The sequence below is a fragment of the Trichosurus vulpecula genome, chromosome 3 (assembly GCF_011100635.1).
Source record: "Trichosurus vulpecula isolate mTriVul1 chromosome 3, mTriVul1.pri, whole genome shotgun sequence".
NCBI lineage: Eukaryota > Metazoa > Chordata > Mammalia > Diprotodontia > Phalangeridae > Trichosurus > Trichosurus vulpecula.
In genome coordinates, this window is record NC_050575.1 from 383,240,845 (window position 1) to 383,385,023 (window position 144,179).

The following is a 144,179-nucleotide window of genomic DNA, read 5'->3' on the forward strand; positions in this document are numbered from 1 at the left end:
AGCCGGACTCCCAACAGCCCCTTTGCCATGTTCCTCTCCATGATCATTTTGACTAGATAGGCGCAGATGATTCTCCAAGTGGAGTCAGAGGACTCAAGTTCAAATCCTGTCTCTGATAGGACTTGTGTGACCTTGGAGAAATCATTTCATTTCTTTGGGCCTTGGTTTCTTCATCTCTAAAAAAGTGTTGGACTAGATACCTGATGAGGTCCCTTCCTGCCCTAGATCTGATTGGATGATCTCTGGTCCTCTGCATAATTATCTTCTCTTCCAATCATTTTCGTGGGCATTTATTAAGCACCTACTGTGTGCCAGACATTGTCCCGTATTATACTCATTGATGTAAGATTACCCCATATATTTTTATACTTATGCAGTAAAATTTCCCACACAGGAACCACCCAATGGGCTGGAAGCTTTTACGTTCTTTTAATGTTTCCCAGACCTTGGCCTTGCTATCTTGTATCCTTCACTCTTGCTGCCTGACTTGTGTTCAGTAAATGAATTCAGAAATGATTTATTAAGCTCCTGTGTGCTAGGTGCTATGCAAGTCTACTAGGGACATAAATTTTTAAAAAAAGCCCTGCCTTCAGGGAGCTTACAGTCTCCTCAGACAAATATATAGCAAATAAAAACATATATGAAATGAATGCAAAGAAATCATTTGGAGGGGAATGGGGACCAGTCATCACTGGTAAAATGCATCTATTTATACTCTTAGTGCATCTTCCTATTGGTGTTATTATCATCGCTACCATTGTTAAGAATTTATTGGCACGTCATGGTCACAAAACACTTTAGGCATATTATTCCCTTTGAGCCATGACTTCTCATGGGAGGTAGACAATACAGGTAGTATTAACCCTATGTTACAAATGAAGAAATTGAGTCCCAGTCTGAGCCACTTGAATATGGCTAGTATGCAGCAGAGAATAGACATGAGGCTAAGTGTTCCAACTTCAAGCATGGTATTTTTTCCCATCACCCCAGGTTCACCATCCCTCCCTCCTCCCAGTCTCTCTCTGTCTCCCTCTGCCTAAGAAGGTGGTCCTGATTTGCTTTATAATTTTTGGTCCAAGTAGCTCATACCAGGTCCCAAAACCGTGAGAATACTATGTGAAGCAGTGGGGTTTTGTGAAATCTGAAAATATATAATGTAATATAATAGAATATATTAGAATGTAATATAATAGAATATAATGTAGTAATATTATACTATATTATGTATAAAATAATACCAACATGGGAAGTTATGGGGGGGAAATCTAATTACCATTTAAAAATGTTTCCTCTGAAATGCAGTGATAGGTTTTGAAATATATTAATATCTAGCATTTATTTTAGCTCTCTAAAGTTTACAAAACGCTTGATAAATATCATCTTCATTTGATCCTCACCAACAACCCTGGGAGGTGAGTGTCGTTCCTATATCCATTTTTATAAATGAAAAAAACAGAGGCTAAGTGACTTGCCCAGGGTCATAGAACTAATAAGGGCCTCAGGTAGGTTTTGAACTCAGGTTTTCTTTACTCCAGGCCCACTGTGAATCCTAGCTGTCCTAATATGTTATAATTAGCCCTTATTATTGGTATTTTTCCACCTACAAACCCTTAGGGAATCTCTCTGAGTCTGAGTTCAGTTAACCCACAGGGAATAGATATTTGAGGAAGCAAAGATTCCAACAGGGCTTTTTAAACTACTAAGAATGCCAGAGCTTGCCTCAGGAGTTAGAGATTTCAATTTCTACAAAACAGAAGGGTTTAGAGGAAGCCTGTTCCTAGGAAGAAACCAGAACATGGGACAGATAATCGGTGTTGTAGGGGTTTAGAGGCAAGGGAGATACCTGGGGCCTGTGGTGGTCAGAGAGGGCTTTATGGGGATGCACCTTACCAGCTCCACAGTACTTGATCTGCTCAGTAAGAAGCCTCTCTAATCATAGAAACTTGAAACTGGAAGTCAGTAAATAGATATTTATTAAGTGTTTAGTATGTGTCATGAACTGTCATTAGGGATTCGAAGAAAGGCTGCTCTGAAGGCAGCTAGGTGGCACAAAAGACTGAGTACTGGACTGGGTATTGGGAAGACCCAACTTCAAACACTCTCTAGCTGTGTGACCCTGGGCAACCTCTGCCTCAGTTTCTTCACCTATAAAATGAGGTTGATAATTGCACCTACCTCCCAGGTTTGTTGTGAGGATCAAGTGAGATATTTATAAAGTACTTTGCAAACCTTAAAAAGCTGTATAAATGCCAGCTATTAAGAAAAAGGGCAGGTAGGTGGTACACAGTACCAGACCTTGAGTCAGAAAGACTCATCTTGTGAGTTCAAATCTGGCCTCAGACACTTGCTTGCTGTGTGACCTTGAGTGAATCACTTAACCCTGTTTGCCTCATCTGTAAAATGAGCTGGAGAAGGAAATGGCAAACCACTCTGGCATCTTTGCCAAGAGAATCCTAAATGGGGGTCACAAAAAGTCAGACATGACTGAAAAATGACTGAATGACAAATTATTAAGGAATATTCTAGTGGGAAAAACAACATATAAATAACTGAATACATACAAGATTTATCTAGAGAAAATGAATGTAATTTCAGAGGGAACAGCAATTAGTAGTCCCTTGAGGTCCAAGTCTCTCCTTTTTTCATATAAGCAGCCTGAGACCCAGAGAGAAATCATCACTTGCCCAATATCACAAAGCTAGCTAGTGGAAGGATTGATATTAGAACTCAGAGCTTCTGACTCCCAGGGTGATGCTCTTATTCCTTCTCAAGAACCTGGATATATCTATCTACATATCAGATAGATAGATAAAGAGATGGATGGATAGAGATAGATAGACAGAAAGAAGGATGCATGGATAGATAGATAAAGAGATGGCTGGATAGAGATAGATAGAAAGAAGGATGCATGGATAGATAGATAAAGGGATGGATAGAGACAGAAAGAAGGATGGATGGATAGATGGATGGATGGATAGAGAGATAGACAGAAGGATAGAAAGGTAGATAGATAGATAATCAATCAGGAAAATGCAGGTCTAGCTGGTCTGAGGCTTTTTTTTTCAAGTTGGGACTCCTTGTAGAGCCTGGCTGGTTTGCAAACAGGAAAATCAAATTATCTGAGAAGACATTTGCATCCAGTCTGAGCTGTACAGCTACAGAAGCTATACTTTTGTCACTAGCTAGGATCCCATTGTTTCCCGAGAACCAAGCTTTTGAGGATGACTTCTTTTATTTTCCATGTTGTTGTTCAGTCGTGTCCAACTCTTTGATCCCTTTTAGAGTTTTCTTGGCAAAGATGCTGCAGTGTTTTGCCATTGCATCCATGTATCAGTATTTATTTGCTTGGTGGATAAATGTGACCTTCACCCATTTGCAGTGGGGTTTTTTTTACTGACATTCATACCATCCTTCCACTTTTGTTTCATAAGAAGTATAATAGCCTGTTGAGGAGAGATGACCTCATTCTAAAATGGAGATGTCCCCTTTTTGGATAAGTTGTTTCTTGGGAGGTCCTGGTGACTTGTTTCTTCATTCAAGCTGGTCAAAAAGAAACCAAAGGGGCAGCTAGGGGGCACAGTGAATAGAGTACTGGCCCTGGAGTCAGTAAGACCTGAGTGCAAATCTGCCCTCAGACACTAGCTGTGTGACTATGGGCAAGTCACTTAACCAATATTGCCTCCAAAAAAGAGCCAAAACCAAATAGGATGAACTCTGGAACTAACCCTAGTAGAGACAGATAAATGGCAGGAGAGAGGCAGGCCAGTGACTAGGAGGCCTGTTTAAGCATTTTTTTTTAAAATAAAAGGCCAGGAATAGTCACCTATATTATCTTTACGTAGACTCCTATCTTTTTGTGAAGAGTCTAAAGTCAAAATATTCTTCTTTTCTCAGGTTCTAGGATAGAAATACTTGGATTCCGAGCGGGTAAGCTTGCTTCCTCTCTAGTCAAGAACAAAACCACAATCTTTAAAACAAAAAAAAACCTGTTTACTAGGCCTTTTAGGGTAACAATTAACCAATTCCCACGTCCTTTGGTGGTCTGAGGCCCCAGAGGTGGCTGAGTACTTTTCTGAGGGTTCTTGGGGACAATCCTGAGTGTCACTCACGGATCCCCATCGAGTACGTTCCCCAGCATCGTTTAACTAGTTGCTATCCTCCTCAATATCATTTAACTGATTAATATAAATTAACTTTTAGGAAGGGGTATTTCCTGAGATGGTAGAGTAAGCATCTCCCCAACCATTCTCTCAAAAAGCCTGGGACATAATCCTTTTACAAGTACGTAGTCAGGAGAAAGTGGGCAAAGAGTACATGTGGTGAAGGAGTAATTCGCTGCTCTCGGTTGGATAAAAATCCTCTTTTCTCTCCCCAAAGTCCTTATGAATTTCCCCTGAGGTATAGGGGATGGCTGAGAATGAGATGGATAGATAGTGTCACGGAAGCAATGAACATGACCTTGGATAGACTTTGGGAGACAGTGCAGGATAGAAGGGCCTGGCGTGCTATGATTCACGAGGTCATGAAGAGTCGGACACAACTGGACGGATGAGCAACAGCGACATAGCTCGTCACTGTGGTCCTAGGTTTGCGGCCGTTGTAGAGGGCCTGAACGTTGTGGTTAGCCACTGCTGTTTTGGGGACACTTACCATTGATGAGTGGACATTCAAATTCTGATCTTGGGAAATTTGGAAGATCTTTCTCTGGTCAAAAGGGCAGGGTGGGGTAGTCCTTCTCAGGGTCTTCTCTGAAGCTCTTTTATCACTAGATTGGCTTGATACTGGAAATCCTAGATTCCAAACTGGCTCATTGTTTTTATTTTAGCCCCACAAGGCGTGACTGGTTTTCTTCATCCGGTCTCAAAACACTCCCTTTTAGCCTCATCTCATTTTATGCAGTGGCTTGAAGCATTTCCCTCCTTCTAGATTGATTCAGGATGTTTTTCTACACCTAGTTTGTGCTTCTGATGGATTCAGAAAAGGTGTCTAGGAATTGTTTACACCTATGATTATATATCACAATCAAAGGAGTGCTCTAACCTGATAAAGGTAATGATATCTAACATCTCTTTGGTTATACTCCTTGGGAGAGTGGGGGGATTGATTCAATGAAGAAGTTCAGCTATTTATTTTTGGAGTGGAATGGACCACCCCTTTTCAGTTATATTGATGGTTTAAAAAAGACACCAACTCCATTTTCAAGTTGCAATGACTTCCCTCACCCACATTGAACCCTCTCTTGTAAAGAACTATTGTCAAGTAAAACAAATGGACATGTCATCATCCTGTGCAAAAATGGATACCTCGTTCTGTACCTATAACCTACCACTTCTCTGCCAAAAGGGGGAAGGCACACATCTCTGTAGGTCCTCAGAAGTCATGATTGGTTTCTGCATTGGTCAGAATCCTGAAGCATTTTAGTCTTTTTTTTTTTTTAAAATGTCATTGTAGACCCTTTCTTTTCACTTGCCTATCCAAATATGCCCTTTCTTTTGTAACTTCCTTTTCACCTCCCTCTGCTCTCCTTATTTAGAGAGATGTGGTGGGGTGAAGGAAACAAGGCAGGGATGAGAAGAATGGATAGTGATAAAACCATTTTTTTTTGAAAAAGTTAGGTTTAATCTTTTCTTGTCAATATGGTGGATACACACACAGCTGTGTTTAATTCTAGTTCCTACCTTCTGTTGATTGTTGCCAATTTATCGTGGATATAGCTTGCTCATACAGACTGTTTTATATACCATCTCCCCATCAGACTGTGAACTCCTTGAACAGGAATTGTATTTCTGCATGTATTTGTGCTTAGCGAAGGGCTCAGGTACACAGCAGGTATTAAATGTCACCTTTTTTTTTTTTTGACTGACTACTCACATGTAACGAGATTAATTCTTGCTATCTTCTGCATCAGGAACGAGTAGATAGAGATCAGGACAGAATTACCGTATTTAGCTGATGATGCATCCTGCTTGGTCTGGAAGCTGCAAGTAGGGATGGGATAACACTGAGATGGCAGTCAGAAAACCTGGGTTCAAGTCACAGGTTGTCCCTCACTGTTTTTGAGGCCAGTCTCTCTAGGTCTCTATAAAAGGGGGAGGTTTAATTAGGTTAAGTTTACAAGTGTTTATTGAGTGCCTACTAGGTACCCTGCTAAATGCTGGGGTTACAAAGAATGGCAAAAGACAGTTCTGATAGTCAAGGAACTCAACGGTTTAATGGGTGCGAGAAGGGGCAGACAACTAGGTTTAAACATGCCATCTACAGGATAAATTGGAGATAATCACAGAGAGAAAGCAGTCACATTAGACCACTTAAAAGGTTCTTCCAATCTCTGGCTCTATGGTGGGATATGAGGAGCTTGTACAGAGTTAGCAGATGGGGAAAGGAAAGACCATAGACTGTGCTGCACAATGAAAAGATCATTGGATTGTAAATCAATGGACATGGGTTTGAATCCTGGCCCTGCCTCTGACTTGCCTGTGTGACATTAAGCACATCACTTAACCCCTTTGGCCTCAGCTTCCTCATGACTAAAATAAGGGGGGGGGGGGGTTGACTAGATGATGCCTAAGGCTGTTTCCAACCCTGAATCTATCTTGGGTTGTCACAAAGTGGGTAATTTTATACCATGTGTTCTACTCCAGCCTTGAATATCTGCTTCCTTCCCAGGATGAACTTTGTGGAAATGAGTATTGTTCTTGAATCCAATTGGCTGAGCCTGGAGAATGTCTTTTGCCACCCCCTCCATCAACATGCCCACTGCCAATCTGCAGCTATCTTCTGAACCCTTACCAGTGTCTGCCTATAGCTGTCTGTCCCTTCCCTTTGTCTAGAGCTTAGTATGTCTTTAGTCTCTTAACACAGGCAGAGGAATGACTGATAGTAAACCGGAGGAAATCAGATTTATACCAATTGACCCAAAGCAAAATGCTTCCAGATGGTGGCTATTTCAGTTGTGTGAAAGCCTTGAATGTGTGTTTCCTTATTCAAGGTAAGCAAAGCAAGTCCTGCTCTCAGTCTGCTGCTGCAAGTCTAGAAGAATAATGAACTCTAACAACACCACCTTCATTTCTGGTGAGCATAGGACCGTAGGACTAAGAGCTGTCAAGCACCCTAGGAACCATCTAGCCCAATCCTCTCCTTTGATAGGGGAGGCAATTGAGGCCCAGAGAGGAGAAATTGATTCCCCGGTCACATATCACAGAGAGAATATGGGTCTGGTTGCTCTTAACCTTATCTATTTACAATATTGTCTTTTCTTTCACAACCAAAGGAATGGAGAAGGACTTTTGTTTTGTTTTAGAAATGGGATAGGTAGTTTATTCTCACAGAATCAAAGAACAGAATCCAGCAAGTTGGGAGGCTAACACTCACGGCTCTTTGGAGCACAGTGTCTGGACTTTTATATTTCACCTCTGTGCTGGCGTTGTTCAGTCAAGAAGATAAATGGGGTCTTCTTTTCTCCAAGGGCCTCTCTCCCTAATGCTGACATTTTCTATGTTCGAAGCTCCGTCATGCTATGGTTACTGTAACCACTGATGCTCCAGTAGACTCTACCTTTCTTACTGAAGGCCTTCTTAGACTTTTTGATATTTATAAGGTTAATACTAGAGGAAAGGAAGCATAAAAGGAGAGGAAAGGCCGTGAGAGACTTATGGTACAACTCAGGTGACTGAGTCCGTGTACCCATGTACCATATGGGAAGTGGGACCTCTAGATGGGTTTACCCTGTTATTATATCCAAGTAGGAAAGGATGCTTCCTTCCTCCCCTCCTTCCCACTAGTATCACCTTATTTTCCAGAAAGCCACCTCCAAGAGCAATGAAAGAGAAAGCCAGTACAATTTCAGCATGATAGCCTGCTGAGCCAGGAGCTACACACATCACTCCTTACCTCGTATGGTCTAACTAGGGAGAAACACAAAGATGCTGCCTTTCCTATTGCCTTGGAGGTTGAAGTAATGAATTGGGTTATACCATTTTCTCTCTGAGTCTCTCTGGACTCAACCTCAAGAACCTGCTGAGCAGGAAGAGTATAGGATGTGAATTATTATTCTAAGGGACTGGAAGTGCAGGAAAATCTACAGTGGGAGGAGACTGAGAAGAGGGTTTAAGATTGGACAAAGCTGGCTGCTGAGAACTGTGGAACCAAGGGCTTGCAGGACCTTTCTGAAGGTTGCTAAGGGACTGGTAAGCCTGTAGGATACATATTCAGAAGAGTTAAGCAAGAGGATCACTATAAATCCTAATTCTTGTTCAAGCAGAAGTGGGGAATATAAGTATTTTTATTGTCCTTTTGTTGTTCATGACACTGAACCACAGGTTAAGGGACCTGCCCATGGTCATGCAGGTAGTTGTTGAAACTGGTTCTCCAATCTAGGTTTCCTGCTCTTCCCATTATACTAGGCTGCCAGACAGGTTCATATTGGGGAAGGCCTTGATCTGGCTAAGAGACTTGGCTTTAAACTTCTAGACAGTGAGGAGCCAGCAGGAGAATATAAGACTATCCTACCTTTTGGGTTAAGCATTTGACCTGGAAAGAAAGGAGAAAGGAGATAAGCATTTATTAAATGCCTACTATGTGCTAGGCACTATGTTTAGCACCTTCACAAATATCTCCTATAATTCTCACAACAACACTGGGAGATAGGTGCTGTTATTAGTCTCATTTTACAGTTGGGTAAACTGAGGCAGATAGCACTTAAGTGACTTAGTATCATACACCTTGTAAGTGTCTGAAATCAGATTTGAACTTGGGTCTTCCTGACTCCGAGCCCGCTGTGCCACCTAGCTGCCTCTAGATCTCCATCATAGTACAGTTGAACTAGGGTTCAAAGTCTCCTCTATGTGACCTTGGGCAAGCTACTTAACCTCTCTCTGTCCCAGTTTCCTCATCTTTGAAATGAGAGGCCTGCATTAGATGATCTCTTCCCATTCTGATTCTGTGATTCCATGACTTTTCAGGGATACAGACACCCTCGGATCACAGGTTTTCAAACTAGACCTTTGTGGAGCCCCAGATGCGCCAAAATCAGAGCCTGAATGCAGCTTTGCCCAAACCCCCATCACCTTGCCCTGCTCCCATAGCATTTACTGTCCCTGGAAACTCTGTGGGCAAGTCTCTCGCACCCCCTCCAGATTGGCTTAGGCTTTCTGAGGCTAAGGTCTGGCTCCTGAGTGGGTGAGCCAGCCTGAATTCATTATCAATCAAGAACCTCTTTCTTTAAAAAAAAAAAATCTTAATCATGAACTTAAATACCCAATACAGTGGACATTTCCTTAAACACAGTGGAGCAGACAAATAGGATTGTGGGGAGAATGTGACTCTCTTCTCACCAAGGCTATGCTAGCAGGATGAACATATGCTATGCTCCTCTGAGCTCCCCAGAGGGAGATGGAAGGGCAAGTCACTTGAGACTCCAGTTGGGTCCAGCTGTTCCTCGCCCATTACTCATGCCCTTATTTAAGAAACTGTGTGATGTTGTGCAAAGAACACCAGATTCAGAGTCAAAGGACCCAAGTTCGGACCCATCATACCTATGTGACCCTGGACAATCACTGTGGCCTTCACTTTCCACATCCATAAATTGATAGGATTAGACCGGATCATGGGTTTTTCACCTGAGGTTCATGAACTTTATTGGGGGATGGGGAGCATTAGGGGTTAAGTGACTTGCCTAGGGTCACACAGCTAATACATGTCTGAGGCTAGATTTAAAATCAGGTTCTCCTGACTCCGAGGCCTGTGCTCTTATCCACTGTACCACCTAGCTGCCCTTCATGAACTTATTTTTAAAAATATTTTGATAATCATTTCAATCTATTTGATTTCCTTTGTAATTCTATGTATTGAAAAACATGATTCTGAGGAGGGGTTCGTAGGTTTTGCCAGACTGCCAAAGGAGTCCAGGACGAAAAAAGTTAACCCTTCACCTAGATGGCTCCTGATGCTCCTCCAAATTCCAATCTACAATTTTGTGATTATACGCACAGCTGCCCCTCCCCCTCCTCCCCCAAGGGAGTCCTGTGCTTTGGAGCAAACCCTCAATGTTGGGTTAATTTTCAAGCTTCTCTTTATGAATGATAATAACAGCCGCCCCTCAGATTTCACCTCATTGCTATTAAACCAGAGGGCATGATGGTTTTCTCAGGAGTGCCCTATGATAAACAGAACAGTTGTGGGATGGGAAATGAATAACCAGATGCTTATGATTACATGTGAAGTCACTTTTGAGTAGTTCAATCCCGTGTCAGGGCAACTTCTGAGAAGTTGGTGGATTTCAAAGAATTAGACCCCAGCCATTTTGGGAGCAGAGCAGGCACTGGTTTTTTTGTTTTTGTCTATAATTCCCTTCGCCATATAACCTGAATTTTTCAGATGAGGAGAATGGGCCGGGTAATTTCCAAGATCCCATTCAACTCTGGAATTTTATGTTCTGGGGGCCCCTCTGCATCTGACATATAACATAAAAAATAATCTTTGTTTATAAGCGAAGTGTGGAGAATGGTAGTTTAGGGAAGTCAACAACGATTAGGTGAAAAAGGCCATTTTTGGATAGTTTATGGCAGCTGATTTTAAGAGAAAGTAAACCAGGGAGCCTAGAATCATCTATTTAGGATGAGAAAAAAAACCTGTGAGCCTTCTAATCAAAAAGACCGCTAATTTTTGTGGTTGTTTGCTTGGCGCAGTCATGTCTGACTCTTTGTGGCCTCATTTGGGGTCTTCTTGGCAGTGATACTGGAGCAGTACGCCATTTCCTTTTCCAACTCATTTTACAGATAAGGAAACTGAGGCAAACAGGGTTAAATGACTTGCCCAGAGTCACACAACTAGTAACTGTCTGAGGCTGCATTTGACAAGTCTTCCTGACTCCAGGCCCAATGCTTTAATGTCTACACCACCTATCTGCCCCATTCTCATTTTAGAGAGGAGGAAAATGAAGCCCTAGGGAGTTTGAATGGCTTGTCCAAGGCCAGGATTGGGTGTCAGAACCTGAAATTAAGACTAGATTTATTTCCCATGAGACTGCTCTACTTGACGGTCCAGGCTTTCTCTTTGAGTTAGAGAACAAGGTTCCAAGCTGTTATTTTTAGTCATGGTTAAAGGGGAACCTGGTAGACTTGCCCATAGGGAGTGCAAATACTATTATCCCCATTTTACAGATGAGGAAACTGAGATCCAAAATTGTCTTGCCCAAGGTCACATGGCTAGTAAGTATAGCAGGATCTGGACTCAAACCCAGGTTTCCCCAACTGCCAGGTCAAGCCTTCTACTATTGTATTGAGTCTTGGATGAATCTTTCATTAATTGCTCCAGCCCTGGTTGATCTTACCCTTCAGTGAACTTCTGTACCACCCTTATTGAATCCTTAATTATATATTATTGTTCAGATGCTTCACCTGTATATACTTTTTCTCTAGCCAGAATTTGAATTCCCATGATGGCAGGGACTGTATCCTACTAATGTAACTCCCAACAATGCTAGACACTTAGTAGATGTCAATAAGTTTTGTTGATTGATTGAAAGGCAAAGGATACCACAGTATTATTACAGCTCCTTTTGCTCAGGACTATCTTAATTCCTCCCTGGGAATAAGACAGGAGCACGATAGACATAGGATCTAGTTGTGTTTATCAAGTCATTCATGCTACATGGTGGGAGTAAAACATGGGAGCATGGTGGCTATTGTGTTTGAAAACTCTTGGCTGGGAGCGGTATGGGGAAGTTAAGTAGTGAGACCCAGCCAGGGAGATAGTGGAGATGTGGCCTGCGGTTAAATAGGGACCCGCCATTTAAGGTTTATAGATTCATAGCAGCATAAGGATTTAAATTTGGAAAGGCCCTTTTGACTGAGTCCAAGTTTTACAGAATAAATCCTTTTATTAAGGGGATTTGTTCTGTGAAGTTTGGATTCAGTCAGAGGGCTGCACTTGAGGACCTAGAGGGCCACATGTGGCCTCGAGGCTGCAGGTTCCCCTCCCCTGATAGTCTAACCCACAAGGGGCAGCTAGGTGGTGCAGTGGATAGAAGATTGGGCTTTTAGTCAGGGAAGACTCATCTTCATGAGTTCAAATCTAACCACAGACGCTTACTAGATGTGTAATGCTGTCACTTAACAGGGCAAGTCATGTAACTCTGTTTTCCTCAGTTTCCTCCTCTGTCAAATGAGCTGGAGAAGGAAATTGCAAACCATTCCAGTATCTCTGCCAAGAAAACCCCAAATGGGGTCACAAAGCATTAGACACAACTAAAAAGGACTGAACAACAATAACAAAGTCTAATTCCCTCATCTTAGAGATAAGGAAATTGAGATCCAGGTATGGGATGGGACTTTTCCAAGATCATACAAGTAGTGGGAAGCAGAGTTGGGACTCCTGTTTGGGTCCTCTGGCCCCAGACCAAGGGATTCTTTGTACTCACCTTGACCTCTTAGAACCCCTGGTTCCCTTCAAAACTCAGTTCAAATGCTACCTTTAATTTTTTTTGTTATTTTGACCCTAACAAATACCAAATAAAATAGGCATTTTCACAGAGGACTTTACATGAAACCACAGATGCCTGTATGTACAGTTTGTTTTTCTTTTAAGATATATAACATTTTATCAGTAACTTTCAAAGCCATCCTGCTTGTCTGGGATTCTTTCTGGCCTTTCTTCTGTTCTCTTCTGTGATTTTAAAAATGGTTCAATGATTCTCCTTTCTTTTACTTTCCTTATTTTTTTTTTAAATTACTCTGTCTGTACCTCTCTTCTTCCCCATCTCCTAAGTTGGGAGGAAAGAAAAGAAAAGAAAGTTCTCATAACAAATGTGCAGATTCAGGCAGAACAAATTCCCACAATGGCCAAGCCCTAAAATGTGTGTCTCGATCTGTACCCTGCCTGTGTCCATCATGTCACAGACAAGAGGTGGGAAGCATACTTTGTTTTTGGTCCTCCAGATTCACGGTTGATCATGGTGTTCATCAGAGTTCTTAAGTCTTTCAAAACTGTTTCTTTTCAGTGTAGTTGTTGTATAAATTGTACTGGTTCTGCTAACTTCACTTGGCATCTATCCATTCATACGGATTTTCCCAGGTTTCTCTGAAACTGTCCCCCTTGTCATTTCTTACAAGCTTGGTCATAGCCCATTATGTTTTCACGCTGTAGTTTGTTCAGCTGCTCCCCCAAATGATGGCTCAGTACCCCTCCCGCTACATTATGCAGCCTCCAGAAGTTATTCCTCATGTAGTGGTTGCCTATTTCAAGCCCTAGTGCTGGTAAGTGGCTCACTCGGTACAGCATCAAACCCACCCATGGAACTCATAATAAAGAGGAGTTGGGTTGAAACCATGGAAAATACTTAAAGGTTTGGATGTGAATCACTGTGGTCCTGAGTTCAACGGCAGCCATTTCCTTGAGTGTACCTTTGGATCCCCTCTGGGGGCACGTGTGTTTGGGGGTCCTTGGCAGTCAGGGGTCATGGAACCTTGACACGATATCTCCCACAAGAGCTTCCTTTGCAGATGTTCAGGGCAGGCTTAAACTAGACCCTCTTGGGTTTTCTCTGAATTCCTTTCAATTTGTTGGATTTTCAATTTAACGCAGACTGCATTTAGTCCAGCCATTGGGATGACAATCATTTCACAGCCACAAACAAGAACGGCCACATAGCACCCCAGTTCTGAAGCAAAGGTAATTATCACCCGGGCAGAAAGCAATACGCAGGTTTCTTTTGTTAGGAGCTACTAAGCTGAGCTAGTCATCATCTGACAGAAACTGAAATGAAAGCTCTTCTTGTGGTTTCAAAACAAAAGAGCCGGGAAACAACATGGGGTGTATTTTTAATTACATCTTTTAATGGCCTCTAACTGAAAGGTTGCCACAGTGTCCCGGTTAGGACAAGGATCTGGCAGCATCATTATGCAAATGCTCAGCCCAAGCTGGACCCCACAGGCAGGGTTACTAATGTTGTGGTTTCACTTGTGACCGGAAAGGGGAAGTGGGAGGGGGAGAGGTTTGGAAGGGCACAGAGAGGAATTACAGGGGGGAGCATCAGTGTGTTAACAGATGCCTATGGGCGCCGCGGGAACAGCCAGCTTCACTGCTGATGCTAATTATTTGTGGCATGCAGGAGGAGAGATGTGGAAGTAATTTTTCCTCATGATTGGGAGGCAGTGCTGGAACAAGAACCATTTGGTGGATGTGGGGAAGAGTGGGCATGGGGAGGCTGATGAGGTTTTTCTATAACCTCTCTTAATTTACATTATTAGCCTTTCTGGCTCAAGTCCCTGATGGGATATTTTCCTACAGGCTGAGCTGAGCTTACTAGGTCCCAGACTTCCCTTCCTTTCGGGAAGCACCTCCTTTCTAGGCTCATAGGATTTAGGATAGTAAAGCACCTTAGAGATGACCTAGTAACAGTTTTTGGTCTCAGGATTCCTTCATGCACTCTTTAAAAATTATTGGAGACCCTAAAGAGCTTTGTTTATGTGAGTTATATCTATGAATATGAAGAAATTGTCCCTTTCTAGGAGCAAGTTATTCTATCCTTCTGGGTCTCCAAGTCAGGACTAGAATCCAGCACTAGAATACTAGAGTGTTATGACTCCAAATACAGAGCTGTTTGAGGGACAGCCTAGTTCATTAGGTCTGACAACAAATGCCGCGTAGTGCCAGGTGATGGAGACATGAAGGCAGCGAGTGCCCTTGCAGTCCCTGGCCTCAGCGAGCAGCCATTCTGATGGGGAAGACGATGTATCCTGGTTTTGGAGTTCAGATGGCCGGAATTGAAATCCCCCCCTGGGAGCTTCACTGGCTGTGTGACCCTGGGCCAGTCATTTAGCCCCTGGGGTTTCAATTTCCCTCTGTTTAAAAAGGGGAATAATGTCATCCATTTTTTCCTTCTTCTTAGGGCTTGTGGTGAGGTTCATATTGATCATGTATGTAGCATGCTTCACAAAACTTAAAGCCCAGTGCCCGGCACATAGTAGATACTTAATAGATGCTTGTTGACTGACTCTATTAGCCGCTATTATTAATTTTTTCACAATATCATTCTATTTATATCAAAGTTAATAAATTCATGCATTTACCAAGGGGAAACAGAACAAACCAACAAACAAACCTGGTTACCATTTGTGTGAAACCAGGAGATGAGAAGTCAGTAAGTATTGATTAAATAACCTTATTAACGGACAGCTGATGGGACAGTGATAGAGCTTTTGCACCTGGAATCAGAAGGACCTGAGTTCAAATCTGACCCTAGACACCGGCTGTGTGTCCCTGGGAAAGTCACTTAACCTCTGTTTGCCTCAGTTTCTTCAACTGTAAGATGGGGATAATAATAGCACCTGCCTCCCAGGGTTGTCATGATGGTCAAATAAGAGAGCTTAAAACTGCACTAAGACTTTTGGGACACCTTGTATCCAACAGACCACACGAGCATCCTCTAGGAAATCCCAAAGCTTTATTTCCTATTGGTCTTTTAATAAGTGTATAATAAATCACACACATTACTCTTAAAGCCATCCAGCTTGGTTGTGCTTCCTTCTCAGTGTTGTGTGCATTTTAAAGAATGTTTTGACTTCTAGATGCATGTGGTCTTCTCCAATGGCAACATAAGATTGTTTTTGCTATATTAATTAACACTTATTAATAATAAAATAAAAATTTAAAGATAATACAATATATTACAATAACAAAATAATACATTATATAACATAATATAATATAAAACATATATTATGTGTAATAATAAATAGTGGACACCTAAAAAACCTCTAGATTTTTCCTCCTGTGAACTGCCCTTTTTTTTTTTGGTTTGTTTTACTTAGTGTTACATACATGATGGGTGTTATTGATATCTATCCCTATCCTCATTCTTAGATACCTCCTCTCTATTAAAAAATCAAAAGGCAGCCAAGTGGAGCAGTAGGTAGCACACAAGGCCAGGGGTCAAGAAGACCTGAATTCATACTCAACTTCAGAACTCATTAGCTGTGAGTGACCTTGGCAGGTCACTTAACCTCTGTTTTATTTTTTTCATGGCTTTATTTTGTTTTATTTTTCAGTTGATATCAGTTATTTGTGGTTGTTCAGTCATTTCCGTTGTTCCTGACTCTTTCGTGACCCCATTTTGGGTTTTCTTGGCAAAGATATTGGAGTGGTTTGCCATTTCCTTCTCCAGCTCATTTGACAGATGAAGAAACTGAGGCCAACAGGGCTAAGTGACTTGCCCAAGGCCACACAGCCAGTTAGTGTCTGAGGTCACATTTGAACTCAGGTCTTCGTGACTCCAGGATGGGCTCTATATCCACTGTGCCACCTAGCTGCCTACTTAATCTCAGTTTGCCTCGGTTTCCTCATCTGTAAAAAGTAGCTAATAATAGCACCTACCTCTCCAGATTGTGTCTTTTATAAATCTTGAAACAGTATTTTATATATATGTATATATATTCTATTATTATTAATTATAGCAAATAAGCATAACCCAGAAAAATGAATCCGCATTGTGGCTATGCACCAAAATGTCTCTTTCTGCAATTTGAGCCCATGGCCTCTCCATCAGGAGGTGGGTAGCATGTTTCTTCATCAATCCCCTGGGAACATCCAAGAACACTTTGTAATGCACAGTATAAATATGAGTTATTTACGTGTACAGCTTAGCATACGCAAATACTTTGTTCCTTGGAGGGACATACTCTTTTGTCCTTGGGAACACAGAAGAACAGAGTGGGGCAGTCACTCACCATTGCAGCTTGTGGCTGGAAGCTGTGGCCAGCGAGTGTGGAGAAGGACTGGCCATGCATCCCTTGCCAAACCCCATACCCTCATCTGATTCTCTGGGGCAGGCCATCCGTGACAGGGGGAGGTGGAACTCTGCCTGCTCTGTAGTGGTAAGAAAATCAGAGTTACAGCAGATTGGTTTCTGATGAACAAACCTCCTTCGGGATGTGGCCGAGCAATTGCAGACCAAGCAATCTGGTATGCAATATTTCCCACCCAGGATGCCACAATTTAGAGAGCTCTGCAGTAGTTTGTGGGTGAGGAAAGAGAAGAGGAGAAAACCAGGAAATGAGGCTGGGAGGGCATTGCTACAGAAATCCTATAGCAATAGAATTATTACATAGAACTATGATCCAATCCTTCCCGCCCATTGGGAAGGGATGAGGCAAGGGGAGAGTTTGTAGATTCAAACGATCTGGTAAAATACCAATGCCATCTAGGAAGAGTCCTTAGAATGTAGGATGGCAAGGAAAGGGACCTTTGAGACCACTGAGTTTTTATAGAAGGGATTATCAAAGCTGAGAAAGAGGAGTTCCCTTGCTCACGGTCACAACTGCCTACACCCAAGAAGGGACCTTAATAAATGTAACCAAGCAAAGTTTGTCTGGCTCTGGTGACTTTTCAAGAGGAAAATAAAGACCAGACATGAGAGGAGATGATGGAGTTATGACCTAAGGGTATAGGCTGGATTACCAGTTTCTGAGGACCTGCCATATGTCAGACCCATTAGGTGGTCTAGGAGGGGGAGATAGGTACAGAGATAAGTGGGGCCTGCTGTTTCTTAGCTCCCCACTCCACAAAAGAACATGGCTGTCTTATTCTACAGCAGAGACATTGAGTTAAGGTTTAAGTCTTTATCTTCATTTAGTAAGCATTTATTAATCACCTACTATGTGCAAGATAGGGACAGCTGGGTGACAAAGTGACAAAGTGGATAGAGCTGCAGGCCTGGGATCAGGAAGACATCTTCCTGAATTCAAATCTGACCCCAGATACTTACCAGTTGTGTGACCCTGAGCAAGTCACTTAACCCTGTTTGCCTCAATTTCCTCATTTATAAAATGACCCGGAGAAGGAAAAGTATCTCTGCCAGAAAAACCCCAAGTGGAGTAAGTCAGGCGTGACTGAAAAGTGACTGAATAGTAACGTGCAACGTTTTTAGGTGATGGGTATACAAAGACAAAAATAAAACTCTGCCATCGAGGAGTTTATTAAATTCTACTGGTGGTGAGGGGAGACAATGTGGACAGATAAGTCAATATAAAATACATTACCAAGCAAATACAAAGCAGTTTGAGGGAGATTAAGTCTGGGCTCAATATTGGGTAGCTGGCTTAAGAAGGTCATTTTCTCCTTTCGATGTGTTTGCTCTGGGAAAGTCTCCAAATACAGCTTAGATATTGCTTGTGTCTAAATTACCATAAATGTGGGTAACAAAGATTCCCTGCTCCAATAAAAGCACTCAAGGTAACAAACACTTATCAGGTAGAGGACAGCCTTTCATTTCAGCCCATATAACTTGTAGAAAGTACAAGGGATTCACAGAAGCCCAAAAGCTGATATAAAAAAAATTAATAAGATACTCCTAGTAGCCCATAAACTTCTCTTAGAAGGAATCTGAACTCGTGGTTGCTGTTTGGGCAACATGCTGATATTCCTGTGAATCACTAGTTGTCCTTCAAGGTCTTCCACAGTCCTCTGAAAGATTTATGGTATCATGTTGTGGATTAGACTTTCCTTGTAAGGCAAATGCCCTTCTATTAGATATATGTCATCCAAATAACTCACTGCCCTAGTGGAGAGTGGGGGTGGGAGGGGGAAGAGGAGCAAGCTTTCAATCTCTTACAGCCCATGTCCTCTCTTCTCCCCTCCTTATATATGACTTTGCTGTTCCTTCAGCTTTAGGGACCACATGGGAAATCCAGTTTGGCAGCTGGGAGGAGGATGGACTGGAGAGGAAAGAGATGTGAAGCAATATCAGTTAGGAGGCTTGAACTAGTAGGGTGGTGGCCGTGTGAGTGGAGAGAGGGTGATGGACAGAAGAGATACTGCAGAGAGAGAATGGGCAAGGCCTGGCAATGGACTGGATATGAGTAGGGAAGGAGAGGGCAAGGTCAAATGATCACTCTAAGGTTGCAAACAGGAAGGGTGGCACCCTCAACAAAAATAGGGAAGTTAGGAAAAGGCATGAGTTTTTTAGGTGAAACCAATGAATTCTGTTTTGAATGTCTTGGTTTGAGTTTGAGATACCTAGTTCCCTACTGTGGTTGGATACATCCAACAGATTGATGCCCTTTTTGTGTCCCTAGCACTTAGCATGGTGCCTGAAATCTAACTTACTATGTCTCTATCTAACTTACTATGTTTCAGGCACCATACTGTTAGATTAATACTTGAATGATTGATTGGTGGGGCTGATGTGGGAATGGAATTCAGAAGCAAGATTAGGGCTGAATATGTAGATTTGGTAGCCATCTGCATAGAGATGACTGAACCAATGGGAACTGACCCTTTGAGAAGGTAGAGAGAAAGAAGACCCATAAAAAGCCATAGGGGCTCCTAGATTTAATGATAATAAGAAAAATGATAGCTATCACTTACACAGAGCTTACTATGTGCCAGGCATTGTGCCAAATGCTTCGCAAATATAATCTCATTTGATCTTCACAACCATGTGAAGTGGGTGCTGTTTTATTCCCATTTAATGGCTGAGGCAAGCAGAGATTAAGTGACTGGCCCAAGGTTAGTGTCTGGATTAGTGTCTGTTAGAGACTGGATTTGAACTCGGGTCTTCCTGATCCCAGGCCAATGTTCTATTCACTGGGTGTTGCAACAATTCAGCTAGCAGCTGTTGTGGGGGTGAAAGACCAACACAAGCCCAACAACAAGAACGCTGCCAGCACAGGTTCTTTTGATCTGCTTTACTAAGGAAAGCAATGTTAAGGGGTTAACAATCTTATTTTAATCCAACATATACATATAAACTCAGTTCAGGAGGAAAAACCAGCAACCTGAACTTCAGAGCAAATACAAATACAAACATACATTAGAAACAGACCAAATACAATTCATAGTTACCAAGAAACCATCAACATCTGAGTTCAGCCAGGAGGCTCTTAGAGTAGCTGCCCAGAGTCCTGCGCCTCCAGGAGTGAGAGCCTCAAGCAAATAGCTCTGTTCTCTCTTTTTATACACTCTTTAGCCATCATCAAACGTCATCTGAGCAACCAGAACTCAGGCTCCTGCTATTGGCTCTGGTCTTAGCAATTTCCCTTAGAACCCTGAGGGATTCATGTGCACGTAGGTTTAGTACCTAGTAGATAGGGGTTTGGGCCTGGGGCTTTGCACCTAGTAAGGCTCAATCAAAGACACTTAATTAATCATTCTAAAACAGTAAGAAAGTCCCACCTTAGTTACCAATGCACTGGGCCACCTAGCTGCCACTAGTGGGTGAGATATTGCTGCTGATCCAGCGAAGGAGATAAGGGGAAAATAGACAGGAAAACTAGGAGAGAGCAGTGTTATGAAAATCAAGCGGGGAGAGAGTATCAAGAAGGAGGGCTGGTCAATAGGATTATAGGCTACGGAGGGGTTATGGCAGAAGAATGCTAAGAAAAGGCAGTTGGAGTTGGCATTAAGCACTCAATGGTAACCTTGGGGAAAACAGCCTCAGTGGAGTGGAGAGGTTGGGAGCCAGATTGATGAGTGAGAGAGAGGAAATGGAATTAATAAATGTAGATGGATTTTCTTTTGAAGTTTGATTGCGAAGGCAAAGACAAGCAGGAGGATAGCTTAAGGTTCACGTGAATGGGAATGAGTTTTTTGTTTTTTTAATTTTTTGTCTTTTAAAAGAAGAGGGAGACCTGGCCATTTTTATAAACTGCAGATAGGGAGAGATTAGAGAGCTGATTCAAATGGCAGGCTCCCAGAGGAGAAAGGAGAGGAATGAGATAAAGGCACAAGAAGAGGGGGTGTCGTCGAGAAGTAGCAACCATTTGTTGGTGACAAGATCCCTCTGAGGTAGGTGCTGTTATTATCTTCATTTTACAGATGAGGAAACTGAGGCACACTGAGGTTAAGTGACTGGTCTAGGGTCACACAGCTAGTAAGAGTTCAAGTCAAGGTTCAAGCTCAGTTCTCCCTGTCTCTTAAGTCCAACACTGTGCATTGCATTCAGCTGCCTTGCTAAGTCCTCTGTCAAGCAGCATCCTTATGAGGAAGGTAGTGATTGTTATCTTTTTATAAATGATGGAACTGATCTTTAGAGAAGTCAAGTGAATTTCCCAAGGTCACACAGCTAGAAAATACTATGGCCAGAGTTCAAACTCAGTTCTTCAGAGTTGTCTTTACCTAGCGTACCATGCACATCTATGCCACTCCATGTTCAACCCAATGGTTTGTTCCTGTGACTGAGTCCCCATCAGAGGAGGTTAGCACATCCAAAGAGTGCACTTAGAAAAATCTGGAATCCTAGAGTTTTACCATAACATGTACAACTGAGAATGGTGTTATGATACCCTCAGATTCTGTATGTCCAGGATTGCTTTTCCTTAGAGTGAATTTTTAACTTGGAATTCTGGAATTTCTGTCAAGCAAGGATTACTGGTAGTGATGGCGATGGTTTTGATTTGTATATTTATGTGTTCTTCTTCTAGATGCCTTAGGACAACATGATGATATCCTGGGGGTCTTGCGCTTTGTAGCCAGCATATTCCTGGTGATTCTGGTACCCTCGACTTCCTCATTGATGGTCATTGTCCCCTCCCCACTGACAAATCCAATTACTCATCCGTTGCCCTCTCAGCATCCTGCCTGAGCCATGGAAGCCCCTGACGCTGCTGTGGCCTCTCTGATTGACTTTGACAGCGAGCCATCCACCCTGGCCCCCTCCGAGTCACCCCCTTCAAAACCTCGGGATGGAAGCAGCTCCCTTGGTGACGGGGCATCAGAGAGTGACACCACAGAGTCGGCGGATAGTGAGAACGATATGGGGGAGTCCCCAACTCACCCCACCTGGGACCATTATCACCGCTCCTCATCCAATGAGTCCTTCTCTTCCAACCAGAGTACAGAGTCGGCCAAGGATGACGAGGCAGTGGGGCTCCGGGAATTTATGCGGAACTATGTTGAAAAGATCTTCTCTGGAAGGTAAGAAGATAAATATTATGGGACTGTGTAGAATTCTGGATTAAGGGCCGTAATTCTGGGGTGGAGTCCTGGTGCTGCTCCTAACTCCCCATGTCACTGCAACTACTCCATTTCTCTATCCCTTTGTAAACTGAGACAGAACACTCTTGTATTCTTTTGGGTTTTGCGGGGTAAGATTGCACAATGAAATTTCAAGGTAGCACAACTTGGGATCCAGGGTTTGTGAGATCCTCCTTCTTGTAGGGAGGGTTAGAAGACCAACCTTGATTATCTGCCTTTTCTCCTTCCAGGGAAGACTTGGACCAAGAAGAGAAAGCCAAGTTTGGAGAGTTCTGCAGCAGTGAAAATGGGAAAGGTCGGGAGTGGTTTGCACGCTATGTGAGTGCACAGGTAAGGATCAGAGGTAGGGGAAGGAAGGGATGGATGCAGGGGGCCAGGCTGCCAGGATCACTGGGCTTAGTGTGACTGCCCCACACCAGTACGAGAGAGCCTGTGGGCCGCTATTGCTGGAGATCTTCTCACAATGATCTTTTAAGGCAAGCTGCTCAGCAGCCTGGCCCTCTGGTTACCATGAGGACACTGATCTTTCCGTACCTCTCTCTGGCCTTTTTCCTGGACAGCGCTGCAATTCCAAGTGTGTCTCAGAAGCGACTTTCTACCGTCTGGTGCAGTCCTTTGCGGTGGTGCTGTTTGAGTAAGTCGGGCAGCTGGTGATCTCGGCCAGTGCCTCTTCCCTCTGCTACTCTCTCTGGTCTGTGTTACGTGAAAACTCAGGAGGGGCAGCTTCCAGGAGGCTGCTGGTTATTATTGACATGCAGCTGGAGGTCAAGGGTAAAGAGCCCTACAAAGGGAATCTGGGGGCACAGATTCTAGTCCTGGTTCTTTCACTCAAAGTGGGTCATTGCCACTGTTAGGCTCAACTGCAAAGATGGTGGTGGTAACTTATAAGTTATACCGGATGAGAAAAGGAGAATTTTCTGATAAATTACAGCATGTCCCAAAAGTCTGGGTGCCTTTTTTTTTAGTGCTCTTAAGGCATAAAACTGCGTTACAGCCTTTTGGGACACCAAGTACTAAACAGCAGTACTCATATGGTACTGAAAGTACTGCTATTCTCTATTCATGTCCCAAAATAAATCTCTGGGAAAAATGTAAATATAGGACAAAATCAGGAACTCTGGTGGGGCATTCCTCTTTCTCACTATTTCACAAATTGTCCTCAATTTGAAGTCCTGTCCTAAGCTAGGAAGCTTTCACAATTTCAGCTGTGGTTTGTATGTGTGTGTTTTATGTATTTTTTCTTGTTTACTAGGCACAGACTACCTTAATTCTTCTAATAGCTCCAATTTAACTCCCTATTTGGAAGTAGGTGGGGTATAAAGCCCATGAAACAGCTCATCATAAACTCTTCATTCCCCCAACAATAGTTCAGTTGTTCTGAAGGCCTGGAGTCAGGAACACTCATCTTTGTGAGTTCAAATCTGGCCTCCACTATGTACTAGCTGTGTGACACTGGGCGAGAAATTTAACCTCAGATTCCTCATCTGTAAAATGATCTGGAGAAGGAAATGACAAACCTCTGCAGTATCTCTGCCAAGAAAACCCCTAACGGGTTCACAACTGAATGCTAACTGTTCTGATCCATCTAGATTCACCTGAACAGAATGGCAAGATCAGAATTTCTCTGTGGCAGAATGAGAAATCTGTACCTGACAGTGGAAATCACAGGGTAGAAACAGCTGGGGTGTGAGTAAATTCTTCTATGAGAAGCACTCACGCTAAGTAGTGATTACATGCAGTTGGGCTGCATTCTTCCTGAGCCAAGACCTAGAATTTGTCTCAATTTCCTGTTGTGAAGGGCTTTATACGAGGTACCCGCCCAGCCTTCCAGCAAATGGATGCATTGGAAGTGTTATTTGGTGACCTCAGATAGGCCTAAATCTTTCTCCACCAGTATCAATTAGCCTCTGCAGGAGGCTTTGACCCCAACAGGCTTTTGTCAAATGGTTTAGGGGAGGAGGGTGTGTGGAAAGGAGAGCTTGGAAATTAAGAGATTTGGGTTCTAGTCCCATCTCAGCAATTAACTAGCTATGTGACCTTTGGGCAAGTACTCACCCTTTCTGGGCTTCACCTTCTTCACTAGTAAAATGAAGCTATTTATATTGAACCTCTGACATTCCTTTTAGCTCTGTTTAACATAGCAGTTGTAGGAACATGAGATCATCAATTTAGACCTGCAAGGGACCTTAGAGCATCTCCTCCAACTTCCATATTTTACAACTGGAGAAAATGAGGCAAAGACAAGTTAAATGATTTGCCTGAGATCTCATGGCCAGTCAACGTCTGAGGTAGAATTTGAACCTGGGTCTTCCTGATTCCAAGTTTAGTGTCTTGTTCACTATATCATGCCAACTCTTGGGTTCAGAGCCTGCTTCTCTTACTTGCCACCCATGTGACCTTGGGCAAGTCATTTTTTCTCAGGGCTATAGTGTTCTGCATTCCTGAAATGAGGAAGGTGCACTAGATCAGAACCTTCTTCTATCCTTGTGATTATATAAAGGTATTCTGGAGACGGTCCTCTGTGCTGGCAAGAATGGAATCCTGAATCTTATCTGTGTGTAACCTTGAACAAGTCACCTAATTGTGGCAAAGAGATTTTTTCTGAGCCTGCTTTCTAAAAGAATCTCTTTGAGGGTTAACAGAAGCATGTTTCAGAGGGCTGTGGGCTTCCCCAATTAAGGTAAAGTAGCCTAGAAATTCACTGACCAATCTCCATTTTTCTCCTTTTAGGTGTCATCAGATGGATGACTTTGGACCAGCGAAGAATCTAATGACCATGTGTTTCACATACTACCACATTGGTAAGTTACCGGGTTTTGTTTTCTCTGAGATTTGAACAATTATTGAGAGTCCTTCTAAGCCTTGTAAATTTGGAGCTCAATGATGACTTCAGTGCACATGATTTCTTTCTCTCCAATTCAAGCAACATTAAGCATGTATTGGTGTGCAAGGAACTTTATACACACACATATGTGTGTGTATATATATATATATATATATATAAATCCCTGCCCACAGGGGCTTACATTCTACTAGAATGTTAAAGGACTTCTCCAAGGTCACATCTAAAATCAGATTGGGACCTTGACCTCCGGATTCAATCCATTCTTTCTACTGTACTCACTGCTGCCCAAAAGACCTGTTTTCATAGCTGTAGAATATTTGACAGTCAGGAGATGTGGGTTCTAGTCCTGGGTTATCTAATCCACAGGATGATGTTGGATAAGTTGCTTCTAGTCTCGGCCTCATGCTTCTCATCCATCAAATAGAAATTTGGATTAGATGATCATTAAAGTCCCTTCAGGTTTGATAATTCTGATCGAGTGATGCATTTGTTTGTTACACACTTGTTGAACACTCACCAAGTACAAGGCCTCAGGCTAAATGCTTCCTTTGAGGTGAATGCAAAAATAAATAAGATGTGGTTCCTGCCTTCAAGGAGTTTACAATTTATTATAAGGATGTGGTAGAGATACAATAACCATAATATTTAGCTCTAGGTCATTCTCCAATATGGAGATTTGGGCTAACTGTGAATTTGTGTTGCCAGATCTCATCATCTCTGAGCCCCAAATTGGGTCCCACCATTTGTCACTGCTTGAATTGTTGGCTGCAGTGGAAGTATGGTGGGCGATTATTCAGTTGGGGTTCATTGCCCATCACCTGAAACAACAAATTCTTCCCAAATATCCACTGTGTGCAGGATCCTTAGCTAAGACTCAGTCCCTGTAAAGAAAGCCAGTCATGGTGCTAAACACTGGGGATACAAGTACAAGCAGAAAGAAAGACGATTCTCACCCTTAAGGAACTTAGATTGTAGTGGGAGGAGGGCAAAATTTGGGAAGGGGAGGGTAAGGAGAAGATGAAGCTACCAGGCAGGGTTAGAGAAGGCTGGGAGTGGGAGTGCATCCTGGAGAAGACTGAAGACATGGTTGATCTGGGTAGATTTTTTAAATGGAGATTCTGGGAGAAGCAATACAAAACCAGAGGCTGGAGCACGGTAGGTACTTCCAATGGTAAAGTCTATGGCAGGATGAAGAACTGGGGCATGGTAGAGGAAGTCAGGAATATAGCCTAGAAAGGAATGAAGAATCCACTGAATCTTCCCTAATTTAAAAAAAATGAATTTAAGCAAAACCTAGCCACCAAAGTAATCACATCTGGCAGCTTATGCCTTACCCTTAGGTTCTCAACCTCTCTGCTGAAATCGAGACTGCCCGATGCAACTACTCTGAATCATCAGCATGTCACCGTTGTTTTCCTTTACATTATTATAGTTATCGTGTACATTGGTCCCTTGATTCTCCTTTCTTTGCTCTGAATTATTTTAAATAGTATTTCCTACACTTCTCTAGACGCCTCATACTCCCTTTAATGGCACAATAATATTTCATTGTATTTATAGACTATGATTTGTTCAGCCACTCCCCAACTGAGATAGTGGCCTACTTTGTTTCCATTTTTTTGGTGCCATAAAGAAGATTACTGTGACTAGTGCATAGTACATATGATCTTTCTCATTATCATTGATTTCCTGGGGTGGGTAGAAGGGGAGGGGAGGGAGATAGGTATGTAGAAAGAGTTGATTGTCCAGAGAAGGGAAACACATCTTTGAGGTTTTTGGTTTTTTTTTTAAGGGAAACTAATGACATTTCAGGGTTATAAGAAAGGAAACCAATGGGAGTTACATGCCTTTTCTGTGAAATAAGTCTTTCAGATTATCTGCTGGGAAGCAGGCAAAGGAGGAGGGGAGACCCACTCACTATAGGGTATGAAAATATGAGGTCCCCTTGCTTAGGCAGTGAAAAAATGTCCCCCTTGCCACAAATGTGTGACCTTCCCCAAGCCTATCTCTTCTTGGAATAGTCTAGTAAGTGGAGTCTAAGGCCAATTCCAGGACATCAAGGGTTGTCCTTGCATGTCCCATGGAATGGAGGTCCCTGCTTTGTGGTCATAGGATAGAATAGTAAGATGATGGGGCTTGAATCTGAATGAGCTCTACAGTTCCTTCCACCCCCAATCTTATGATTCTCTAAGGCCTAACATTTAATTCTATGCCTGCGTTTTATATGGTGCATAGGTCTCTTTATTTGGAATCAATTGGAACCCGGATCCGTGTCCCATTTCTGTGGCTTACCACCAGCTGGGCGACCCTGAGCAAATCATTCCTCCTTTCTGGGCTTCAGGGGCTGCCCCTGAGAAATGAGCAGGCAGGACAAGGGTACTGTCCAGCTCTAAACCCTTCTGGTCTCACTGCTCCTGCTTCTCTAGCCAGCAGGATTTGGGAAAGAGTCTTCCTGCTACCCAAAGCTATAATCTTATGGAAACATTTGTAAAATGAAAGAAACTGGGATGGTTTTTCAATTCTTCCTCTTGCATTTGTGGATTCTATTAGGTAGAATGAGCACCTGTAAAGGTTTTTTTTTAAGGTTTTTTTTTTCTTTTTTGGTAGGTAAACCTCACATGCTGCCCCTAGAGTCCAAGGAGAAACCTGCAGGCAGCATTGACTCCTACCTGAAGTCCGCTAACAGCTGGCTAGCAGAAAAGAAGGACATCGCAGAGCGTCTCCTGAAGAACACGTCCGCAAAAACGGAAAACGTGAAAGGCTTCTTTGGAGGCTTGGAAACCAAGCTGAAGGGACCGCTGACCAAGAAAAATGAGTACGTACTGCCCGAGTTTTCTGTTTGTGGGCTTTATTTAGAGAACTCACGTGGGTTTTTCAAACCTCAGAGAAGATGCTGTTTGCTCCTTGTCTGCAATGCGGAGGAGAGCAGTGGGATGCTTTGTTCTTGATCCGCAGCCTGACAGGACGAATCCTCATCAGATCTTGGTGGTCTCCAGTACCTGCTCTTGGCAAACCTCGTTTCTAGACGTAACAAATGTCCTGTCCCTCTAACTCAGGGGTTTTAACCTTGGTGTGGGTCACAGACCCTTTTTGGCCACCCGGACCCCTCCCTTTTCAGGAGAATATTTTTAGGATGACAAAGGAAACCAAACATGTTGAAATGGTTATCAAAATATTTTTTAGGAACAAAAGTTCAAAGACCCAAGGTTAAGAATCTCTGCTGCAAATATTCTCAGAATCACAGAACTGGAAATAAGTTCAGAAGGAACTTAGTCCCAGCCATTCCTGAACAGACAAGGGGGCATACAGATTCTGTTGGAAGTCATGCCCCAGTGACGCATCACAGTAACCCATGCCAATTTGAGGATTGTTCTAATTGTTAGATTGTCTAACCTGCCTCCTTGCAACCTTCCAAATCTGGTATCCATAGTTCTATTTCATAGGCATTCTAGAGACGAAAAGAATAAATCCAAATATGGCATTTAGGTGACTCAGTGGCTAGAACCTTAGATATGGAGTCAGGAAGACCTGAGTTCAAATTCTGCCTCAGATGCTTACCAGCTGTGTGACCCTGGGCAAGTCACTTAATTACTCTGAGCCTCAATTTCATCTGTAAAATGAGGGGATTAGATTGTATGGCCTCTAGAGTCCCTTCCAGCTCCAATCTATGATCCTATATTCCTCTGAGGCAAATCCCACTTTCATAAGACAGCCCTTTAATGACCTTCAACAAATCTCTTTAGCTCACTGGGCTTCAGTGTTCTCATCTGTAAAATGAGATGGCTTATGCTATCCCTTCCACCTCTAAATCTATAATCTCCGATGTTTTGGGCTAGATGGCCACCAAAGTCCCGTCCAGCTCTAAATCTGTGATCTATGATGGTGTGGGCTGAATCACCGCTGAGGTAATTCAGTAATACATAATCCACTTTGAGAGAACTTTTTTAGGAGATGTGCTTATGACTCCCAGGGAGTACATTAGAAGCTGGAGATGTAACTGATATAAGCCCTCCCTCACAGGGCTGCCAGTGCATTAGTAGGAAAGATTATTGATGCCAAAAGCATCTTAGCCCGTGGCTTCCTTCTCACTACTTACTAATGGTTCAAACTCTTGGGGATCCAATGACTTAGACTGACCAATTGAGATTTTCAAGAATTGGAGAAAATGGTAGCACTAGGAAGTTTAATCTTTTGGAGCAGGCTGGCTCTTTTTGAAGTTGATGGTCACTGTGGTTTCTTTTTCCTTAGGGAAGATGAAGATAAACCAAAGGAAAAGCAGCAGAAGACTGGTAAGAAGTCCCCTGCTTCTGTAAACTCTCTTTCTTAGTATCACAGAGGCCAGGGCAGAGGCAGGCAAAGGCAAGTAGTTCCCTGTTGCTTATATTTGATGCCATAATATATTAAATTATATAATATGTGAAAAATATTTAAGGCATTATGTAAATTTGAGCTATTATTAGGTGATGGACACTTTGATGCTGAGGCCCCTCTTGGCTCTTTCCTGGAGGGGAAGTTTCGGTAGAAAAGCCAGAGAGCGTTGGAGGGTTTACATAATCCTTTTACCCTGTTTTTGATAAGATCTTACTCTTTATTTTTAATTTTAATTTAATTTTTTATTTTTAGTTTACAACCCTCAGTTCCACAGGTTCCACAGGGTTCCAAATTTTCTCTCCCTCCCACTGTAATCCAATCTAGGTTCTATATATACCTTCACATTGTACTTATTTATATAACAATCCAGTTGTAATGAAGAATTATAACCAATGGAATGAATCATGAAAAAGGAGAAACAAAACCAAATTTAAAAAAAGGGAAAAAAGGAGAGAGAGAGAGCAAAAAGTTTGCCTCAATCTGCATGAAAACTCCATAATTCCTTCTCTGGATGTGCATAGCTTTTTCCATCATGAGTCTTTTGGAGCTGTCTTTGAACCTTGCATTGGTGAGAGGAGTCAAGTCTATCAAAGTTAGTCCTTAGAGATAGCATGTAAGATCTTACTCTTTTGCTACTTAGTGGCCATAGTTTTGAATTTTAAATCGTCTTTGCCAACTCCATGTATCACTGGACACAGAGAGGGTAATGGAAAGAGTATGGTTAGATCAACCCAGTCCATCGTTTTTCTTGGGAAAACTCCTTCATATGGATGCCTTGCTGGCAATGGCAATGGGTTAGTAGTATCATTGTCATCTATGGCAGAAGAGAATGTCATCAGATAGACAGCTTAAGGTGTAGATGGGTGATCCTGGTTGTGGCTGAAGATTTCCCTCTTCTAATGGTGTAGGGGAAGGTGTCATGGTAGAGCTCCATTACCAACATCATAAAATGATAAGAGCCCATACTTAGGATTACTTTATCTGATCCTACAGTGACAGTGTACAGCCCAGATGAAGAGAAGAAAGGGGAGAAGATCTATCTGTATACTCACCTGAAGCAGCAGCCTATCTGGTAAGCATTGGCTGGCTACTTTTCCATACAGCCTGGTATTGAAAGGAGGTGCTATCTCTCAGCAGCACACTGTTGTACAGGCTGCTACTCATGCCTGCAGTGCACTCCCAGGTTTAAGAATTCTTACCTTCCTTCAGAAGGTGCCACTTCCTATGGGAAGCTCTCCATTCACACACCCCCCACCTCCTCTCAGGCCTTCATGTTCTCTCCTTTTTCAAATTATATCTATAATCTGCTTTATATGTTGTATTACCTGGTAAGCTTTTGGAGAGAAGTTACTTTTTATTTTTGTTTGTGTCTTGTTATCTATCACTAGTGCCTTGCATATAGAAAATGCTGCAGAAATACTTGAGGGAGGGGCAGGTAGGTGGCACAGTGAGTAGAGCACCGGCCCTGGAGTCAGGAGGACCTGAGTTTAAATCTGGCCTCAGACACTTGACACATGTACTAGTGGTGTGACCTTGGGCAAGTCACTTAACCCCAATTGCCCTGCCCCCCAAAAAACAAAAAAAAATACTTGAGGGAAAGATTGATGGCTAGAGGGAGTGTGGTACAGTAGAAAAATCATGGAGTAAAATGACCTGGGTTCAATAGTTGTATGACCATGTATAAATCACTTAACTTCTCTGTACCTCAGTTTCCTCGTCAGTAAAATGAGGGAGTTGGACTAGATGAAGTCCCTTGCTTAAGAAGTCCCTATAATTCTATGAAGGAAATGAATCATCGGAAGAAATGCTGTTCATCCTTCTGGAGACAGTATCTTTGCCTTATTTGAACTCACTAGTTCAGTACATCACCATTTCAAGGATCCGTGACTTTATCCTACGGATGTTCCATCACAGCAGATTGTAATGTGGGTTTAGATTCAGTAGACCTGGGTCCATATCCCAGCGCTATCACGTCCTACCTATTCGAGCTTAAACTTCTTCCTTCTAGGCCTCAGTTTCCTCCTGTTGGATGGGAATGGACTAGGTGACTTTTAAGGTCCTTTCTATCAATTAATCCTGATCCTCCTCTCCATCATTGTTAAAACAACAACAAAATATCACCTAATGGCCAAGCCTCTGGTGCCCAACCTCTCCTTGAACTGAGTTTATTCATCTTTGCCAGAAATCTATTATTGACTCCAAGAAAGGCACTATGCTAGGATCTAAAAGCACAAAGAAGTCTCAGACGTGGTCCTCCAAGTAGCTTATAGTCTAGTTGGGTAGATGGCATGGAGGTAGGTGGTAAGGATTGAATGAGTTCGGAGTGGGGAGAGATCCTTTGGGCTGGGCTGGTTAGCAAAGGCCTAGCGTGGGGGCTTGAGCCAAACTTTAGTGATTGAGTAGTCCTTGGATAAGTAGAGAAAAAAGGTGTGGGGGAGGGGGGATATGCCAGGCTTCAGTATCTCAAGCTTTTTTTTTTTTTTTTTCAATTTATTCATCCTGCTTTGGTTTCTTTGGGAATAACCCCTTCCCCCACACGGAGTCTTTTAACTGCCCACATCATAGGTCCCTCCCAGGATCCTATTTCTAGTGTTCCCAAGGGGGAAACTGTTTTAGGAGTCAGAGGCTCTTGATCTGCCACTTAGAACCTGTGTGGCCTCTAGTCAATTACTTAACCTCTCAGGGTCTTAGTTGGTAAAATCATTGGTAAATGGACAATTAGCCTGGATGGCCTCCAAGGTCCCTTTGGCTCTGAATCTGAGCGTAAGCCTCTGCCTCCGGCTCAGGGAGCTGGCTGCCTCAGCATCTGACCTGTGTCCCCATCTTGGCGAATGGACTGAACTTTTCCTCACCATCATCAAGTCTTGACCCCCTGCACTGGAGAAGAATGCTAAGAATTCATAGCTTCCTTTCTTTAGAGCTTGCAAAGCATTTGTACCTCAGTGCTGCAATGTGGGTAAGGCAAAGTGATCTCTCTTTTACAGAAAAGGAAATTGAACCTCTGGGGAGTTTAAGAGATTATTTGCCCATGGTCACATAGCCAGTGTTAGAGACGCAGTTAGAAACACTGTTTGCCATACCATGTACATCCAGATCCCTTAGAATTCTCATTGGATGCTCCAAAGAGGAAATGAGGGTTCATATCTTTTTAACATAATTCCTAGTACACAGAAGGTGCTTAATAAATGTTAGTTGACTGCATCTTTCCTTTAGTGCTTTAACATGGTATATTGTGGTTAGTAAGCAAAGGCCGTGAGATTTGAACTGGGCCTTGAAGAGAGAATGTTTGTTGAAAGACCTACTTGAGCGAAGGCTTTGCTCTCAACTGAAAAGCTCCAGCTTCAAGAGATTGGCTCAACTCTACCTTCATTGTTGTCCACAAGATTTTAGACCGCAAGTGGGAGCCATGACTTTCAGAGTTCTGTTTTGCTGTCTCATACCTAGTCCTTGTTGAAAAAAAAATGACCTTTTCTCTGTTCCTCCTCCATGATACTCCTATCTCCCATTTCTGTGCCTTTCTGCTGACTATCCCCCATGCTCGGAATAAATTCTCTCCCTATGTCTGCTTCATGGGGTCTCTCCAGCTCACCATCTTCTGCACTAAGCCGTTCCTGATCCATCACCCTACTCGCTAACTATTGTGTACTCCTCCCAAACTACCTTATATTTTGCTATTTTGTATAGATTTATATTTATTCACTCTACATTTATGTTGTATGTGTATATATGTATGCATATAATAAAAATAACAGCTAACATTTATATAGTGCCTACTATGCTAGGGGCTGTGCCCAGCCCTTTACAAATATTATCTCATTTATTATTATTTATTTATATAATATATATATAATATATAATATTATACATAATATTATATATTATTATTTATTATTATTATCATTATTATCTCACATCAACTCTAGGAGGTAAGTGCTATAATTATCCCCATTTTATGGGTGAGGAAACTGAGGCAAACAGAAGTTAGGTGACTTGCCCAGGACCACCCATCTAACTAGTAAGTGTCTGAGGCCAAATCTGAACTCAGGTCTTTGTAACAGCAAGCACCCTAGATACCCAGGGGTGGCCTGCTAGCATAGGTTCTTTAGTCTGCTTTTCTAGGAAAGACTGCTCAAAAAGGAGTTAACGATCCTACTTTTAATTACATTCACTAGTTGGGGGGGGGGGGGAGGGGGAGGGGAAAGTCAACCACCTGAATGGCAGAGAAAATATAAGCAGAGAAATTAGCATAAAGACCACAGGGCTCTGACTGCTTGAACCAAAACAATATTGCTATACATTTTACATACACCACTGGATGGAAAGAACCTTTACACCTGAGCAGTCGGGGGTCTGAACATACAGCTACTCAGAGTCTCAACCAGGGAATTAGAAGGTCCTTCTCAAAAGCGAACCCCCAAAACAAAAGCTCATCTCAGAGTACTTTTGGTTAATAGGCTCAGAGCCAGAAGGCATCACAAGCCTCACGACTCAATGCCTAATTAGCTTTGTGTGAAAGCCTTCCTACAAGCAAACCTCCCCCTAAGCAAGCTCCTCCTTAGGCAAGTCCCTCCCAAATGGGCTCCATGTGAGACCTATTAATGGGCAGGGAAGATCTTATTATCCCATTAACATTACAGTCTTCCTGACTCCAGACCTAGTAGCACTCTATACACGGTACCACCTATGAGGTATGTTTGTTATCTCCCTACTATGAATGTAAGCTTATTTTGAGTAGAGCTTGTTACATTCCTTGTAATTATAAGCCTAGTACCTAGCACATCACCTGGCAAACAGTAGGCATCTAAAAAATACTTGATTAATGATGGTGCTTTGGGGCTGAGACCCCAGAATAGCATTGCTCTAAGGAGGAGGATCCTAGAGGCCTAACCTGGCATTCGGATTTTATTTGTAGCTCGGTTTCTGATGTTGCAGAAAACTACACAGGTATGGGGAGATAGTGATCATTTACAAGTTTCTTGTGTCTTCTAGGCACACCCTGAGATTCTGGAATGCAGCTTTTTTTGATGCTGTCCACTGTGAGAGAAGGAAGAGATCACCTACTACCAGGTAGGAGCTAAAGATGGCCATGGGCTCCTCATCCTTCTGTGGAAGTGGGGAGACCGGGGAAGGGAACCACTCCTCCCACCACCCCTTCTTACCACCTTCCATGTCTGCTGTCCTGAAGACTGCCCTGAGTGTTGTAAGGACACACAGTTGAGAAGGGGTGGGGTGTGGGGGCAGAGGTTGGTTGTCCACAACCTGCATGTATGCTTTCTCGCCTGGGGTGATCTTAGATGACTTGGCCTGACTGTCCCAGACAACTTAACACACCACTGGAGGACAATGTCAACTTCCTTCCCCATCTCCCTCTGGACCCACTTTGGTGAATTCTCACTAGGACCAGAACCCAAAGGAGAAGCCATGGCAGTGGAGTCCCTCTAGCTTGTTGTCTTGTAAGGAGATGCCACCATGAGGCTTAACCTCTGTTGGAACCCAGTTGCCATTTTGTGACTTGGCTCCTCCTTGGTTTGCAACATGAACAAGCCTTTCCAAACCCCAGAAGTAGTTTGCAATTTGGGAGGTACCTTCTTTCTGCTTGTCTACATACAGAAGGTTGGCTTTAACAATGTAGGAAGATCCGGGTATGAGAACATGGTGTTACTGCTTCTGTCTTCCTGGGGAACACCATGAGGGAAGAGGGCAAGTGGGCCTCCAGAAGCTGATTTATGGCCATCACATTCAGAAAGACAGCCTGTGGCGAAGGGATAGGCTGGATCTAGTGGAAGGAGGCCTTCAAATCCAAATTGCTACCATAGAGTCCTAGCTTGAGAGGCTGGAGACCTGGGCTCTCTTCTCCTGACTTGGTAACCAACTTGCTGTGTAACCTACAGCAGTTTACATTCTTTCTCTGGGCTTCATTTTCCTCTTCTGCAAAATGGGGGTGTGGGGGTAGAGGATCCTTGTAACTTTTATTCTAAGGAAAAACACCCCAGCCTGGCCGGGTGACTAGAACTTGAGGAGTAGCTCCCCCAGGTAAATATTTGCAGGGAGGACAGGCCAATATCAATGTCTGAAAAGGGGGTATTAGTGCTTGGCTTGCATGGCATGACCAGGCTGATGTCTCCGGCTTAAGCAAGATTGATCTTCCTAGCAGAACTGCCTAACAGACAGAGCTCTTTGCTGTCCCCCAACCACTACTTGGGTGGTTAGTATGGTGTAGCGGAAAAGGCCACCATTCTGAAAGTTAGGAAATTGGGGTTTGAATCCCAGCTCTGCCACTTGGAAGCTGTGTGACCTTAGGGCTACTCACTTCCCCCTACCAAACCTCAGCTTCCTCATTTCTCAAATGAGGAAGACTTGGGTTTGAGTCCTACCTCTAAACCTTACAAGCTTGTATGACCATGGGCATGTCAGTGGACAGAAGAAGTACTTGGACTAATATAGCCTGTATGAACCCTTCCAGCTCGGTGATCCTATTACCCGGGGCCCTGGCAAGGATAGGAAGGGAGCGGCGATTTGTTAGCATAGCTTTTGCATACTGGACTACTGGGGCAGGGGGAGGGTTGGCATGGGAGGGGGTGTAAAGCAGAGGCAACTCCAAGTCCTTTAACTTGGGCTGATCTTGTTCTTAACCTTAACCTGCTAGGGTAAATCTGGGAGAAGAAAAGGGGTGGGGGAGCTCCCTGAAACTTCCCTGCAGTCCATGTGGGAGAAAAATTATTATCCTGTTATGTCAGAAATAAAGTTGAGGAAAAGTTTTGATAATTAAAAGGACAAGTGGGGCTTTTCTCTTTACTGTTCAACTATTAGGAAAGAAGTTTTTTAAATATCCTGTCTCTTCCTATCTCTCTCTCTGTCCCTTTCTCTCCTTGTCTCCCTCTCTCTTTCTGCCAATCTCCATTTCCCTCCCCTCTCCCTTCTTTCTCTCCCTCTCTCCCCCTTTCCCCCTCCTTCACCCTCTGTCTTCCCCTCTTCTCTCTCTCCTTGTCCCCTTCTCCCTCCTTCTTTTGTCCTTCTCTCTCTCCTTTCCTCCCTCTCTTTTCCTCCATCTCTCTCCCTCCCTCCTTCCCCTCCCTCTCTCCCCCTCCCTCCCTCTCTCTTCCTCCCTCTCCCTCCCTCCTTCCCCCTCTCTTTCCCCCTTGTCTCTCTGTCTATAATAACTCATTCTTTTACTTGTTCTCTTTTTTTCCATCCATTTATCTTGCATGATCTTAACATGTGCCCTTTGTTGACCCTGTTTCTGCTGCCACTCCAGAGGGAATGCTGGAGAGGAAGAGGAAAAGAGGTGTGTGTGCCCCGGGACTTTGTTCCATTTGATAGTAACTTCTGATTCACTTTAAGGTCCTTTTCAGGGCAAAACTGAGGGGGTGGGATGTGGGGCGGGGGAGGAAACGTGCATTTTCAGCTACTGTGGTGGTAACAGGTCCAGGTGGAGGTCAGGAGGCTGCTTCCTGTAGCAGAGGGGACACTGGGGGAGACCCAGACAGTGGCTGAAGGATGGTGATTTCTAACCACTCATACTCAGCAAGGCTTATTTTGTGTGGGAGATCCTGGGGATGGAGGAGGTGGAGATGGCAGCCATAACTGGAAGGTGCTTAACCCTCTACCAACTGCCCAAGCCCCATGTAAAGCTTCTCCTCCCCCCTTCTGCAAAACCTTTAACTCAGGGTTCTTTCCATGTTCTGTGAGATCTGGCCTCTGGACTGGATGGTGGTGGAGAAGCAGGGGCAGGGGGGAGGCATCCTAAACCCTAACCCTATAATAATAGGCACACAGTACAACAAGCATTTATTAAGTGTCTACTGTATTCAGAGCTCTGTGCTGGGCAGTGAGGAGACCTAAGGTGTAGAGAAGTCACAAGAGATGCATGTGTGCTATTATTCTTTGTGGTATCCCTCTCCCCACACCCCCATCCATGCCACTCAACTTTCCCCGTGTGATGGCTAGTTTGGGACTCTAAACCAGCTTGGGAAACCATTTGGGTTGAGGGGAGGACATTTGGGGGTGGGGGAGGGCACTTGCTGCTGCTCCCATTTTGAATAACTGTTTTCATCAGGGTTCCTTTTTTGAGGGTCAGCTTCCTCCTGAAGCAAACCATGCATATTTCCTGTCCCATTCTGTATCTGCCACTTACCAACAGAGTGGCCTGTAGCAAGTCTAGCATCACTTTTCTTTCCTGGGTCTTTGTTTCCTCATCTCTAAAATAAAGGGGCAAAACTAGATTATTTGGGAAGTTCTCATCCTGTTCTATCATTTGACCTTTAAAGCTTCCTTCTAACCCTAAGCTTCTGTTCTTCTTGAACCCTTGACTCTGACTCCTTGGCCTTTTGACTGACTGGTGGTAATACCCCTTTGAGGCCGTGAGCCTTATCTTGTTAAACTCAGTTTCACCTCTTCTATACAGAGGGAGCTGTAACAGGAACCACACTGGCATCTCCAGGATGGCTGCTAGTAAAGGTTCTTAGATCTGCTTTTTTTAAGGAAAGCAACTTAAAAGGGGTCAGTGATCACCGCTAATTGAAAAAATACAAAGAGAAATAAAGACCAACAGACTGGGCTCTACTGCCTGAATCAAAGCTTTACATCCACCACCGCATTGAGAGAGCTTTTACCTCTGAGGAGTTGGAGAGCTCTGAACATAGGGCCACTCAGAGTATCCACTAGGGAATCATGACATCTTTCTCAAGAGCGAGCCCCCAAAGCAAAAGCTCACTTCTCACAATATATACTCTTTTAGCGAATAGGCTCAAAGCCAGAAGGCATCACAACCTGACTCAGTGCCTAATTAGCTTATTAACAAAAGGTGTGCAAGCCTTCCTACAAGGGAGCTTCCCTTACTGGGCTCCGCATGAAGCCTATTAATGGGCAGGGAAGATCTTACACTCTCCCCCTCCCCATTAACATTACAGGAATGCATTGCATAACCCAATAATATGAAAATGATATTGGGCAAGAGGTGGGAGTGATTGTTAAAGATGAAAGAGAACATTGTGGTTGGGTAGGGGCAAAGGGAGGTAAATCAAGTCACCAAGCTCTAGAAGCTCTTTGAGCTTGGGGAGTGGAATTGTTAAGGAGTTAATTGAATTTATTAAACTCCTGTTCAGGCTACAAAGACAAAAACCTTACCCTCCCTTCCTAGAGCTTATGTTTTACTACAGTGGGGATGGGGTGGGGTTGGGGAGAGTGATACACATGAGCAGATATGAATCAATACAAGATAATTTCAGGATAATTGACAATAAGACAAAAAAAAAAAAGACCTACTTCTGCCTGCCCCTCCCTGATTAAAAAAAAGATCCCTCTAACTAAACTTTTAAAATTTCTGTCTAACCTTGGGTAAGTTTTTCCTCAATCCTTCCTCATCTGTAAAATGAAAGGATTAGATTAGATCCACAAAGATCCTTTCCAAGTCTGATTTCTTTTTTTTTTTAACTTTTTATTATTTTTGTTTTTGTATCCCTCCCCTTCCTTCTCCAAGAGAGCTGTTTTTTTATAACATGATTATAGAAATTATGATTATAAAAATTATAATCAAAATCAAGCTAGTTATTCCTTTTTGTGACTCTGGCATGCTCCTTGAGACTCAGAGGCTAGCTAGCTAGCAAGGAAGAAAGGCCCAAGTTCAGGTACATCCTACTTTCTAAAGTTTTACTGATCTAGAAACTTGGGGGCAGAATTCTCTTTCCTCCCTTCTCATCTCTCTTGTGAAGGCCACAGGAAAGAAAGGTGGACCCTTCCTTCTCCTAGTCTTTTTTTGCTAGGAAAGTCTTTCTCATAACATTTGAGCATCCCAAGGGTATCCCACATGGCAGTGTGTGTACATATACATACCTTTTGTACACACACACGCACACACTTTGTGTGTGTTTTTTTCAAAGGTAGAAAAATAATCCCTTCCACCACCCATTAACCTGAAGCATTCCCTTCCTTTGAGGGAAAAAAAAATTAATTTGTCTTTTTTCCTGATCCATAACCCTTTTGTTCCCTTCCCCATGGAGCTTATCTGTTCTAAGAAATTGACCATTAAAAAAAAAAAGAAATTGACCATAGAGGGAATAAAATACAGTCATCTCTGCCTTCCCTGAAGCAAGATTCTGTTCTGGTATGGACCAGGGTGGGCCTCATTTCACAGGTTACCACTGTTGCTGAAAAGCTGGCTTTTAAATTGAATTTCTGTAAATCAAATCATTTTCTCCTTGACTTCCTCCATAGAATTAGCAGTGCTCTCCCAGAGAAAATGATTTTGGCTCCAGGCAAAACTGAACTTGCACTAAGTACAGGAAATATTTTAAAAATTGTATTTTTGAAGGGAAATGATCATTTTCTGATTGGGAAGCTGTTTTATAGTGGAAAGAGCATCTGAGAGTCAAAAGACCCAGGCATAGCCACTGACTTGCCATGTATGACCTCAGTTTCCCCATCTGTAAAACATGTTTGGCCATGTGATCTTAATAATCCCTTCTGCCACTAATAACTCCCAAGATCCAAGTATTGGAACTTGAAATATCATCTAAGAGATTTCGTCATCTTGGGGCTCGGACTGCAACAGGGAGAAGTGCCCTTTGTGGGGTTAGTTGGTAGCTGCATGTTCAATCTATAATTATGTCTTCAGCCCCAAATAAATGCTACCTCCTTAAAATACAAATTTTTCAAGATTTCTTCTAAGTGGATTTGTATTGTTCCATTTTCCAAGTGTTATTTGGGTTCTGCATTTGTAGTCTAGGACGGTGAAGTCAATAGAATGCTGGAATCAGGAGACCCAGGTTTGAGACTAGGATTGGGCTGGTGAGCTGCGTGACCATGGGCTGGCCACTTCAGTTACTGGAGGTTCAGTTTCTCCATCTGTAAAAATGGGAACTCATGGCATTCCTATGAGGAAGAGCCATTATAAAGCATAGTGAGAGCCTTTAGAAATGTGCTGTGTGGTGATGATCATGTATGGTACGGACTAGCCATCTGGCTCAATCTTTTCATAAATTTGATGACCAAATGCTGGTAAAGTCAGCATTCTGATCAATTTTTTTCTTAATTTCAATTTTTCAATGTGAATTGTCACCTGGTGTAAGTTACCTTGAATAAGGACACCTCTGTATTACCTTTTATTTCTGAGAAAGCAAATTGAGTTTCTGTATTGGCCCCTAGGGGCTAAAGGAGTTAAGGGGGGAGGTGGCAGAGGAGGGGGTGGCATTTAGTGTCTTCAGCCCTCTCTGCTGAGAGACTCCAAACAAGGCTAAATCATAACTCTCCTAGGTGACCCAGTGCACCTGTCATTTTTAGAGAGTCTCAGGAATTTGACCTCCAGCTTTAGTTATTGTGGGAAGGGGAGACATACTTCCTGTCTAGACTGACAGTAGTTCTGCTACAAGGTGGGAATTAGGACTCTTGTACCACGTTATGGGAGGGAGGTGTGAAAGTTGACTGGGGCAAGCTAATGGGGCAGAGCTCCGAGAGGCACCCCTTCATAATCAGATGTCAGTGCCCCAGGAGCCTGTTTCTTGTCTTTTGAAAAGAAGTCAGGAGATACCCAGCTCCTACTCTCATCAATCACTTTCCTTTTCTGAGTCTAATTTTCTAATCTGTAAAATGGGGATAAAAATATTGGTCCTAACTTCTCTGCAAGGATAGGTAGAAGAATGCTGTGAATATCTCCAAGGGCTGTCTCTAAAACTTTTAAATTGGGGGCATTATCATTACTTACAAATTAACACTCAGCCATCTTTGGGCAGCTCCCACACTTGTGCCTTCCCCCCAAGATTGCATCTGTCTCTATCTTCTCAGCCAACCCCACCCACCAATATTGTTAAGCCTCATGGGGAGGTGTGTTCCATGTAGTAGAGCTCTCCGGTCACCTCCTTCACTTGTTACAGCCCTCGTCGCAGCGGCAGGTAGGGAAAGGATGGTAGTCCGCATTATACATTCATTCTCCTATTCCTTCTTTGGTTTCTCCATCTTCTGCCTGCATCCCTCCTCCATAGCCCCAACTCCCTCAGACCATTTTTTTCTCTCCTTTTCCTTTATATTGATCTTAACTCTTACTTAGTCTGACATCCATTGAGAACTTTATTTTTCCAGGGTAGACAATGGGTTAAAGTGCACTCTTTTCTCCGCCTGCACCTGTGGTTCTCATTAGTGCAGCAGCCGCCCTCCTTGGAAGCCCTTAATTCTTTGGTCCTGACACTCAGTGCTTGCCATTCATTAAGACAAATGAATAAAGCCCAGGAAGGCTGGAGCCACATTTCCATCTGGCATGATGATGTTCTGATAGACAAAGGGAGACAAAGCCAAGAGATGAAGATTTTTAGCTTTTGATATCATAAAAACATATGTGGCTCAGTGGGGCAGCGGATAGAGGGTTGGCTTTCGTGTCAAGAGGTCCTGAGTCCAAATGCAATACTTTCTGTCTGCCTCAGTTTCCACATCTGTTAGAGATGATAATAGTACCTACCTCACAGGGTTGTTGTGGGGATCAAACGAGATAATATAGTTAGAGGGCTATATCAGTTCTAGCCATTTTTATCATTATTACTAATATCAATAATTATCATACTAAGAAAATGATGCCTTTCTCTCCCCCACCCCAATCAAGTGCTTGGGATTAACATTAGTAATTAATGGGGAGAAAGCACAGTGTGGTGGAGAGAACATTGAATTTTTTTGAGCCAGAGGATCAGAGTCTATGCCCCATCTGTACCCTTTACCATCTTGGGCTAGCAGCTAAAAGAACCATGGAATATCGGTCCATGAATTCCCTAACTAGCTGAAACTTCTCTGAGCCTCGCTTTCTCCATGTGTAAATATCACACCATCCACCCCTTAGGTGACTGTTCTGAGGAAAAGCACTTTGTAATCTTATAGCACCACATAGGTGACAGTTATCCTCATGACACTCCCTTTGCCTCTATAGTAGGGGCATTCTTGGGAGAACATACCTGGTTCCTGCTCTTCTATCTGTTCCCTGTCCCACCTCCCCCAACCTTAAATGCCCTTCTCTAGAAAATATCAAGAGGATTTGAAAAGATGGAGGGAGAATATCATTTGGAACCTCAAATCAAGGGTCTGTCTTACAAAAGCACGTATAGACTATCAGTTTTCTGGTTGGAGTTTTCAGCATATTATACTCGCCCCTTGCAGGAAGCATCTTAAACAGGTCTCCAGGCTATGCTGGACTACATTTTATAATGGCTTTAGAATAAAGAATGTTTATTTGACTCCTTTGAAGTTGGGGGGAAGAAGGAAGGGTGAAGGAGATAAAGCCGAGGGCAAACATTTGAAGAATTGATTGGGTGTGGATCGGGGCCCACCCGTGTTTGGTGTGGCCAGAGGAGGATGTAGCCAGAAGCCAAGTGTAGGAAAAATGAACTGAAAATCTGGCATGCGCTTTTGCTGGGTCAAAGGCCGATCACAGGCAGTCAGGATGTCACTGTCTGTAGTTAGCTTTCGGGCAGGAGGGTTTGCCTAAGCTAACACATTTTCTCTAAACAACTACGGCATAATACAGGCCACGTGCCTTTCTGTGAATCCAAGTTTTTAACTGGTCAAGGTAGCAATTATTATAAGCACAGGAAGTGTGAGGAGCCCAGTAAATATTCACAAATCCGGGATCCAAGAACCTCTAACAGTTTCCACCCCAACTGATTTGCTCTGTGTGTCCTTGGGACAATTTTCTTTTCTCTCAGTTTCCACATCTATGAGTTAGAGAAACCACCATCAGCTTGTCTTCCTCCTAAATAATGGAAAAATGGGAAAGAAGAGATAATATATAACATCTCTGCTGATTTTGTGGTTGTTGCTAATAAATGATTAACACAGGAGGACAGTGGATTGGGAAGCCCTCTGACACATACTGTGACCCCAAGCAGTTCATTTTATCCATCAGAGATTTTATGTCTATAAATCTTAAGTCTAAGACTGTAAGTGACAGACAAGGGTAGAAGGCGTTTCCACGCTGGGAGTCTCCCACATCAATAAAATAACTCCCTCTCCCCCAAAGCAAAAACAGCTCCTTTATGTTGAGGGGATGCATTCACATTTGGATGCTGCGTATCTTGTAAATTTAACAGTGACCTCCCTTGCTAATTTGCTCAATGCAAAGTGAAAAGATCTCCCACGGAGAAAACTGCCCTCCTTTATTTTTTGATGGTGCAGGGTGGGTGTAATTTCTGTTAGTGCTATGGGGGCTGTGGTTGGGTCTGTGGATTAAGTTCTCCAAAAACCTGGTCTCTTGTTGCGTCCTGTGCTTCCAGGGAGAAGTGGTGCCACATGACCCAAGAGGAGCGTGATGACAGCCTCCGATTCAATGAGAACATTACCTTCGGGCAGCTCGGGTAAGAGGGATTGAGTGAGCACTTGGTCAATAAGCAAATAGAAAGTGCCTACTATGTGCCAGGCACTGGGCTGAGTGTGGAGGATGCCCTCAAGGAGCTCACAATCTAAAGGGGAAACTCACTTTGCTTCCTGGTCCAACTATAATTCCTAGGATGGGGTGAGGAACCTGTGGCCTCGAGACCACAAGTGGCCCACTAGGTCCTCAAGTGTGACCCTCTGACTGTATCCAAACTTCACAGAACAAATCCCCTTAATAAAAAGATTTGTTCTGTAAAAGCTGGACTCAGTCAAAAGACTACACCCAAAGGCCTAGAAGATCACATGTGGCCTCAAGGCCACAGGTTCCCTACCCCTGCCTTAGGATTTTATGACCTAGGACATGTCCTTATGAACCTTTGGATAACCTTGAGAGGCCATATAAGGAAGTGAATAGAGTGTGGGACATTGGATCAGGAAATCTGAGGTTCAAATCGTGGTGTGAACATTTACTAGCTGTGTGACCTTGGACAAGTTACTTGTCTCTAGGCCCGTTTCCTCAGCTGCAAAATGAGTGGGTTAGAATTGATGGTATCTAAAGTCCCTCTTACTTAGTTCCAGACTGATGATCCTATGAACTAGTAATATACTTCATGAATCCGTGATTTTGTTGCTCTGGGTGACAGAAGTAGCTCCCCTGATGCTAATTACAATCCCTCCTTACTTCTTTGGGTTTTAGTAATCATTTGCATTACCCTCCCCCTGCCAAATCATGATTCACTAGCTAAACTTCGGATGATGAGAGTTTCTAATCTACTTAAGCTAGCTTTTAAATAAATTAGACTGTGAACTCCCTGAGGACAGGAACTATCTTTTTATATCACTAGCGCCTAGCACAGTGCCTTGCACATAGTAGGTGATTAATAAATGTTTATTGATTTGATTAAAAAGCAGACACAGAGCCAGGCCTCAAGGCCTCTCCAGCTTGACAGAAACTGCTAGAACTGACATTCCCTTTGCACAGCCTTTGAGGATGTGGAAGAAGTAGAAATAGGGTAGCATGGGAATACTTCATTAACTGAGTCCTGAAGCTAGTGAAGGGGCTTCTATAGATGGAATTCAGAAAGTGAGTCACGTGGTCTTTAGAGAAAGGACCTACCTATGCATGGACACAGGTGGTCAGTGAGAAGCTCATCTTGCTTCTCACTGGGGAAGGGTATGATTATGTGGGTAGGAATCCCAGAAGGTATAATGCATGGTTTCCTTCCTCCAGCACATTTACTCACAACATGTTGGCTTTTGGGCTGAACAAGAAGCTATGCAATGACTTTCTGAAGAAGCAGGCAGTGATTGGCAATCTGGATGAAGGTGAGGAGGGGGCATGGCAAGTTTGTGAGTTGGCTCTGCCACTGCTGAGAAAGTAGTAGATGGAGGGCCAAGGTGGGAAGTGGGCAGGGACAAAGCAAAGGAACTCATGGACAAATACTCCTTGGTTTTCTAGAAGACTTGACTAGTTGGGTTGTGTTGGTTTTTGTTTTACTTTGAACTGCTGAGACCTCAGATTTTGGGGAGTCCCATTTCTATGGAGTGAGATTTGTCCCTTTTGGAAGGGGAAACATGTTCTTTGAATAGTTACTATGTTCAACATGAAGTCTTGGATTCCTATTAATTGCCCTCTTTCCCAAACTGCCTTGCATGTAACAGTTTTGTTCTATTTATTTTATTTTAGATTTAAGTTTTCTGTATTTTTATATATTTTTCTTGTTTCCATGTTCATTGTGAATGGAGATTGTTTCATGCTTTGTACTTGTATCCTCAGCAACTAGCACAGTGCATGGCATAAGTGTTGATTGTTAGACCTAAAATTAAATATCTCTACTTTGTACCTCCCTTGTGATCTGGTACAACGCTACTAATCTGCTAGCCTACTGTGTACAGAACACTGCGCCGAGTGTGCTAAGGAAAGTGAAGTTTACGTAAGATTGTCTCTGCCCTCAAGGAGCTTATAATCTAGAAGTCACTTAATACTGTAGGTTGAATGCTTAGTAGCCAAACCTTAGACCTCTAGATCAGTGGTGTCAAACTCAAATAGAAACCTGGGCCACTAAACCATAATAAGGATCCCTGAAGGTCCATATTGACTTAGTTTTGAAATGTAATATTATCTATGTTTTATTGTATTTTATTTTGTTAACTATTTCCCAATTATATTTTAATCTGGTTCAAGTGGTATGCAGTAGGGGTCAACAAGTATCAGACAACCTTTGACCTGTTGACCTGTACTTGCCAGCCAAAGTTTGCTATGTACAAATAGCTGCCTCCACTTACCATGTGTCTCCAAACTCATTCCACCCCTCCCATTCCATACTGTCACAAAAAGTCTCCCCTCTGGCTTTCTGTCTTGGAAACTTCCTCCCCATCCACTCATCCTGAAATGCTATGAGAACCATCATGAAAAAGCCTTTTTGATGAGCAGAATCAACACAATACAGAAAAAATGAAAACCAATTTTCTAATAACCCATTAGCAACACCACCCATTTGTAGGTTGGAGAACTTCTGCGATTCTAATGAAGATAGTAGCTCATTCCTTTAACTCATTAAGCATTGAGCACCTACCGTGTATTCATCCCAGCACCCTTAATTATTTAATGACAAAGAAGCACCTTGTCTCTATCCCAGACTTAGTGAACATCACCATCATCTTTGTTATTGTTTTCTTGTTTTCCTGGAGAACCCCCCCAACACACACACACACACACACACACACACACACACACACGCACGCACGCACGCACGCACAGACACTGAGGCTCTTCTATAAGCTGACCTTTCCTATGTGAAATAACATTCTTTCTTCTAGAGCAATACAAGCTACTGAGTGACCACATCGAGCAAATGGCTGTTGAGTAGCTCTGCCGAGAGCCAAATCTGCAGCATCCGCCAAGGGAGGAGTACAGGTGAAAGTCTCCTCCCCAAACACCCAGGACCAACAACCAGCTCCTAGCACCATTGCAATTAACCTGCATGACTGTCCGCCAACCTTAGAGCCCCGATCTGCCAGTAGACCTAGGAGTGAAGAATAACTCCTGTCTTCTCCCCTTGCCTCATCTTCCCTTGGGTGTGTTCCATAGCCACACACCAGAAACACTCCTCAGTTTCTATGGTGAAAGCAGAACTGATGAGCTATCTGTACAGACCCAAGCATCCCCTGTAAAAGGTGAAGACAAAGAAGAGGGAGGGAGGACTGTTTGCTACATCATTCTGAAGGCCTCTTGCCAGTTGCTGGCTATGAGAGTTTGGGGGAGGGGTCATCGGACCAGTACAGCTGAATGCTGGGAACTGGGGCGGGGGGTGGGAGAGTGGGTTTGGTGGGAGTGTAATGCATGCATGTCCATGTAGCTAGCTATAGGATCATAGAACGTTGTAGAAAGGACCTTCCAACGTAGATTAGTAGAACTGGAAGGGCCCTTTGAGATCATCTAACCCAACCCCACATTTTTCAGATAAGGAAACTGGTCCCAGAGAAAAAAAGTGACTTGTTACATAAGAAACTGATCCAGGCCTAGGAATCTGAGGAGCTGAGTCCCGGCCTCTTGGTCTATTAGTTGTATCTCAATGTCTCTTTTGTAAAGATAAATATGTAGTCCACGGGTTTGGGGTATTGCAGCTCTGATTCCCACTAACATGAGAGACTACATTCCCTAAGTCAGGGCTGGAGACCTAGCACTCTTTCGCTCAGGGCCAGAGATGTTGATTCTTTCATGACCAGGCAGATGACACCCTATTCCACGTTGCTTCCCTTTGCTTCCCTTTGAACTAAGGATGGGGAAGTCACAAGAAGAAAGGGCGACCTCCTGTTTTGCAGAAACAAGGGCAGAAAATTTTCCTTCCTGACTGCAGGAAGAATTGGACCTGGGGCTAGCAAGAGAATTATAGTTAGATGTGTGAATGAGGCAGTGCTCTGGAGGCACAGTAAGATTTGTGCAGACTTATTTGAGATGAATCCTATCAACACAGATGTGTCTGTGCCAGACTGCCTTGGAAGCTTTCAGGGTCAGCTGATCCCTTGTCTTTTGTACATGACATATTGAGGGCAGCTTTTGGCTGCCTGCTTCAAAGGAGATGCAAAAGAGGAGGAGGTCTGTTCTTCTGTTATCTGGAGCCTGCTGCCCTTCCTGAGACCAAACATCGATGCAATTTTCCTTTTTGGGCGCAACCACCTTTCCCCTCTCCCCCTCAAAAAATATATATATCATCTATTTATATATGTTATGTAATATCGAACTGTTCAGTGTTACATTGATCTCAGCGTGAGATGGTTAAGGGACAAGCAGCTTATGGTGGAGCTTAGCCAAATTTGGGGAGGGAGACCCCCTAAGACGACCCTGTGGAGCAAAACTTTGTATCTGAGCCGGTGTGTGTATGGAATAGATTCAGAAGTTGTGACCCTGACTTCTGCAGATGTTGGATGTTATTTTTCTTACAGTATTCCGGTTATTGCTTACAAAATTCAGCCTATGGGGAAAGTCAGGAGCTGATTTTATAAGTAAGTGCTCTCGTTGGCACACAAATGAAGCCAGAACTAAGTGTGTTTACCCATATCACAGAGCCTCAGGCTTACCAGAGCTAGGAGAGCGGAGGAAGGGAGCATTAATGGGGCCCTTTGCTTTCCTGGCTGCTCATCTGTCATGCTTATCACCTCCCGCAGCTTGAGTCTCATTTCCTTCAATTCTCGGCAAACGCCAGTTAGTCCTGTATTTATTCCTTGGAAGCTATAGCTCCTGGCTTGCAGCTTCTCATTGGTTTCTACCAGGAACACCAGATCAGACTAAGGTGCACAATGTATTATTATTTTTAAGTCATTTAACTGGTCATATCTAAGGTATTAACCTCCCCCAAAGCCTGTTCTGCTCTTTCTAGTATAAATATTTTTAGTCAGAACCAACTTCTGTCTTTCCCTGGTTACAGAGCTGGTTATCCTCATCCATCCTGTCTCCTTCCTGCTTCAGGGGGGTTCTCTATAGAAATTAAGAAAAACTAACTTTGTCTGGGCTCTTTTCTCCTTTCTTCTCCTTTTCCAGCTTACCCTCCCTGACCTATTATCACCTCCCTTTGCAACTTCCAATGATGTACACCCCCTGCCCCCAGCCACTTCAACCCTTGGATGCCTCCTCGTGGATATAGTTGATAAGTGACTGATAGACACTTTTTCAGCTCCTATTATCTAAAAATGATCATTGTCCTTGGCCCGAGGAGCCCAAAACAAATAGCACAGAGTGAATGAACAATAAATAGGATGTATCTTTTGGGCATTTGGGTTACTCTAGGAAGAGGGCTTACACAAAACATGCCAGAACTGAATGTATTATTTGTATGATTGGTCACCTCCAGAAACTAGATGATGCGGGTTTGCGACATTTGAGTTTTCTTTTCAGTGATGCCACCATATAAAAAGCCATGCATGATATTGTTGAGCCAGCTTCATTGTTGGGGCCGCCATGATGGGCGCTCATGCCTATGATTTGACCTAGACAGAGTAGCAAGTCCACGGCAACCAATGGTAAGGAATGGCCCAACAAGCTCCCAGATCCCTGCCCTCCCCCTCATTCTTTTGGAAACTTCTTTAACTCATCTATGCTCTATGCACAATATCCCCACCTACAAAATAGAGATAGGGAAAATAATCCCCAAAGTCTTTTCTTTCTTTAAGATTTTCTGAGTCTTGATCAGTTTTCCTGAGGAGAATTGCTAGTTTTAGTGATACCTTGGCTCTCTGAGGTCTTTGCTCTGAAATGCTCCTCCAAAGAATGCTTTGTGTCCATAAGCATATTTGAAGGCAGGTCTTGGCATCTCCTATTGGACTTCCCTCCTGAGGCCTCCTTCAAGGACTATAGAAATCCAGCCTGCCATAGAGAGGTTGGGGGCTAGGGAGGGGGTACCTTTTGGAAAGGAATGGATTTTGGATACCTCTTGCTGCTTCCCCTTTCATTTCAGTATGACTTCTATCATTTGTTGTTTTTTAATAAAGCCTCCAAGTTCCTTCACCTTAGTATGTTTCCAGGCTCATCTTTCAAAACTGATTTAAGGTAGAGGAAAAAGAGAAGGCTTGCTCTTGGCTGCCGCTTCTATCAGATCCTTATTAGATATAAATCATACTCCAAAAAGCTGGGGTGAAACAAAGCATTAGGTGGGAATGATCCATTACCCGATTGAGCCCATGCTTCTGGATAACACCAAAGGCCAGTGAGGGAGGTGGGATTTTGTACAGGATTTGAATCGGGTTTTCCTAAAGTCCCTCTAAAGCCCCTTCTAGCTCAAAATCTCTAATCCTCTGCTGGCTGCTCGAGTGAGCTAGGCTGTGCTGACTGCTGGCAACCAAGCTTTCCTTGAGCATGGCTATTTATTACTCTGCTGCTGTTCTAAACAATGTTCTGAGAGTAGCTCAGAACATGATAAACTGCAGCATCCCACCTAGCATCCCTCTGTTCCCTGGAATGTCACCCAGCAATCTGTGATTCCACCTCGTTCACCCTTCGGCAGAACACAAACTGGTTATCCAAAGGGTTGCCCTCTCCCAGGATGTTCCTCTTAAACAAGGGTGCACAGATTTCAAATGGGTTATTTTGCAGAGAAGCAGGCTTTATGTTTTGGAATGAGTGGAAGTGATGACCCATTGTTGCAAAACTCAGGAGCTTTGGCTCAGTGCGAGAAACATGCAGCAGTACCTGAGATGGAGTTCTCTCTGAGGGCAAGAAAGAATATCCTTCAGAGCTCAGGGTTTTGCCCCTTTCTGCCTAGAAAACACAATACAGACACTGGCAGTACAGGGTTTCCATTGTTTGACCTCAGGGACTATGTGTGTGTTCCAACCAATACAGTCAACTCTTCTAAAAAGCAAAACCTTATCCAATTCATACATGGCACACTTATTCAGAAGAGGATTTTTTAAAGATGTTTTTGTGTTTGTCCTTCATTTTTGAAGAGGACCATGACATCAGGGAAATGATGACATGGTTTGCAGCTGACATTGATTTGAGTGGAGGAGGGCTGTGTAAAGTCACCAGCCTCACTTTTTCCTCCAGAACCATCTGGGTCCAGTGGCTTGATATTCACCAGGATGACTGGAGATGGCCCAGGATGCAACGGGACACCCTGGCTCTTTAGTCTAAGGCCTTTTCATGTGCTCAGAGTGAGTTTACCCCTAAAAATTTCCTACAGATTTGTTTTATTGATCAGATCAGCATGGCTTGGTTGTTTTACCAAGTACAGTAGAGTCAAACCCTCATAGTGTCTTAAGTTCAATCCATAGAAGTCATTGCTGATAATGCTAAAATGGCCAGCAGCAAGATTCTTCTTTTTTAAAAGAAAAGGAGGAGGCTAGAGTTAAGAAAAAGCCAGTCTGGCTTTTTCTTAACTCTAGCCTCCTCCTTTTCTTTTAAGGAGGTAAGAATGTTTCTGCATTCTATGTTGACATTACTAAACTTGGTGTTAAAGGAAACAGTATGCTGGTGTTTGAACCAGCTTGGTGTTAAAGGAAACAGTATGCTGGCCTTTGAACCAGCTTAATCATTTAGGTGGGTGTGTTCCAGGTCATGGAAAACTGACTGCATGACTGCCTTCTCTGGTTCCTAGTCAATCAACAAACATTTATGTAAGGCTTACAATGTGCCTGGAAATGTGTTAAGTGTTGGGAATTAAAAAAAAAAAGCAAAAATATGGCCCCTGCCCTCAGAAAGCTTACATTGCATTTCTTCAAATTGAAATTTCAAAGGATTTAATCTCACATGCCCTAACCCCTTGGATTGGAGGAATCTGTTTTCAGGATTTTTCCAAGGCCAGAGCCACTTGGATATTCTAAAGTACTGTTACCAGCTTTGATAATCCATTGATCCATGCTCGATTCAGAGAAACAACTACATGTGTGGAGTTGTCCAACATTCAAGCTATTCCAGAACAAGAAGGCCAGGAACAGCATTTTTTTAAATCTGTAAAAATGGGGATAATGCCTGCCCTGTCTCACAGGATTGTTGTGACAGTCAAATATGAGAACGGATATGAATGAAGTACAATACAAAAGTCTAGCTTTTTCATTGCCCACTTTTAATTTCCTTTTCCCCGTGTTTCTTTATAAGACTCAGTCACCTCATGCCAGCCACCCTCCTGTATTTGTCTTACTTCCAACCTAAGTGATTGTCTTGGAGGAGTCCCTCCTTCCCAGCTCAGTTCCATGGAGCTTGGGGTGAAGGGGAATTTTGGAGGCTGCAGATGCCTCTGATTCTGTGGTAACTCATTTTCTGGGTTCAAATTTCCCACAGTCTCAAGGTTGAGTCTGACTTCCAGCAGTACAAATAATAAATCAAAGCCTACCCTCTGTTACCTGGAGTGACTGGGAATTGAGTGATCTTGTTAATTACGTACTCAGGTTCACAGAAAGTTACCTATGGATGAGCGATTTTCAGAGCATGAGAATAAGAAATCACTCAACATAAAAACCACAATGAATGCTATTGAATCTTTGACTCAAGAGATCTGGGGTCATTCACTCCTGTTATTTTGAGTACCACTGTGCACAGGTGAAAATGTAATGTAATATGGGTTAATAGAATGCCAACTCAACCTGTCTTCTCCCCGATTGAGCTTCAACAGCTTGCCCAAAGCCATACAGTTGCATCACCTACCAAGTCGATAGACTAGCTAAAGAAGTCTTTGTGATTTCCTGGACATTCATACAATGCACGAGTATAAAACATCATGAAATAGGTGGATTGTTGACCAGTTCTGGTTTTCCCCTTTATTTACGACTTCATGAGACAATGCCGGACACCGTCTCCCGCCCAGCTTTAATAGATGTCTAATCACATCTCTGCCTAATGAAGGAAGAAGTCGCTAACTCCCTTGCATATCCCACCTCCTCTGACCTTTGATTGCAATTTGAACTATCTCTGTGACAGCTTCTAAGTGCTGTTTCGCAAAGTTAATGGGAACCCGTTATGAATATCTTAACACAGTAATGAGAAGAAAATATTCTGGCTGTCCCAGATGGAAGAATGTGGAATGGTAATACAACTGAACTAGTGTCCTCTTGAGGCAAAAGAGAGCTATTGATTCAGGTTGGTTATGGGGGAGGGACCAGTAACAAACCACTGACTTGGAAGGACCTGGGTTGGGATGGAGGCTCTACTGCTTCTTAGCTGTCTCCAGTTCCACCTCTGATGCTCACTCCCCATTTTACCTTGAGCCAGTGACTTCCTCTCCTGGCATCTGTTTCTTACATAAAATGAAGGGGTTGGACTGGATAAGGGCTTCTTAACCTTTGTTTTCTGGACCTTTAGGCATATAGTGAAGCCTATGGACCCCATTTCAGAATAATGTTCTTTAAATGCATGAAATGAAGTATAAAAAGCTGCAAAGGAAACAGTTATATTGAAATGGAGGTAACTTTTTCCATCCAAGTTCAAAGACCCCATATTAAGAACCCACGGTGAGCTCTAAGAACCCCTTAGATGAATTCTAAGGTCCTTCCACCTTCTCTGACTGGAAGGAATAAAAGATGAAAAAGAACGATGCCTGACATTTGTTTTACCGGATCTCTTCTGCAATGAGAGTAATTGAAAGGTTGTGGGACACTAGCAATGGGAACTATTTTTCGTGTGTCCCTTTTATAAAAGTTCCACTCTTGTGTGATAGGTAATACTTCACTACCTGTGTTACAATTGTGATTTCTATTTGAGGTGTTTAGTAATTTGTGTTCTCTGTGTATATTTCTCTCTTACTCTTTGTTCGAGTCATTCTTGAGTTTGTCTTTGCTCAACTGAAATGTTATTTCCACGTCGAAACATTGCCTCTCCAAGTCTGGCCACCATCGATTGAGGATTGAGGATTGTCACTGTACCGGTCTGCATGTCCTAATGGGTGGTGGGCGTTTTGTTGAGGGGGGGCAAGGTGTATCTTGGAGGGAGACAGTTTCAAGGATAGCTGCAAAACGGTGTTGGAATCTAAGCTGCTGTGAAGAAAAAAAGTTGTATTGCACCTTGGACTGTCAAAGGGAGGGAACAGAAATAAATTCTTTTTAAAAAAAGTTAACCTGCTTAAGTATTTTTTTTTGGTCATAATGTGGAGATATTTGAAGACTTGTTAAAAATTTGCATGCCTTTCGGTCACACCAGTGGTTCATGGGGGTGACTTTTTCAGAATGTTTGCCTGGGTGGAAGTGTTTCCCTCAATTGGGTCAGGCACCTGTGCTATCTTAGTCTAGCGCAGTGTGTGTGTGTGTGTGTGTGTGTGTGTGTGTACGTGTGTGTGTGTGTGTACGTGTGTACTTCTATAGGCTTAACCTGCCTGATGCTATTTGGTTCTACAAAAACAGCATGAGGTCTTCAGAAATGTTATTGGAAATAATAGGATTTAGAGTTAAAAGGGCCCTTAGAGGTAAATTAGGCCAACTCCCTCATTTTATAGAGGCCTATAACTAAAGCCTAGTCAGGAGTGGCAAAAAGAACACTGAAGATTGACACTTCAGCCCTGCTACCTTGGGTAAGTCACCTCTTTGAGCCTGTTACCCTCTATATAAAATGAGAGATTGAACTGAGGTCTCTTCTAGTTCTAATGCCATGAAATTTCTCCTCTATTTAATAAAGGTGATCACCGAGGGCTCTTACAGCTCTAAGTTCTATGAGCTTTCCATTGCTGTGGACTTGGACACGCCTGGAGAGCTTGTGTCCCTGCAGCCTTTGGCAGGAGAAAATAGTGGTCGGGAAGGGCTATTAAAGTTTGTTTATATCTGGTTTTTCCAAGGGCTTGAGGGTAGGAAACAAATCCCACAACTGACTCAAATGCCATTCTAGGGAGATGAGAAACATCCAGAAAACTATTTCTAAAAGGCCCACCTTCCTGTGGAAAGAGAGAGAACCAATGGTGGGAGATATGCTACCAAAAAGAAGTGACTAAACTACATGTAATCCTTTAACTCAACTTCTAGGCAGTGAAACCCCCAAGGGGGTCAGAAAAAAGGAGAAGGTCCCTTTTAGGTCAAAAATATTCATAGCAGCACTTTTTGGAGTGGCAGAAAAAAATCAATCGGGGGAAGAGGTACAATGGTACCTGGAGTCCGGAAGACTTGAGTTCAAGTCCAGCCTTAGACTCGTAATAGTTGTGTGGCCCTGGGCAAGTCACTTAAAAGCCTCTGTTTGCCTCAGTTTCCTCAACTGTCAAATAGAGATAATAATGCCTTCTTGCCAGGGTTGTTGTGGGGACCAGACAATATTTGTAAAACGATTAGGACAGTGCCTGACACATAGTAGGTGCTATATAAATACTAGCTATCATCATCATCATAAGGTTAAAGAAATCAATGGAATAAGAAAGTGCAATAAGAAATGATGAATATTAAAAAATTCAGAGGAGAGGTGGAAGATTTATATGAACCCATGTAGAGTGGAGGTAAACAGAGTAAGGAAAATAATACCCACAGTGATATAAAATGCAAAGACTACCACTGATAGCAATCAAGACCAAATTAAACTGTGTATAATGATGACGTCCAAGTCTGGTTTTGCAAAGAGATGAGATGCACCTCCCTTCTTCGAAGAGCTGGGGTCCAAGGGTATAGACTATTTCAGATGCCATCAGCCCCAGGTGATTTGTAGTTAGTTTTGCTGAATTAACAAAATTGTTTAATTTTTCCATCTTTGCCATAATGAATAGCTCACTGGGTAGGGGAGGAGAATAGACACATTCAGAAATGAACAAAAGATGAAAATGAAAATTAAAAACAAAGCCAAAAGAAACCCTTCATCAAATTCTTTAGCAAGTGTATTCTTTTATGTCCAAATCTCAGAAAACTCTGCACTGTGCTTTATACTTAGATTACAGTTTTGGGCACTGCATCCAAGAGCAATATTGATTAAAAATAATGATAGCTAGCAATTATTTCAGGCTTTAAGGTTTGCAAAGCTCTTTACAGATATTTTATTCTCACTATAACCCTGGGAAATAGGTGCTATTAATATTTTACAGGTGAGGAAACTGAGGTAGTCATCCAGCTAGCAAGTGTCTGAGGCTAGGTTTGAACTCAAGTCTCCCAGCCCTCTTTCCATTGTGTCACTTAGTATCCTAAAATTAGAACATATGCAGAGAAGAGTGTGAAATAAGCTGGAGAAGGAAATGGCAAATTATTCTATCCTCTCCAAGAAAACCCCAAGTGGGAACATGAAGAGTTGAGCATGACTGAAAACAGAAGGCTGATCAGGAGGAGAGAAGTCTGGAGACCAGACCTCCAAGGACAGCTAAAGGAGCTGTAGATATTTAGCCTGAAGACAAGGCTTGAGGGAGATTGTTCCCTCAAAATATCCACAGGGCTGTTGGGTGGGTAGATAATGAATCATCCATTTAGGGAGTCCTGCTCTGGGGGATAGAAAATTTCGCTGCCTTTCCAATAAAGAAATGGGACAAGTGCTCATAAACAGTAATGTAGCATCTGGTGCTCTTATGTAAAGGAGTCAGTCGACTTTCCCAAAAGAGAAGATTTTAAAAAACAAATCTTAGGGAAGAGCTCCAGTCCAAGAATATGGTTTAGACCCATCTAGTGCATGGTATCCTGGAAGTGGCCCCGGATCTGCTATCAGCCAACTTGGGTTCATATTCCAGCTTTAGTTCAGTTAGAGATGAATGAAAATAACACCCTAAGTCTATCCACAGACACTCCCATCCCAGATTAAGAAACCCTGATCTAGAGATTGCAATACCAAGAGCATGAAAACTTGAAAGGTCATCTGGTCATAGGTTCATAGACCTAGAGCTGGAGCAGAGCTCAGAGGGCTCCCTCATTTTACAGATAAGAAATATTAAGTGATTAAACCAAGTTCACACAGGTTAAGAATCTGTCCACCTTCTTCATTTTACAGGTAAGGAAAGAGAAAAGAAATCACTTGATCAAGATGGGGTTGTGAGATGACCCAGGAAGACACCTCTGGAACTCATATTCTGAGACAGTCACCTTGGGCACTGAGATGCAGAGGGATTTGCCCAGGGTCGAGCAGTGTCTGTCTGAGATTGGACCTGTATCTAGGTCTGCCTTCTTGAGGCTGACTCTATCCACTCCTCTTTTGTGCTTGCTCCGTGCTTTGTAGCTAGACTAGAGGTTCTCCACCTTCAAGCCTGATGCTGGTTAGGCTCTATCGCATTAGGTGTAATTTGGATTCTCCTTGTCTCATTTGCACTCTTGAGCCCATCCCATGCCACTAGCCTTCCCTTTCCCTCCCCCATTTTGTATCCTGCATTTCTGCTTCTGCCTGAGTATGGAGTGGAGGGAGGAGAGTATGGAGGATGACCTTGGCTGGCCATAAATTGGAGCAGTCTTGGGGTTCCAGCCCCTCCCCTCTCAGTCTGCCTAAACAGTAATAGGAGTTCAGATTTTCTGGTGTTGGACTAGAAGCCTTTATATCCATCAACTCCATCCCCTGCTGGAACAGAGCTAAGAGAGAGATTCTTAATCTACCTCCCACTGACCTGGGGCCTCAGATGAGGGTGAGGGTGACATGGGATTGATTGAATCCAGAGCCATTATCCAAAAGGGTGCTTGATGACATGAGAAAAGCCAAGGTCATTACTATGTTTTCTGTGCACGCTCTGATACTCGGCAGGGAAATAAATCCTTTGATTTAGAAGCCATCCTCAGTGCTGCTATCCAAGTGGTATGGATTATTACCCACTTGAAAGTTTGGTAGGGAGGAGGGAGTTTATTAAAGAAGGAAATTACTCCAATTCTCCCAGGCTCCACAATGAACCGAGGAGAGAGACTGAAAGATTGAAAGCTGGAGAGGGACCAGCTAAGTCTGTACTCCTCATTTTGCAAAGGAAGAAACTGAAGTTTGCAGAGGGGAAATTACTTGCCCAGGGTCATGTAGGGATACATGGTATGGTGAAGTGGGATTTAGAGTTGGAAGATCTGGGTTTGAATCCTAGGTCTCTAACTTAATACCTCTATAGTCTCTTGGAGATTGGACTTTTCTGGCATTAAAGATTTGGGCACTTATTAAAAGGACTACTATAAAGTGCTTTTCATTGCATCCCTTAGCATATTATGCCCTAGATAGCTTGCCTGTTCATCTTTCCTACTCTGTTACTCATGTAGGCATAAAATCAATCAACAAGTATTTATGGAGTGCCCGCTATACGCCAGGTACCATGGGACAAAGAAGGAAGCGATCCCTACTTGTAAAGAACTCATGTTCTAGTGTATAGTTTTTTATATCGAGTGAAATAGTCCCCTGACCTTTGCACATTCACGTGACATATAGTGGATGGAATAGGGGCCCCTTGAGAAATGTTTCCTTCCATAGTAAACATTGAACTTCTGAAAAGCCAGTAAGTGTCAGAGGTAGGGTTAGAACTCAGGTGCTCCTGACTCCAAGCTCAAAATTCTGTATCTGTTATGCTAGGTTACCTCTTCTAGGACTGCCTATACAAATACACTTATCCCTTCCACATCGCGGTGTTTAGGTGCTCTCCGTTTTCCAGATCATGGGGGGTGCTGTGCCCCTAACCTCCGGGGATCTGGAAAATTTCTGTAAAATTTTTTGGCCCTCCCTTCGTACCATGGAAGAAGTCTGAATTATTATGGTATTAAAAGATGAAATATGTTGGCATTATATAATACTATACATATATTTTATGCATTTCTGAGTGTCTAAACTTTTTCTTTGTCATCTGCTGGCCTTCGCATATTGTCTGTGGTTTCCACGAAACTCCCCCTAAATTCCCATTTAATTTCACATGCCGACCCACAATATATCGAAACAGCAATGAGGAAAGTCTCAATGTGGAAGGGATTACTATGCTGTTTGAGAGCAGTGACATTTATTTTGACTCATTCTCCCATTCAAAAGGCTTTTTTGTCTTTGGAATGATTTTTATCTTATAGTAATAATGATGATGATGATTGTCCTTTGTCTGACCTTCCTTTGCACCAGATGGTGCTTTCACTGAATCACAGCTAGAAAGGACCCCTTTGACCATCTAGTCCAACCCCTACTTGGCCAGGAATCCCCTCTATGACAACCTATGGGGGCTCATCTAGGTTTTATGCTAGTGAGGCCACAACAACCCAAAGCATCCTATTCCACTTTCAGACAGCTCAAAAGGTTGGAACATTTTCCCTTCCATTAAGCTCAAATCTACTTCCCTGGACTTTCCACCTTTGCTTCCAGTTTCTACCCACTGAGGTCAAGCAAAATAAGTCTAGCCCCTCTTCCAGGTGGCAGGCCTTCGAATCAAGTCAATAAGCATTTATTAAGCTTTATTAAGCACTTGCTATGTGCTGGGGATGTAAAGAAAGGCAAAAACATGGTCTCTGCCCTCCAGGATCTTCCGTTCTAATAGAGGAGACAACATGGAAACCACTGTGTGCATACAAGATTTACAGGATAAATGGGAGTCAAACACTTGAAGATGACTATCATATCCTCACCTGACTCCACCCCAAAGTCAATTAAAATTCTCCAGGTTAAACATTCTTAGTTTATTCAAATGATTCTTAGGTAGAAGGATCCCAAAGCCCTTTCCCTTCAGAATGACCCTTCTCTAGATACTCTCCAGTTGATCAAGTTTGTTCAATACAGTTTTCTGAAACTAAAGAGTTAATGTGTTGGAATCATAGAGTTAGAGCTGGGAGGGAAGACTTAGAGGCAATTTAGTTCAACCTCTTCATTTTTTTCAGATAAGGAGACTGAGGCCCTAGAGGTTAATTGACCCAGGTCATGCAAGAAACAAGTGACAACGCTTGCATTCAAAACTCAGCCAGGATTTGAACCAGGGTTCTCTAAATCTAACTCCATTGTGTTTGCTGTGAATCACAGTCTCCTCATACCTATTTCTCTCATTTCATAAAACAAGCAAACAATTGAACAACTTCGGAGATGAACAGCATCTGTTCAGTCTGCAATGTCGCCAGCAATCACAGGGTCAGAGAGTTGGCACTGGAAGGGACCTTGGAGGCTGCCATTTTACAGACAAAGCAACTGACTAGGACCCACCATGTTTCTCCCTGGCTCAAGAAGTCTCAGTGGCCTCCTCTCCCCTCTACATTTAAATTCAAACTCCTCTGGCAGGGAGAGCCCTTCATAATCTGGCTCTGCCCATAACTTAGCTTTTGGAATTGATTTCACATCATTCCCTATTTTCTTCCAACCAAACTAGCCTGCTTATTTCCCTTACAAGACATTTCCATCTCCCACCTCTGAGACTTTACACAAGAGGTTGTTGGGAATGCCATCCCTCCTCATCTCTAACTCCTGGACTCCCTAGTTCCCTTCTAGCCTCCATTCAGGTACCACAACCTTTAAGAGGCCTTTCCTAATCCCCCTCAGTTTATAGCATTCTCCTGGATACTTGGCAAATATTTTGTATTGATTTAATGAGCCAGTGTAGGGGAAAGAGAGTTGGCCTCTGAGCTAAGAACACCTGGATTCCAGACGTGTCTCCCACATGTATTTGCTGTTTGATCTGGGGCAAATAACTTAACCTCTCAGCACTCTAGGGAACTCTCAAACATGCACAGCTTCAGAAACAGGGCTAACCTACATCGGTGGAGGAAATTCCTCGCCAGGGTCTGCCAGACAACATGAACAAAATAATAGGTCTGGCATCTGTGCCTCATCTGTGTACATCCTGTTTCCTCTGGTAGAATACATGCTTCTTGAGGGCAAGCACTGTTTTTTTTGTTGTTTGTCTGTTTATTCTATCCCCAGCACCTAACACAGTGTCTGGTACACAGAAGGTGCTTAAGAAATGCTTGTTAAATTGAATTAACAACACTAAACAAAGACATTCTGAAAATTACCAGTTTAAGAAATATTAACAAAGGCTATCACCATTGTCGGTGTCATCATCACTAGCATTTATTTAGCATTTGAAAGTTTGCAAAGCACTTTACAAATATTACCTTGTTTGATCTTCACAATAACCCTGGTAGGTGCTATTATTATCCTCTTTTATTTAGTAAGTTATTAATTACATAGTATTTTAGATAATAATATTAAGTTATTTTATGTCTTTATCATCTCCCATTTATAAATGAGGAAACTGAGACTGAGAGAGGTTAAGTGACTTGCCCAGGGTCACATAGCTTCTTTCAAAGTTCAGAGTGACTGGAGAGAGCCACCCTCCATCACCTGAGGAGCCAGACGTAAGAATTAAAAAAAAAACCCTTAAAAGCCCCACAACACAAAAACAAATAAAAAACACAGGAATTTGCTTTCTAAAGATGCAGCTGGAAAATCCATACAATGCCAGGTGAGCTAAGAAAATAGTCCTGTTGATGTACCATGGGCATATATTAACTCTAAATTACCACCAAGGGAACTCAATCTATCCATTCAATTTTTTTCATGAATCAGCTTTCCTCAGAGTTCAATATTGCATCACAGGAGGGATCCTTAGTACTCAGGTTATTCTTATGGATAAGCTTTGCCACTCTGGTGTCCACATTTTAACAGTTTTGATAAGTGGGGTCAAACTCAGATAGAAGCAAGGGGTTGCTAAAATGTATCTACATAAGGATCCCTACAGACTGCATTTTGACTTAAAAAACCACATATTAACATCATCTATGTTCTATTGTATTTTCATTTACTTTGTTAAATATTTCCCGATCATATCTTGATCTGGTTCAGGTCTCCCTCAGGAGTGTTGCCAGTCTCATGGGGCCCCATGTTAGGCACTTCTGGCTTAGGGGATATTAAAGGTTCTGTTGATGAAGAATAAACTTAAGACATTGTTAAGAAAGACACAGAATGCTCATTCAAACTCCAGACTGCCATGGGGTGGTTATCTTTTCATTCGAGAAGTCTTTCCTTCCCTAAGATCTTCTATTTGCTCTTCTTCAGCAGATGCCTCACCACTTATTGTCTCCTCCTCATGCGTCCGGTTCTGAATGGTGCTCTGGGCACTCTTAAAAAGAAGAGAAACATCATCATCTATTACCCAATGTTACAGATTACTGGATGCCATTGCTGATCTCACTTAGATAGGAGCCATTGGATTTGCATTGGGAAGTCTTTGGAGAACATAATCGGAATTTTAACCCTAGTCTTGCGACTCTGAATTCAGTACTCTCCCATGATACTAAGAGGCTGGGGTGGAGGCAGAAGAAGAAAGGGAGAAAAGAGGAGAGGGAGAGAATGCCCAAGGCCAGACAATACTGAAATTACAGCTAATGTGATTGTGAAACTCAGCGGCAAAACTTGGCTTCGGTCTAGTGGCTTTTAGAAGACTAGCAAGAATTTCTTCTAAGCCCCAGCTGCCTGAGTGAAATCATTTTGAAATTCCATTTTCAGGGAGCTCAGTAATACGTCACTGCTACAGGAGAGGATATGGAGCACCATGGACTCAGGAAATGTGGGTTCAAGTTCTATCTGTACCAGCTGTGTGATATCACTTCAACTCTCTTGGACTCAGTCTAGTCACCTGGAAAATGGAAGGGGTTAGGCTAGAGTATCTTTCACATTTAACATCCTATGTCTTGGGACTGTGTAGACATAGCTTTGGAGGAAATGGGCACAGTTATTTAGCTGCATAGCAAAACTTGAAAGAGACACATACTTTAACAAGAAAACAACAAATGTTAAAAATTGTTTTTACATGTGATTAGGGGGGAAATAAAATATTATTAAAAAAAGAGAAAGACAAGTGAAATTGCTGTTCCATGCTCAAAACATTTTTTTCTTCTTCACATTTTTAGAATTTCATACCTTCAAAGGACTTGGTGCTCATTTATTCTCCTCATTTTACATATAAGGAAACTGAGTTCCAGAGAAGGGAAATGACTTACCTAAGTCACCCAGCTAGGGAGTCGAAAAGTCAGAAACTGAACCCAGGTCTTCCAATTCCTAGTGTAGTATTCTTTCTATTAGACCGGATCTGCACAACCTGTGGCATGCCAAAGGATTTTTTGCCGCCCACAAAAAAAACATAGAGGAAAACAAACGTGCATACTAGACCATGTGGCTTTTCCTAAATATGCTTGCTATGAAAGCAACTATTTGTTTAAAAAGTGGTACAGTGGAAAGACCATTGGCTCTAGACCAGAGGACCTGGGTTCAAACCCCACCTCCATTGCTATTTGTGATGTTGGGCAAATCACAACCTCCCTAGGTCTCCTCGGTTTCCTCGTCTGTAAAGTGAGGGCATTGGACAAGAAGGTGTCTGAGATGCCTTCTAACTCCAGATCCAAGATCCTATGTCCTAGATATCTGAAAAGATGAAGCCACTTGTGGGACCATTGGTATGCCACTTAACCTTTTTAGATTCTGGTTTTTCTCCTGTAAACATAGGGGATTAGACCATATGATGTCTAAGGACACAAACCTAGTATCTCTCTGGAACTTAATTTGAGCTTAAAAATATAGGTGCCATTTTTGATGACAATGGTTTTAAGTTAATTCAGAATAATTTACCAGTTCTCAGCTTGGACCCTGTTTGCTATGTTCACCATAGTTGAACATTTCCCAACACTTACCGGACTAGCAAAAGACCATGGTACGGATGAGGAGGGGTTGGTAGCATTGATGGGCCTTGCATCAAGATTCCCACTAACACCATGTATCCTGGCTCTAAAATCCTATAGAGACAAAAACGGTTTGGGTTGGATTTTAGTATCACAGGACAACATAACAGGAAATTAGAAAGGGAGGGATGGCAAAAGAAGATAATTGTGGGATTTGTTTCAGAAACAGAGAAGTTGAATGATGTTGTAGAGGTGAATAGAAGGCCTGGATTCAAGTCATGCCTCTGATACATGTTGAGTGTATGAGCCTGAGCAAGTCAGACACTAGCTGTGTGACCCTGGGCAAGTCACTTAACCCTGATGGTTTCAGTTTCCTCATCTATCAAATGAGCTGGAGAAGGAAACAGCAAACTACTCCAGTATCTTTGCCAAGAAAACCCCAAAAGGGCTTTCCAGGGGGCAATAAGGTGGTACAGTGGATAGTGTGCTGGGCCTGGAGCCAGAAAGACCTGAACTCAAATTTGGTTTCAGATGCTAACTAGTTGTGTGACCCTGGGCAAGTCACTTAACTCTGTCTGCCTCAGTTTCCTCATCTGTAAAAAGAATTGAACACAACAGAAACAACTGAACAAATAACCTAGCCTCTCAATATTCTAAGCAACTGTCTATAAGTTCCAGAAAAACTTTGCACCAGTAGTTAGGGAGTTCCCTATTCCAGTGAAATCAAAGGTCCTATCTGTTATTATTGCTGTCATCATCATGGTCATCATCATCATCACTGTCAAATCCCGAATGTAGCTCCCTTCTTTTGTCATGATTAATGCAGATCACTCAGGGAAAGGGTTGGAATTGTGAAACACATCACTGCAGACTTTAAAAAATTTAGTTCCCAAATTTTTATTATAAATTTCATTATAGGGGGCAGCTAGGTGGCACAGTGAGTAAAGCACTGGCCCTGGAGTCAGGAGGACCTGAGTTCAAATCTGGCCTCAGACACTTGACATGTGCTAGCTGTGTGACCTTGGGCAAGTCACTTAACCCCAATTGCCCTGCCAAAAAAAAGCAAAAAAAAAATTTTGTTATAAATTATTACAATATTATTCCATAAATATATGATATTTGTATTGTATTAAAATATATAATATTATATATTTATTTATAATTTATAATATTCATATTATAAATTATTATTATAAATAAGTCCCTAATAAAAATTAGTCCCCACGAACAAGACATGACTGGCTGGAATTATGTGTATGAAGCTCACTATGCTACTTGGACTGACAGATGACAAGTCCTGGAATTACAAATGTGGACCTCAGAGTATCCGCAAGAACTCAAGCAATAAACTATACTAGTACTAAAGCCTTGTCACAGATCAAGCCATTGCCTCAGATCACCCGGATATAATGTTGATCTATAAAAACTAAATTTAATCTTATTTTTAAGATCTGACATAAACAAAATTTTATCTCTGTCTCAATACTCAGTTTCCAAGCTATGTGGAATTAAAGCTTCCAAAATATAGCACAGTGCCTGGCATATAGTAGGCACTTAATAAATGTCTATTGATCCATTGACCTAGCAGAAGAGGTCCGAATCAGCTGGAAACAGGAGAGAGCTCGTTCTTATTGTCCCTTCTGCTCCTTGAGAGTGCTTTCAGGGAGTCTGCGGAGGATGAGTTTGCATCTTAATATTTTAATTAACTTCAAAAAGCCATTATTTTACTCACCTGTACAACTGTCTGTAGAATGCTAAACATAAAGGAATAATAGCGAGATATTGACATGTTCTAGAGCCATTTCTATTTGAACCCCATCAAGCAATATGAGGATGAAGGAATGAAGAATGTATTAAGTGCTTACTTTGCACTTGGGGCAGCTGGGTGGCACAGTGGGTACCAGGACCACCCTTGGCTATCAGTCTGTTAGTCCTCACTCTCCCTACACCATCCTTCTCTGATCATGGGGTTCTCCTTGATGAGCAAATGCATAATAGCCATTGACAGCAAAACAAACTCATTGAAAACTGTAAAGTACTTGTGTCAAGAAGAAATTTCCATTCATGAAATTTGATGTCAGTGTCTCAAGTTCCTTAGAACAGGTTTTAGAATTAATAATATGGTTTTTTAATTAACACAAGTTATTTTTGGAAAAAGATGTGAAGGAACTCGATTCAGTAGTATCAGACTTTGAACCACGTTCTAAGGTGAGAGCAAGGTTGAAATGTAAAATGGATAATTTTGATTATTTTGAATTAAAAATTTCCTGTATAAATAAAACCTATGCAGCCAAGAATAGAGAGAATGCAGAAAAATTGGGGGAAAAAACTCTCATAGACAGGCTCCCAGGTAGAATGTGATTGGATCAGAATACTGTTGTGGAAAATATATGGAAAGACTTGGACTTATGAAGGAAGATGCTATCCACTTACAGAGAAACAGACGAGTGGAAATAAGCATAGTATGGTCTTACATAAATGAGTTTGAGTGTATATGTGTATATATATGTATATTTATGGATATGTGTGTGTGTGTATGTGTGTGTGTGTGTGTATAAAACCAATCTTTGCACTTAATTGTAGCCTTGGGGAGGGCAGGGGGAAAAATAAAGTAAAAAGTACACAGCAGAGCACAAAAGAAAACCTACAAGGAAGCAAAGAAAAGATGGACAGCTTTGAAGATAATGTGTAGCATTCATTATATGGAATGGAAATGGAAATTTATTGCTTTATAGTGAATCCTCTCTTGTGTTTTCAATGTGTTTTTTTTCTTTTATTATTTTTTATTTAAGTTTAAAATAAATTCTAAAAGCATTTTTTGAAATGTTATTCTTCTGTGTAGAAGGGGTGGGGGAGGCAGGGGGAAAGGTCATTTTTTACTCACCTCTAGATCTCTTTCCAAGTCATAATTTTCCAGTATCTGGAAGGCCTTGGAATACACCTCCACAGCCTTGGCATGAAAAACCATCTCAATGGTTACAAAGTCGGAGAAAATTTGCTGGGGGGAAAAAGCTTCAAAATATCAGCATATGAATAACCTGCATTCCTACGGAGCTTTTCATTTTACAAATCCTCTTCTTCACAATGACCATGGTGCCTGGTATAGTGGTGGCCCCCTGTCATCCCTATATCTGAGGAGGCTGAGGCTTGGTGGATCCTTTGAGCTCAGGAGCTCTGAGCTGTGATGGGCTAAGTCAATCAGGGGTCTGAACTTAGTCTAGCATCAATACGGCAAACCCCTGGGAGCCAGGGACCAGCAGGCTGTCTAATGAGGGGCGAACTGGCCCTGGTGAGACATGGATCAGGCTCAAGCTTCTGTGCCAATCAGTAGCAGGAAATAGGATTGGAGGTGACTGCTGTACCACTAGCCCCAGGTGAGATGGGGAGTCTCATCTCAACTAAACCAAAACCATGGGTAAGTCATACCAATAAATGGAAACACAATATGGTGGAAAGATTGCTGCTTCCTGGGTCAGAGTAGATGTGTTGAAATCCTCTCTCTCACTCTATGACAGGACCAAGTCATTTAACTTCCCTGGGTCTCACAAATCCAGAAGCATTTATTAAGTGCCTACTGTATGCCAGGCACTGTGCTAAGCACCGGGGATACAAAGAAAGGCAAAAACAGTCCTTCCCCACCTAATCGGGAAGACAATGTGCCATTAACTTTGTACAAACAAGAGGGAAGGGGTGGGGGAAGGGAAAAAGCATTTATGCAGCTTCAGCTCTGTACCAGGCACTGTGTCAAATGCTTTTACTAACATTATCTTATCTGATCTCCCAACAGCCCTGTGAGGCAGGCAGTGTTATTATATTTCATTTTACAGGTGGGGAAACTGAGGCAAACAAAGTTGAAGTGACTTGCCCAGGGACACACAGTCAGTGTGTCCCTCAGATTTTTCTGACATCAGACCCAGAGCTCTATCCACTGTGCTCCCCACATACCGGCATTAATGGAGACGGCATTAATTGTGAGGTGAGTAGAGGGGCAAGTTGGGTGGTACAAATGGATAGAGCCCTGGGCCTAGATTCAAGATCTGAGTTCAAATCCAGCTTCAGACACTTACTAGCTGTGTGAGTCTGGCAAGTCACTTAACCCTCAGTTCTTCATCTGTAAAATGGGGAGACACTACAGAAGGCAATGGCAAATCGCTCCAGTATCTTTATCGAGTTAAACAGCCACACCAAGGTAGAGGCAGAGAGCAAAGCAACTGGTAGGGGTTATGTTCCTGTAAACTGGGCTCTTCAGTATACATGTCGGCCAGGATTAGCCTCAGCAGTGACTGCAGGGTGGGCACGGAACATGTATCTGCCTTCTGCTTGGGGGAGGGGAGAGGAGGAGAACGTTCTCATCCTGGTCATTCTCAGGCTGGAACACACAAAAGCATCGATAAAGTCCCTCTGCCAAGAGTACTGGGGACATGATGAAATATCCAAGATCATCAAGGTCAAGGCAGAAAAAATAAAACCCACAGGGTAACTAGAGATACGATTAAAAAAAATCCTTAGACTCAGGAGATCTGAGATTTAGAAGGGACCTCAAAGGACATCTAGTCTAATTCATACATAGAATAACCTGATCACTCCACCACGGAAAGAGTCCTGCTTCTGGAGTACAGAAGTCCTGGGTTCAAAACCTACCCCCAACGCTTGTGTGACCTTGGGCAAATCACTGAACCTCCTGGCCTCAGTTTCCTCATCTGCAAAATGAGGGGGTTGGACTAGATGGCCTCGAAGGTCCCTTCCAGTTCTCAGTCTATGATCCTATGAAGCCCATTTAGTCTACCGAGGCAGCTCATACCACCTTTGGATGGCTCTAATGATTAGAATGCTTTTTCTTCTTTTAGAGGCCCCTATCTGCTTCTTTCTCCCCTCTGGAAGAGCCTAGCAGAGCAAAGGAATCCAACCTTTCTCACATAAAGCAGCCATCATGTCACCCCCAAGTCTTCTCTGAGCTAAACACCCACAAGTGCCTTCTACCAACTCCCATATAGTGGGTTCTTTACATATTCTGATCATCTTCCCACCTATCAATGTCTGTCTTAAAATGCGGACCCCAAACAACGCAGAACTAAACAGTCCCCCAGATGGTGGTCTGACCAGGGAAGACAACGAGAGGGCTATTTTGATTTTCTCTGCCCTGGATGTGATGTCTCTCTAAAAGCATTGTAAGGGCCTGTGAGCATTTCCGTCTTCAAAGTCACATTGTTAAGCTCTGTTGAGGCCTCTAAAATCCCCAGATCTTTTTCAGAAGGATCGCTTTGAGCCATGCTCTCCCACCCACACCCCTGCCCCCAAAGGTGGTTTGGGTTTTTACCCCTTCCTGAAATGCCCTCCTTCTTTGTCATACAGACGGCCACCTCCGGGTAATCCTCTCCAGCAACTGGAGATTGAGTTTAGTTGTGAAAAATCAGATGCATAGCTCTGTGGCCTAATCTGAAGGACGTGAAAATCTCTGACCAGATCCCCTCTATGATATAATATGTCCTGGCTTCTAGGTCAGACTGTGGGCTACAGGCACCCCTACGATAAAATAGATGTGAGCTCCTGACGGCCTGGCCCTCTCGTAGATATGGTAGCGAGGGCCAACATCAGAGAAGATTGCAACGAAAAACCCCATGTGACCACAGCTGAGCCACTGTAAATTTAGAGCCTTAGCAGCTACCCACTTCCTCACCCTCTTACATCTGGCACTGAGACTCTCCCGAGACTTGGGCCAGTCTGACCAATGCACAGCAGCCTTATCTGGATTATGGACTTACTGGATCTCAGTGGAGACTCAGAGGTATGTCTCTAGTGTATACCCTCAGCCGAGTTTCTCTACCACCCCATTTTCATTGCTAACACCCTCTTTTTGGGTCCTCTAAATCCTACCATCCTTCAAGACTCAACTTCTGTGCAAACTCTTTCCTATTCACTTTTGCCCACTGGGATCTCTTGGCCCTCTCTCTTATCTTGTCTCATTGGGCATCACATTTGGCATCCAATGGGAAGCAGACAATCCCTGTCTATTCCAGTCTAGTTATACCTCACTATTACCAGAAATAGCAATACTAGAAAATGGTGCTTCTGAGATCTCTTTGTTGGCCAGTCAGATGCTTTCTTTAATACACCGGTTCCAAGGTGGGGAGAGCTAAGCAATTCCATGGGAGAACAACGAGTGCCTTACATACCTGGATGTCTTTCAGCTTCTGCTTCTGAAATATATCAATGGTCTCTTCGAGTTGGTGGGTGGTTCGGCTCGCATCCACAGAAGCTTTCTGCACATTCGTCTCAGCCTGAGAAGTAGGAATGAGGGGTTAGCTTTCAGCACAACTCCATACTTACCCAAATCCAGGAACATTTGTTGAAAGGACAGAAGTAAAGAGAATTGGCTTAAATGATTGATTCAGGGATGGCTCTATGCATAGGGCAAGCAGGTGGCCACACATGTGGTATAATTGTTTAGGCATAGAAAGCCCTCTCTGGCTAAATATCTCTCTTTCTTTGGCCTGAAATTTCCACCATTATAGATCCTCTGGAAGAGTATGGTGGAACTTACAGAGTAAGATACTCTTCCAGAGGATCTATAATGGAGAGATGTATACATAGAAACCCAAGAGTTTAAAGGAGTCTAAGGGAAAATCTTTTTTTTAATAGATGAGAAAATTGAGGCCCGCAGGGGAGAATTAACTTGACCAAGGTCATGATGATAGGAAATGGAAGAGGCAGGATTCGAACCAGGACCTCCAATTCCAAATCCAGCATTTTTATCACTATATCATGCAGATTAATTCATTATACTACCTGGAAAAAAATAAGACATTTGCCAGATAGAATTCATTAACAGGAATTATTAATGGAGAGAGAATGGCCTTCAAGGCCAGGAAACCGTGGGTTCAAGTCCTTCCTCTAACATGTACTGGCCATGTGTCTCTGGGCAACTTCTCAGAGTTCTGGGCAACTCTAGGTCTGTAAAGTACCAAGAAGGTGCTAGCCTACCATATACTAATGAAATCATAAATTCCTTTTGGCCTATTGACACATAGCCAGGGTGGGATCTAGATGGGAAAGAATTCAAATCCCCATAGGCTCAGGCCACTCCCTCCAAGCCTCCCTTGCATTTCCCTTCTCCCTCTCCATCTCATAGAATTACTCTCTTCAAGGACCACTTACTACCTGAAGTATTTCCCGATTTCCCTCAACATCTATTGCCCTCTATCCCTAGCAACCCTGTATTTATTTTGTACTCACTCTATGTATATTTATTCTGTATGTACTTATATAGTTACATGTTTTCTCCCTCAATAGAATGTAAACTCCTTGAGGACAGGGATGGTTTCATTTTTTTTTTTGGACTTTGTGTCCCCAGCACCTAGCCTAGCCTGGTATACAGTAGGTGCTTAACAAATGCTTGTTGATTGACTGATCTGTAGAATAGGGCACTTGAACACAAGTTCAAGTATGGTACTTCCAACACTTGGCACAATTCCTGGCATTTAGTAAGCGCTTAATAAATGCTTGTTGACTTTGCTTGACTTGACTTAAATGATCTCTAGGTTCTCAGCCTACCAACCAAAATTACAAAGACCAATGAGGAGTGTCCTTTGAGGTCAGCGACTGGGTTCCTGTCTCATAGAATCTCAGAACTTAGAGATCTCCGAGTCTAGCCTCTTCATAGTGGTACAGGTGAGGAAACTGAGGCTGAGAGATGAAATGATGGAACCAAACCAGGACTTGATCTTTTAATCTCCCAGGACTATGCTCCTTCCAGGACATCTTTGTGCTCAATAAAGGTTTATTGTTTCCCCTTGAGTTCTGTCCAGGCCTCATTACCTAATATAATGCTCACCTGTGGTTTGGCAGGGAGATTTATTACCGTTTCATAACAGCAGTGCCCCTACAGGTGCTACACTTACCTGGGACTGGGGGGAAAAAACCAGTTATTAAGGAAATCTAAATTACAGGAGCAATCATGGAAACTTTTAATGAGCCAGGATAAAGCAACGCAGGGAAATTATTACAGCGATCCCTCACACAAAGAAAAAAGTCCACTCCCCAAACCAAAATTGAAAGATCACTAGCACGAGATCATGGGTTTATTCAGTCGATCAGTCAATAAACATTTACTATGTATTTACTCTGTGCCAAGAACTGTGCTAAGCCCTAGGAATACAGAAGAACAGAAGAGAACATAAAAGGCCAAAACAGTCCTGCTTTGAAAGAGCATCTGTTCTCATCAGGGCAGGGGGAAGAAATTCTAAAAACAAGGCAGTGTGAGATAAAGAGAGAATGGATATACTGGAATCTGAAAGGAGAGAAGAGCCATTTGTGGAGGGCTGTAAAGGTGAGTGGAAAAGACCTCCCACAGAAGGTAGGCTTCCGGATGAGTCTTGAAGGAAGCCAGGGAAATGGAGAGGTAGAAGTGAGGGGAGAGAGCATTCCAGGTACAGGAAGAAGGCAGTGCACAGACATGAGCTAGGAGATGGACTGTCACGTATGAGGAACAGCAAGACCACCAGTGGGGCTGAATTATCGGGTACCTGGAAGGATGTGAAGTGTAGGGAGACTGGAAAGGTAGGGGAGGACCAGGTTAGGAGGGCCCTAAATGGCAAAAAAGAAGACTTTGTATTTTATTCTGGAGGTAATGGGGAGTCACTGGGAACTCACTGAGTCAGAGGAGTGACACAGATAAACAATCATGGCAGCCAACTGGATCAGATGGATTAGAGGAACCTCAAAGGCCATCAAATCCAACGCCTTCATTTTCCAGATGAGGAAACCAAAGCCAAGACCAGGGAACTGACATGCCCAAGGTCACAGCAGTAACAAGTGTTATATTCAGGATTCACACCCAGGTCCCTCGATTTGGGGTGTAGTGGACAGATCTTGGGATTTGGAGACCTATGCCCAAGATCACATCTATAGCAAAAGTGCTATATTCAAGATTTGCATCCAGGTCTTTTGACTTCATATTTGGGGTATAGCAGAGAGATCTTGGGCCTTGGAGACACATCGAAGGTCACACCAAAAACAAGTACTATATTCAACATTTGCATCTAGATCTTTTGATCTCATATCAGGAATGTAGTGGACAGAGCTTGGGACCTGGAGACAGAAAGACCTGAATTCAAATCCTCCCTCAGACAGTTACAAGCTGTGGCATTCTGTGCCAGTCATTTAGTTTCTCTCAGTGAACAGTTTCCTCATCTGTGAAATCAGGATAACCTCACTGGGTTGTTGTGAGGAGCGAATGAGAGAACCCAGCTTTAATAGCTTAGAACTACCCTAAGATTTCTGGGACACTTTGTAAAGCGCTCTGTGGACTTTGAAGAGCTATCTGAACGCTGGCTATTACTGTTTTGTTATTAACGTTTTTATCACTATTCCTCTTCTTCCTCCTCCTGCCGCCACACTAGCTCGAAGCCTCTACGGTTCTACGTGGAAGGATACGATTGTGTGTCGGTCAGAAGGTGACTTCTGCCTCAGTCTTTCCAATTTCTCCAGTTGTTTGATTTCATTATCTCGGACCTTGTTGGATTTCTTGATCTCGTTCTAAATGAAACAGATGAGTAGTACTTAGTATCCAGCATCGCTGAAGGCGGGAGGAAAACACGAGATGGGTGGGGGCGGTGGGAGGTGACCAGCTATGGTGTCAGAAGTGTCCTCTCGTACGTACCCGGGTTTGCTTTATCCGGGTCCCATAGAGTCTCAGTGGATTGATGACCTTCATTTCAAATCTTTCCACCTAAAGTAGAAGGGAAAGTGAACATACGGTTCTGAGGGAATTCATGGGCAAAGTGCCACGGAAATGTGATTAAAGAAAAGAAGGAAGGAAAGAAGGACATGAATCTTTATTAAGTGCCTACTATGTGCTGGGTGCTTATTTTAGCCTCAAATAAGCCTGGGTAGCTAGGTGGCACAGTGGATAGACTCATCTTCCTGAGTTCAAATTCAACCTCAGACACTTATTAGCTGTGTGATCCTGAGTAAGTCACTTCACCCTGTTTGCCTCAGTTTCCTCATTTGTAAAATGAGCTGGAGAAGGAAATGGCAAACTGCTCCAGAATTTTTCCTAGAAAACTCCAAATGGGGTCACAAAGACACAATTGAAAACAACTGAGCAACTGAAAAACCCTGGAAGGGAGGTGCTATTATTTTCTCCATTTTACATTTGAGGAAACTGAGTCAGAGTTTAAATGACTTGTCCAGGACCACCCAGCTCGAAAGCGTCTAAGGCTAGACTTGAACTCAGGTCTTCCTGACTCTAGGCCCAGGACTCCTCTGCACCACAGTTCCACTCAGTCTATCATTATGATATGGGTGAAGCACAGAGAGAACTATGAGTTAGATCTTTATTACAGCCTGATAGCATTTTACAAACTGTTTTCTTATCAGATAAGGGTTGATTTTTATGGTGATGGACAGGAAACAATCTGAGCATAAGAGAATTAGACAGATAAAGGATTTAGAACTGAAAAGGATATTTAACATATCTATTCCAACCACCTCAGTTTTACAGACGAAGAAACCAAGTACTGGAGAGATTAAATGATTTGACCAGGGTCACACAGCTAATGAGTAACAGAATTGAGATCTGAGCCCAGGTCCTAGGAAACTCGATCCAATATTCTTTCCACCATCCTCTATTTCTGGCTGAACCAACCTGTGCCCTGAGGGTACACAGCTCTTTCCTTAGGGCCAAATCATGTTTTAAAGAATGCCTCATTTCAGGCTCTAACCCACCTCTTCTTACTCGTAAGTCCAGTGGGTTTTTTTTTTCTATTGTAACACAGAATGGGCATGGATGGCTAGAAAACGATAGTGAAGTAAATGTCATCAAATTATGGAGTGATGGGGGAGGGGCAAGGGGCAGAGGTCATGTGGTCCTCCCACCCATCGTAGGAATCTCTTCTGCAAAGTACCTGACAGGTGATGTGTTTGAATACTTCCAGTGACAGGGCGATCACTATCTCACAGTGTGGCCAGCTGCATTATCTAACGGCTTAATTAGCAGTCATTCTCCATTTCATATTGATTCAAAATCTGTTTTTCTTCTCACTTCCACTTATTGGTCCTTTTTCTGTCTCCCTGGGGACAGGCAGAACAAGTCCAATGACAGCTCTTCAGATATTTGAAGACAAGTAACCATGCCCCATGCAGATCTCTTCTCCAGACTTTGTTGTTGTTCAGTCATTTCAATTGTGTCCTACTCTTCGTGACCCCATTTGGGGTTTTCTTGGCAAAGATGCTTCTCCAGCTTGTTTTACAAATAAGGAAACTGAGGCAAACAGGGTGAAGTGACTTGACCAGGGTTAGACAGCTGGTAAGTATCTGAGGCCACATTTGAACTCAGGTCTTCCTGACTTCATTTCCAGTGCTCTATCCACTATGGCGCCACCTAGCTGCCCTTCCTTTCCAGACTAAAAATTGAAGCTTCCTTCTATTGATCCTTGGCTTAGTCCTCTCTAGTGCTTTTATCCTCCGATAAATCTATTTTGCATTCAAATTCTTTGGGAACAAGTCCCACTTCTTTTGCCATAGAGCAGCCTTGAGGGCAGGGGCTGGAGCTTAATTATCTTTCTATCTCTTCCCTTACTTAAGAGTCAGAAGGAAACTTATCCATCACCTAATCCAACCCCTTCAGTTTGCAGATCATGTATCTGTCCCTAGTTTTCGAAGAGGACCATGACATCTGGGAAATGATGATATGACTTGCAGTTGACTTTGATTTGAGTGAGGGAGGACTGTGCAGGGTCACCGGCCTCACTTTCTCCTCCAGAGCCATCTGGGTCCAGTGGCCTGAAATTCACCAAGATGACTGGAGATGGCCCAGGATGCAGTGTACGACCCTGGCCCTTTTAGGCTGAGGCCTTTTCAAGTGTTCTTTGTGAATGAGCTAACAGCCCATTCAGTGAGTAGGCCTCTTTAAGAAGTTAATCAAGGGAAGGCTCCTTTAATCAAAATCTCAAAAAAAAAAATCAAACTGGGAGGGGAAGACCCTCAGGGTTCCTGGCCAAAAGAGAAATGGTTACTATTTAGCATTTACATTCACTCTGTGCTAGGAAGCCTGGTACCTACTGTCCAGATAAGGAAAGAGAGGTTAAGTGACCTGCCCAAAGTCAAGTAAGTATCAAATGGAAGAGATGGGATTTAAACTCAGGTCCCAGGCATTTAATAAAGACTTATTGAACATTCAATAAGACATAGTTTCCAGACCCTCCGATGTATATTCATAAAATATTTACTGAGCATGTATCGAATGCTTTCATTAATAAAAGCATATACTTTAGAGGAGACCTTGGGCAATTCATTTTTTTTCTTTATGCCTCAGTTTACTCATCTGTAAAATGAAGGAACTGATCCATGAGGTTCCTTCTAGGGCTAACATTTTCAGGCTTTATGGCAAAGCTCTTTTGGAGCCATCAACTCTGATATGATATATTTTTTTTTGTTTTGGCAGGGCAATTGGGGTTAAGTGACTTGCCCAAGGTCACATAGCTAGTACATGTGTCAAGTGTCTGAGGCTGGATTTGAACTCAGGTCCTCCTGACTCCAGGGCTGGTGCTCTACTCACTGCACCACCTAGCTGCCCATGATATGATATTTTTAAAAAATCTTTTAAAATTGATCTACTTTCACAGTAACACCTCATCTCTACAACCTGACATTTAAAGCCCTCCACACTCTGGTTCCCACTTATCTTTCTAGTCTTGTTTCATATTATCCTTCCCCTTCACAGATTCTCCATTTCAGTCAAATTGGCCTATTAGCTATTCTCAGTGTATGACAGCCCATCTCCTGTGCTTCAGCCCAAGTAGTCTGGGCTATCTAGAATTCCCTCTTCCCTCCCCTCCATTGCAGCAAATCACTGGCTTCCTTCAAATCACCCCTCCTTTACTGTTGGCATTTTCTCCCTCTTGAAATTACTTTGCATTTACTTCCTTCTGTATATATCACATCCTCTGCACCCCCCTCCCAAAGAAGGGCTTTTGTTTCTGCTTGTATACTTGCAGCCAGCCCAGTGCCTCGCACACAGTTAGCGCTTGACAAATGCTTTCTGAACAAACCGTATCAGATCTTCATTGTGATCCAGGTAGGCAGCTCATTAAATCTGGCATTTGGGGCTGGGGCATAGGGGCTCACCTCTGCCTGCCGGTAATCCTGCACCTTGGCCAACTCCTCCGCAAAGTTCTTCAGGGTGGTGCGCATTTCAGGATTCTCAGTATTGGCAAAGTCCAAGAGCTGCTTGACCAGCAGGTCTGCCTTATCTCGAAGTTTGGCTGTCTTCCGGGTGTAGGCAGCCATGAGCACACAGAACTGGCCAAAGTACTTCTCAGCATTGTTCACCGTATTCTCCATCACCCGGACCTGGCTGTCTCTGAGGAGAACAGCAGAGAGAGTTGACCTGGTGTTGATAGCGATTGCAGAAAGGGAACTAGAGTCTGAGTAACTTGGGTCCTGCCTGGTCCAATGTTCTTCCCATGATATCACAGAGTCTGTCTTAGAAGAGCAATGATCCACCCTTTAGTTTACAATAACATCAGATCTTGAATGTGGCTCTTCTCCCATGCCCCTCTTCCCAGTCAGAATTTATTTATAAAATCTTTGCTATTTTTATACACTTGTCTTTTTTATTTTTATACACTTGTCTTACAAAGATCTAAATTCATCTTTCCTTTAGCCACACTTAAAGGAAAAATTGCAAAGTAGGTGAGGTTGGTCTTTGAATACCCTCCCACCTTTCTTTCTGTACCATCTTCTGGACCACTTCTGCCCTCTCGTAGGTTTCCAGGCTCTCTTGGCTGTCCTCTAGAAGCACTAAGCTCCTTTTAAAACACCCCACTTCCACCTCTCCTCCTTTCACTCAGGACCCAATTCTCCGGATTCCAAGATTACCTCTCCTTCTTCCATCATCCCATCAGAACTGCTAATTCCTTAGCAAGTCTGATATCTACTAGGTATTAGTATGAATATTTAATCCGAGTACTTTCCTAACCCTCTCAAGGATATTTGTATTTTATAACAGTAATCCTAAATCCAAAGCTTCATCAAGGAACGGAGGTGATCCCAGAGTCTCAAAGCTATGCTATTATATCTATCTATCTATCTATCATCTACATATCTATGTCTATCTATCATCTATCTATCTATATCTATATATTATATATCTATATCTATATATCTATATATCTATATATCTATATATCTATATCTATATCTATATCTATATCTATATCTATATATATGCTATTATATCAGCACTGGTGTGGTCTACCAAGCCAGAAAGATAATCAATATGATGATATAAAAACGCTTCCTTCCTTCCTCATTGAGCAGGTACTTTTTTTCTGCTTACTATATGTCAGGCACTATGCTAAGTGCTTATCTATCTCATTTGGTCCTCATGACGTCTTTATTCCCATTTTAAAACTGAAGAAACTGAGTCAGAGGTTAAGTGACTTAACCAGGGTCACACAGCTAGTAACTGTCTGAGGCCACATTTGAATTCAGGTCTTCCTGACTACAGATCCAGCGTTCTACCACACTAGCTAGCTTCCTCTAAGTATGATCCTAGCAAGAGATTGTGTCTACTTTCCAAGGACTGACCCAGATAAGTACGGAGAGGCTCACCGCCAGAAGGTTAGTCACCAGGGGATATCTTCTTTGGCCATGGAAATCCATGAAACAAGCGAGAAAAAAAATACACCATTGCTGTTAGCCCAGCATGGCCCCCCTCGACTTCTGCAGTGATAGGAGTAGAAAAGAAGGAAAGGGAGCAGAGAAAGATAGTAACTATATAGTTTTTAGATTAATTCTAAAGATTACATCTAACAACCAACAACCAAGATCATCCCAACAGCTGCTGGTACTCTAAAAGTGAGATCCTTGTCCAATTGATTAACCAGTTTTCATTCTACTGGAGGAACAGAGTCATGTCAATATTGGCATTCCCGCTGTAAACGAAACCAGAAGGAAGGGGCTGATAAATAGAATGATAATCCAGGGATTCTTGGAGAGGAAAATAAAGGAGTCGGCAGAACTGACTTTTATCACACATCCAAAGGCAACAAGAAATTATTTCACGGATGCTTGTTCATCTGATGATATAATGTTCACGGCGAGCCACCATGAAGATAATCGTAACTAACATGCAGCTAATCTGTTGTGTAAGATGAAAAGAAGAATTCCATGAAAGACTCCATAAGACCCTCCAAACCAAGGCAACACATGCTTTAATACTTGCAGATCTAAATGCAAGGGTAGGTACAAGGCAAATGGTGAAAAATATAATGGAAAAACCCAAAGTTTGTAGACTATACAGTAGCTTTATGCCCATGTACCATGAACAAAGTTGAGAGGCGCTGGCTTCAAATCCTTCTTCAGATACATTATTAGTTATGCTACCCTGAGGGCAAGTAGGTGGCTTCGTGGAAAGAGTTCCAGGCCTGGAGTCAGGAAGACCTGAATTCAAATCTGGCCTCAGATACTTACTAGCTGTGTGACCCTGAGCGAGTCACTTAACCCTGTTTGCCTCAGTTTCCTCATCTATAAAATGAACTGGAAAAGGAAATAGCAAACCACTCCAGTATCTTTGCCAAGAAAACCCCAAATGGGGTCACATCAGACATGACTGAAAACAACTGAATGACAACTGATTAATTGATACTACTCACTTCCCATTTATGTGGCTCAATTAAGATCATGTATGTAACATGTTTTGTAAACCTTGAGAAATACTGTGAAACCTTGGAAGACTTGTATGAAGTAAACAGAGCCAGGAGAACAATTTATATGATGACAGCAACATTGTAAAAACAAACAACTCTGAAAGACTTAGGAATACTGATCAACACAATGACCAAAGAACTACAGAGGACTCCTGATGAAACATGCTGCCATCTCCTGATAGAAAATGAGGGACCCAATATATGTATGTATGTATGTATGTATGTATAGATGGATGGATGGATGGATGGATGTAGGGATGTATATAGACACATATACATGCATATACACATATGTAAATACTTATATATACATGTATATGTTTATGTATGCATATATAAAACACACATACACAGTATGTGCAGATATATATTCAGATATATGTGTATACGTACACATACGTATACATGTATAGATGCACATATTCAATCTGTATATGTATATTGTATGTGTGTGCATGTACATACACATGTATACATGCACATACATATGCATATGTATAACTACATTATATATATATATATATATATATATATATATATATATATATATATATATATATATATACATAGCAAATACATATAAAAATAATTTTCTGGACATGACCAATGAAGAGATTTGTTTTGCTTGAGTATCCAGGTTTATAACCAGTTTTATTTTTCTTGCTTTCTTAGTGAGAGAGAGGAGGAGAAAGAGAATATGGAGATGAAAATAAAATTTAATTTTAAAATAAGATATACTACGTCAGTGTCAGTTACTCCGATAAGACTATTTCTAGATACAACTATTTATCTTCCTTTTCTTTTTTCCCTCATTCTACCCTTTCCTCTTTTCCATTCTTCTTTCTTCAAATCCTGCCTCTGACCTATTCACCCTTGTCTGGCAGGAGCCACCAGTTCAGAACCATGGAAGGTTCCAGCCTTGAGGGAACCTGAGAGCGTAGAGCCTTGGCGGCAGTGTGCTGGGTACACAGTGGAAAAGGCACTGGATTGGGGGTCAGAGGACACTATTTCCTACCTCTTTGACCTTGGGCAAATTATTCAATATATCCTGGTCTCATTTTCCCCTTCTGTGAATGAAGGGGCTGGCCTGGATGAGCTCTAAGGTCCATTTTGGCTCTAAATCTCTAACTTTAGGATCTAGTCCATCCTCCTCCCTAGGAAGCTGAGCCCCACAGAGAGGAATTAATTTGTCCAAGGTCCCGGAGCAAATGAACGTCAAAGCTGGAACTTGACGTCAGACCTCCTGACTCCCAGTCCAATGTGTTTCCGATACCCGAAGCCACACTTCATTCAGTAACAATTCTGAAAAGAGGCAATGGTCACAAGTAGGTGGAAATGATGGTCTTTCCAGAGCCTCAGCCCATCCTGTAATTTGACCTGATGCTTCTATTTGGGAAAAGAAAATGCCAGGAAAGCTAAAGTGTCTCGCTTCCAAGTCTCATAACTTAACTAGGCCAAGAAGACGGCATGCGATCAAGGCCTATGTTAACATAATTCACCAGCTCTTATTTCCTGTTGTTATGTCTGCAGCCTTGTAAGACGCCTCTGAAACCAAAACACTGTCTTATTCCAAGGTTGGTAGTGAGCTGGTGCTTTGAATCATCCTTAGATGTGATGCTCACTCTCTGTCTTTCTCTGTCTCTGTCTTTTCCTCTCTCCCGCCCTCCTTTTCTCTTTTTTTCTCTCTCCTTCTCTTTCCCCTTGTCTGTCTCTCACCCTTTCTTCCTGCCTCTCTCTTACATGGAGTGGAGGGAAAGGGAAGAATTTGGGGCAGCACTTTTTTCCATTCCCTTTCTTTCACTCTTTGTTCCAACCAAACTGGTCTTCTGTCTATTCTTTCCAAATAATACTCCATCTCCCATCACTAGACCTTTGAATTGACCATCCCTCATGCACGGAATGCACTCCCTTCTTACCTCTGCCTCATAGGCTACCGCTTTTCCTTTAAGATATAGCTCAGGCACCATCTTCTACATGAATACTTTCCCAATTCCAATAGCTGGTACCTTTCCTCCCAAACTACCTTGTATCTAATGACTCTGTGCAAAAGTGTTTGACCACTTTATATTTATGCATGATACATAGAAAAGAGACACAAGGAAAAGCTAGAGGGGAAGGCCCCCACACTTCTTGCTTCCTGAAAGTCTTGACCGCCCTTTCTTACACTGCCCAAGATTCCACCGGGAAGGGTAATTTGGCCTAATAATCTTCCTTTTATAAAGTGGTGGAATAAAAAAGAATGGTGCATTAGAAATGAAGAGATCTGGGTTTGGGGATTTTTATCATGTATTTCTTGTCTCTCCCATTAGAATGCATTCTTTGTACTTGTATCCCCAGAGCCCGGCAGTGTTTGACACATGTCGTTATTGTGGTTTTTGGTGTTGTTCAGTCATTTTCGGTCATGTCTGACTCTTCATGACCCCATTTGGGAGTTTCTTTGTAAAGATACTGGAGTGGTTTGCCACTTCCTTCTCCAGCTCATTTTACAGATGAGGAAACTGAGGCAAACAGGGTTAAGTGACTTGTCCTGGGTCACACAGCTGGTAAGTGTCTGAGGCCAGAGTACACAGTCAGTGCTTAATCAATACTTGTTGATTTATTGATAGTGTAGCTGCATTATCTTCTTTTAAATGTTTCCAGTTCCTAGGCCATAATAAAACAGAGTAGATCAGAACAAATCCCAAAGGGAGGACACATGATGTAATAGGATGATCCTTGGATCTAGAAGGCCTAGGTTTTGAATCTTGGCTCTACTAGTATCTTCACTATGTGAATTTGTGAATTCCTCTTCTGGACAATGAGAGGGTTGGAACACTAGTCAGTGAACAAGTGCTTATTACTGCCTAGCCCAGGGGTGGGGAACCTGCAGCCTCGAGGCCATGTGGCCCTCTAGGTCTAGGCAGGGGGCTGCACTTGAGGACCTAGAGGTCCACATGTGGCCTCGAGGCTGCAGGTTCCCCACCCCTGGGCCCTAGTCTGTGCCAGGTACTATGCTAATACTAAGGATATAGGTTCAAAGAATGAAATAATGAACTCTAAGTTCATTTCCAGCTTTAAATTCCATAATACCTTCTGCAGATATTCAATATCTACCCACAGTGACATGGAATAAGGTAGTTGCTGCATTGCTTAGGCCAGCCCTCCGAGGCTGATGCATTTGGATGTAGTTGCCATGGAATCTGGCCGATGAGCCTCACGGTCGTCTTATCAGGGAGTGATTACAGGCAGGGAGACGTGTGATTACATCTTGGGCAGAAAACACTGGCTCACGCTGCTCATGTGCCCAAACTCACACATGTATAGTTGGAAGGGGCACCCGCCACAGGGGCATACCCAAATTTTCAGCTGCCTACTGGCACTGTTTATCTGGGCATCATCACAGAATCAACACCTCTAAAACAGAAGTGATTATATTTTCTCCTCCAAACAGATTCCTTCTTTCGACATCACTATTGGTCAATGGCACGCCTCATCTCCTCTCATTTACCCCATTTCTCATTCTTGGAACCTCAGTGCTGTCTTTGTTTTTTCCCTCAATTCACTTCATGACTGTCTTCTTGCCATGACACCTATTCTCCACCAATTAACCCCGCCGCTCCCTCCCATCAGAGCCTTGGACTCCATTTCTAGATCCATCAGGTCTGATAGGAGAGCTTTTGTCTTATCTTGCCAGGACTTGCCACTTCCTGGCCGCCTCCTCCTCGTGGTCATTCAGACACCTTGAACTCTATGTCCAGTAGACACCTTAAATTCAACATGTCCAAAACAGAACTCATTGTCTTTTCTTCAAACCCCCCTCCCCTCCCACCTTCCTGATTACTGTAGAGGGCAACATCCTCCTCCCAATCTCTTGGGCTCACAACCTGGGCATCACCCTAGACTCCTCACTATCCCTCAGCCTCTGTATCTAAGCCGTTGTCAAAGCCTGTCAATTTCATCTCTGCAGCATCCCTCCAATATGCCCCCTTCTCTCCTCTGACACTGTCACCCCCTCCAGTGCTGGTCCTTATCAGCTCACACCTGGGTTATTGGAACGGCTGCTGCTGGGTCTGCTTGCCTCAAGTCTCCCCCAGCTCCAGTCCATCCTCCAATCATCCACCAAAGTGATTTTGTTAAAGTGCAGGTCTGACTAAGTCACTCCCCTACTCAATAAATTCCATCGGCTCACTAATCACCTCCAGGATCAAATACAAAATGCTCTGGTATTCAAAGCCCTTTATAACCGAGCCCCTTCCCACCTTTCCAGTCCTCTTATACCTTACTCCCCAACACATCCTCTTTGGTCCAGTGACACTGGCCTCCTGGCTGTTCCATGAACAAGACTCTCCATCTCTCATCTCTGGGCATTGTCTCTCACTGTCTCCCATACTTGAAATGCTCTCCCTCATCATATCCACCTACTGACCTCCCTGGCTTCCTTTAAGTCCCAACCAAAATCCCATCTTTTACAGGAAGCTTCCCCAGCTCCTCTTAATTCCAGTGCCTTCCCTCTGTTAATTATTTCCCATTTATCCTGTTTGTACATACCTATTTGCATGTTGTCTCTCCCATTAGAAAGTAAGCTCCTTGAGGGGTAGGGACTGTATTTTGCCTCTTTTTGTATCCCCAGAACTTAGCACAGTGCCTGGCACATAGTAGGTGCTTAATAAATATTTATTGATCAATTGTTCCATAGAATCCCAAGCCCCATCCCTTTCTCCTTGACTTCTGTCCCCTTCCCCCACAATGGAATAGAAACCTCTTGAGGACAGAGTAGGAACAGTTTCCCTTGTATGTGCTTGTATTTAATTCCCAGCCCTTAACACAAAGCCTGACACATAGTAAAAGCTTAATAAGTGCTTTATCTTTCTAATACACCCTCACAATGAATAAATACTGTTGACTCGGTCTCTGCAATCTCTCTCATATCCATTCCTTCTTCTCTCCTCTACTGCCCCCAGAAGAGTCAATATAGACTCTGGGCACCACCCACTTGAGTTATTTTAATAGCCTTCTCATAGGTCTTCCTTTCTCTCCACTCTCCCATCCTCCAATCCACGCTTGACTGTGTAGCCAATCATCTATGCAGTCACAGCTCTATCTGATTAGATGGCTCAAAGCCCTTTGCTGGATTCTTATCACCTTCCAAGTAAAATCCAAACTCTTTCTTTGGCCTGGCATTCAAAGCCTGCTAAGATTTCATTCCACCTTGCCTTTCTATCCCCATCTCATACTACTCCTCTGTCTCCTTGGAAAAAAAGTGAGCTTCTTGGGGGCAAAGACTTGAGGGCATCCTTTTTCTACCCCTGTTGCCTGGCACAGTGCTTGACACATGGTAGACCACTTTATATTTATATAACCATTTAAATTTAAATTAACTTTAAATTTATATAACCATTGATAAATGGTTGTTGACTTGACCGAGCTCACATGCCAAGTAAGCATGAGAGTCAGGATTAAGATTCTGGTTCTCTCATTCTCTCCGAATCAGGACCATGGGATTTAGAGCCACAAGGAATCATAAACACCAACCCATCCTACCCCCTTAAAGTAGAGGTGAGTAAACTGAGGCTCAGAGAGGGAAGTGACTTACCCAAGGTCACACAGAGAGAAAGTGGCCAAATCTGGACTAAAGTTCGGGGCAGATTTCTTTTTACTGCTTTGTTTGCCTACTCGAGAACTGCAATTCTGCCTGTGGTTCAGGTGACCACTTTCCTTGGAAGTAGTAGCTGGCTTCCATTGAACCTTGCAGTGAAACGTCATTTATGTACTTTTTGGAAAATGAACTGTGTGATTCTGAATAGTCATAGTACCCCCTGCTGAGGCGTCCTTCCATCTCTCCAGCTTTTCTCCGTGGCTTTGGAGAAGGAAAGTTATTTGCATTCATCCTTTAAAATGCTAAATCCTGCAGCAGGCCTACTCTGAATAATATGTGACAATATGTGACTGGAAGGCCTTTGTTCTGCAGTCAAAGCTACAGAAAACAATGCATTCTATGGTTTGGAGTAGAAAGACCTGGGGCTGAAGTCCCCCAGTGTTAGAGGTGGAAGGGGGCCTTGGAGGCCATCCAGTCTAAGCCCTGCTTACATTTTAGGAAACTGAGGCACAGGAAAAGCAGTCTCACAGCTAATTAATTATAATTATAATAACGAATAATAATTATTATCGATCCATAGTTCTTCTTTAACACAGTCACCCTAGAAAGGCCCTCCTGAAGGGGCCAGCATTCAGAAGAGCCCTGATTCTGCCTCTTCCTGGCTCAGTGACTGTCACCTGACCCTCAAGATGAGTTCAATAGTCCCTGCTCTGCTTATCTTACTAGGGCTGCCATGGGGATCAGAGGAAAGGATGCGTATAAAACATCTTACACACAGTTTACAAAAGACTCCCGCATTTGTCCTCATGGAGTTTATAGTCTAATAAATACAATACACAACAATGATTCTGATGCAGTCCACGGTAAATACATTAAAAGTACAAAACAAAATTTGATGTGAGTTTGAAGGGAGGGAGATGTTACCGACCTTCCCTGTGGGACGCCACAACTGATACACTGATCACTTCCCACAATTAGCACTGGAAGGAACCTTAGACTTAATTTATTCTACCCTGTCATTTTACAGATCATAGGATCATAGTTAGAGCTGAAAGGGACGTCAGAGGTCATTCAGTCCAACATTCTCCTGGCATAGATCAGAAAGGCCCAAAGTAGGGAGTGGCAGAGCTGGGCTCCAAACCCAGATCATCTGATTCGAGTCCAACATTGCCCCGCAGTATCTTACTTTTTAGATGGAGAGGCAAGACAAAGCCACCAAGGGACATGGGTTGGCACGAGGAAGCTTGGGTTAAGTGGCAAATGAGTGTTGGAGACAAGTTTACAGGTTGAATTGAAGCCATCAGAGAAGGCTTTGAGGAAGAACTGGGACTTGGATTGGATAAGGGAAGAGAAGCAGATTGGTGGAAACCCAAGGATGCACATGATGCCTTTGGAAGAGAGAGACAGAGATAATTGTGGGCAGAATGAGCATCTGCATAGGGAAATAGTGGGAGGTTAAGGTTAGAGTCATAGGTAAAAGTCAGATTGAAGGGAGGGGAGATGGAGCATTGTCTTCCTTAAGGTACAGAATCATAAAAACCTCCTTTTAGAACCAGAAAGAACCTTTGAGATCATTTAATTTTTTTTTAATTTTTAGAGATCATCTCATTTTCAAAATTTTTTTTAGAGATCATCTAATTTAACTCATTCACTTTATAGACTGGGAAACAAGTCCAGAGTGGGCCCTGCCTCTTACTGTCCATGTGACATTGGAAAAGTCACATCATTCTTCTATGCCTCAGTGGCCTCATCTGTAAAAGAAGGCAATTGGATTAGCTTGATGGTCCTCCAAGTGTGATCTAGGGTCCCCCAAGGTCCTTTCGGGGGATCTAAGAAGTCAAAACTATTTTCTTAATAATAGAGACATTTTAATTTCTAATATAGTAAATATTGAGAGCTATAATCCAATAAGCTAATGCTCAGTGGGATTCCACAATGATTTTTAAGAGTGGAAAGGAGTCCTGAGACCACAAAGTTTGCAAAGTGCTAGGTTCTGTGATGTCTAAGGTTCCTTCTAGCTATATCTTTCTGATCTGATGAGCGCGAACACAATTCTAAAACCTGCTTGAGTCTCCTTTGAGGCAAACGTAATAAACATTCACATTTATATTGCATTTTAATATTCACAAAATGCTCTCAACATGATAATCCTGTGCGACAAGCAGCATCAAGCTGGGATTATTATCCCCATTTTACAGATATGGAAATTGAGGCTCAGGTTATAAACTGGTCTAGGGGTCATCGAGGCAGAAACCTAGACATGAACCATCCCATTGTTTTCCCCCTTTTCTCCTTTCGTACAGGAAAATTTCAGGGATGAGGAAATCCAGAATGTCAGCGACAGCGGCTGGGCCCAAAGAAGAGACTGAGGTTATAGCAAAACCACTCACCTGGACAGGACAATGTTCATCGTGACCGGAAGGAGCCAGATCTGCTTCAAAAGCAAGAATGAGGACTTGGTTTGAAATAAATAACAATGGAAAAAAATAACCAACTGAAAATGAATCCTCCAGGCAGGCTGGAAAGGAAGCCAGATGAGGCGCAGCTGTTGTCACCTGGCTCAGGTAAAGCTGGGGGCCGTTGCTGGGGCAATGCTCCCAACAGCACAGGACTAAGGGAGGAGTCAGGCAGGTTGCCTCAGTAACGGCGCGCTGGAGGCCAGCCCTGCTGGGCCTCCATCCAGCCTGCCTCTGAGGTCACACCTCCTGACTTTTCTCCCAGAGTATCAAAGCAGCCTTTAGCTCCATCTGTTTCCAACCCCACACCCCCAAATAAAAATAAAAAAGAATTAGGCCTCTACAGGCTTCGATTCTTATGGCACTAGGGAGAGAGGGGTGGCTGTGAGGGGAAAGGAGAGGCAAGAGGAAGGGGTGGGAGGGGGTAGACAACCAAGACACAGAAAGAAAGGGACAATGGGGGCATCTCAGTTACTGACCAGCAACAGACCTGCTTATCCTCACAGCCTGATATTTGTGGCCGGCCAGTGAGGGTTCTAGCCAGCCCAGGTTCAAAGGTGTCATTAATGACATTGGCCTTTTAAAAAGTCTAATCACAAGCAATGCAGGGAGCACTGGACCTGGGATCAGGAAGACCTGACCTCAAATTTGAACTCTGGCTCTCACTAGCTGAGTGACCCTGGGTAAGTCTCATCTGTAAATTAGGCATAATAATAGTACTTAACTCCCAGGGTTGTTGTGAGGCTCTGACCAGATAGTATTTGTAAAGTGCCTGGCAAACCTCAAAGTGATACAGAAATGATGATGGTCAGCTGGGAGGCATAGTGGTTAGAGAGCCTGACCTGGAGTCAGGAAGACTCATCGAATCCAGCCTCTGACACTTACTAGCTATGTGACCCTGGGTGAGTCACTTAATTTCTGTCTGCCTCAGTTGATTTGTATGTAAAATGAAAATCATCGTTCCTACCTGCTTCCCAGGGGGTGTCAAGCCGATCAGATGAGATAGTCTTTGTAAAGAACTTTGCAAACCTTAAGATGCAGTGTCTTTGCTAGCTATGACTATAACTCAGAATTTCTAAAGCTAAATCTAGGCTCTTGACTCCCCAGACTCAGTCTCCTTCTTATTCCCCCCAACGTCATTGGGAGCTGTGTTGTTATTCAGTTGTGTCTAACTCCTCATGACCCCCTTTGGGGTTTTCTTGACAAAGATACTGGAGTGGTTTGCCATTTCCTTCTCTGGCTCATTTTATAGATGAGGAAACTGAGGCAAACAGGGAAAAGTGACTTGCCCAGGGACACACAGCTGGTACATGTCTGAGTCTGGATTGAACTCAGTTCCTCCTGACTCCAGGGCTGACACCCTATCCACTGTACCACCTAGGAGAATTGTAGCTTCTAATAAAGGAGTTCTAGATACACTAGGCTTCTGTTCTGTTCTTTCTCCATGACATTCCATCTCCTGCCTCCATTCCTTTGCAGAGGCTGTTCGGTGTGCCTGCCATGCTCACCCTCTTCATCTCTATGTCTTGGAACCCTCAAGGTTCAATTCAAGTGCTAGTTCCTTTAAAAGGATTTCCTGATTCTTTTCGTTGTCCACCATTCCTCCCTCTCCTCCCTCCCAACTTATTTATTTTATAGAAAAATTCGATATTCCATGAAGCAGCAGATGGAAAACTGCCCTCAAAGTCAGGACTATCTGGATTCAAGTCATTCCTCTGGCCCTGTGACCCTGACAATGTCATTAACCACTCAGTACCAGAGAGTGACTCAGTACTCTAAGCTACAGAACCATTGGCTAACTACGCTCCTTACCAGGGAAATCCATACCCATGAAATCGCAGATCCAAACAAGCAGACACGATCGCCTTCATTTACTTATCAGCAAACAGGTAACAGCCTCTAAGATTGTTGAGGGTGGAGACTAATCTCACTTTCCTATCTGTATCCCCAACACTTCAAACAGTGTCCAGTACATAGGAAGCATTTAATAAATATTGATGGGTTAAGTGATAACCCCCTTTCTAAACAAGACCCTGGGCTCTACCCAGGGAAAAATTCCAGTTATGTGAACTTTCTAACTGCTTAGATTCTGAATGAGTTTATTATACAGAGTGTCCCAAAAGTCTTAGTGCAACTTTAAGCTCTTGAAGATTAAAACTGAAACCATTAAATAAATATAAACCATCCAAACAGACTATTTAAATAAACCATAAATATAAATGCTCTTTATGGATATGCATTAGCTCTAAATATAAGTAAACTATTTAAATAAATTAAACTTTGAATAAACCATAAATGTAAATATATTCTATATACATAAACTACAAATATAAATAAGCTATTTAAATAAATAAACCATTTAAATAAATAAACCATAAACGTACTATGTACAAATATAAACTATTTAAATAAATGAACCATAAATATAAATATGCTATAGATATATAAACTATAAATATAAACAATTTAAATAAATAAAAAGAAACTACTAAATAAATTCAAAACAGAGTCAAAAAAGCTATTGAACCTTATAACTGCACTAAGACTTTTGGGACATGCTGTATATGAACATTCCCAATGATGAACTTCAGCCACTAAGTCTCTTCTGTGAGTATCACAAGGTCCAGAATGCTAGTTCAGGCCCTTATCATCACTTGACTAGAGTATTTTAATAGCCTCTCTGCCTTGGATCTCTTTCCTCTTCCGTCTTGTCTTTTCTTCATATGTCTGCCAAAACAGTTTTTCCTAAGACACAAGTCTGACCTTGTCATTCCCCTACTCAAAAATCATTCATTTCTCCCTATTGCTTAAAGGACAAAAAAAAAAAAGAAGACCTTAGCCTGGAAGGGCCAGGGTCTCCCATTGCATCCTGGGCCATCTCCAGTCATCCTGATGAATATCTGGTCACTGGACCCAGATGGCTCTGGAGGAGAAAGTGAGGCTGGTGACCTTGCACAGCCCTGCCTCACTCAAATCAAAGTCAACTGCTAGTCATGTCGTCATGTCCTTGATGTCGTGGTTCAGAACAAAGAACAAACACAACAACAAGGACAAAATAAAAATTCTTTAGTCTGGCCTTCGAGGCCTTCCACTGCCTGGTTCCAAGCTTTTTTCTGACTTACTTCCTATTCCTTCTGTTTACATACTCTGTGTTCCAGCCAGATTGGACCACAAGGAATCTCCAGTTTTATTATGTCTCTCCCTTCCCCAAAGCCATTCCCCAACCTGCAACGCGCTGACTTCTCATCTCTGCCTATTTGAAACATCCTCTTCGTTAAGGCCCAGTTCAGACATCTCTGTCATTCAGAGAAGTCTTAAATGGCTTGACCTGTGAGGGGGAGCAAGTGACTAAAGGCCCTGAGATCCTCGGCCTTTGCCGGGCCCTGGAAGAGATGAAACTTTCCCAGGCTCAGAACTGAAGAGAAGAGCCTTTAGCTGCAGTGATGAGAGACCCAGAGGGGGGCTGCTGCATTAGCAACAACAGCAAATGAGAGAGTCTGTAAGAGAGAACTGCCCCCAAAGCTGGCAGCAGCCAGCCCCCTCTCCTCTCCCTGGTTAACCCCTGGGCTTATTAAGAGAATTCAGCAGGGAAGGACTGAACCATCATGCCCACCCTTCCACTTCCATTCTGGGGCTGTGCCTTTTGATTTATCCTTCTAGTCAAACGGGCAACTTCGTTAACTATTAAGTGTTTCTCTGCTCATCTAAATTTGCTTCTTGATTGGATTGTAATGATGGTTTTCCTAGACAAAGATAATTCTCTCTGAGTCCCGGGGCAGGATCTTTAGAGAAAGTGGAAAAGAGAGAAAGTCAATAGATATTAGACTGAATGGAATCTTATCTATTAGAAAGCCTCATTTCCACCCTGGCAACTGAAAATTACCCCAGGGCTCAGAATTTTTATGACTTTTATTATTAATGCTATTAGTGATTTATCATTAGTTATTATTAATAATTTTTTCTAGCCTTACAGCATAATCTCTGTCTTTTTATTGTTGTTGTTATGTTGTTTCAGTCATGTCAGACTCTTCATAATCCCATTTGGGGTTCTCTTGGCAGAGTAGTTTGCCATTTCCTTCTCCAGCTCATTTTTACAGATGAGGAAACTGAGGCAAAGAGGGTTAAATGACTTGCCCAGGGTCACACAGCTAGGAAGTGTCTGAGGCTGGATTTGACCTTAGGAAGATGAATCTTCCTGGTGCCAAGTCCAGCGCTCTATCCACTGTGCCACCTAGCTGCCCCAATCCCTGTCCTAGGCACAGTGGAAAAAAAGCCATGTGAAACTGGGGCTCTTACACTAGGGTCAAAACCTCACCATCTAATCTCTTTATTTCTCTAGCCTATGTAAGGTTAATGGGGAATAAGGTTTCCCCACCCATCCATAGGCCTCATGTGGAGCCCATTAAGGGAAACTTGCTTGCTTGTGGGAAGGCTTGCACACCTTTTGTTAATAAGCTAATTAGGCAATGAGTCAGATTGTGATGCCTTCTGGCTCTGAGCCTATTAGCTGAAAGAGTATACATTCTGAGAGGTGAGCTTTTGCTTTGGGGGCTCACTTACAAGAAGAACTGTGATTCCCCTGGTCAAGACTCTGAGGGGCCATATGTTCAGAGCTCTCCGACTCCTCAGAGGTAAAGGCTCTCTCAGTTCAGCGGTGAATGTAAAGCTTTGATTCAGGCAGTAAAGCCCTGTCTGTTGGTCTTTATGTCTCTTCTTTATAGTTTCTCTGTTTGTCTTTTATGTAATTAAAGGAGATCATTGACCCCTTTTAAGTTGCTTTCCTAGTAAAGCAGCTAAAATAACCCGCACTGGCAGCCACCCGGAGTATGCCAGTGTGGTTGTTACTATAGCCTACAACTCAGCGGAGGGGAGGGAAAGTAGGGAAGGGCACCTCGAGTTAAGGTCGTGTCCTAAGCAGCCCATCTGGAGACCTGCCTGGCCAGGGAGGGTAATAATAGCCAATATTTAGGCAGCAGTAATAGGCCTTATTTATCTCATTTGATTCGCACAACAGCCCAGTGCGGTGGGTGCTATTATCACCCCCATTTTAGAGATGACGAAACTGAGACTAAGAGAGGTTAACTGATTTTCCCAGAGTCACACTCAGCTCGTTAAGTATCTGAGGCAGGATTTTGAACTCAAATTTCCTGACTTCAAGGGGCAGCTAGGCGGTGAAACGGATAGAATCAGTGGGCCTGGAGTCAGGAGGAGCTGAGTTCAAATCTGCCCTCAGACACTGACTGGCTGTGTGACCCTGGGCAAGTCACTTCACCCTGTGTGCCTCAGTTTCCTCATCTGTAAAATAGGAGAAGGAAATGGCAAACCACTCCAGTATCTTTGCCAAGAAAACCCCCAAATGGGGTCACAAAGAGTCAGACAGGACTGAGAAACAACAGATAACAAAAGGTACTAAATAAATACGTGCTTGTGGTTTTGTCGCTTTAGCAATTCTGACCCGGATGGTTTAATGCCTCTCCAAGAAGCAATCATAATCCCTCTCCAAGAGGTTTCAGCTCAATCCATGAAGGAATTTCTTTCCCCTACAGGAACATAGCAACAGTTTTATCACATGAATCAAAAAGATAATGATTCAATTTTAAAAATTTTACTTTGTGAAATTTTTTCCAGTTGTGTCTCTTTGGCAAAGGAACAGCCTCTCTGGACCTCTGTGTCCTCATCACAAAATGAGAGGCTTGAACAAGATGCCCCTGATGTCTCTCCCAGCTCTGGATCTGTGGTCCTAAAGCAAAAGAAATCCCCCCATTTGGGTGTGCGTTATAGGGCTCGGTGCCTATAGGAAAGTTCTTGCATTATTCTCAATGGCCACTAGAGGGAAGCAGAGACCCATGCAACCACAAGCTACGGTGAAGAAATCGTGTTTGCTCCCAATCTCTCACCTGCCTGAACTGCATGAACACAGCCACTCTCCCCACGTTCCCGTCCTCCGCATTCCAAGCCACCTGCCTGACTTTACCTCTGGCAGACATCCTGGCTGGGCACTGTCTTTTCTGAGTAAACCCGATAGACACTTATTTTTAGACACCTTGCCAAGGGCTTGGATGAAGTCGGCTGGAGAGCTGGAGGTTCCCCACCCAGATGGACCAACAATGAGGACTGTCTCTCCAGGACCTCCCTTCCTCTCCCTCTGCCACCTCCCTAATGCAGGCCCTGCTCAGTCACTCTGTGACCTTGGTCCATCATTTTCTCCCGTTAGGATGTTAAATGAGATGGTTGGGAATGTGCCTTCCAGCTCAGGCATCCTGAGTTCTAGCAATAAGGTATACTGTGGTGGAATTCAAATAAGGGAACCTGGGTTCAAATCCTGACTTTGAGACTTGATAGCTTGATACCCTTGGCCATGGGTAAGTAATTTCTATGAGCTACCCTTTTCTTATCTATAAAACGGGGTGATGATGCTTATATTTTGGTTATTGTTGAGTCATTTTAGTTGTGTCTGAGTCTTTATGACCCCATTTGTGGTTTTCTTGGCAAAGATGCTGGAATGGTTTGCCATTTCCTCCTCCTGCTCATTTTACAGATGAGGAACTAAGGCAAATAGAGTTAAGTGATTTGCCCAGGGTCACCCAGCTAGTAAGTGTCTGAGGCCAGATTTGAACTCAGGAAGAGGAGTCTTCCTGCTTCCAAGCCTGGTGCTCTATCCACTCTGCCACCTCGATGCCCCTAATACTTACATTACCTACATTAAAGTGCTGCTGTGAGAAAAGTGCTTTGTCAATCAATAAACATTTATTAAGTGACCTCTGTATGCCAGGCAATGGGCTAAGTGCTGGGGATAGAAAGAAAGGTGAAAGACAGACTCAGCTATCAAAGAATTCCATTGGGGGAGACAGCAAACAAACAGATCTGTACAAAGGAGATATGTAATCGATAAATTGGGGATAATTAGGAGACAGAAGGCTCTAGAATTAGGAGGAATCAGAAAGATGGAAGATGGGATTTTTGCTGGGACTTGAAGGAAGCCAGGGAAGTGAAGAGGAAATAGAGAGCGAGTCACCACTGATGTTACATAATGATAAAGCTATTTAAGGATAACCTTGGGATTGCTCCTTAACAAGCTACTTCACTATTTTTAATAAAATAAAATTTTCAATAAAAGCTAGACTACTAGCCTTCATACTATTAAACTACGCTCTCCATTCTCTTCCACCTCAAATCTCCCTCACTTGAAGCTCTAAACATCCATTCAGGTTTCCACTTCCCTCCTCAAAAATTGCCAGTGACTCCTCCTTTGCTATAGATAGCAATGGTTACCATTTAGTGATTGGGAGCCATAGGATAAAGTCAAAGCTCCTTAATGGAGTTGTTTCTCACATATAACATTTCATCTCCCACCTCTGTATCTTTGCACAAGCTGTGCCCCCTGCCTTGAATGCATTCCCTCCTCAGTGCTCCCTTTTAGAATTCCTAGTTTCCTTCAAAGCTCAGAACAAGGGCCATTTGCTTCCTACGTGGGCCCTTTCCTGATCCCCCAGATGCAGGTGCCTTCCCAATATCCTGAATTACCTTGATTTATTTTGCATCTCTTTTGTGTACTTGGTGTTGATAGACTGTAAGGTCCAAAAGGGCAGAGAGACCTCGATGTTTGTCCTGTCCTGTCTCCTGGTGTTTGTCAGTGCCTGCCCACAGAGCCTGGGCTTCTTGATTCAAGGCCTTCCACAGCCTAGCTTTTCAGGAGTCTATGAACCATCGTCTTAACCGTTCTGTGCTGGGATCATTTCTGCGGGCGATGTAACCACCGGAGAATAAGCCTATTAAATCTCAAATACCTGCCTTGGCTATTCTGGGTGATAATCACCTTCAGCCCCAGAAGAAATAGGAAACAAATTAGCTCTGCTTTGCAGTTAAGGGACTCACCAAAAGTCAATCAATTAGGAAGTGCTTTTCAGACACCTGCTCTGTGCAGAGGCTGGGCTACTGGTAGTGGGGGATTATAGCCATGGTCCCAGGCAGCAGCTGGGTGGCCCAGTGGACCGTGTTTGACTTAAAGGGAGGAAGATCTGAGTTCAAACAGGCACTTATTAGCTGTGCGACCCTGGGCAGCCTCTTTATGCTCCCAGCCTCAGTTTTCTGACTTGTAAAAGGGGATAATAATAACACCTACTTCACAGAGTTGTGGCAAGAATTAAAGGAGACAGCATATTGAAATATTCTTCAAACACTGAAGCATTAAATAAATGTGCTATTGTTGTCATAATAATAATTACTATTAATTAAATAATTACTAAATTACTATTAAAATATTTACTATTAGATAATTACTAAATAGCTATTAATTAAATAATATTAATTACTTATTATTGTTATTATGTCTTCCTGGAGTTTGCAGTATAGTTTCTGAGCTAGAACATATACTATTCAGAATATAGGCACCAAATAAGTCCCTGGTGTAAGGATATGAGTTTGAATCCAGCCCCTTGTCACTCACTAACTAGCTGTGTGACTGTGGCCGGATCCCTTAACCTATTTGGCTTCAGTTTCCCCATCTGTAAAATGGAATGGAAGAGGGGGTGGTACCTGAAGCAGATTCTTTCTAAGGATGCTTCCAGTTCTAAATCCTAGGTCAGTGATATAGACAAAAATCATGACTAGGATTTGGACAAAGGAAAGTTTTCTGGGAGTTGAGGCGGTCGAGAAGGGCTTTCCCCCAGGAGGTGAAGCCTGAGCTCATTCATAGGAATAAAGTCAGCAGAGCCCCCAGAGGCCACTTAGATCTACCTCCCCATTTTACAGATGAGGTAGCTGAGGCAGAGGGAATGATTAGCCCAAGGTCACACAGTTATTAAGAGTCAGAGGTGGGATGTAAAGCCCAGTCCTCTGTCTCCAGAAGCAGTGTGCTCTCCCCTGTATACGCTGGTTCCAAGGACAGGGAGCATTTAGATGGGCAGAGAGAACACGGGAGGGTATTCCATGAAGGATAGGACAGCCTACAAAAAAAAAAAGTCAACCAGAGTGTGGATCTGGCCCTTAGGGAGCAGGTCAGGCTGGCTTTAGGGGAACATCAATCCCTTCTTGCATCACTTGAATCCCACCCTGATTACAATTAACCATATATTAAGACATTGAACCGATTGAAATGAACTTGTTTAAGGGGATCAGGCAGCTCTGTTGCTGAACTAATTACAAAGAGACCCGACATGCGAAGGGAGCTGGGTATCTCTGAGCAAGGGGGCTTCTGTCCTCTTCTGAAAACGGGCTGGCCATAGAATGATCTGTGCCAAATCTCTCATGAGAATTCCAGGCGAGGGGAGGGCAAGATGTGGAGGGAGAATAGGGGAGGAATTTGAGGGGCCAGGAAAGGCCCAGATCCAACCCCTTCTCCCAATTCCTTCCTCCCAGGTTCTATATTAGAATTCATTGTCTTCATCTAAGCCTTTAATGCTTTCTAAGATATCAATTGAGGAACTAAAAGCAGATCAGGCAGTGCAGGAATAATTGCTAGCCTTTATTTATAGTGAAGGAAGGAAGTAGAAGATACGGGCTGGGAATCAGAGCAATAAAGACAAATAGGCCTCAATTTCTAATTTGATTTTGTTGTTGTCATCCAGTCGTTTCAGTCATGTCTGACTGTTCGTGACCCCATTTGGGAGTTTTCTTGGCAGAGATACTGGAGTGGCTTGCCATTTCCTTCTCTGGCTCGTTTTACAGATGAGGAAACTGAGGCAAACAGGATTAAGTGACTTGCCCAGGGTCACACAACTAATAAGTGTCTGAGGTTGGATTTGAACTTGGGTCTTCCTGACTCCAGGCCCATTATTCTATCCACTGAGCCACCTAGCTGTATGTATATAAATACATATGAAGAATTATACAAATTTGAGTTATGGTTATTAGACTGAAATGGGTCATTGAGAGAAAGGACAGCCCCACCCATCTACCTTAGGCACCAGTTTTCTAGGTTTGGGGAGGGATGAACACAACTGGTCCCTATTGGTAATTAACTCCAATCAAGCTGAGAAGCTGACCTACCAACCCTCAACTTCTTTGATTCTGTCAGTGGGTTAATCCCAGAAAATTGAGACTTAGCTAAAATGGTGCTATATGTAAATGAAGTATTTTATGGCTTATATTTATGGCCTAAGAAATCTCTGATTAGACTCTATAAATATCCCTAGTTGTTTAGTTAAGAGAACCTCTATGTAGAAGGAGCTGTCCAGAACTTCCAGAGATGTAAGCGTGAATTTTTGTACAGGAGGAAAGAGGGAGAAAAGGCACCCTCCTTTGGGGAATAGGGATGGCAGGGAGATCCTTGAGACAGTGGCACTAGGGATGGGGAGCAGCTAGATCATCTGGTGGCACTAGGGATGGGGAGCAGCTAGATCATCTGGTAGCTTCCAGCCTAATCCAGCATGCATTTTTTTTAAGTTCCTAATAAGCACAAGATGGTATTATGCTTAGCAATGAAGATACAAAGATAAAAGTGAATCAGGCCCTGCCCTCAAAGAGCTTATCTTCTACCAGGAGGTACAACAGGTAAAAAAATGAAGTGCCTCTTTCCCCCTCACTACAAGTTCCATCCAAGCCAGGAGAGGATGAATGATTCTCATGATGGTACTCCTAATGCCCCAAGGATGCCCTGTTCTGTCCTGCCTTGCTGAGGTTGGGTACTAGGGATCTATTCCTGCAGATCTTCTGGTTCAAGTGTCTCATTTGGGAGGCAAGTGGGCACTGGTAAAGGGGACCAGTATGATAGGGTTACCCATAACTATTGCCCTCAATGTTGGGGGGCCCCAGTGTTTGGGGGCAGATCAACCCTATCCTTATCTTTTTATGTTTAAGTACTCAGCTCTTCCTCAGCAAAGAGGTGCTTCCTGCCATCGCCATCATCGTGCCCATCCCTCTCACGACCCTGGCTTGGGTTGGAGATGCTTAGGGTATCAGAGTTAGTGAAGTATGAGGAGATGCCTTTCCTGGATCCTAGGGGAGGGGAGAGGCTTAGAGTGTTGGTTTCTCCAGCACCCTCCAGAGTATGAATGCTAAGTGATCCCCTCACACTTCCAAGGCCAATTTCATGCCCACTAAATTCGGTCACACCTGGGACAAAGTCTCACTTTTCTAGTTATATGGCTCTGGGAGGTCTATTGGGGCTCCTTTCAATAGGCAGAATTAAATCCTGGGAATGCAGCTAGGGAACACTTAGGCGTGCAAAAATTTAAACCTTTGAACAAATGAGAAAAAAATATGTGCCACATAAGCCCATAATTTGTGCAAACCTCCCAGTTTTTTTCTGAACAAAGGAATAACAGAAACGAATTACCCTTACCAATGTGAACCTCAATAAATTAATCGATTCATTAAATATTTGTGTGCCCAGTCCTATGCCAGGCAGATCATAGGCTCGGCCCTCGTGCAGCTTGCAGTCTAGTTGAGGTCATAAGATTAAAACACATGGAACTATATAAAAAGGCATATAACTAAGGGCTTAACTGTGAGTTTTAAGAGAGGAGAATTAATCCTTATTGAAATACTGGAAAAGCTATTCTATTTTGTGTTTGATTGTGGTTGACTGATTAACTGTCTTTTGCCTTTCTTTGTATCCCCAGTCGATAAACATTTATTAAGCACCTACTATGTGCCAACTACTGTGTTAAGCACTGGGGATACAAAGAAAGGCAAAAGACAGTCTCTGCTCTCAAGGAGGAGACAACATGCAGACAACTATGGACTAACAAGGTATTTATTTATGGAATAAATTGATACTCAACAGAGGGAAGGCATTAGAATTAAGGAAGATCAGGAAAGGCTTCTTTTAGAAGGTAGGATTTTACCTGGGACTTGGAGGAAGTGAGGGAAGCCAGGGAGGTGGAGAGGAGGAGGGCGGATGTTCCAGGCACTGGGGACAGCTAGAGAAAATGCTGGGAGCTAAGAGACGGGATGCCTTGTTCATTGAATGGCCAGGAGGCCAGTGTAACTGGATGGAAGAGTCCTGGGGGAGGGGAGGGGAAGGTGTAAGGTGTAAGAAGAATGGAAAGGCGAAGGGGAGAGCAGATTATGCAAGGCTCTGACCTGCTTCCAGTGTAAATGAGAACTGGTTTTGAATTACTCAGGCATAGCTGGATCTCACACAAAGCTTTCCGTAGAACTGTTTTCTTCTCCACCACTTTTTGCTATTTTGTAAAGCAATATTGTTCATAATCTTCTGGCATATTCCTCTGCTAAGCTGTAATTAGGAATTCTTACTCTTGGAACAAATTCAGTTAAATGGGGATGAAGGAAGAGGGAATATGGAGGGGCTGTTTCAGCACCCAAAGTGTCTAGTCTAGTCCCCCTGCATCATGGCCAATGGTTACCAACACCTTGGATGAGGTTGCAGGCCTAGGAGGTGATGGGGAGGACGGATCCCTGGAAGAGGAAGATCACAAGCAAGAAACCCTGGGGGTGGAAGTCCAGGACAAGCCAAAGAGATGGGGAAATTGTACAGTGTGTCCTGGGCAGGCTGGCATTGTACCAAGAGGTATGGAGTAGAAGCACATCCTCCCCTGGATGACAGAGCTCCGGTTACAATTCCGCTCATCTCTAATGTTTTTCAAATCATAGGGCAATTTGACTGGAACATAGAGTACAGAGTGGGGTGTTCTGTGAAATCAGCTTGGGAAGAAAGGTTGAAATCATATTGTGAAGGGCTTTACATGCTGAACAGTTGGGTCTATTTTATACCAGAGGTTGTAGGGAGTCATTTAAGCTTCTTGACCAAGAGAGTAACATGGCCAGAACTGCATGTCAGGAATGTTAGTTTTGCAATCGTGTAGAGTACAGGGTCAGCAAACTATGGTTGTACAAAAGGAGCCAGTGGGTCAGATTTGGCCCGAAGGCTGTAGTTTGCTAGTCCCTGGTGTAAAGAGAGGATCTGAGAGGGAGGAGAGTTGAGGCAGAGAGTCCAATGAGAAGATTATTACAGTAATTCAGGCCCTGAACTAAGGTGGTAGATATGTAGTTGGACAGAAGGGGACAGGCTTAAGAGATGCTGGGAGGTACAACACACCAGGCTGATGATGATTGGTTATGGGGGCGGGGAGTAGTAGTGGCACTGATGATTTGAAGATGACCTGAGTGACTGGAAGGACGGTGGTGTCTATGACATAAATAGGGAATTAGGATGAGTTTTGTTTGGACTCAGTGAGTCTGAGAAGCCAATGGAACATCTAAGTGGAGATATCTAGCAGCCAGTTGGTTATGAGAAGACTAGAATTCAAAAGACAGCTGAGGCCTGGATTTGCAGATTTGTGAATCATCTGCCTTGTTGTTGTTCAGTTCTGTCTGTGTCTTGATGCCCTTTAGGGTTTTCTTTTATTTCAAAATGGTTTGCGATGTCCTTCTCCAGTTCATTTTACAGATGGGGAAACTGAGGCAAACAGGGTTAAATGACTTGTCACAAAGCTAGGACGTGTCCGAGGCCAGATTTGAACTCGGGAAGATGAATCTTCCTGACTTTAGGCCCTCAGCTCTATCCACTACAGCACCACCTGGCTGCCCTTCATCTGCGCAGAGAAGATAATTGAATCCATCAGAGTTAATGAGCTCACAAGAAAGCATAAAAAGAGAAAAGAAAGGGGGAGGGGGTACAAAGTTTCCAGGGTATGGATAATGACCCTACCAAGGAGACTGAGAAGGAATCATCACTTAGGAAGACAACCCAGTGCCACCAAAACCCAGGTAGGACTGAGTACCCAAGATAAGAAAATGGTCAGTAGTGTCCAATGAACCAGAGACTCCAGAAGGATGAGGGCTGGGGAAAGACTGTGGTATGTACAGGTGGGATGCTGGTAACCTCAGAGGGAATTGCTTTTATTCAGTGATGGTAGCTGAAGCCAGATTCTAAGGCTTCCAGAAGTGACTGGGCAGTGATGAAGTAGGAGTGTAGACAGTTATTTCTAGGCATTTTGCTGAGGAGAGACAGAGGCAATAACTTGAGGGGGATGCAGGGTCAAGAGAAGGTTTTTAAGGATGGAGGAGATCTGGGCATGCTTGTAGGTAGTAGTGAAGGAGCCAGCAGATAGATCGATTTGCAGTGATAATGATAGAGGGGAGGAGGAAAGGGACAAGAGGAGACAGGAGGGGAGGGGATCTAGATAAAGGAAATGGCCTTGCTGAGGTGAGATTCTATCTCTTCCTCTGAGTCTGGAGCAAAGTGGGTGAGACTGAGGAATCTGAGGTGGGGGAGTAGGAAGAAGAGGCAGACCCCCAAAAAGGATGACCTCAGTTTTCTTGATAACTGGTAAATCACTTAACTTCTGAGTATCCCAGGCAACTCTCTAAGGTTCTAAGTTGCAGATAAATTGGCAATCTGTATCAGTAGAGAAATGTTCCACACCAGGAGTTCCCCATAATAAGGAAATGCAAGTCCTGCACCAACAGCTGGCATCATAATGGATAGAGCGCTAGGTCCGGAGTCAGGAAGTTGTTGTTGTTCAATCATTTTCAGTTGTGTCTGACTCTTTGTGACCCCGTTTGGGGTTTTCTTGGCAAAGATACTGGAGTGGTTTGCCATGTCCTTCTCCAGCTCATTTAATCCCACCTCAAACACTTAACTAACTATGTGACCCTAGGCAAGTCACTTCATCCTGTTTGCCTCAATTCCTCATCTGTAAAATGAGCCAGAGAAGGAAATGGCAAACTACTCCAGTATCTTTGCCAAGAAAACCCCAAATGGCGTCACGAAGAGTCAGACACAACTGAAATGATCAAACAACTTAGTTGCTATGGAACCCCTTTTGGGCTTTTCTTGGCAGAGATAACTGGAGTGCTTTGCCATTTCCTTCTCCGGCTCATTTTACAGATGAGGAAAATGAGGCAAACAGGGTGAAGTGACTTGCCCAGGGCCATACAGCTAGTCATTGTCTGAGGCTGGATTTGAACTCAGGAAGATAAGTCTTCCTGACTCCAAGTGCAGTGCTCTCCGCACTATGGCACCACCAAGCTGTCTTCTGCTTATAGGTGTGCATATCACTCTTCCTGAGAGCCTGTAAGCATCTCGAGGGCTGTGATTGCTTTGGTTTTTTTTATCTTTGTGTCTCCAATATTTAGCACAGTCCACTACATAGTAAGTAGACTGAATTTAAAATCCCTTGATTAGCATTAACAGCCCTTCATAACCTGGCCTCTGCCTACCTTCCCCATCTTCTTAAGACCTATTCTCCCTCACCCATTCTACTATGGTTCAGCCACACTGGCCATGCCACGCCTCCCCATGACATTCCACTTCTAAACAGGTTAAGGTTTGTTCCCAGAGTCACTCGGGTGGGAAACAGCAGAGTTGAGATTCCAAGGTCCCTTCCAGCTCCGACATTCTCTGTTTTAAGGCCCCTTCCAGCTCTGACGTTCTGTGATATGTTTGTGTAAAGAATGACTAACACTCCCAAATATCTCTAGGCCTCTCTTGCTTGCTGCCCAGAACCTCTTTGCATTCCAATTGGCTGTTGGATGCTGTCCTATGCCCGGAATTTGGAAAATCTGGTTTCCTTCTTAGTCTGTTTCTTCTATCATTCTTTTCCCGATCTCAGGACCCCAAGCTAGCCCCTTGGTGTCCACATGTCCCATGCCATCTGTTTTTCCCATTAGCCTCTCTAGTGATAACCTTGTACTAGCCATGAGACCAATGCAGCAGATTTGGAAGGAGACCTTTTCTTTTAGGAATGGAGAGCTAAGAAGCCCTCAGACTCTGCATCTGCACGGCGGGGAGGGACTCTCTAGAGGCGTACATTCTAGGTGATAAAAACCCAGACCCGCAGCTTAAGAATGTAGTGTGTAATTGAAACCATGGAGAGCTTTTCAAAATTGCCTTCAATTCAAGGAGTTATTAACATCATGGGGAAATGACTGAGTAGTGATGAACTGCCGTTGAAGGTCCTTCACAATCTGGCCCCAATCTACCTGCTCTGAGAGCACGCCGTAATGAGAGGAGCGCTGTAGCTGGAGTCAGAGGACCTGGGTTCAAATTCAAATCGCCAAATTCTGTGCCTCAGTTTCTTCCTCTATAAAACTAGGGGGTTGGGGTAGATGATCTCTAAGGTCCTTTCCAATTTAAAATTCTGTGATGCTCTGATTCCACCTTTCAAAGCATATCCACCATCATGTGGATCACTTTGATAGATCTGTGTCTATTCCCTCCAATGGTGCACTCTTACTTTCTCATACTATTTAATTCACCAATTAGTTCCTTATATTGATATCATCATCATCATCAAAATTATGCATTCCTCCCAATGAAATAGGTATTACAAGTATTTTCATCTTACAGATGAGTAAACAGGTTCAGAGGAAGGGAAAATGACTTACCCAGAGTCATACAGCTAGCATCAATAGGGACTCAGACTATATGGTCTTCTGACTCCAAGACTGTTTTTTGTAATTATTATATAATGCTTTCTCTCCTATCCTTTTTATCCTATCTATCTTTCTATCCTATATTCCAGTCCAGGGGTGGGGAACCTGCAGCCTCAAGGCCACATGTGGCCCTCTAGGCCCTCAAGTGCAACCCGTTGCCTGAATCCAAACTTCCCTCTAGGTCCTCGAGTGCAGCCCTTTGACCGACTCCAAACTGAACTGTGAAGTTTGGATTCAAAGGGCTGCACTTGAGGACCTAGAGGGCCACATGTGGCCTTGAGGCCACAGGTTCCCCACCCCTGCTCTAGCCAAATCTTTCCCCATCTCCTATACAAATTCTATTTATCCTTTAAGCCTCAGATCAAATACCACCTCCCTTTATGAAACCCTCCCTGTTCTCCATTCCTCTCCAGCTCCCAGATGGATGTACTCCCTCCTTCCTCTGACCTCTCTGGCACTCTAGGGCACCAATCTCATTCTACACTGAATGATGGTGATTAGTGACTGTGCCTTATCTCCTGGGTTAGTAAGCTCTGAGAAGCCAGGGACGGTGTCCTGTTCTGTGCTGCATCCCTCAGAGTGCCTGGCAATGGTTATTGCGCATAGTAGGTAGTCAATCAGTGTTTGTTGAATAATAACTCACATTTTCAGGTCATGTTGAGATTTAAGAAATATTTTCCTCACAAGAACCTCATATGACAGATATTAATTAATGTATTCATTTTCCATAGGAGGAAACGGAGAACCAGAATGAGGAAGTGATTGTGTTAGTGATTATTACACAAGTACAGTATTAAGTGTTGGAGCCAGGATTTTTATCTGGGTCTTTCACAACTTTACTCTTTTCACTATACCATACTTCATCTTTGAATGAATGAAGTCCATTCATTCCATCTAGGGGAACGTACTGTCTTCATTTACTGAAATGGGATAATTTCTGAGATACACATGTCACTGTATGACCCTGAGCAAGTCACTTAACCCTATTTGCCTCAGTTTCCTCATCTGTAAAATGAGCCAGAGAAGGAAATGGCAAACCACTTCAGTGTCTTAGAAAACCCGAAATGGAGTCACAAAGAGAAGAGCATGACCAAAACAACTGAATAACAACAAAAAATCACTGACTAAAGTATAAATAAATAGTAAGAGATGAATTATCAGATTCCTTCAAATAGAAGTCCTCATGATAGAAGAAGGTAAAAGGACAGAAACCAAAGTTTTACATACACACACATATGTATATATATATATATATATGTATATGTATATATATGTACTTTAACTTAACTTTAATTCTGTGTGTGTGTGTATTCTTTCTGGAATTCTCTATGGTAATTTTAAAATTTTCACCAATAGAGTAAGTTGAAAGGCAATGGGAAAGCTATAAATCTGAGGACTTGCAGGCAAAAAGGAAAAGTCACAAGTGATCCCCGAAGCCCTTACAGACTAAAACATAAATGGACCTCACTGAATCACAAAGTAGAAGAAACCTTAGAGAACCTTTAGTCCAATTGAACTCAATTAAACCTCTAGTTCAATCCCCTCATTTTGTATGGGAGAAGAATGAGGCTCAGAGAGGGAAGTTATCTGCCCAAGGTCACATAATTAAATGGTGACAGCGAGAGGATTAGAACATGGGTCTCCTGTCTCTTATGCCAGGGATCCTTCCACTATATTATGCCAACTATTCTACAATCTGGGGGAATATTTACGACCCTGGGGAGAAACAAAAGCAGCAGCTGTCAAGGGCTATCTTGGTGGTTCTGTCCCACTCTATTGCCTTTTATTCTTTCCCAAGGAGATCAACCCTTTTAGAGTAAGTCATTCTCAAAAACCAACTTTCATTCATTTGACAAATATTCATTTGGGCATTTATTCTGTGAAAGATTCTTTGCTGGAGGAATGGGGGATACAAAGTCATACAGTTGCTGCCCTCAAGGAATTTATAGTCTAATTAGAGAGATAAGACACACATGCTGGAAACTTAAGTAATAGTATAAGTCAGCCTGTGGAGGAGGAAAATAGGATGTAATGGAAAGGAGTCAGAAGGCTTGACTTCAGATCTCTGCAGTGACACTAACTTGTTATAGGAGCATAAGTAAGTCACTTCTTTCTGGGCCTCAGTTTCTTCCTTTGTAAAACACAGGAGTTAGACTAGGTTTTCTAAGAAATAGAATATCAACAACAACTGACCTAGAAAACAGGTTAAGAAAAGACAATCTAAGAATTATTGAAAAGTATGATCAGAAAAAGTTTAGATTTATAATTTCAGAAAATTATAAATGAAAAAAGTTTACATGAAATTATAAATGAAATTGTATGAAATTATACATGAAAGTTTCCCTAGAATGCATGGAACCAGAGGGCAAAGTGAAAATAGAAAGAATTCACCAGTCATCTCTGGAAAGAAACCTCAAATGAAAACTCCTAGGAACATCACAGCTGACACCCAGTTTCCAGGTCAAAGAAAAAATACTACAAGCCACAAAAAGAATTACACAAGACATGGTAGCTGCCATTTTAGGAGAGGAAAGCCTGGAATATGATATTTCAAAAGGCAAAAGGTATAGATTTACAACCAAGGATAACCTACCCATGACAATTAAGTATAATCCTACAGAGGAAAAAATGCATCTTTAGTGGAAAACAGGGTTTTCAGATATTCCTGATGAAAAGGCTAGAAATGAATAGACACTTTGAAATGGAAATGCAGGCACCAGGAGAAACAGAAAAATATGAAAATTTGTTTAATTGAAAGGAAATGTGTGGGGATGAGTTGTTTATATGTAAGTGGTGGGGAGAGAAGGAAAAAATGTCTTCTCAGAACCCAAATATCTTTAAGGACCATAAAAATGTTAAAATGATAAAAGTTCAGTTTGTGCTTTTCTTCTGTTTTATGGTCTTAAAGGGACAAAAGGGGAAGGACAAGGGACTGTACTGAGGAAGAAAGGAGGAAGGGGAGGAAAATCATGTTTCACAGTAGAAGTGAATATATGGCCATGAAGAAAGGGGTAGGAGGAACATGTATCCATGAATCTCACTTTCACCTGAATTGGATGAAGGAAGATTGCACACAATAATACACACATACAGATTTTGGTATAGAAATACATTAAATTCAAAAGTGAAATAGGAGGGAATAGGGAAAAAGGAGGGGTGGAGAGGGATCAAGGGAGAGGGAAGGATAGGTAAAAGAAAAGTCATTAGCATAGTAATCTCAAATGTTAGAGGGGAGAACATAAAAGGAGGATTAAAAGGAAAGGAAGAAAGAGTAAAAATCTGGAATGGGGGTGAGGTAAGGAAAAAAGAAGAGCTACAACAGAGAGGAACACTAAAACTGAGGAAACAGGCATTTCACTTGTAAGATCACAAATGTTAGGCAAATTCCCTCTTTTCTATTACCTGCTTATTTATAAAGAAGGAGATAGGAACAAAGAGAGGAAAAAATATGAGAAGACAGGATGGAATCAATCAACAGTTATAACTATGAATGTGAATGGCTTAAATTCACCCATATGGTGGAAGAGAATAGCAGAATGGATTAAAAAGCAGAATCATAAAATGTGTTGAAACACGAAAATCAACATAGGTTAAAATGAGAAACTTGAGCAAAATCTGCTATGTTTCATTTGAACAAAAACAAGCAGAAGTAGGAATAATAATTTCAGATAAGGTTAAAATAAGTGTTGATAAAAGAAGATAAACAGGGACATTACATTATGTTTGAAAGGACCATAGCTAACAGACAAATATCAATACTTCATACACACACCTAATAGTGTATCATCTTATTACCTAAAGGAAAAGTGAAACAAATCAGAAGGAAAAAAGTAGATAATACAACAGCAATAGTGACAGGCCTTAATGTACTCCTTTCAGACCTAGACAAATATAATCAAACAACAAACAATAACAAAGTTAAGGACCTCAATAGAACCTAAAAATCATGCTCTCAGACCAGCAATATTTAAAGAAGAAAATAGATATCATTCTAGTCCAATTACTCCTTTATCTCAGAGTGGCCAGCCTCATGGCTCCGCTATCTATTCATGCCTCTCTAATGGATGACATGTTGACAGCCCATGTGAACATATTTACTTACATGGGCAGCAAATACCTTACACAAGCATTTAATGAATGCTTTTCTATTTCATTCCATTCCATTCTTTTCTCCATCTCTTGAAACATTACTTTACTTCAAGGGTCAGTTCAAATATCACTTTCTGTGAGAAACCTTCCTTGGTTCTTTCTGTTGTTAGCACTCTTTCGCCACCCCAGAAATTACTTTGTATTTATTTTGTATATATTTAGTACTTTGTTCCCTGTTGCCCCCCACCCCAGTAGAATAGAAGCTTTTTGAGGAGAGGACTTTAACTTTTGTCTTTCTATACCCAGGATTTAGCAGAGATCCAGGCATATAAGAGGTGCTTAATAAATGTTTATTGATCCTATAAAGGCCAAATTAATGCTATCAGAATTCAGAGTAGGAAGAGCTCATCATGGGCTGGGGTGATTGGAAAGCCTTCTTGGAAGAGATGAGACTGGAGCTCGGCTTTGACCTCTGGTTGGTTGTAATATCTAAAAGGTTAGGATTAGCTGAATTATTTTACAGACCAAATTTTAAGAAAGTATCAGGCCTTCTGAGCTGGAAAAGACCTTAGAACACAGAATGTCAGAATTTAAAAGAAACTTAGAACACAAGATGTTCAGGATGGCAGGGAACTTAGTGCCTAGAATGTCAGAGTTGGGAGGAACCTTAGAATGATTTCCTCCAGTTCCATTCAGCAGCATGTGAAGAGGAAGCAGATGGTAAGAGGGATCCAGGCTTGGGGTTTGGCGCAATGTGATTGGCAATAGGACAAAGAAGCAGGGAACATGAGAATAGGGAGCAACAACAAAACAATCCCAACTCAATGCTGCAAAATCATAACCAAAATTGGGCCTAAAGAAGAGGCATGAGATAGAAGACACCCCTTTCAACTTCTTTGAGGTGGTAGGGAACTATGAGTGTGGATCACTAAATAGAATGGCAGCCCTTGTGGATATGTTGGCTAATTTTGGTTAACTTTTCCCCCTCGCTTTTAAAAATTCTTTGTTGTGAATGAAGGCTCTCAGCGAGGGAATGGGGGAAAGGATAGAGATAGAAATATGGATGATGTAAAAGCAGATGATTTATTTTAAAACCCGTTGCTAAGCCCAGGGGCTAGGTGCTCTACACCCATTTCCTTTTTCAATCCAGTGATCCTTCTGCTCTACTCTCATCCGGGTTAAATTCTATAGCATTCTGGCTTCTAACAGGAAGGGTTAATCTTTCTTTCTTCATACTAATTCCATCCAAGCATTCTGGAAAAATTATTTAAAGCTTAGATGTTGGTTCATGTCCAGGTTATTCCTAAAAGGCAAGAGTGGAAAGGTTCTCAATGTAAAATGTGAGTCAAGTATGAGACAGCCAGTTATTTCTGACACACGAAAGAAATACTAAAAGACCCAAAACTCACTGTACATATTGACAGAATGACATTAAACAAGATTTAGAAATTTAACTTTTTATAACTTCTGTTGCAATCTTTCAGGAAGTGAATACTTAAAGTTCATTGGAACACAAACCAGGAAGTCCACTGTACAGGAATGTTATCTTTCAACTTGGTTCTGCACTGTCCAACCAAATCCCAGTCCATGTCTTTTACCAGTGGTCATAATTCCATAATGCCAGGAGTCAGTTTTACCTAATGGACCAATCTCCAGACCTCTTAAACTCATAAGGTTACTTTCAAATTTGGGCACATACTGCTTAAGGCTGAGGTTTAGTCACCAAATCAATAAAGAAAATGAAAAGTAGAAAAGGTAGCCAGGGGCCCAGGTACAACCTCAGCTGTTCTAGACTTTTTCTTCTAGCTACCTTATAGGAACTGTCAGAACCTTGCTCATCCTCCCACCTACCTTATAGGAAGTCTAAAATAAAGAAAAGTCTAATTGCCACCGTAGGAAGGTTGAAGGAAAAGCCTGGAGCTGTCTCTTTTTATTTTTTAACCTAATTCTACCGCATCTCCTTCCCTGCTGCTGTCACAGGTAAAGGGGAGAGCCAAGAGACCGCCATATTACTTGCTATAGCATACCAAAGCTTCATGTCTTTTCCATGCTGAGTCACAGAGAGCTGTCAGGAAACAGCCAAGGAGTTCCTTACCCTCAAAAATGACCCAGTTAACACTGAGTCAGACACATGTGGTTGACTGGAAGCAGGAAGGTCAATTTTGCTTATGCCTTACTCAACCCCTATTCATTACACTTAGAATATACAGGGTATTCCTAAAGTCTGGACACATAGGCAACAATACATATTTTCAAGTAATGAAATAATGACATTTTCAACAACATTTTATTTAATTGGAATATTAACAAATAACATCTTCAATATGATTTCCATCATTTGTGATGCAAAGGTTCATGCGCTTTGCAAGATTCACATGAACTCGATGCAATAGCTCCATGTTGCCGTCAATTGCCCTGTGTGTCCACACTTTAGGGACACCTTGTAGAATGCCAGAGGTGGCTGAAGGGGCAAGGGAGCTTTAGTTATCCTCTCCTCTAATTCCCACAGTTTATAGAAGAAACTGAAGCCCAGGCAAAGGAAGTGATTCTCCTGTGGCAGACCCCTGATCTCCCGACTTTCAGCCCAGGATGCATTTCTTGGATTGCTTTTGTTTTTATCGTTTAGAGGACTCTGAAAAGACTGGCCTGGAAAAAACAGAAGGCTTAAGAGCATCCTTAAAACATGGGTTCTTCACCATTTTTATGTCCTGGATCCCTTTGTCAGCCTGGTGAAGCCTGTGGACCCCTTCTCAGAATCACACTATATCAATTTTTTTTTTAAAAAAACCACACATGTAACTTCATAGACCCCAGGTGAAGAATCCCTGACTACAATCTGGCCACAGTTTCATCCCCCAATTTGCTCTGGAAGGTCTCAGATTAAAGACCTGCATTGAAACTCACAGCTGCAGGAAACCCAGGCAAATAAAACTTCCCCTTCTTTCCAACCCCCTTTGCTATTTGACTCCTGTTGGCATCAGCTTTTTCTGCTCAGCGTGAGAGTTTGGGTCTCCTCCTAAGCAAAGAGCAAGCTGTTTAATAGCGATTAGCAGCCTCACCTAAAGGGGTGGGGGAGGAGGAGCATGGCAGGTTCAATTGACTCCTAATGCCTTAATAATCATGTTTGGCTGACTAGGTTCTCCCTGGCGCCAAGTTCTTGAGTCCTCTCTGCTGTTTGTACCGTGACCAGCTGAGAGAGCCTGTCCGGAGGGGGATTCATTCGGAGAGGGAAATGTTCCCTCCCTCCCTAGCTCAGCAGATTGGGACAGGTCCATCAAGGTGCTTGGAGAGCATCTCCAGGGCCTAAAGCTGTGTCAGGGCATTCACCTGTCAGCGGGAAGTCTAGATGGATGAGCTTGGGATGCTGTACCATCTGGCCAGCCCCTGACATCACCACGCAGGAGATCTCTGTCATGACTTGGGGGGGAAATAGACACAGCCAGGGCCAGGGCAAGGATAAGGCATTTGTGTGCCCTGGGCAAGGTTTGAAAATTGTACCTTCTGTGGATTGTTCCGGGGCCCTGGAAGCTGGAAACTTTCTTTCATCGTAACACATGAGACTTTTAACATATCCTGTAATAAATCCCTAAGTGTGATTGGAGAATGGAATTTCCTGACCTTGATAAGTGGATATTTATAGGATCAGAGGAGCAAGATTAGATTTGTAAGGGTCATCAGAGGCCACCTAGTCCAACCTCCTCATATCAGAGAAGAGGAAACTTCAGGTCAGAGAGAAAGGGCCCAGAGTCCCATGGATAGTAAGTGGCAAAGCCAGTCTGTGAATCCACACTCTCTGACTCCAGAACTAAAAAAGGACATTAAAGTGACATTAAAGAATCTCTCCCTCCCCCTCTCTCCCTCCCCCTCTCTCCCTCTTCCTCCCCCTCTCTCCCTTTCCCTCCCTCTCTCCCTCCCTCCCCCTCTCTTTCTCTTCTCCCCTTTCCCCCCGACTCTGTCCCCCCACCTTTCTGCTCCCCCCTCTCATTAGGCCACCAGCCCTCCCAGGAGTTGCACCCTAATTCCAGACATAGTTCTTGTCCTTTGAGAGCTTATAGTCTATCTGAGTAGCTGTGGTACTTTGCAAAGAATTTTTAACAATAATCATCAAATCTAGATGGATGCTGACATTACCCAGTGATGTGATCTCAGTTTCCCCATCTATAAACTGATTGGACAAGGCCAAAGGTCCTCCCCAAGTCTAACAGTCTATCTCCTAGAAAGAGCAGGAATTAGGAGTTCTGGTACCTGGGGCACATTCTGAGAGCAGGGGGTTCTGGTAGATGCTGAATACAGTCTGACCCAGGCTGGTACAATTTCTCCAGGCAATTCTAGGCGGTGTAGTGGATAGAGCACCAGACTTGGTGTCAGGAAAATCCTAATTTAAGTCCCGACTCAAACACTGAATAATGTTCGGACCTGGGCGAGTCACCTCATTTCACTGAGTTCAGTTTCCTCCTCTGTAAAATAAAAGGGGTGGACTCGATGTCCCCCAGGTCCCTTCCAGCTCTGTCTGTGATCCTCTAAGTCCCGAAGGAGAAAGGAATAATAGCTAACATTTATGTGGTACCAACCATGTGCAGGCACTGTGCTAAGCACTTTACAAGCATTTCATTTGGGCCTCACAACAACCCTGGGAGGTAGGTAGCCCATTTTACAAATGAGGAAATGGAGGCAGATGTTAATTGACTTGCCCGGGGTCACACACCTAGTCAGTGTCTGAAGCTGGATTTGAATTCAGTTCTTCCTGACTCCAGATCCACCTCTTTCTGCTGTACCACCAGGCTGCCTCCGGTTGGATGTGACGGCCTCCAGTTCGGTTCTGAGTCTTGTAAGTCCTGAAGATGAGGAAGGAATGTGAGACAAGGAGGCCACAGGGCAGAAGGTCCCTGAGGGAATGAAGTGCCCTGTGGAATTCAACAAGGGCTGTTCCAACATCCCCTGAAACTTCTCAAGATCCATTAATCCTTACTCTTTCACACGACTATCACTTGGGGTCAGCCCTCTGCCCCTGCCTGCCCAGTTACCCTGAGGTTCAAGATTTGCTTGTGGGAAGGTATACTAGAGGCATCTAATAAACACTTGCTTAAAGGGCAAAGGGAACACTAGAGACTGAGCCAAAGTTAACAGGATCATAGCATTTAGAATCATCTAGTTCAAACCCCACCCTCTATATTTTCCTCCCCACATATTTTACAGAGAACATGAGATTAGCGAGTGAGTAATAGAACCTAGATTCAACCTCATCCTTCCGACTCCAAACTCAGTGCTTGTCCCATTACCCCTTGGGTGACTGTCACTGTCAGATGCCTTCTTTGTCCCTCAGTTAAGACTCAAATCCAAATCCCACCCATCTGTGACAGGACAAACAGTTACCAGTGTTTCCCAACATCATAGCTTAGTTAGGCCCACTCCACCCTCCTTCCCTCCTAAGCAAAGTATTCCTGATTGACTCCTGTTTCCCTGATGCATTTTCTTTTCCCTCATCCATAACAGGGAGTAGGCTCAGGCCTCTCTATCTTCCCCCAAGCCACAGGGATTAACCTTCCCTAAAAGTAGACAAAGTTCTCCCTGGAGACTTGATTGGCCCCAGCTTCCATGATGCAACTTCCTGGTCACCTAAAGGCAAAAAGAGTCCTTGGAGTCTGAGCCCCTCTGACTTGGTACATCTCTGATGACCACAAAGTCATCATGGCTATCTGGAAGTTATATCTTGTTAAGGTCCCGTAACCACCCCACCAGTTAAATATAGAAAGTATGTAAGTAGCCAACGTAAGGTAACAATAAGGAGGAAATAGGAATTGAGTGTAAGGACAAACATAGGAGCCACACACCAAAACTGACTCCTAAATTAATTATGTGCTAAGGTAATTGTGGGAATTATGGGAACCACACTGACTCCATTGTGTGACTCAGTTCTGGAGCTAGCTCAGTTCCCTTTCTATTCAATTATGGGTCTAATCCAATTTCTGTCCTGTGAGAAAACTTTATTGCGTTGTTTGAACCTAGCCCTGAGTGTTTGGGAAGCTGGACCCCCTCCACTTCTTGCTTAGAGACCCTTAACTAAGGACCTAGGTTATGCTGGCCAGAAACCCAGATAGAGCTGAAATCTTTGCAAGGAGTTTTCTCACAATTATACATCTCAAGCAACCCATATGTGTCAGTTGAAAACTGGCCCTGTACAGCTTAATCGATGGTTGTTTCCATGTCACTTTGATTTTTCTGATTTCAAGGAATTGTACCTGTTCACTCTCCCCCTCCCAACTTGGAAAGTCCCTAATCTTTCCACCAATTAGAAATCAGATTATGTTGTATCCTGGTTTGTACTCTGTTAATCGTTTTCTTTTAATTAATTGGTCTTATTTGATTGTTTTTAGTGAATAAAAATCTGTCTCCCCCAGTATTGAGTTCAGTGCCAAAGCTGAGGAAACCCAGTCCCAATTCATTATGCAATTAGCGTGCATTGCTTAATAAATCAATATGCTCGGAAGCTTGAACCTTTGCTTCCTCAGTCATTTCAGATCCCATCCTACACAGTACTAAATTAAGAGAAGCCAGCCAGATCCCAAGAAATGCCTCCCCGCCCATGCCCCCACCCCACCCCCAGCCTACAGTTGTGTAGTAAATAAGATGTGTAGTAAAATAAGAAATGTTATGCTAATAAGGGAACCCTAAGGGAACTCTCATACTCCTCAGATGTCATTGATACACTAACGAGGCAACCCTAAGGTGGTGCAGATGAGACTTGGTTTGTCTCCCCACCTAGAACCCTATAAGAATGGGGTCCCCAGACTTTGGCTCTCAAGGACCCTTTCAATTGCAGTTGGGTCCATGCTGCCCAAATGTTCCCAATTCCAGTCTGCAGTTCCATGAGTGATTCTATGTTCCTTCCCTATGCATTTCCTGTACAATGCACCTCCCTGTCCCACCCTATTCCTTTCGCTGTCTGCTTCTGTACTCCCTGTGCCCTATTAAAGTGTGATTAATGCATTATCCCCCACTTGCTGCCGGTGTGAACTTTCCCAGCAAAGAACAGGACTTGTTTAACCCCACCCAGCAGAGATCTCCTTGTGGTACCCATCTCCCAGGCATAAACCAGACACTTGGGCTAGGACTAGGTCATCAGTCACACTTACTGTGGGGGATCAAGGCACCAAGAATCCATTATTGGAAAGGGATGATGCCTCCGAACCTTGTGCCCTTCCAGGTAGGGACTGCCGCTCACAGTCGGGCTTAGCAGAACAATGGACTTCACTATATCCTGTCCTGGTTTTCACTGAGACATGAGGAGGGATGCATCCACAGAAGCTGAAAGTCAGAGCATCCTTGTTGCATGTTGCTGTGTTAGGGCAAAATAAACCTCCTTTTGTTAACTTTTCAATGATTTTCAAGCGCCTCATTTCGTCCCAACATTGAATCTAAATGAAGCTGGCATTTCGAGCTAGCTCCAACGTTTGGAGAAGTGGGCAGGATATGGTCAAGGACACACTGATTCTGGTCTTCAGAAATCTACCAAGTTGGAGGGGCTTATATTCCCTGTGGCTTGGACTCTTTATGTCCTCAGGTGACCAGGAAGCTGTGTCAGAGAAGCCAGGGGAAAAGCAAACCTCCTTTTGTTAATTGCTCAATGACTGATGAGGAGTGCCTCCTTTCATCCCAACATCAAACTTAAGTAAGAGATCAATGGTGTTAGTCCAACCTCCAGCGTCATCACTCAGGGCCACCTCTGCCAGAACTTCTTTCTTGACTATTCTAGTCAGCAATGATTCCAAATACAACTTAATTAAACAAGCATTTCTTAACTACCTACTCTCCAAGATGCTAAGGATGAAAATGACAACAAAGCAGTCTCTATCATCATTATTATTATTGCTTAAGGAACTTTAATAGTAATGATGGCACACTTATATGGTGGGTGTAGCAGCATACCAACCCCCAAGTCACTCTACTCTCCCTCTTGCTTCAAGGAGTTCACACCTGGCTCACCATCTTCTTCTCCTCTCCAATTCCTGTCCTTCTTTACTAAGGGTCTTTAATATCCTTGTAGATACCCCCTCAAACTCTCTAACCTTCCGCATCCTTAGACTTCTTATGTCCCATGACCTTCTCCTCCATTCCACCTTAGCTACACAAAGGGATGGTCACACACTGGACCTCATCATGACCCATAAGTAACCAGTTCTCCTACTGAAAAACTCTTCACATGAACCCAAAACCTCCCATCATTCCATTTCACTCTGTTTTTTAAAACTATATTCTTTGCACTCATCAACACCTCCAATCTCTCCACTACTTAATGCTTTCTTATATAATTACTCTAACTTCATTTTGCCCCCTCTCCCATCCCTTGCCCCCTTGTCCCATTGAAATTCATTTCTTGCCAAACATTACTTCCCCTGTCTACCTCCTCTATTCCTACTCACCAGCCACTGAAGTCTGTTAAGGAAGATTCACGACTGAGCTGACTGGGTAGATTGCAAATTTGTGTCATCCAACTTCAAGTGCAGCAAGGCAGTCCTTTTAATTCCTCCCCGACTGATTCTATATATCACTATCCAAAGAATCTGCTCTAAAGCTCTTTGCTTCTCAAACTCCCCACACGTTTCCTCTCTTCTCTCCCCTCTTTCTCCACTGAGGATTCTGCCCCTTTCCTTTATTGGGAACACTGAGGCATTCAATGTAAGCTGCCTCATTTTCTTCATCTCCAGATTCCTTGACACCATTTCCCACTCTCTTCTCCTTTCTCCCAGTCTATGACAAAGAGGTGGTCCTTTTCCTTGCTAAGGCCAACTCCGTTACATGTAGACTTGATCCCCTCCCCTCCCATCTTTCCCAGCAAATTGCATCCTTAATCATCCCCCTCTCAGATCTTCAACCTTGCTCTATTAATCAATTCCTTTGCTATTATATTGAAACATATCCAGTCTCTTTCTGCATTGAAAACCTTCAACCATTCCCTCAGGCTATTGTCATATGCCTTCTTCTTTTCTCAGCCAAACAACTTGAAAAAGCTGTCTACACTTGCTGCCTCCACTCCCACTCCACTCATTCACTGGGCACTCTCCTAAATTCTTCACAATCTGGTTTATGACCTCATCACTCAACTGAAACTCTCCTCTCCAAAGTTACCAAGGCTCTCTTAGTCTCTGAATCCAGTCATCTTTTCTTAGTTGGCATCCTTCTTGACCAAAATGCCTGTTGACCTTCCCTTCTCAGGCTTTTTGTGATACTAGCCTCTTCTGGATCTCTTCCCATCTGTCTGGCCATTCCTCTTCTGTCTCCTTTGTTCAATCCATATTATGCCCTCCAACCATGGATATTCCCTAAGATTCTATCTTAAGCCCTCTTCTCCCACTGCTTTCTCTCTCTTGTTAACTTCATTAGCTCCCATGAATTTAACTATCATTTCTATGCCAGTGACTCACAAATATCAATATATCCAGCTCTATTCTCTCTCCTGAGCTTCAATCTTGTATTGCTAATTGCTTATGAAACATTTCAAACCAGATGCCCCAGAGACACCTCAAATTCAGCATGTCCAGACCTGAAAGTGTTATCTTTTCCTTCAAATCCTTCTCTCTTCCAGACTTCCTCAGTTCTTCCATTGAAGGCACTGGCATCCTTCCAGGCTTCTAGGTTCATAGCCCCAGCATCATCTTCAGCTCCTCCTTCTCCTTCCCGTACATTCAATCAGTTGCTAGATATTGCAGCTTCTACCTTCACCATATTCCTCAGATATGAACACTTCTCTCTCCTCACACAGCTACCACCTTAGTTTAGATCCTCATTACTTCTCTTCTACATTTTTACAATGGCTTCCTAATTAATCTGTCTTCCTATCTCAAGGTGCCTCCCACTCCACTCTATCCTATACATGGCTGCCAAAGTAATTTTCCTTAACCCAGGAACTGACCATGTAACTCCTCTACTCAGTCAACTCTATTGCTTCTAAGATAAAGTAGTAATACCTTTTTGCAGCTTTTAAAGACTCACAAATCTGGGCCCAGCCCATCTTTCCAGTTTTATTGGACATTATTCCTAGATACATTCTGATATCTAGTTGAACTGATCTTCTCCCTATTCCATACATGACATGAGATCTCCTGTCTCTATGTCCTTGCAATGGATGTCCCACATGCCTGTCATGCATCTCCTCCTCACCCCTGCCTTATAGAGCCCCTTTTTTCCTTTAAAACGCAGCTCCAGGTTTATCTTTTACATGAAGTCTTTCCTGATTTCCCCAGCTGCTAGTACCTTCTCTCCCAAGTTATACTGTATGGATTGCATTTAGTCACTTCATGTTTATACAGCACACATTTATACACGTCCTTGTTGTCTCTCCCATTAGAATGTAAGCAGGAAGAGAATCATTTAATTCTTTGTGCTTGTATCTTCAGTGTCTTGCACAGTACCTGGAATACAGTAGGCATTTAATAAATGTTTTATGATTGATCATTTGGTAGAGTGCTTTGATGTTTACAAAGTACTCTCTCCCTCTTCTGAATGTCTACTATATCTGAAGTCCGAGTGGTGGATGTAGATGGGGGTGACACTTGGCATATGCCTCCTAGTTAGGTTAAAATTCTCCTGTGTATGTTTGGCTGTCTTCTACACTCTTTGAGGAGAGGGATTATTTCTAAAGCTTCTCTTGTCTCTCACATAGGGTCTGACACAGGGATATGAACACAGTTTCAAGGATTTGTGATTTCATCAGTGGGAAGGAGATTACTTCTTCACCCACAAAATGCACCTCTAACACCTTGATAGAAGGTCTTTGAGAGTTACTGTGGCTGAAAGATCCATCATTCAATGGCCAACCTGGTAATGAGCCTCTCTGTCCCTAACTAGATTGGTTCTCAGAAATAAATACACAGACCAGAAACTGTATATTTTGTATCCCCATTTGCCTTTTCTCTTATAGGTATTTAATAAAAGCTTGAAGGTTGAATTCAATCAGGATTGTATTTAAAGCCTTTCAAGGGTTGTACTCTGCGGGCATAACCTTCAAGAACCCGAAGTCACCTACACACCATAATGAGGCTGTAGGGAGGCCCCAATACATTTATTAAGTAGGCACCTAATAAATGTTTATTGACTGATATATAATGCCTAATTGATTATGCTTTCATTTTTACATTGTTGTCACTTCCCAAGGACTCCTCTCCCTGTTCCACCAGTCCACCTTTATAACAAGGAGGTGCAATTTCATAAAACAAATTAACACATTGGTCACATCTGACAACATATGCTTTATTCCGTGCCTATAACCTATGACTGCCTTTCTGCTGAAAGGCATAAGATGTGCTTGACCACTGTTCCTCTGAAGTCACGATTGGTCATTGCATCAATCCATATTCTGATGTCTTTGGATATTTTCTTTTATATTCTAGTGGTCATTGTGCAATTGTTCTGGAAACGTTTACTTTGCATCAGTTTGTACAAATCTTCCCAAGCTTCTCTGGATTTTCATATTTACTGTTTCTTGTATTACATTATATAAATGTAAAGTTCCATTACATTTATATGGCACAATTTGCTCAGCCATTCCCAATCTATGGGCACCCACTTTGCTTACAAATTTGCTATCACAAAAAACATTGTTATGTTTTTGTATATATAGAACTGTCTCCTATGTCTCTAATCTCCCTGGGTCGAAGAGTCTGTCCAGTTTAGTGACTTTTCTAGCGTGATTTCAAATTGTTCCCCAGAATGATTAGACAAATTCAAGCTCCACCAATGGCACATTAGGGTGCCTGTTTTCCCATAGCCCTTCCGTGATATCCCATCTCCTTATCTTGACACCATTGCTATATTTGTTTTAATTTCAATTTCTCTCATTAGAAATTTGGAATATTTTTTTCATATGGACATTGATAGTCTGTATTTCTTCTTTTTAAAACTAATTATTCATTAATTTATTGGGGAAAGGCATGAAAAGAGGACCTTAGTGAAAGCACATAGTAGGTACCTCAGGACACTTGTCTGCTACCTAGCATAATGAATGAATGGATAGATGGATGAATGGATGGATGGATGGATATTGGTCAACTAGTCCTTGCATTGCAGGGAGTCAGAAGTCTATTTATTTTGCAATCCAATGAAAGTATTTGCAGTCCAATGAAGGTAAGGGAAGCCTTTGTGGGTTCCACCCCCACCCCCCACCCCAGACTCAAACTTTCTAGCTCTACCACTGATGAGGGAATGTGTCTGGTTGATGTGAGGAGATGTGTCATCTGGATGCCTTCTACACATGTACATTCCCCTCATGTCTCTGTCTCTGGGAGACAGAACACAAGTGTGAGACTGTGTATGTCTCACTTCTTGGGGGCCAGTGGGTATGTGTTTGTTTCTGTTTCTAAGAGCCTGTACAGTATGGGCAGAGGGAGGGGAAGGTGGAGATTATAGACTGTGGTTCTTTCTGTTCAGAAAGGGGGGATGGGAATTCTCTACTCTCTGGAGTGGATCCTGACTGATTTACCAGCAGATTATATGATTTGCACACTGGAGGGGTGAGGAGGGCCAGGGATGTGTTCCCATGTGTTTCCCCATTCTCAGTCAGGGTCAAACCACCCCCCTCTCAGCAGGGAGGGAACATTTTCAGGATACCAAGCCTCTGAGTGAGCAGGACTTCTGTCTGAATCCAGGGGCCTCAGGCAAGGGGGAAATGGGAAACCAAAGAGCACTTAGAGATCATCTCCTCAGTCCACCCCACCGCTGCCCCAGCTCATTTTACAGACGAGGACTTTAAAACCCAGAAAAACTAAGTGACTTGATCAGAATCCTACAGGTAGTTAGCCAGCTGGAGTCAAGGCTTAGCCTCTGGGCTCCTGGTCCTTTTCTGCTTATTGCGCGGTGTTTTATGCTATCTGCAAAAGACTTACTGTGTGCATGGAATTTTTCTAGGTGTAGTAGGGAATAGGAAAAAGATTCAAAACATAGTTCTTGGCCTCAAGGAGCTTATGGTCCCATAGAGTTGTACCTAGAAAGATTCCTAATAATGTAAGGCAGTATTTGAGAGGTGGCCTGTGAGAGGGGGGTCAGCGAAGGGAAAGATCACTGCGGGACAAGGTAGCCAGAGAAGGTTTCTGGGAGGCTTCTCTGACAAAACCAAAAACAAGGCAAATTCAAGCAAGGATTGACAGAAGCAGTGTGGTCTGACGGTGAAAAAAAAACCCAACAAAAAACCAAAAAACAACCACCACCTCTGGAGCGGGAGGACCTGGGTTTGAATCCTACCTTTGTTACTCCCCATGTTACCCCAGGCAAGTTGCCCGACTAGATGCTTCAGTTTCCCCATCTGTATAATTGGATGACTCAATAACATGAAGACTTCTAAGGTCCCCAACTGTATCATGACTTCTAAAATCCTTTCCCACCCTAAATACACTGAATAAAACCTCCTTCTAGGGAGGAAAGAGTTGTTTTCATTGGCTATCTTCCATGCCTGGAACTCTCCACCTCTTCCCTTCTGTTTCCATCTTCTTTCAAAGTTTCACCTTCTGAAAGAAACCCTCCTTAATCTTAGTGCCTTCCTTCTGAGACTGCCCTCAATTTATCCTGTATATATTTTATTTGTACATGGTGTTTGATGTTGTCTCCCCCATTCAGTTGTGAGCTCCTTGAGGGCAGGGACTGGTTTTGTCTTTCCTTGTCTTTCTAGCGCTTAGTAGAGTATCTGGCACATAGTAGGTGCTTAATAAATGCTTGTTAACTGACTGAGATTTCTATAGTATTTAAGGGTTACAAAACACTTCTTTCACTACCCCATGAGGTAGGCAATACAAACTTCTTTTGTCCCATTTTATGGATGAAGAAACTTAGGCTCAGGAAAGCTAAGAGACTTGCCCCAGGCCCACATCTAGTTGAGGCTGGTGGTCTCCACTGACTTCACATCCGGTACTTTTTCCACTGTTTTTCCCCAAGGTTCCTGAGGGTCCATCTGTCCTGACTAAGCTCACCAGGTCTGACCACTACCTTGCCTTTGAAGGATACATACCATTCCTGGCCTGTGTTTCCCAGGGTTCCCTTCCTTCTCCTCTCTAGGATGTCACAGTCTTTACATCCCAGGTACCCCTGGCCTAATTCTGATGTCTTCCCCGAGGCTGCGGGCCATAACCTAAGCATAGTGTAAATACACCCCTCCGTGTCTTGCTGGGAGAAGTTTCACCACAGGCAGTGAGGGTAAACCCCTGGCTTTTGTGGCTGCTGGCCAGGGACAGGGCTGTTCCCTCTCACAGCAGAACTCCCAGGGAACAGCTGGCCCGGGGAGGACAAGGCCCTTGCTTGTTAGAAGTGAGAAGGCAGGCTGGTGTAATGGAAACTGGGCCGCATTTGGTGCCAGGAGACCTGGGGTTGAAACTGGCTCGGCCTCTGACTAACTGTGTGACAACAGGCAGGTCACGTCTCCCTTCCTTGGGTCTTGATTCTCCTCACTGGAGAAATAGAGGTAATGAGATTTACCCTCCCTCCCTCCTTTGGTTGTTGTAAGGAAGGTACTTTGTAATTCTTACAAAACTTTAGAAATGAGCTGGTTTCTTTATGAAGAGCATTTTATAGACAGGACCTGGGGCTAGCAGATAAACAGCAGCCCTCTCCCGTGCCCATCATTAGTCACAGAATCATAGAATGCTGGAGCTAGAAGGGGCCTTTGGCATCAGCTAGTCTAGCAGTTCCCAAACTTTTTGGTCTCAGGACCCCTTTACACTTTTACAAATTATTAAAAACACCCTCCCCCAAGGACTTTTGTTGACGTGGGCTTGGTCATTGACACTGTTCAGTCATTTCAGTCGCGTCTGACTCTTTGTGACCCCATTTGGGGTTTTCTTGGCAAAGATGCTGTAGTGGTTTGCCATTTCCCTCTCCAGTTCATTTTACAGATGAGGAAACTGAGGCAAACAAGGCTAAGTGACTTGCCCAGGGTCACATAGTAGTAAGTGTCCAAATCCAAATTTGAACTCATGAAGATGAGTCTGACTCTGGGCTTGGCTACTATGGTGCCACCTAGCTACCCTACGTGGGTCATACTTTTCAATATTTACCATATTAGGAATTAAAACATCATACAACGGAAATAATTTTGAAGTCAAAGACCCCCGGAAAAGGTCTCAGGGACCTCCAGGACTCTGCCGACTACATTTTAAGAACTCCTGGTCTAGTCCAATCCTCTTCATTTTACAAATGCAGGAAGTGAGTCAGGTGGGGGACATTGGCTTTCTGAAGGTCACGCAGCTTGGAAGCACCATCAGAGTCAGGATTTGAACCCAGTTCTCCTGACCCCAGCTCTAGCATTCTTTCAACCACACCATGCTGATGTGGGCTCAATGTCAGGACACATTCCTGAGAGAAAGAGCCGGTGGGAGAATGGTTATTTCCTGCTATCTCCCTGCACAAGCTGTTCCTCCCCAACCATCCCAGGTCTAATCCTGCTTCTTCTGCACATGCCATTTCCCCCATATGGGAAGCCTCCCTCCCGCCTCATTGTACGTGAGTCACAGAATCACACAATGTTACAGAGTATCTAGTCCAACCTTCTCATTTTACAAAGCAGGAAAACTGAGGCCAACAGAGAGAGAAGATGACTAAGATTGACGGAAAAGCAAGGACTGGAAGCCTGGGTCCTACTCAAGCTACCTCATCTATGAAGCCTTCCTTGCATCCCTGCTCCAAGAGACTTTCATCCTTCTCTGAAAGCCTGTGTCTGCTATCAGGCATTTCATCATCCTCTTCATTGTTCTCACCATTGCAAGACTCAATTTTCTCATCTGTAAAGTGGGCAAAATAATCAAAGCAGTTGTCTTACAAGACTGTTGTTTAAAAGTAACGATTAAGAGCACTTTCCTCACAACAATCCTGTGAGGCTAGGATGCAAGCATTATTTGGCTAGGCAAGGCAAGGCATAGCCCATTTGTTAAGCATTTATGCTATGCTGAGGATGTAAATACAAACAAAAAGGTGGACAGCCCCTGCCCTCCAGTAGCTTAGAATCTAATGGGGAAGTCAACTCACGAAAGGGGGCTGGAAAGGGGTGGGGTGAAGGTACTGTTATGGTAATTAGGGGGGGACTTTTTTTTTTTGCTATTCTCTTTTGAAATGCTAAGGCCATCGAGTGCCTTTAATGAGTCTTGCCTTTGTTTGAATGGGGCAGGTAAAATGGGACCCTTTTGTCTTTTGTCTTGACTTTCTTCTCAGCACTGAGGTAATCAATTACCTTTGAATCTTGCCTTTCAAATGTAATGGCAAGCAAAGTGGACTTTTTGCTGTTTTTTGTTTGAGTGCTTCTCAGCACTGAGGTAGTCAAGAGCCCAGGGCCCTGAGATGTGTCTATAAGATCTGAGGCTGGTGTTTTGTTTTGGGGGCACACTCATTGAAAGAGTGTTGGTGACTGAGACTCTGGGTAGCCATTGAAGTACCCCTCTCCCCCACCCCCGGCTTTGAAAACCCAGATGTTGGTGCTTCTCTCTGGTAACTATGTGTGTGCTGTGATTTAGTCAGACAGATAAAAGCCTGTCTGTTGATCTGTTTGTAATGTCTGTTTGTATTTTCTCTGAAGTTCAGGGTGCTGGCTTTTCCCCCTGAACTAAGAGAATGGTATCCATATGTTTAATTAAAGTAAGATTGTTAACCCCTTAAAGTTGATTTCCTTAGTAAAGTAGATCAAAGGACCTGTGCTAGCAGCCCTCCTGTGTGCTGGCATTGTTGGTCTTGGTCTTTCACCTCCACAGCAGCTGCTAGCAACGTTGTTGTTACAGGTACCTGGTGATGAGGTGTGGTCTTGAAGTCCAGAAAGTTGGAAGCATAGGTGGGATAGGAATGAAGGCTGGCCAGCCTGGGCCCCTCGCCAGAATGGAGACCACAGCAGGAACTCAACAGTGAAAGAGGGGAGGGATGTGCCAGGATGAGAAGGTCTCAGGAGCTGATGGATGCTGCAAGGGAAGACTGCCAATGAGTCATAATATTGACATCTAGAAAGTTCTAGAAGCCCATTTAACAGATGAGAAAATTGAATCTTAGTGGCGTCAACAAAGGTAGAACTACAAAGCACCTTATGGACTGTGGAATCCAACTTCTCATTTTACAGATGTGTAAACTGAGGCCTGGAGAGAAATAACTTGTCCATGGTCAAGTAGATACTATGTAGTGGGGTCAGGATTAATACCCGTACCCTCTGACTCCAAAGCCAGTGCTCTGCCCACTAGACCGCACTGTCATTAGTAACTCACCCAGTTAGCCAGTGTCATAGTTGAGCACCGAGCCTCCCAGCATCAGGACCAGAGCCCTTCTCATCATAGCAGGCCCTCGTGGTGCTGTGGATTATTTTTTCGTGCGTTTGTCTGGCCTCGCCTCCCCTGCTAGACTGTGAGCTCCCTGTGAGAGAAGAGCTTGGGCCTTTTAATAATGGTGAACATAATAACACCTGACATTGAAGGAACACTTTTCAATTGACAGAGTGCCTCACCCTCAATACTTAGCACAGTGCCTGGTACGCAGTAAATGCTTCATAAATGCTTGTTGACTGACTGACCGACTGACGATTTTCTTATTTGTTCCTCCTGAGAGGAGGTACTCTTATTATCCCATTTTGCAGATGAGCAGGCTGAGACTGAGACAGATTTGGTGACTCCTGGGAGGTCATACAGCTGGTAAGTGCCCAAGGCAGCATTTGAACTCAAGTCTTCCTGACTCCTAGTCCTGGCAGTTAGATAACACAGAGAATAGAGCACTGGACCTGGAGTGAAGAAGACCTGAATTCAAATTTGGCCTTTGGGCACTTATTAACTGTGTTGACTCTAGGCCAGTCATCTAACCTCTGTCTGCCTCAGTTTCCTTATTCAAAAAATAGAAATAAGTTATTATGAAGACATAATGAGATATTTGAAAAGCACTTTGCAAACCTTAAAGTGTTGTATAAACGCTGGCCGCTACTACTACTACCACCACTGCTTTATCCGCTGCAAGTGTAATTATTTGTTTGTGTATCATAGCCCCCCTCACAAAGTAGGGATGTAAGTTCTCCGAGTGTCGGTTTGCTCGTCTGTGAAATGGGAATACCAACAGTACCTACCTCCCAAGGTTGCTGTGACTTTCTCATTTTGTCTTTCTGTCTTCAGTGCCTTGGCCACAGCAGATGTCTGATCAATGCTTGTTGGGTTGGACTGGATTGCCATTGCTTCTTTGTAACCCCGCCCCCCACTCCACCCCTCCCTCCTTACCACTCAGTAAATGAGTATTAATTGATTCATGAGGGAGGAATCCCTTCCCTGACAAAGCAGAGATTTGGAGGGCAGTTACTGAGGTTCTCTGCTTCTCTGCTCACAACCCCCACCCCAAAGAGGGCACAGTCTATGAGACAGCCCACAGAAGACAGGGCAAATGCTTGGTTTTCCTCTAGGGTGGTCCCACTTGGCCGTTGAGTTATTCATATGTGGACAGAACAAAGCCCCAGAGGAGGAGGGAAGGGGAGCAGCCCAGCCCGGGCCCTCAACAGAGCATAGAGTCAGAGGTTTAATTAGGTCTTTTCCATCTCTAATTTCAGTAGTTCTCTGGAACCGATGACCTTTTCCCACCTGGCCACATCAATCATCTATGTTGGGGCTATTGGCCACTGTGGATATGGGGAGGGGGGAGTGGAGCACCCTGCTTGAGTTGGCCACGTCGCTCCTTTTGCAAAGAGAAAGGCACATTCTTCATCTGGTTTGGTCTTTCCAGGATTTTCTTTCCCAGATATCGAGTTACATTCCATTCACAAAAAAACATTCCAGATCATAAAATGTGCAAGCACGTTGCAACGCAGAGGAAGAGGACACTGCGGTCACAAAGCTTTCTGTGACTGGGGCACAGGAAGTCTCAGCCCCTGCCCCCCAGCTCCCTTTACTCATCCTGGACCCAGAAAAGGAGAGTATCCATCATAAATACCCTTCATGCTGCCTATGCATGGACGGCACAGGATTCAGGGAGTCTGGCTGCCCTCATCCCCATTCTATGGATGGGAAGGCTAAGGCAGAAAGGAGGCCCAGGAATTCAGAGGTGGTGACACCAATAAATATTTCCTAATTCCTGGTTCTTCTCCAAAATTCATAGAATTGTTTTATAAGTTTTTTTTATTTTAAACTTAAATACAAAATGAAAAAAGAAAAAAAAACGTTGCGATGTACATAGTAGACCATTAGAGAGGATTCAATAGAAAGCAATAAATTTCTTTTTCAAGACATTCTACATAATAAATATTATACATTGTTTTCAAAGCTGCCCAGCTTTTCTTTGCTTCCCTATTGGTTTTCTTGTGTTCTCTGCTGTGCACTTTTTACTTTATTTTTTTCCCTTCCCTCCCCCAACCACCCTAAAGAAGGCTGCAGTTAAGCATGGATATATGTGCACATACAGAGATATCTACAAAAAATGCATATATATACACTCACACACATATATATATAAGACTGTAGTATGCTTACTTCCTCCTATCATGTTTCTCTGAAGCTGGATAGACAGCATCGTCCTGCATGAGACCAAGTCTTTCCATGTTTTCTAAACCAACACGCTCATCATTTCTGACACCATGGCAATATTCTGACCTAATCACATCCTATCTGAGAGATTCTCTATGAAAGATTTCCCCCCAATTTTCTTCATTCCTTCTGTTCTTGGCTACATAGTTTTATTTATAAAAGAAAATTTTAATTTAAAATAATTGAAATTATCCTTTTTATCCAACAACGCTCTCACCTAATAATGTAGTTTAAGGTCTGATACTGCTGAATCTACTTCCTTTACATCATTTTCCCCTGGTTTCTTTGAAGGTCCTGACCTTTTGTTCTTCCAAATGAACTTTGTTATCATTTTTTCTAACTCAGTAAAATACTTTTTTAGTAATTTAGTTGGGATGACATTGAATAAATAGATTAGTTAGATAAAATTGTCAATTTAAAAATTATATTGGCTTTACCTACCCATGAACAATAAATTTTACTTCAATTATTTAGAACTGAGTTTATTTGTATAAAAAGTGTTCATATAGTCCCTGTGTCTGTTTTCACAAGTATACACTCAGGTGTTTTATACTGTCTAGGAGTATTTTAAATGGTCTAAAACAATATTAAATAATAATGCTGACACATAGCGTAGTTTCTCAAAATTCATAAATTTTTAGAGATAGAAGATAATTTAGTCCAATCTCTCAATTTCACCTGGGGAAAAAAAATTGATCCTCAAAGAAGAAACTACTTGTCCAAGTTCATATAGGTACTAAGCAGCAGAACTGAGATTTGAACCCAGTTCTTTGAACTCCAAATCCAGGGCTCTTTCAGCAATATCTTTTAAAATGGCAGACACAGATATGGAATGGTAAAGGAGAAAGGGACCTCAGAGATCTTTTAAGGCAGTCCTCTTAGTTTACAGATGAATAAAGTGAGGCCAATAGACTCAGCGAGATAATAATAGTTCACGCTTCTTTTTGATATATATTTTATTGATGTCTTCTGTTTTTTACATTGCCACACTTTCCCCAATTATCCTTCCCTATTCCCATATGGTAAATACTATCCCATATGACAAATACTATCCCATATAACAAATAGCATCCCATATAACAAATAGCATTGCTGAAAAACAAGAAAAAATGAACATAACGGATCAATATATTGAAAAAGTCTGAAAAAGGTGCAATACTTATGGACCTCCCACCTCTGCAAAGGGATGGAGTGTCCTCTTATATCTCTTTATTAAAGTCCTGCTTATTCTTCATGATTTTGCAACATTCACTTTTGATTTTCTGTGTGTGTGTGTGGGGGGGTGGGTGTTCTTTCTTTTTACATTGTTGTAATTATCTTGCTAGTCCTTTTTTGTCCCCTTTGAGGGCAAGTGCCCGGGGATCACATAGCTAGTAAGTGTCTGAGGCTAGATTTGACCTCCTGACTCTAGGGACAATGCCCCTGTTGTAGTTACTTTGGAGGTAGGTGGGTGGCTCAGTGGATATAGCACTAGACCTGAGTCAGGAAGACCTGAGTTTAAATCTGGCTTCAGACACTCACTAGCTGTGTGACCCTGGGCAAGTCACTTAACCTCTGTTTGCCTTAATGGACTGGAGAAGACAATGGCAAACCACTCCAGTATCTTTGCCAAGAAATTCCCTTAGAAAACACCGGTGTGCTAAGGTCCACAGGGTCACAAAGAGTAAGACACAACGGAACAACAGCAAGTTACTGTGTATAGTGTTTTGTCTCCACTTACTTCACTCTGCATCAGTTCACATAGATCTTTCTATACTTCTCTATGTTTGCCATATAAATAATTTCTTACATCACAGTAATATTCCATTACATTTATGTACCACAATTTATTTAGCCATTCCACAGTCAAGGGCATCTATTCTGTTTCTGATTCTTTGCTATTTATTGCACAGTGCTGCTGTAAATATCTTGGCATACATAGGGACTTTTTTTCCTATCAAGGGCCTTTTTAAGGTGTATACCCCGTAGTAGAATCTCTAGGTCAGCACATTAGTCACTTTATTTTCATAATTCCAAATCTTTTCCAAAAGATTCCATACCTGATTCACAGATTCACCAACAATGTACCAGTCTGCCTCTCATCCCACAATCCCTCTGATATTGACTATTGCCATTTTCTGTTATCCTTGCCAATTCAATAGCTCACATTTCTAAAGCTCTTTAGGGTTACAGATCCCTTTCCTCATGACAAGCCTGTGAGGTATATGGCATACATGCTATTGTCCCTCTTCTACATACAGGGACAAAGCCAAGAGAGGTTAAATGACTTGCTGGCTGGTCACAACCGGTACATGGCAGAGCCACAGCTTGGACTCAGATTTTAAAATCCCGGGTCTGGCGTTCTTTCTGCTCTATCAGTTACGGCTCTAGCATTTCTAAGCGTTAGAACCAGTGCGCTCAATTTAGAGTATGTTAAAAGCACCTCTTCTTTCTCAAGATGACCACATCTCCAGGCTTGGCCCATTTCTCTATCATACCCACCACAGGACCCTCAGTGACTGCTGTCCTGGGGCTCCATCAAAGGAAGAGCCAATGGGAAGGAATTTACACGTAGTTTCAGCCCCTCAGCATGAGAGCTTGCGGAAATCCCAAGATGTCACGGTATGGTTAGGCTGGCAGGTGATTCATCACCATTCCAACACTCATTCCCAGCCCTATCCATGTCTGTGAGGGCATGGGACCGAAGACCTTCCTTTTTCCCTCTTCATAGCATCTCCAGTCAAGGGGTGACCAAGGGCTGGGACCCTCTTCCAGAGAAATATTATTAATGATGATGGTTATTATTTATATGCTATCCTAGGGTTTATAAAGTGCTTTATGTTATTTCAAGCCTTACAAGATTTTTTGTTGTTATTCAAACTTATTTGACTCTCTGTGACCCTATTTGGGGTTTTCTTGGCAAAGACACTGGAGTGGTTTGCCATTTTTCTCCAGCACATTTTACAGACAAGGAAACTGAGGCAAACAAGGTGAAGTGACTTACCCAGGGTCACACAGCTAGTAAGTGTCTGAGGTTGGATTTGAACTCATGTCTTCCTGACTCCAGACCCAGCACTCTATCCATTGTGCCACCTAGCTGTCTTATCCCTTGGCGATAGGTTTTATTGTTATCCCATTTTATAGAGGAGAAAATTACTGTTGAAAGGAGTTAAGTGACTTGCCCAGGATCACACAACAAGTAGGTATCTGAGTTGGGATTTGAACTCAGGTCTTCCTTTTTCTAAATCCCATACTCTATCCACTGTGCTACCTCTCTGGCAAAGAAATACAAATGTAGTAGGACTGGGTGCCATGCTGGGCTGAGTGGATGCCTTTTGCCAATGACACTCATCTTACACACACACACACACACACACACACACACACACACACACACGACCCAGTCATGGAAAGGAGATGGAGCCATCACATGCCCCACATAATTTTGCCCCCAATTTGTCCATTGGGAGGATTGGAGGATAGTTGGTGGCCTTAATCCCCTCCCTATTCTTTGGTTCAATGTTGGTTCGATGCAAATGAAGCTTCCATTGACCTCACTGTAGTTGCTGTTACCTGATCCAACTGAAAAAGAGGGTGTCAAGTCCCTGCCCCCTCCCCCACACTTGGGGCACTGTGGTCAGGACCAGAGGCAGCAGCAACCCTGTGATTCTATATAAAGGTCACTGCAGGCAGAGAAGTGGGTGGGGGTGGTGAGGGCTCCCAGAATAACCCTGGCATCAGCGATTACCGAGGGCGCCAGAGATCCCTGTAACCTGATGCGAGCTTGGGGATTTCCAGACAGGTGGCAGCCTCCCTATCTTAAGAACCCTTTTGGACCAGCCTCGGTGGGCTGAGCCAATGCTACCCCTGGATGGGAGCCCCACTTCTGGGCAGACACCAAGACTGCTGTGGGGGAAAGAAGTCCAGAGGCAGGTACAATTGTTCCCACCCACTGATGCCTCAGGTGCCCTGGACCCAGCTGCTTGGTCAGCTTGTTCCTCCTCTGAAGGTCTGGATCCTCTATGTGACTTGGCATAGGTCATGTCTCTCCAGGCCTCAGTTTCCTTTTCTGTAAAACGAGGGGTGTAATTAGGCAGCCTCTAAGATCTATTCTGACTCTCAGTTACTATGGTTCTATTTTTTGAAGTTCTATGTTCCGAGGTCACATTAAATGTGAACTGTGAATTGAGAATCTCGTTTTGGTTTGGGAGAAGCTTGAAGCTTTCAGCCTAGGGGTACAAGAAAGACAAAGGCTGAGCATTATAAGTTACAGTCAGATTTGCCCATATGAGGAGGTAAGTAGTTCTCCAAGAATGCATCAGGTCTAAATACGTGGACCACTATACTGGGAAAGGGCACTGGGTTTGGAGTCAGAGTCCTTGGGTTTCAAATACCACCTCTAATACTTGCCACCTGTAGGACCTTGGATAAGTCATGTAACCTGCCAAGGCCTCAGTTTCTCATTTATAAAAGGAGTTGAACCAGATGGGCTTTGAGATCTCATCCAGCTCTAGACCGATTATCCTTCAGCCTATAAAACAAAGATCACAGACTCTCCAAGTTCTAAGTAAATGAAAACACTAATCTCTTCTGTAACATTCCCAGGTGGCCCAGGTGATCCTGTAAACACCTCTGGAAAAAAATTTCAGTGACAGGAAATGTACTACCTCCCCAAGCAGCTCATTCCACTTGAGAGAAATCGTTACTTTATCGTTATATTAATAACCAATTACTAAATTGGGATCCAGGCTTTTCCCCTCAATTTCCTCATTAAGGCCCAGCTCTTGTTAAAAAGTCAGTCTCTAAAGGACAAGACCGATCATGAGATTGTCCTGGCCCTTGAGGAAACACTCTTCAATCTTGGGGAGGATCCCACCCAACTAGGAGACCTAACTTCTGTTCAGATTGTAAACAGAATCCAGTCTGGGTGAGTTCTTACCCTGAGGAAAAAGCCCCTGTCCTTGTACTCCTCCATCAGAGTTAGGGAGGCCCAGCTCATGAAGGGGAAAACCAACCAGAGTGGTCTGGGTGGAGATGATTTCCCTGGCCAGATCACTGGAGGCAGCTGAGTCTCATGATCAATCCACACTCTCAGCACGAGTTCCTGAAGACGTCTAGCCTGCCTCCTCATTAAATGTCCACCAATCAGGGCTGATTTTCCCTGGTCAGAGGCATTTCCTTTCAAAAAGGCTTTCAGGCTCTCCATGAGTCATCTTTGGTTACCAAGAGAAACCACTGACCATCAATTTATCGATTGCCATCTAGTCTAATTAATAAACTGATTATTAATTACCCAGAGACTCTGTCTCTTGGAGTTTTTCATTCATTGTACACTTTTTTGTGACTAATTGTTAGGAAGTTTCTCCTTATATCAGGCTCAAATTTGCCTTTCCCCAATCCCTCTCCTTCTGCCCTCTAGGACCCAGCAGAACAGGCGTAACCCCTGCTCCACATCTCCAGAAGACGATCATCACGGTCCCTTCTCTTGCAAGTCTCCTCTTCTCCAGGTATTTCAATTAATACTCGCATGGCATGTCCTTCAGTGTCTTCATCACGTTCTAGACCTGTTCCAATTTGTCCACTAACCTAGGCAGCTAGTGGATAGAGCATTTGGCCTGGAGTCAGGAAGATCCCAGTCTGCCTCCAGGATTAACTCTCGCTAGCTATGTGACCCTGGGCAAGTCACTTAATATATTCATTTTCCCAACTGTATAATGGGGATAATAACAGAGCCTACCCCCCAGAGTTGTTGTGAGAATCAAATAAGATATTTGTAAAGCACTTAGTACAGTGCCTGGCACATAGTAGGCACTCTATAAATGCTTGTTCCCCTCCCCCTTCCTAAAATGTGGTGCCCAGAAGTGAACACAGAACTCCATGTGTAACCTGACCTGGGCAGAACCGATTCTGGACACTATGCCCCTCAATGAGGCCTAGGCATCCTATTGGGCTTATAATCTAATACATTAAATATACACATCTCCCCTGATAAGGGCAGGTAGACGACATGGTGGGTAGAACACTGGGCTTGGAATCAGGAAGACTCATCTTCATCAAATCAAATCCAGTCTCAGACACTGACTAGCTGTGTGACCCTGGGCAAGTCACTTAACCCTGTTTGCCTCAGTTTCCTCATGAGCTGGAGAAGAAAATGGCAAACTACTCTACTATCTTTGCCAAGAAAACCCCAAATATGGTCACAAAGAGTTGGACGCAACTTGAATGATTGGACAGCAACTCTCCTGATGGAATGTAAGCTTATTGTGTAAATAGACTGTAAGACATGCAAATAAAGACTATCTTTTTTTTTCTTTGTGACTTGTAGATTCTGGGCAAACTCTCTCAGAATGTGGCACACCCAACTTGTAGGTCAGGTGGGTCAGATCCCCAGTGCTTGGTTAGCTATTTTTCCCCATTGTGTTCTAAAGTTCACCCTGAGGGATCAGGAGTGGTTTTTTAGTACAGTGGTCATGAGCCCCAACCAGTGTGCTCCTCATTGAATATAAGTGGATATCAATTTTCATAAAATCTTAAGTCTTTATACTTGTCAAATACAAGTTCATCCCATTCACATTCAAAGTTATAACTACTATTCGTGAATTTCCCTCCATCTTATTTTGACTCACTATTTTTAGCTTTTAGCAACAAGTATTCACTAAGCAATATAGTTAAAACAAGTGGTACAAAACACCTCCCAAAACCAAGGGTATATACTCTCCCACAAGCACATAAAATGTCAAGCGGAAGTGGGCTCAAGATTCAAAGGCGGTAAAGGGGTAATTCATAGCTCTTAGTTGTTCAGAGTCCTTTTTTCAGGGTCCTCATGAAGTTCCCCTTAGATACAATGTGGCTTTCTGCTGGGCTCCTTGTAGAGTCCTGAAGTTTCCACTCCTCAGTTTGGTTAATTTTTCCTCAGGTCAATTTTCCTCTTGAAACACAACTACCAATATAGCTGAGAAGTCCAATTTTTCAGACTTTTTGAAGTTCAAAGGGTCATCCCCAGATAAATGAGAGGGGAATGAGGGGAAGGAGAAAAGATAGAGGCTCTCTACTCCCCTCTCTCAGGAACTTGGCTGAAGTTACTCCACTACTACTAGACTGGCCCCCCAATGGAATGCTCAATTCCAAACTAAGCTTGCTGTTTTTAATCTAAAACCCACATGGTGTAACTAACTCTTCGACCAATGCCAATACACTTTCAGCGTGACATTATCTCATTTCATCCAATTGCTGGAGGAATTTTGCTCCTTCCAAATGAATTAAGGGCTTTTCACACCTAATTTTATGACTTTGGTTGACTGATTCAAGAGATTCTGTGTTCCCACTGATGCTACACAAGATATAGAGTATCGTGTTAGTTACCGTAAGCAAGGTTGGGGGATGATTCATTCATTTATTCATTTAATCAAGAAGTCTGGACCTTCTGTGTTCAATTGGAATAGAGTGGACCCCCACCCCTCCACTTGTATTCTCAGAATCTCCCTATGTATAGCAGGATTTAGAAGTAGGATGGGCTTCAGAGATCCTATCATTTATTGTTCATTGTTGTTTTTAAGTCATGTCCGACTCTTCATAACTCCATTTGGGGTTTTCTTGGCAAAGATACCAGAGCGATTTGCCATTTCCTTCTCCAGCTCATTTTACAGATGAGAAAACTGAGGCAAACAGGGTTAAGTGACTTGCCCAAGATCACACAGCTAGTAAGTGTCTGAGACCAGATTTGAACTCAACAAGATGAGTCTTCCTGACTCCAGGCTCAGCACCACTTAATTGGTCTCATCTCTTCTATTCTACTCATTTAGTAGAAAGGGAAAGTGGGGCCCTGTGAAAGAAAGGGAATTAATTATCCAAAATAACACAGGAGGTAAACGAGAAGACTGGAATTTGAACCCAGATCCTCTGACTCAGAATCCAGTTCTCTTTCCACTGTGCCAGGCTGACCCTAAACCTCAGGATGATCCTGTGCAAGAATGACTGTAGGGGAAGGAGGAAGAGTCTGGGCTGAATCCAATGAGTCTTCTCCCCTCACTCTTGGTTCCCCACAAGGGACCACTGAAGATTCCTGCATACCCTAGCTGGGTGAGAGTGACAGAGAATGCACAGCGGGGAACCACCGAAAGGCTCATGGGGTTCTTTGGGTTGAATGAGGAATGTTTCTTGTGAGCTGTCAGAAAGGTCTGTCCATCTTTAGGGTTGGCCACTGAAGAGAGAACCCAGGAGAGAGAGACAGAGAGAGACAGAAAGAGAGAAAGAGAAAGAGAGAGAGAAAGAGACAGAGAGACAGAGACAGATACAGAGAGAGAGAGAGATTGATAGAGAGAAGGAGGGAAAGAGACAGACAGAGAGACAGAGAGAAACAGACAGAGACAGAGACAAAGAGACAGAGACAGAAACAGAGAGACAGAGAGAAAGAAAGAGACAGAATCGAGGGGAGAGACAGAGACAGAGACATAGAAATGTAAAGACAGATATTTTCTTTTATTGCATCCAGAGATTTGCAACAGTTTGCAAAGACCTGGACCACCACAAAATGTAGCAGCCAAGCCTGCTTTGGCGATCTCTGCAAGTTTTCTGCACGGTCATCCTCTTCTCTCTGCTTCCAAGACCACCACCCGAGTTCAAACTCTCCTCACTTCTCCCCTGCTTTCTGCAATGTCCTAATTCATGTCCCTAATCAGCCTCAAGGATCTCCCCTTATCAGCCCCTCCTCTATACATCTGCTGAACTGATTTTCCTAACATGTGGGTCTGATCTTATCATTCCTTTACTCAACAGATGCCACTGGCCCCCTATCATCTTTAATCAATATTTGCTCTTGTCTTTAGCTTTTAAAGCCCTTTACAACCTACCTTTCCGACCTTATGACTTATTCCCCTTCCCATCCCCTAGAATACAGTAAGCCTGGCCTTCTTGGTATTCCTTTCATGTAACATTTCATCTCCCATCTGCACACCTTTACCTGGGCTGTCCCTCATTGCCTACAATGTCCAGCCTCCTCATCTCTACCTCTTTGAGTTACTTGTTTCCTTCAATGACACCTTCTACTTGAAGCCTTTCCTGATGCCCCTGTTGTACTAATACCCTTCATTCCAAAGTTTTTTTTTCTATTTGTTTTTTATATATTCTGAATCTACGTATTAATGTATCCATTGTGACTGTGATAGCTCTTTGAGGACAGGGATGGGTTTTTTGTGTTTGTATACCCAGTGCCCGAAACTTAGTAGGAATTTAATAAATGTTTGTTGATCTGAGGGAGAGTCTCCATGATGTCACTAGAAAATGTTGGTTTCCCCCCGATTTTCAGCAAGTTATATCTATAAATGAGGTGGGGTAGATTGAATAACTTTTAAGGTCTCTAGGGGCAGCTATGTGGCACAGTGGATAGAGTGATGGGTCTGGAGTCAAGAAGACTCACCTTCTAGCTGTGTGACCTTGGGCAAGTCACTTCACCCTGTTTGCCTCAGTTTCCTCATCTGTAAAATGAGCTGGAGAAGGAAATGGCAAACCACTCCAGGATATCTGCCAAGAAACCCCCAAATGGGGTGATGAAGAGTTGCACAGGACTTAAGCGACTAAACAACAAGGACCCTATGAGCTCTAGATCTATACTCCTATACTCTGTACGAGGCAGCTATGTGGTGCACTGGGCCTGGAGTCAGGAAGACCTGAGTTCAAATCCAGCCTCAGACACTTATTAGCTGTGTGACCCTGAGCAGGTCACTTACCCTCTATTTGTCTCAGTTTTCTCATCTGTGAAATGGAGGTAATAATAGCACCTATCTCCCAGGGTTGTTGTGAGAATCCAATAACATCATCACTGCACAGTGCTTAGCACAGTGCCTAACACATAGTAAGGACTCTATCAATGTAAGCCATTACTATTATTTACTTTCAAATACTCTAATGAGTCTGCAGCCTCTTCAATGTAGGCCTTCCCTCCAATGAGGCAGATTGCAAATCCATCCATGCCTGCCCATCCTGCGCTCTTCTTGGCTGTATCCTTCCATGAATTCATCACAGGGGATCCACTCAATATATTCACCTAACACTGTGAGGAGAGCAATGGGGCATTAAGGATACCCATCAGGCATTTCTCACTCTCTCCCTATGATCACCCCATATCTTTTCCACTCATGCATTTCTTAAATGGCATCCCTTACCGTTCTACTCCTTACTACACTATGTGAGCTACAGTGTGCTCACAATCCACCATTACCTCTTAGGCGATCATCAATTTCACTTCTTCCAAGATGGTAGCCTATGGCTCCAAAACTTCCAATAACACTGAAGAGTATTGGTATTAGAGAGATAGACCTTTGTATGAGAGAAGAGCTTTTAGTGTCACAAAAAGAACTATGCGATTTCTGAAAGGCTCTTCTTGAAGATATCGAGGGAGAGAGAGCCCACTACCTCTCTAGGAAACCCATTTTGTACAGCTCAAATGAAACTTGAGGGCTATTTTGGTCTCAATATGGTAATAGATTTGTATTGGCTAAACTTCCCATATAAAATTTTTCTAAGAAGTGTCAATATCCTTTCCTCTCCATTTCCAGTTTTGGATGTCAATAGCATATTTAGAAAGATCACGTAGGAGTTGTTTTAGTTGCACTTTACATTTAATTTAATCCATCTTTTTCTTTTTATTCTTTCATCTTTATACTAAATTTGATCTTTGCTCTAACAAGTCAGTGGTCTGACTATAAGCAGATAGCTGATTCAGAAATGATTTCTCTATCAGTGATGAATCATCTCCTGTCTGTTAAAATATAATAAATTTCATTTTTGTGATGTTATTTGGTGTTCACAATGTTCGGTACCTTCTGATTCTTTCATTAAAGAAAGTGTTCATGTTGAATATGCATGAGGCCTCTGTGTAGTCTATAGATCTTTGGCTTCCTTCCTTCCTTATTCCTGAGCCATGTTTTATAATATATTTTTCAATGACTTTGCCAAGGCCCACCCTTAAATTAAAGTAATTGAGTATCCCAGTATGTTAATTTAATTTGGAAGATTTCATTGAATTCTTTGTTGAATTTCTTTACCTCTTCATCTCCTGCAACAGATATTAACATGTGTCACCATTATTTTCACATTTTTTGTAAATTATTTATTATGAGCCCTGCTGCATGTAATGACCAAAAGTCTCATGAATTTGTATGTCTTTTTGTCTCTGGATATATAACTAAAACCAACTCTACCAACTTCCTTAATTTCCTGTCCAAGGAGAACCTGTAAGCTGTCTTTCCATTTAGCTGGGACTTCTTTTTGTCTTCTGATTTCAAGATGGCTACAATTTGGTTTGGAGTCCCAACTGCTACATTCATGTTCATAGTCTAAAAGCTATGTGATCCTTATCATCCTTTGCTCCTTAATTAGCCACTTTACCAATATCATCGAACAAGTAGAAGAGGCCTACATTAGGATTGAAGAGCCATTTTATATATTTTTTTGTTTTATGGGTTTCCATAGCCAAAGAATTCATCTCTAAGTGGCAGTCTGCCTTTACTTCTGGAAGCTGATTGGAGGAAAATAATCCTGTGCTGCCAAACAAAGCTGGTTGGAAAAGGAGAGGCTTGTCTGCCTTGCCCTTTACTACCCCATAGGGCTTAAGAAAAGGGAAACTCCTAAGGGGTGTGTCTGTTTTTCCATCTACTCCCACCTACAGCTTGAAAAGGAGAAATCTTTCAGAGCTAAGCTAAGAGAGTTGACCCAAATAATTCTACAGGTCTCAGACCTAGAGAAACTGCTTTTGCTATCATTAAAGCATTACAATGCCTTAAACCCCACCCAAGGAGTGGTCCTAGTAGAAGAGGGTCTGTCCAGCAAGTCACTTCTGGTATAGAGTATTCCTTAAGAAGACCAAGGTCATCAAGGTCTGCAGCCAAGAATCATTAATTGCCCTTGGCATATGGTTTTCTTTACTCATATACTTCCCTTCTACAAGCTAAGACTAAAGTGGAGGGAGAGTTGGTATATGACTTTTTGTTCACAGATAATTGTGCATTCAATTGAAGCCTCTGAGGCTGAGATGTAGCAGAGTATGGATCAATTCTCTGCTGTTTGTGCTAACTTTGGCCTGAATTAACACCAAGAAAACAGAGGTTCTCCTCCAGCCAGCACTGCACCATTGATATGTGGGACCATCAGCTACAGGAAATGGAGAAATTTTGAATGCTGTAGATAAGTTCACTTACCTTAGCAGTATACCTTCCAAGGATGTTCACATAGAAGACGATTTTGACACACACTTTATCAGAGCTAGCTCAGTGTTTTTGAGGCTTTAAAGGATACTATGGGCGAGAAGAGGTATTAGGCTGAGCAGCAAACTGAAGATCTACAAAGCCATTGTGATGACCTCATTTTTGCATGCCTATGAAACCTGGACAGTCTACCAGTGCCTCCATTTGAATTGTCTTAGGAAGATTCTGAAGATCACCTGGCAGGATAAGGTACTGGACACAGAGATAATTTCTTGAACTGAACTGCCAAGCATTCAAACTCTACTGTAGAGAGCTTAGCTCTGATGGATCGACCACATTGTTCAAATGCCAAGTATATGTTTTCCTAAAGGATTATTTTATGAAGAACTCACACAAGGCAAGTGCTCTCATTGAGGTCAGAAGAAGTGATACAAGGACGCTGTCAAGGTCTCTCAGAAGAACTTTGGAACTGATTGTGAGACATGGTAGACATTGGCAGAGGATTGCCCAGAATAGCATGCCCACATCACAGAAGAAGCTGTGCTCTATCAGCAAAGCAGAATTGTAGAACCTCAAAAGAAATGTGAAATGTGGAAATTTAGAGCCATACCCACTCCAAATGTTCATGTGGGCTATTTGTACCGAACTGGTAGTAGAGCCTTCTGAGTTTGGTTTGGTTTGATTAGCCATAGTCGGAGATACTGTGCCTTGACCCCAACATAGTGATGTCATCTTGGTCCTCTTTGAGCACAGAAAACAACTTCCCTCTTAGATTTCTATAAGGTCATGCCTTCTCTTATTCATGGAGCCCTGTGTGCTTTTAGAGAAGACTGTGAGCCGTATTTCTGGGTACACCGTCACGTTATAATCATCCTTGTTTTGTTTCTATTTAGTAAATGTGTCATGATTAGGTTTCTATAAGGTTGTGCCTTCTCTTACCCATGAACACTGTGTGATTTTACAGGAGATTGTGACCCATATTTCTGGGTACACCGTCACGTTATAATCATCCTTGTTTTGTTTCTATTTAGTAAATGTGTCATGATTAGGTTTCTATAAGGTTGTGCCTTCTCTTACCCATGGTCACTGTGTGCTTTTACAGGAGACTGTGAGCCGTATTTCTGGGTACACGGTCATGTTATAATCATTCTTGTTTTGTTTCTATTTAATAAATGTGTAATGATTAAAAAGTTAATGGTGTCCTTTTGGTTCAGCCATTTAAATAGGAAGTATATTAGTGGGGGCTCAGGGGCTATCGTTGTGATTAGTCCCTGTATAGCTCCCTAATACCAGAGTTATCCCTAAGGCCCTAAGGGTAAGTTATAGCCAAGTGACCACCCATCTGGTAAAACCCAACTTTCCAGCACGAGGGCGCTTTGGGTGAGTGAGCCAACTCAGAAACAAGGGAGACAAGTTGGGAGCCATGTTCCATGCTTCACCCATTCCAAACTCTAACGGGCTTAGCAATCGATGAGTAAAATAAAGATGTTATTCTACATTACCCCTGACATCCTTTCCAACAATTTAAGATTCTGTGATTGATTATCTGTTAGGAGGGAACATGGTGAAGTGAAAGAGTTTGGATGAGAGTCTGAGGTTTCACTTTTCTTGCTGCTGGATGGTAGCATAAAGTGGGGGGAAAATTGGCTTTGGTGTTGGAGTAGGGTTCAAATCCTGCCTTTCCACATAACTACCTATGTGACTTTGGGTAAGTTAGTGTGGCTTTCAAAGGTCCTTGAAAACGATGGTCTTAGAATAGGTAAGCTCTAAGATTCCTTTTGATTCCATCAGCCTCTAATCTATATACCCATTTTTCCAGTTTATAAATATGCTTTTGCATATTTACATTTGCATCTCAAGTCCAATGAGATGATATTTGTAAAGCACTTAGCACGGTTGCCTGACACATAGTAGGCACTATATAAATGTTAGCTATTATTTATTCTTCTTCTTCTGTGGTTTATGGAAATGTATTCTTTGGATTGGCAGAGAGCACATCCTCTAGTCCTATTCAGTATAAGAAATTATATCAGAATGGCAAATTTGTAAGAGGGAAAAAAAAAGATATGTTTTGGCCCACTGGTATTGTCACAAGAGCTCTTAATTTGAGTCAGAAGATCTGGGTTCAAATCTAGATTTTTTTCAATTCTTACCTTTGTGGCCTGTTGCTTGCTTTCTCCAGGCTTCAGATTCCTCTGTCAGAGGAGGGGTTTGGATTAGATTATCTCAAAGTATAATTCTAAATCCTAGGATCTTAGAATAACAGCAAATTCTGGCTCACAGCCACGGGGAGGCTGGATGCTCTCAGATCTTGCCATTCCCTGTGGAAGAAGCTTTGCATCTGATCCTGTTGCTTCCAAGCCACACACAGTGACATCCCTCTATATGGCGCCAAGTAATTCCAGCCCAGCTAGGCTTCCTTTGTGGGTTCTGCAAAGCTTTGCAAAGCAGCCATCAGCCTGCTCCTGGTTCACTGCCCAACACTTCCCTCGAATGTTACACTCTGAGTTTCCCCTGCAGCATTTAAACATGCCTTGTGTGGAGGTATCTCTCTATTGGGCTGGGCACAGTAGAGAGGGCTCCCCCTGCCCAGCCTAACCTGCTGAAGTTGTGCCCAGGCATCAGGACCTTTGCCAAACAGTCCCCACTCCATCGAGACTGCCTGCAGAGGAAGTGTGTGTCACTGCTGAGGTTTCACGATTTAAGGCAAACCCAGGGGTGACTATATGGTTAAAAAAAAGGAATTAGGGCAGGATTTCTTAACCCTGAAGTCCCCAAGATTTCAGGGGGTCTGTGAAGTCAGATGGGAAAAGGCATGGCTTTGTTTGAATACAACTGTTTCCTTTGTAATCCTACATATTTTATGTAGTCACACAATACACGCAGTATATACACATGTGTGTATATACATATATGTGTGTGTATATATGCATGTATACATACATATATTTCTATATACAAGCACATCCATATAGCTCTCTATAGATACATAGATATAGACCTATACATAGATATATCTATATATAGCTATAGATACATGTGGTATTACATACACATATACATCTAAATCGATAAACATTTAAATCTATAGATCTTTCTAAAGATCTATAGAGATATCAATATATAGATTGTATATATGTGTATATACATATATATTTATATATACATTATACATGCATATACACTATATGTATGTGTGTTTTTATATATCCGTGGGTGGCTAGGTGGCACAGTGGATGGAGCACTGGGCCTGGAATCAGAAAGACCCATATTCAAATCCAGCCTCAGATAGTTATTGGCCGCATGACCCTGAGCAAGTCACTTAACCCTGTTTGCCTCAGTTTCCTCATCTGTCAAATGAGCTGGAGAAGGAAGTGGCAAACTACTCCAGTATCTTTGCCAGGAAAACCCCAAAAAAGGTCACGAAGAATCAGACACAACTGAAAAATGACCAAACAGTAATAACTAGAACGGAGGGAGAAAGTGTCTTGTAGAAGATTGGATTTGATCTGGGATTCGAAAGAAGCCAGGGGATACAGGAAGTAGAAATGAGAAGTGGACAGGGCAAGAGGGAAGAGAGGACAAGGTATAATCTGGGACCTGGGATCAAATCCTGACTCCTGCACTTCTCTCCTATCCAGATGGCCTTGTGGGAGCCTCTTCGTTTCTCTGGCTTGAGCTTCCTCATCTGTCAAACCAGGAGGTTTGATTTGATGGTCCCTAAAGTTCCTTTCTAGCTCAGAAATTATGATGCTAAGATAAAGCTTGACTGTCAGGTTAATTAACTTTTTGAAAGAGTTATGTGAGAAAATTAAATATAAGAAGATAACTTTGACAAAAGCAGAATATTCCTTGATGTTAACATTGGAGATCGATTTTTTTTTTCTTATGTGCATAGGAATGCTTTTTCTCCCCCGCCTTTTTTTAAGGTGGGGAGAGTATTAGTTTTGGAGTCTGGGGATATAGGCTTGAATGCCAGTTCTCTTATCACCTTTGTGACGTTGGGCAAATCACTCCTCAACTCTGGGACTCAGTATCCTCCTCCATAAAATTAGTATGTTGGATTGGATCAAGGTTTCCTAACCTGGGGTCCATAAGCCCCCTTTTGGGGGATATTTTGATATAGTTGGTTTTCTTTGAAATCCTATGTATTTTATTTTATGCATTTAAAAACATTCTTCTTAGATGTCTATAGGCTTCCCCAGACTGCCAAAGGGATGCATGATATATAAAAGGTTAAGATTACTTTGGTTAGATGGTCCATCAGGCCTTTTCAGCTTTGACAGCCTGTGTCCTACAGCCCCCTTCACCTCTGCAATTCTTTGGTCAAAGGTCCCTCTCAGCTCTGACATTCTATGTTCCAAGATCCCTTCTGAAAGTCGTTCTGTGTTCTAAGATTTTCAGTTTTGGTATTCTATGATTAACTAGCTTGCTTTTTTTCCTGACATTATGCTGAGGTATACATAGTAATCCTCAATGTAATTTAAAGCATTCTGCAAACCATGATTGCATTTGATTCTCAAAATAGCCTGGGGAGATAGGTGGAAAAGGTATTCTTTTGCTCTATAGCCTTCCTAGGATCCCTATTACCTACCAAAGTTTTCATTCCTTTGACTGGCATTTAAGGTCTTCCACACTCAGGAGTCACCCTGTCAGTCAGCCCAAGTATTTTTCCTTAATCAAAGATCTGACCATGTAATTATCCTACTCAATCAACTCTAACTAACTTCCTGTTGTCTCTGAGATAAGATATCTACTCTTCTGGTTAGTATTTAAAGCTATTCACAACCTGATCCCAGTCTGTCTTTCCAGACTCATGGGAAATTAATCCCTGACACACAGTAATCTATTCAATTAGTCAATAAGCATATATTAAGTGCCTACTGTATGCCAGCACTTGTACTAATTGCTGGGGATACAGAGAAAGGCAAAAGACAATCCCTGCCTTCAAGGAGCTCACAGTCTAATGGGGGAGACAACATGAAAACAACTATGTACAAACAAAATATATACAAGAGAAACTGGAGATAACCCAAAGAGGGGAAGCACTAACATTGGAGGGTGATGGATAAAGGCTTCTTGAAGAAGATGGCATTTTAGGGGACAGAGATGAGGAGGAAGAGTATCCCAGGCATGCAGAAGAAGGAATAAAGATGCCTGGAGTCTGGAGATGAAGTTTGAGGAACCACAAGGCAGTCACTGTCACTGGATCACAAGGTACACGGGGGAGAGCAAGGTGTGAGGGGACTGTCAAGGTGGGGAGGGGCCAGGTTGTGAAGGGGTTCCAATGCCATGATTTTCTATTGGATCCTAGAGTCGATAGGTAGCTGCTGAAATTTAC

At 42.8% G+C, this 144,179-nt stretch overlaps 2 protein-coding genes across 2 annotated transcripts; one reads left to right on the forward strand and one right to left on the reverse strand.

Annotated features, from left to right (window-relative positions):
• The first annotated feature begins 21,428 nt into the window (after window positions 1–21,428).
• Window positions 21,429–49,537, forward strand: KIAA0513 (KIAA0513 ortholog). Its single transcript, XM_036752273.1, has 11 exons — window positions 21,429–21,909; window positions 22,200–22,299; window positions 22,530–22,603; window positions 24,700–24,770; window positions 27,422–27,629; window positions 29,063–29,103; window positions 30,179–30,257; window positions 34,175–34,252; window positions 43,429–43,509; window positions 44,760–44,854; window positions 46,349–49,537. Exons 1-11 carry the CDS (start codon window positions 21,581–21,583, stop codon window positions 46,396–46,398), a joined length of 1,206 nt encoding a protein of 401 aa, XP_036608168.1. The 5' UTR covers window positions 21,429–21,580; the 3' UTR covers window positions 46,399–49,537.
• An 11,599-nt stretch (window positions 49,538–61,136) lies between these two features.
• Window positions 61,137–86,853, reverse strand: CIBAR2 (CBY1 interacting BAR domain containing 2). The gene is made up of 9 exons (XM_036750063.1): window positions 86,665–86,853; window positions 76,115–76,349; window positions 72,648–72,716; window positions 72,422–72,523; window positions 70,888–70,893; window positions 69,163–69,267; window positions 65,874–65,987; window positions 61,383–61,434; window positions 61,137–61,231 (listed from the first exon to the last, which is right to left on the reverse strand). The coding sequence occupies exons 1-9, from the start codon at window positions 86,682–86,684 to the stop codon at window positions 61,137–61,139; spliced, it is 798 nt and encodes a 265-aa protein (XP_036605958.1). The 5' UTR covers window positions 86,685–86,853.
• Window positions 86,854–144,179: the final 57,326 nt, after the last annotated feature.

What these genes read in the sequence shown, in the direction of transcription:
- KIAA0513 (XM_036752273.1), top strand. Translation starts at nt 21,581, where the DNA reads ATGGAAGCCCCTGACGCTGCTGTGGCCTCTCTGATTGACTTTGACAGC. An exon ending in AAGAGATCACCTACTACCAG is followed by an intron (nt 34,253 to 43,428) that starts GTAGGAGCTAAA and finishes CTGTGCTTCCAG; the next exon opens with GGAGAAGTGGTGCCACATGA. An exon ending in ATTACCTTCGGGCAGCTCGG is followed by an intron (nt 43,510 to 44,759) that starts GTAAGAGGGATT and finishes TCCTTCCTCCAG; the next exon opens with CACATTTACTCACAACATGT.
- CIBAR2 (XM_036750063.1), bottom strand. Translation starts at nt 86,684, where the DNA reads ATGAACATTGTCCTGTCCAG. An exon ending in ATGAACATTGTCCTGTCCAG is followed by an intron (nt 76,350 to 86,664) that starts GTGAGTGGTTTT and finishes TGTTCTCCTCAG; the next exon opens with AGACAGCCAGGTCCGGGTGA. An exon ending in CCCGGATAAAGCAAACCCGG is followed by an intron (nt 72,524 to 72,647) that starts GTACGTACGAGA and finishes TGTTTCATTTAG; the next exon opens with AACGAGATCAAGAAATCCAA.